Consider the following 125514-nt stretch of genomic DNA (forward strand, 5'->3'; position numbering starts at 1 on the left):
ATATCTTAACAACCTCCAATGTTGACCAATGAGTTATCTTCTTAAAGGATCGTTATAACACATGAACCTTAGTATATTTCATGTTGTCTCAGTCCTTTGTAGTTATCTTTTCGATGCTCAGGTTACACAATTTTTGGCCAGAGGGAGTCCCTTTAAGTTGGCTCCTATGTCCTTTTTCCCATTTGTCCTTCTGACAAGATCCGAATAGATTTTGATAAATAACCTGAGAGGCACCAAGCTCAAGTTGTACATTTCCTGCCCCAGACCCAGAATCAACTTTTCCTTCTCCAGGGAAGAAATGATTTTTATAATTCACAGTCTGAGTTCAAAGGATGCTCATTGTTGCAGAGCCGTTCTTTCATTTGCAATCCTTTTTATTTAGTTGAAAATCTTGGTTTCTAATAACACTAACAAAGTGACTTATCTGCTTTATCCCTCAATTTATGTATTATCAGAGGTAGTGCAAAAAATAAGACTACTGAATGTACTTTAAGATTTCTTTGTGCTTTGTTTTTATTCTTTGGATATACCTAACTAGGAATATATGATCACATATTGTATTTTAAAATATCTTGACGTGTGACTATACTACCAACTTGCTAGAGTTATTTATTTTATTTTTCCAGATTTATAACTGACAAAAATTACATATAAAAAGTGTATGTATTTAAGGTGTAAAAAATGATGTTGGATATATATACACATCATTATAAGGACATAGTGATGACTACAGTCAAGTTAATTAACATATCCATCACCTCAAAGAGAGTATTGAAGTCCCCTACAATTATTGTATTGCTGTCTGTTTCTCCCTTCAAATCTCTTAATATTTGCTTTATATCTGTATCTCTTGTCTATCTTTTAAGAGCATATATATTGCTCTTATGTTGGGTGCATATATATTTATAATCGTTATTTCCTCTTGATGAGTTGACCCCTTTATCATTATGTAATGACTCTCTTGTTACAGTTTTTGACCTAAAGTCTATTTTGTCTATTTTGTCTGATTATAAGAATAACCACTCCTGCTGTCTGTTGGTCACATTTGCACAGAGTATCTTTTTTTCCAGATCTTCACTTTAAGCCTATCTACGTCCTTAACACTAAAATGAGTCTTTTGTAGGCTGTATATAGCTGGATTTTTAAAACTTCATTAAGCTACTCTCTGTTTTTAATTGGGAAATTTAATCCATTTATATTTAAAGTAATTATTGATAAGTGAGGGCTTATTATTGCCATTTTGTCAACTATTTTCTGCTTCATGGTCCCTTTATTCCTTTTGTCCTCTCTTGATGTCTTCCTTTGTGAAGTGATGAGTTTTGGGAGTGGTATGCTTTGTGTCCTTTCTCTTTGTATTTTATGTATCTGTTTATAATATTTTTTAGGTTTTATTTAGGGTTTTTTTATGTTTTCCATGAGGCTTACATGACACACGTTATCATTACAACATTCCATTTTAAGCGGGTAAAATCTTCAATCGCACACAAAAATGACACTTACATTTCACGTCCCTCCATACTTAATGCTATTTGACATCACACTTCACGTATTTTCATCTTGTGTGTCCATTAACAAATTATTTTAGTTATAGTTACTTTAATACTTTTGTCTTTCAGCTTTAATACTAGACTTGAAAGCATTATATTATTCTGTATTTGACTATATACTTACCGTTCCCAGTGGGTTGTATACTTTCATATGTTTTCATGCTGCTAATTACACTTTTCCATTCTTGTCTTGTTCCTGACTTAGTGGAAAGCCTCTAGTGTTTTCCCATGATTAAGATGTAGGCTTTGGGGGTACCTGGGTGGCTTAGTTGGTTAAGTGTCCGACTCTTGATTTTGGCTCAGGTCATGATCTCATGGTTCATGAGTTCAAGCTCCATGTCAGGCTCTGCACTGACAGCACATAGCCTGCTTGGGATTCTCTCTCTCTCTCTCTCTCTCTCTCTATCTATCTCTATCTATCTCTATCTCTATCTCTATCTCTATCTCTATCTCTATCTCTCTCTGCCCCTCCCTCCCTTATGTGCATGCACACTCTATCTTGCTAAATAAATAAATAGATGCAGGCTTTGGGCTGAGGTGTGTGTGTGTGTGTGTGTGTGTGTGTGTGTGTGTAATTTTATCATGTCCTGTTACAAAACTGTTCTCAATTGTTACGTTTTAACATGGATTGTTGAGGAATTACGTCAAATGTGTTTTTTGACCATCATTGGAGATGATCATATGACTTATTCTTAGTTCTGTTATAATGAATTGTATTAATTCACACCAAGAAATTTGAGTCGTCTAGAGACAACCACTTCTGAATATAAATCTTGTCTTCAACTGGCACAAAGAGAAACTAAGAGAGAGGAAAAATTTTTGAGCTGTTCAGTATCAGTAATCATTTTGAATCTTTGCTAAGTTTTTGGCTTATTTCCTAGATATGTAAGCAAAAAGAGAATTGCCTGGTTAAGTGTAACTCTATTTTAATGGCTCCTTATAAAACACCATATCCCCCACTGCTGCCCCCACTCTCCCTTTGGCACAAACACAATCGCACTCAACTTTTGAAAAGCAATGGCTTAAAATCCCCGTGTCTTAGGAGACCTGTAACAAGTTAAAATGCTCCTCGGCCAGTATTGCAATGCTGAAGTTAAGCCCCATTTCTCACTGAATAGCACAGACCCAGAATACACGAGTATATACAAATTAAATGCAGACATGTTTCAGCTTGGGAATGCAATCCAATTCCAGAAGTGAGAGATCAGCTTTATGAACCAAGCCACCCACTATCCCAGGAAGATGGAGGGAATTAAAACCAGACCTTCCTGGCGTTATAAATTTGATTTCTGTCAGCAAGGGCAATTATATGTTGAAAAATCGAACTTCTTCTTATTTGCTCAGTCCCTAATGTCAGAGTCAAGGAGAACTGAGTCCAACAAGGTGTCCCAAGTTCTCTCTTAGGTGAGAAAATGAAATAAAAGTCGGAATATTCTAATGTCTGAGATTTCATTTCCTTTTATTTTTTTAAGATTTCATTTCTTCATTGTTAGAGGGCTAAGCCTCTCTGAATTCTAGAAGGAGGAAGAAGCGTTGCCATGTGGAGATTCCATTCCCAAATCACTTAGCTTCTCAGAAAACATAGATAGGACAGGTCTTACTCGAGGTAAGCCTCTGTCTTTCATCCTCATCAAGATAGGAGAGGAGATTAAATGGTCAGACGTGTGCTGGATAACTCTTATTTGTATCATTAAATTAATTAAGATGACTTCTGTGACCTGGGCAATCAGCTTTGCACATACTCTCCCCATATAAATACACACACCACACACGCACACACACACACACACACACACACTTCACTTCTGAGTCACGGATGAGAGGAAGTGATGTGAATCTGAAGCCAACCCTGAAATTCTCGTATCTTTTGTCACAACGAAGCTCCTCCTTTAACTGACTCTCTTTGTATCTGAGGTTTGCAAGGCTACCTAAATGTATGTTGGTTTTACCATTCTCGTACCCCAAATGACAGTCTTCTGAAGCGAGACTGGGGGAAAGAAGATAAGAGTGTTCAAATCTCATAAGTTCCTGTGTCTCTAACAAGCTTCACAGGGACAGAGGCCTTCCCCTTCATCAGCATCACCCGGTCAGCCCCCCACCTCCGCCATCTCCATCAGTAAGTGGCACCCTTTCCGCCTGCACCTGCCCTTGTGCCTCTTCTCGGACCTGACGCCAGAGGCAGATGTGGTGACCCGGGCTCTAGGACTGAGAGGACTAGTGACCCAGGGGTCCGAGTTCTCAGAGGTGGTCAGAGCAATCACTGCCTGATGCACCAAAATGACATGATTGCCATTTCCAGAGACACAGAGGTCTTTTCAGGAGAAGCTTTTTAAAAAATCCTAGGATCCATGCCTAGAGGGGCTGGGTGAACTATTGGATTCTTGCTCCTGTACACCAGCTTTGCTTTTTACTGCCTGCTTATGTTGTGCTCAATACATATCTTCCATATCGCCACTTGGGTCCGCTTCCTCTTCTCATGTCTTCTTTGGTAGAGATGGAGCCCAGCTGGTGACCCACATGCCCCACAGAGATCTCTGTTAAAGATGATTTGCTCGGAATGCAGACAGACTGCCTTCAAGACTTCCAGCCCACAAACACTCTCTAATGCCAGTGATGAATGTGGCTTTCTCCACATTATTTTAGGAGCGTTTTGGTTTTCTGATTTGAACGTGGGAATCTCTACCTCTCAAAACCTTCACTGGGTTGGGGACCACGGGGATTGGAGGAAAATAGCAAGTACAAAAAAAAAAAAAAAAGATGTCCTCAACCGTCCTCAGTAAGTGATCAAGATCTGGTTGATGGCAGGCCTTCTATGACACTATGGTGATTTTATAAAAAGTAGATCCAATTGAATATGTCACCAGCAGGCAGTGTAGATAGTTAAACACCACACAAGTATGGAGACACATCCTGACCTGTTGAAATGCTTTCTTACCTAACTGTTCTCTTCTTCTCACCCTGCCTCCCTACTTCCCTGCCCCCGCTCAGCCACTGCCCCTGCCCACACCCACCTTCTCCTTATTGGTTAGTCAGGGAGGCCATAGGCCCAGAGTAAGACCCAATGGGACTATACCCACTCACCAGGGAAACAGATTATGGGTTACGTACCAAAAACTTCAATACATCCTCCAAGAAATCCCCTCTGAAGAGTTTTACCTTGGGGAACGTTTCCACGTCTAGTATTAACATAATCCCTGATTCAAAACTTCTCAACAAATGAAAAGCCCATTTTAAACGCAAAACAGATGGGAATTTTCTCAAAATCTGGTCAGCCAGAACTTCAGGTTCGCTCATGGCTTATCAACTTCATCCTCCAAAGGATTATCCAACGCGCTGATGAAAATAAGGGGCCTTCTCTGCCTACGTTCCGCCCCTTTTTGGCCTTTCCACCATGTGATCACATTATCCTCATTCCCAGTGACATGCTGAGGGTCGAGCATGGAAAGCATGGCTTCTAGAACACAAAGGAAACCAGGCCTCGTGACAGGGAGATCAGCAGCTGTAGGCCCGCAGCCCAGATGGAGAGGGGTTGCAGAATCCCCTGAGGATTTTATTATAGCGGAGTGGGGCTTCTGGCTGTGCCTGTGCAGAGCTTAGATTTGAGGGCAGTGGCCTGGTAGGGACTGGAATGGAAAAAGGCATTCTACCTGCTTCTCCACGAGGAGAACCCTGGCACTCACTAGCTGTGGAGCCCAGTGCAAGTTACTTAATTGCTGCGTGCCTCAGTGTTCTCATCTACTGGGGTAATAATAGTACTTCCTAATGCTACGAAGATCAATGTGAAGAGAGGTAATACACACAAAGCGCCTAAGACAGTGCCTGGCACAGGGTGAATGCTAAAGAAATTAATACCTTGCATCTGGACTACAGAGGAAGGGATCGCTCTCCGTGCAGAAGGGAATTTTCTGGACACGTTTTCAATGGTTAGCGTATCATTCCTCAAAACTTTTTTTTGTGCCCAGAAAAATGGGATAAAATGGATACTAAGTCATAGAAGAGAAGAGGAAAAAGGAAATGCCGAATAAAAGAAACGTAGAGAGAGTTGTAAAGATTACCTTAGCGCCCCTTCTTACGGTACATAATGCGAGGCCAAGATGTGCTCCAGGTTAAGGAAATCAGGAATATGGGCTCAATTTCAGAGGCTTGCCCTTAGAGTGTGGTTTCATTTTTTGTTTTGTTCTCTTCCGTCTCCCCAAGTGCTACAAATAGGGCCTAACATGGTACACAATAAACGTCTGTTGAATGATTGGACTTTTAATGATTTTCCCTTCCTGTCCCTTGCGACTGATTTCTGTTTCAAAAATGAGCATTGAAGCTATACAGTGAACAAGGTTGGGGGCGTAGGGTAGAAGCATCACAGTTCCTTTCCTGTCCCTAATCTCCATTCCTCAGACATGACCACCAGAATCTTCCTCTTGGATTGTGCAGGAACCTTCTAACTGCTCTCTCTGTTCTCATCCTTGCTCCTTCCAGTGCATTCTCTGTAGGAAGCCAAACAATCTGTTCAAAAATCCACATCTGATCACTTTATATCGCCACTTAGAGCCCTTAGTGGTTCGTCACCGTCATTGGCATAAAATCCCAAATCTTTCAAATATTTGGTAAGGTTCTAGGTGATCCTGGTCTCCCTCTCCTGCTAACAAGCTGCCTCTCAGCTCCTGTGATATGCCAAGCTCCACCTGATTCTAGGGTTTTCCCACGGCTGTTCCTGCTGCCTAGCACACCTCTCTCTCTCTCTGCCCTAGCTAACTCCCATTGACTTCGGCACCTCTTGTGCAGGGACGTGTACTACGATTTGCCACCTTTCCAGGTTAGATCTCCTATTTTATGTTTTTATTGGACCCTCTACATTTTCATCTTCACAGCTGCCACGTGGTAATTAACAAGTTATGTAGTAACGTGCCGAACATGGCTCCCTCTCCAGGGGTAAGCTCCATGTTGGCAGGGACCACGTCTGTCTAGTTTCTTGCTTTAGCTTCAGCACTTAGCACAGAGCCAGGCATAATGCTCAACAGGTGCTCAATCGATATGTGCTCCAGGAAAAATGAATTAATGAACAAATGTCTGCATCTGGCGAGCCAAAAGCCTTTTCATGTTCAGGAAGTTCAGGCTGGGAAAATCCAATGTCACTCAATTAACTAATTAACTCGATCATATGGTAGACATAAATGATAGTACGAGGCTACCTATTCATTCACCCAGATTGACCGACTTCCTTACCGACAGCTGTTGGTGGGTTCACCCCGGATGATTCGGCACACAAAAGACCCATCCACTCATTCGCCATCCGTTCATGTAGTCCCTGAGCTTCATGTTTGCAGATGCTTGAAAGGCGCAAGGACATTTTGGCTTCATAATTTTTTTTTTCTACATAAAACATATATCCATGAAAAGGAATTGACAGCAAGATTCCATGTGCTTCAAGAGCCGGTTTGCAGGCGGAAAGTAGGCTGGTTAAAAATTGGGCGTTACTTAAGCCAACCATGAAGACTAAGTCCCCAACATTTCAGTAGAGAAGGTTAAGCTGGACGTTGACCATCCCAGCTGCCAGGCACTGACTGGGAAGTGTTTGCATGTGTGACTATGGGGACACATTTGGGCAGATGGCTTGCTCAGGGCTGGCCTCCAAAGCCTCTTAAGGTGTTGTGAGATTCATCTGATGCTGGAGCCGAGGCCATTAGGAAAAGAGCCGGGCTGCAGAGACCTGTCTGCCCGGGGCTGGAGAGAACCAGATTCATCCTGACATTGAACCCAACAATCCACCCCTACGTCATAGTGCGCTGGTTTATAATCTGGGTAATGACAACAAATACTCAAATCAGACTTGGCCTCTGTGGCTTTGCTTCCCTGGGCTCACCTGGCCTGAGAGACTGCAACCTGCAGAGGAGGGAACGCTGCCGGCCGCCTATGCCTTTGCCTCTGTTTCCATTTGTGAAAATGCAGGCTTCGCGAAAATTATGCAGTCCCCATGACAGCTCCACAATTTGGGCCAAATAGGCATGCTAAAGGTGGGGACTCTTGACAAGGGGTGCACGGAGTGGCTGAGTAAATGGCAGGAAACCAGTGAACGGGCTGCACCCCCGGGGAGGCACAGTGGCAAAGATGCAGGGGCTCACCTCTCACTCAGCCACGCAAGCTTGTTCTGTGCGCACACCAGCGCCGCCCCGAGCTCCCTTCCCCAGGAGCGGGAGCACATTTGCTCCCGCAGTGGAGTTTCTAACTTTTCACACCCGGCCCCCGCTGGAATACATCCCATTTCCAGGAACTTAGCAGAAAGCTTTATTTCCAGGGAATAGATACCTATTTATGTATAGGGAATGCTCGATTACACCAAATTAGAACACCAAAAAGTTTTGAACCAGCAGGTGAATTTTTTTTTTTTTTAGCTCTACTTTAATAAAACCACAGGAGAGATGAGAAATGAACAACTTACTGTGAAGGATGGATTCTACCCAACAGCGGATTTCCCAGTTTCTTGTGCTTTCTTTATCTACGGTGTGAGTTTCCCAAGGGCACCCTTGAGCACTGTGGGTATGCAAGAGCCTTCTGGATCATTAGGGGAGTAAAACATCATTCTCAGTGGAAGTTACAAAGTATTTCATTTACTTGAAATGTTTTGAAATTGGCCAATGCTGTAAGGTATGGATAGGAATTCTCAGTTCATAAAATATTTGAATGTTTGAATAACCAGAACGTCCTCTTACCGGTCCATTTTAGAGAAACAGGCACTCATCCATCTGCAGACAGCATGCTATCTACAAAAACTGAGTGAACAAAAAACTGAGTGAAACTATTGATTTATTTTAGACAGAAGAGTAATATCTCCAAGTATGATGTATATCAAATCAATTTGTAACTTTAGCCATCCAATACCTTTAAGTTCTTGCAGAGGTAGAAGGACTTAGTTCTTACATTTCCTCAGTAAAATTGCCCTTGATGTTCTGGAATGAGGTTTCTACAAATCTAATATATTGCTCCTGAAATAGCCTATTAAAAATGACGACTTTTTCTAATCCACTGCACTTTCTGGCAGGGAATGTGATTATAATCAGTAGAGCAAAGGTCAATAAGAATGAATGGAATCTGTTCTCAGGGCATCTATGAGAAAGTTTTCAAAACTAGATAAGAATTTAATACAGGAATTTTTTGTCTGCCTCATCAAATTTAGATGCCCCAGTGCTGCCTGGAATTTGTGCTGTAGATTGTAATCTGCAGGTGGTTATAAAGGAGTCATGTGTCTTGGAAAGAAGTTCTTGAAATAGGAAAAAAAGATTATTTTTTTGGATGATTCACAGGTTCTCGTCAGAGACCTGCTTCTTGGCAAAAATCATTGCGTTTATCCTCGTGATCAATGGGGCAAAAATTCGGCAGGGCTAAGCTAGGCATTTCTTCTGTTCTGTGTGGCACGGACAGGGAACACGAGGTGAGTTTCCATGGAGGCTGGGCTGGGCTGGAGGGTCTAAGGTGGCTTCACACATATTACATATATTCCTGGCACTTCGCCAGGAAATCCAGGAAGCCCGGGCTCCGCTGGGCCACTCTCTTGCCATATGGTGTCCAAGCTTCTCTGGATAGTCTTTCCTGCCATACTCGGACTTCTGATACAGCAGCTCAGGGCTTTTAGAAACAGAGTGGACGCACCAGTTCCTTAAGATCTTGGCCTGAAAATTGCCAGAGTGTCATCTCCACCGTGCTCTACTTGTTGATGTCGTCACAGAGCCTGCCCAGGTTCAAGGAGAGGAGACCTAGACTCCACCTCTCATTAGAAATGTCTAAGAATGTACAGCCACGTGTAACGTGCTCAGGGGGAATGGAAGGGAAAACACCCATAATTAGAGTTTGAGGATCTCTGCAGGCAACCAGTGAACAATACCCAAGGGGCCTTAGAGCAGTAAAGCCCCCACGTAAATAACGGTTTATTCTGCTTCCGCTTATAACATAATTATGTAAAACAGCTCTTCGACCTGCAGGAGATGTGCACAGAGGCTGAGCCCCAAAATGTAACCTATAACAACTCTCCTGACCACGGCAGTGAAACTTCTAGTTCACACAGCCCCCGGCTCCCTCTTCTCCCTCTATGTGGGTAAGTCCGGCTGAAGAGACCAAGGGGGAGCCCTCATATTCTTTTCCATTTGAAAAAAAAAATGAACTTCCATTGATAGGTCTCTTATCTTGGGATATCGCGTCCTTAGTTACGTTTAAAATGCTCAGAAAATTCACTGGAAAAAAAAATCAATGTCTATAGGCACCGTCCATGCTGACACTGTCTTCAGTTCCCCTACTGTGCCGTGGCCTTTCAGCTGGAGCCGGTTTTCCATTCTGGGCACGAAGGAAAAGGAACGGACCCATAATTTGTAGTTCTCCCACTCACGGTTGGAAGGCTCTCTGATATATCATTGTTGTGGTGGCCAAGGCATGGAATGGTGAACTAAGGCTCAAGTTGTAATGAAATTTTACTACCTCCTGACTCCCTGCTTCCCCTTTGACACTCTTCCAACGTTTGTGACTCTAATAATATAGGGAGGTGGGTATGCATCTTTGAGAAATTCCTGTGTAAAATTCCTCTGTAGGTCCAGGCCCAGAAAGACAATTTTCACATAAAGAAATCCAGGCAGGGGCTCAGTTGGTTGAGCATCTGACTTCGGCTCGGGTCACGATCTCCCGGTTTGTGGGTTCGAGCCCCGCATCAGGCTCTGTGCTGACAGCTCAGAGCCTGGAGCCTGTTTCGGATTCTGTGTCTCCCTCTCTCTCTGCCCCTCCCTTGCTCACACTCTGTCTCCCTCCCTTTCTCAAAAATAAATAAACATTAAAAGAAAAATTAACAAAAAAAAAGAAAGAAAGAAAGAAAGAAAGAAAGAAAGAAAGAAAGAAAGAAAGAAATCCAGGCAGATGAGAAGTCATATTCCTATTCTGCATCATAAACTTCCCTGCGCCTGAAGTCAGAGGTCTTCTGGTTCAGACGCCTGTCTCCAGAATGTTGTCCTCTAAACACGTGCTGGACCTCAGGGCCCCAGCAGAGCCATGAATTAATAATACTTTGAAAGGATTCTTCTCCTATGGTCACTTCCTAATGGCTTTAAGTGTTTTTAGATCATTAAATTCTTGACAAAAAATTGGGGTGGGGGAAGTCGAGGAGAAAGAAGGAACAAAGAAAGTAACTTGCAGCCAGAAATGTTAAGAAACACTTGTCATTTGAAAATAAATCATCTCTAAAATGAGAACGTAAAGTCAAAGAAAAATCTGTTGCTTGGCTTACGAAGATGTGATGAGCACAAAACATTTCGGGAACGCATCTATCGCAAAAGCAGGGCATCCTTTTGATGGTGAGCGCGCATGTCTGTCCGTGCTTCTTTATGCTCAGGTTTCCGCAAAGGAGCGATCAGATTTGGATGCGTTTCCTGGGTGATCAACAAACCATTATATTCTGAGCAGCTCTCCCAGAGACATGAACTCTGCAGTGACGGCCGCGATCATTGTCACGTGTCTCAGTGGCACAGAGACCGTATTTCAGTTCCGGGGGGTGTGACTGGCAGGAGATATAGTGGTGACGAGCTCGAAGGTGACACGGGCGTGGGGCTGTATCCATACCTGCCCAGCAACCAGCAGGCAAGGAACCCCAGAGACCAGTCAGGACTCACACAACTTTCCTGACCACAGCAGTGAAACTTCTAGGTCACCCAGCCCCCTACTCCCTCTTCTCCGTCCACGTGGGCGAGTCAGGCTGAAGAGACCAAGGGGGAGCCCAGGCTTGGCTTTCTTTTGGTTGTACTCAGAAAGGTTAAGAACAACCTGGATCCCGGAAAGGTTTTAATGAATGGCTTTCAGTTCCCTCTCTCCCTGTCCTATTTATCGCTTCCGTGTTTGTATGGCGCCATGGCTAACTGTGTGCACCGTGAAATCCTTCTCTAAGAGGGTTCGCAAAGGCTATTCCTCACCAGGATTTGTTCCAAGCAGGTCACACTAAAAATACCTCTGATCACTTTCAGCAGCCCCCCACCCCCTGCTGCCTCACTCTCCTGGTTGCTTCCTGCCTCTCTGCTGCTGTCCCTTTGCCGAGTTAGTTTCCTCTGACATATTTTTAGTGCTGGAATTTCCCCCAAAGCCCCAGGTTACGGCGACTTCTCCCTCCAGACAATCTCTCCCGGGCATCTCCCAAACCCAAAATACACAAATGACTCACAAACTCGTCGGGAGCCTAAGCCTCTACTCTGAACTCCAGACCCACATATCCAGCAGCCTACTTGATAAATCCACTTGAGTATCTCAAAGGTACTTTAAACTCAATATGTGTAAAATCAAACTCACATTTCTTCCTTTAACCTAATACTCTTTCAATGTTTCCTACCTCTCTAAATGAACCCAAGTATGTAAGCCAGAAACTTCGGAGGTATTTTGACACCCTTCTCCTTGTCTCTCAAATCCAAATCACCTCTCAAGAGGTCAACTTTTCCTTCCAAATACCTCCCGAATTTTGCCACTGTCTCTCTCTGCCGTAGCCCTTTCCACTCGTGCAGTTATTCTCTTGTCCATATGCAACCAGAGTGACTCTTTTGGAACCTCAGTCCGATCATTCATGTAACTGTCTTGATTTAAACACTTCTTTAGTTTCTTGTTGGTCTTAAAATAAAACCCCAGACCTTTCCCCCCGACTTTGAAGACACGATCTGGCCCGACAACTTGGACCACTGCATTTCAGGACTGTACTTCCTCACTCCTTGTGCCCCAACCTCTCTACACCTGCAGCACCTAGAATGTTCTGCGCTCAGTCTCATGATAGGGTCTTAGTCCTCTGTTTGAACTATTCTCTTTCCCCACCCGCTTTGGCTGGTTAATTCCTATTCCTGCAGATCTCAACATATTGATCACTTCCTGAAGGAAGACTTCCTTACCTCTCTGACTGGGTCAAGTTTCCTATTATTAGGTGGCCTTATAGTTTCTATTACAAACTAGGACCCTTTTAGAAGTGAAATTAGAGGGTGCCTGGATGGCTCAGTCAGTTAAGCGTCCGACGTCAGCTCAGGTCATGATCTCGCGGTTCATGAGTTCAAGCCCTGCCTCGGGCTCTGTGCTGACAGCTCAGAGCCTGGAGCCTGCTTCGGATTCTGTACCTCCCCCTCTCTCTCTTCCCCTCCCCGACGTGTGCTCTGTCTCTGTCTCCCTCAAAAACCAGCATTAAAAAAAATTAAAAGTGAAATTAGACACTGGGGTTAATTAGGCTGAAAATGGGTATAAATTGAGACGGCCGCTGGCAAACCAAATCGTATGTTAATCCACCAAAAAGGACTTCCTCTGCACTGCGCCTCTCCTTGTAGGGATCATAATTGTATATGTGTGTGTAATTCTTTGTTTGAAGCTTACCGCATCAGAATGGCTGGAAGCTCCATGAAGTCAGAAACCTTTATTGGTTTTTTCTTTGGAAATCGATTGTAATTCCACATTTGACATAGTACCTGGGATATGGCAGATGTTCCAAAACTATTTCATCAGTGAGTGAAATGTCTTTCTCACTCTCCACATAGTCATGGGACCGTCTTTCCACTTTGACCATTTCTCCCTCCCAGATACGCATCCTCAGTTAGTGGCCCCCGACAGAGCAAGTGACATTCACCCATTTTTCTGGGAAGTCATTCCTTACACTTCAGCTTGCTGAGGGGTTCAATAGGCCCAAGACGCCTTGTCTTTTTACAAAGGCCTGTTCTTACGCTGAAAGAACAGCGTAAGGTACTTCTATGCTGGAACAGCATTCACCGCCCTGCTATTTTACCCACACACACTCAGACCCGAGGGAGAGGTGAGAAAAAAAAGCCATCGGGGCTGGGGGGGGGGGTGGGGGGCCAGGCTCTCCTTGGGTCAGGCCCATCTGCTACTCTGAGATTAGTTTGCATTTTTTAATAATAATAGTTTATATTTGAATAGCGATCTAAGCACCTTGCCTGTATTAACTCATTTAATTCTTGCAGTGGGTTCACAATGTGATACAGTGCCAATAATGTCTCCATTTGACCGATGAGGGAACTGGCGTTTGGTTTTTTTTTCTTTTCAAATTCTTATTGAAATTCTAGTTAGTTCATATACAGTGCAATATTGGTTTCAGGAGAATTCAATGATTCATCCCTTACATGCAACCCAGTGCTCATCACAAGCGCCCTCATTAATACCCATTACACATCGGGTCCATCCCTCACACCCCTGTCTTCAGTAACCCTGTTTGTTCTCTATCTTTAAGAGTCTCGTATGATTTGTTTCCCTCTCTCTTTCTTCCCTCTTCCCTCTTCCCTCTTCCTCTTTCTTTCTTTCCCAGGTGAAACCATGTTCACCTGGTTTGTATTTTTTTCTTAAATTCCAAATATGAGTGAAATCATATGGTGTTTGTCTTTCTCTGACTGACTTATTTGCTTAGCATAATACACTCTAGTTCCATCAAGGTTGTTCTGTGTGGCCAACAGAGCAGAGCAGAAGTGCCGTGGAAAGGCCCATATGACAAAGGACTGAGACCTCTTAGCAACAGGCAGCCCTGGCAGGGAGTCATTTTAGAATCATGTCCTCTGGTCCCAGTCAAACCTTCGGATGACTGAAACCCTAACTGACATCTTCACCATAGCCTCTTGATAGACTGTGGAAAAGAATGATATTTATGGGACTTCATAGCACTTAGTTTGGTGGTAATTGGTTACACAGCAATAGGTAATAAAATGTCTATGAGAAGCAAAAGTGAGTCAACTGAGGACAGAGTCCGTGTTCGAAACCATTGTGCTAAATTACTCCTATGCTAAACCTTCTCTTCAGTTTTCTTTCTTCCTTCCTTCCTTCCTTTCTTTCTTTCTTTCTTTCTTTTCTTTCCTTCTTTCTTTCTTTCCTTCTTTCTTTCTTTCTTTCCATCTTTCTTTCTCTTTCTTTCTTTCCTTCTTTCTTTCTTTCCTTTTTTCTTTCTTTTTCTTTCTTTCTTTCCTTCTCTCTTTCTTTCTTTCTTTCCTTCTCTCTTTCTTTTTCTTTCTTTCTTTCTTTCTTTCCTATTTTCTTTCTTTCTTTTTCTTTCTTTCTTTCTTTCCTTCTTTCTTTCTTTCTCTTTCTTTCTTTCTTTCTTTCATTTCTTTCTTCTTTATTTCTAAGTTTTATTATTTATTTTTGAGGGAGACAGAGAGAGAGTGATGGAGGAGGGGCAAAGAGGGAGACACAGAATCTGAAGCAGGCTCCAGTCTCCATGCTGTCAAACTCGTACCCACAGACCATGAGATCATGACCTGCGCCGAAGTTGGATGCTTAAACGACTGAGCCACCCACACACCCCTCTTCAGTTTTATCTAGTTTTTAATCCCAGTCCCTTTTGATGTGATCTCTCCTTGCCACAAGGAAGAAATGGCACATAGCAGAGGTGAGAGACTAGGGGTGACAATTCCTTGATGGAGGCCCTATTCTTGGTTTTGGAGATTGTCACTGTCCCTTAGAAGCTTGTGACCTTAGAAGCTTGTGTTCTAATTGGAGGGACAAACTCTTCATTAATGTAATTAATTGAGTAGCAGAGACTCAACTCAATCAGTGCTGAAGGCGTGGGTCAGTTTCATGGCACAGGAAGCAAGGAGAGCTCCTCAAGAGCAGAGGCAGTGTGGGGTTGAGGAAGAAGAGGGCTTCAATTGGCCATTAAAAGATGAATGAGGGGCACTAGGCTGGTTCCATTGGAAGAGCGTGCAACTCTTGATCGTGGGGTCACGAGTTCAAGCCCCATATTGGGTGTAAAGATTACTTGAATAAATAAATAAATAAAGATTTTTAAAAAGATGAATGATATTTAACAGGTGCCAGCAACAGAGAGGGTAGAGAAAACAAGGGGAGAATGGCAGTAATGGATGGGGGAATAAATGGCGCTGAAAGCAACAATATGCCAGCACTGTGGTATAATTATGCAGGGACCAGCCTTTCTGGATCACTAGGTTCCTGGAGCAGGTTAAGGGGAAGTAAGACTGCACCCCACAGTGGCTGAGACTTATGGCTCTTGAGTCAACAGCCAGGTTCTGCCCTCCAACAGCTCCTCCACTTCCTAGCCACATGACCCTGGGATCGTCACTTAGCTTCTCTGGCTCCCAATTTCCTCATCCACAAACTACCTTCCTCACAGGACTGTAATGAGGGATTTCTATTCGTTAACTAATGTGTGTCAAGCACCAACTATCTGCCTGGCACTATATCCCACGAGGCTCATGGGATACATCCACAAAAAAAACCAGACCCCTGTTCTGTGGTATTCACAAGTCTTAGCATGACTTGTCCCACCAAAAGCACTTAGAGCGGTGCCTGGAGCAAAAGAAGCCCTCAAAACGGTTCATAAATCTTAGCTCTTATTAAGACTGAAAGGAGGGAGCGGGGCGCCTGGGTGGCTCAGTCGGGTAAGCGTCCAACTTCAGCTCAGGTCAAGACCTCACAGTTCGAGAGTTCAAGCCCCTTGTCGGGATCTGTGCTGACAGCTCAGAGCCTGGAGCCTGCTTTGGATTCTGTGTCTCCTTCTCTCCCTCTCTGACCCTGCCTCACTCCTTCTCTGTCTCTCACAAATAAAATAAATGTTAAAAATATTTCTTTTAAAAGAATGAAAGGAGGGGTGGCTGGGGGGCTCAGTCAGTTAAGCATCTAACTCTTGATCTCAGCTCAGGTCTTGATCTCAGGGCTGTGAGTTCAAGCCCCGCGTTGGGCTCCACACGGGGCATGAAGTCTACTTTAAAAACAACACAAAACAAAAACACAAACTAAGAGGAAATTGGGCCTGAATGATGGAGACCTTTCCTAACACATTTTTCGAAATGAGTAAAATTATCAGTTTATCATCTGAGTCACCAATGTGGGGAATCAACGAAACTCTTGCATCTTTTGCTGAGAAATTTCCTTGCTTCCTGACAAAGCAGGGCGAGTGAAACCTCACAAGTGAGCCACTCGGAGGGAGAGTGGAAACAGAAATGTCAGCACAGACCCAAGAGAGCCCTGTGGGGTGCTTCGTCATTAGGAGCACACGGGGAGAAACACCATCATTTTAGCAAATTACTGTTTTGTTCTTATTTAAAGAAAGAACCTGCGCTCTCCCTTCATTCTACAAATGCATCCCAGATATTAAACTGAACGAGATTTCCCAAGTTCCATTATCTTTTCACTCCATAGCTTTGCCCCTAATAGAGTTCTCCGCTCTCATATGAATGTCTGCCAACTTTTTAAGTTCTTCTCTCTAAGAAATCCCATTCGAGAAGATACAGCACCTCCATTCTAGTCCAGAGAGAAAAAAGCATGCCTGGGAGAAACAGAGAAAGCCTGGGGCGGGGGGGGAGGGGGGTGGTGGATAAAGACCGCTTACAAAGTGCAGCCCGTGCGTAGAGGCAAGGACGCCCCCTGCAATTACTCAGAACAGAGCTAACCCAACATGTCTTCTGAACACAAATTCTGATTTGGGAAACTTGAACCCTGGTATGTTCCATGAAATTCGTTTCTTCCTTCTTCCCTTGCTTCCTTCCTTCCATCCTTTCTTCCCTTCCTTCCTCACCCTCCCCACTTCCTTTTCTTTTTTAATGTTTATCTATTTATTTTGAGAGAGAGAGAGAGAGAGACTACATGTGAGCAAGGGTGGGGCAGCAAGAATGGGAGAGAGAGAATCCCAGGCAGGCTCCAAAGTGTCAGCACAGAGCCTGATGTGGGGCTCGATCTCACAACCCTGGAAGCATGAGCTGAGCCAAAATCAAAAGTTGGACGCTGAAATGACTGAGCCACCCAGGTGCCCCTTTTTCTTCTTTCTCAATAAAAGGACTCTCCCTGCCCACCTTCCTCCTCCCCAGAGCCCCCTCAACTGTCAGGACAGCATAAGAATATAGTCAGAAGTTGAAAGATTTGGCCAAGATCATTATTGCAAAAGTCAGAAATATTTCTAGCCTGAGTAGTTTCCCTTGTGCATGTTCCCACCTGAACGCTTTTCTGTCTTGTACTAAAGCACCTCTTGGACACAGAAATAGATCTCTGGGGCACTTGGGTGGCTCAGTCTGTTAAGTGTGGGACTCTTGAGTTCAAGTCAGGCCATGATTTCACGGTTTGTGGGACTGAGCCCCGAGTCTGGCTCTGTGCTGACAGCATGGACCCTCCTTGGGATTCCCACTCTCCCTCTGTCTCTGCCCCACCCCTGCTCATGCTGTCTCCTCTCTCTCTCTCTCTCTCTCTCTCAAAATAAATAAATAAACTTTAAAAAAAAAGAAATTTATCTCTTAAATGGAAGTGAAACTATGAAACACAGAAACGAGATTACATTTCTCCCCACGACCTTCAGTTACATCAATGGTAGTATTAGGAGGAAGCAGAGGAGGAGAAAGAGAAGGGAAGATGCCTACTGAGATGTCGTTGGGGGAACCGCTCAGCTTTCTTAGAGTTTGCTGTCCTTTACTGCTCTGAATGGACACTCACAGAGTAAGACGTGATCTTGGAGACAGGGCTCTGAGGGGGGCACATCGGCTCCTCCAACAGATGGTTCTAGACCCGTCTTGTAACCTGCTGCTGGGCCTTCCTGGAAGTGAAGATGCAGTAAAATGAACACCTTGAATTCTGTTCCCTGTTCCACTTTTCCATTAAGGGCTACACGAGGGTGGAACGAACACAGGCACCTTAAGGCGATGGAAGGAAGGGATTCTCACTCTTGGACACCCACCACGTTTCAGACATGGCTGAGCAGGCTCCAGACATTCAATCCCCCTGACAATCCTCCAAGAGCGACATTATCTCAGCTTACACGTGAGAAACCCAGGCACCGAAAGGGTAAGAACACTGCCCAGGGTCACACATTTCACTGGTGCGGAATCAAGAGTGGAGGCCAAGCTGGTCTGGCCTAAAGCCCATGGTCCTTCGATTCAGCACCCACCTCAGCCTTCATGCTTTGTGAATGTAGACAACTCATCCTCCTGCCAGGCCCCCCCTTGAGTAGAACCAAGCTAATTTTAGGTGGGTGGTTGTGTTGTGAGTTTTTCGACAACAATCTTATGTGGCAGATGCCTTTTTTAATCTTCATTTTATGGATAAGGAAACTGAGGCTCAGATTGGTGGAGAAACTCACCTGAGTCCCCGCTCCTAAGTGGTAGGTCCCTACCTGTTCATCCCGAAACCATGCCTGTCTGGCTATGCCTGTCAGGGAAAAATAGTGTGGGCTTCCTGGGCAGTGTAAGAGTTACCAATCACAGACCAGGGGATTTAGATTTGGGGCTTGGCTTCACCTCTAATAACAGGAACTATGGGGGCGGATTCACTTACTTAGTTATCTTTAGACAACTGCCCAGTCAGCTTTCTCATCATTCAACAGAACTCAAAGCAACCTTGCTTCTCCCCAGTATAAGGGAATTAGGGTAGGGATTGTGGTGGGAAAAAAAACAAAAACAAAACAAAACTAAAGCCATACCCCGCGGACTTGACCTTTTTAAAAATTGGTATACTTTTACATGCATTTCCCTGTTTGATCCTAAGAGATGCTTTCATTTCTGTCCATTTCCGTGCTGGTTCCCCAAACTCCCCTTTGATTCTGTGAGTTCCCCAATACGCTTCTAATAAATCCCTATTCTGACTAAGCAGAATCAGTGTCTGTTGGCTACAAATACAACCCTACTCTATATACTAAGTGTGTGAATGTAAGCCTTTAATTTATACTTATCTGGAATCCATTTAAGTATAAAATTAAATAATACAAACCCCCTACGTTTTATTAGAAAAAGACAAAGGACAGGAAACCAAAGAGTGCTTTTGGTTTGGCTTTTGTTGTTTCTTCATTTTGATGTAACTCGGGATGTAGAACACTTGTACATTTTTGCATCGGACAACAATTCAGATATATTTGTTATAACACCCCTTATGCTTATCATACCACATGCCCCGGTTATGAGTGTGGAAATAAATACCTGGTCATTATGTTAACAAAGTCTGTGCAGATTCACCTCAATCCCCTGTATTTTACTTATCCCCATAACTAGACACGGGTACGTAATTTTCCTAACAATTACTCTGATTAGAATTCTGAAGTGACATAGGAATCAAAGAAAGATGACATTGTATTTAGTATTTGATTTTATTTTTTATATGAAAGGAAGACAGAGAGAGAGAGAGAGCAGGGAAGAGGGGCAGAGAGAGAGAGAGAGAGAGTCTTAAACAAGCTCCACACTCAGCCTGGAGCCCAATGCAGAGCTCGCTCCCACAACACTGGGATCATGACCTGAGCGGAAATCGAGAGGTGGATGCTCACCTGACTGACCCCCCAAGGTACCCCCATTGAATATTTTATTAATCATCTGTTGCCACAATAATTCTGGGTAGCAAACACCCTGAGACTCGGTGGTGTAACCTAGTAAGAATTTATTTTGCTTACGTTTCTATAAAAAGCTGGGCTCTCTTTGCGGATCGGGCTGGGTTTGCCCTTACGCTGACAGTCGCCCGAAGTTGGCGAGGCAACTCTGCTGATCTTGGCTGGGCTGTCTCCTAGATCTGAGGGTGATCTGGTGACCAGGTGGTCTACAGTGGCCTCGGCTGGGACAACTGGGACAAGCCGAGTCATCTTCCAACACGGGCACGTTCTCATTGTGAAGGCAGAGGACCAGGGGAAGATGCAGAAATGCACGAGTGCCTCCTTACAAATCGGCTTATTTCACATCTGCTAACATCCCCTTGGCCAAAGCAAATTAGAAAGGTGTTCCACCTCTTGATGGGAAAAACTGTAAACGCATTGCAAAAGGCATGGATCCAGGATGAATTAGGGCCATTGACTCAATCCATCTAACGCAGACTATTTGGAAACGTATAACTTTAATATATTATGCGATTTTGAAAAGTGGCAGGCAGCCACACCCTCTGTAGACAGACCGTGACTGCTCTATTTTTTCAATAGTTCCGTCCCAACAACATTAAATTGAGTAGCTACTATGTGCTCAGCAGTATGAAAGGGACTGTAGGTACCCTTGAACAGGTGGGATGCAGAGAAATGGGTCACAGTCGCCACCCCTTGGTAATTACATTGCTTCCAATTTCATCATATGAACAAAAATGAAGTGTATTTGGAACCGTGTCTGTTCCTTCAGAGACAGGCTCTAAAGTCAGACACAGTTTGATATCTCACAAAGGCAGGCTTGACAGTTTGGCACTTACTCTCGCGTCAAAACAGAATGTGTCTCAAGGGCACGTTACTGAGCAAAGAATTCCGGATAGACAGGATTGCCGCTGGGCACCATTATGAGCCCAGAGCAAAGGCTTGGATAATGTCCTCCATGCTTAGATAAGCTCTCTGACTCCTCAAACAAATAGGTCACTTGTAGACAAAGCTCCTCGTAAGCAAACAGAGCCCAGACCCCTTCAGATGAGGCATGCAGATAAAGGCCCAGGCAGCTCCAGAACTTTCCTATGCAATGAGTCAGGTCCTAGAGAAAGCCAAGGCTCAGCTGTAGCATAACATGGGACTCAGGAGCACGTGTGTGTGCACGCACCCATGTGTGCCACAGGGATTAGAGGAAATATCAGATTTTTTTTTTTTTAAGAGAGAAAAATATTTCTCTCTTTTCCAAACTTTTCTAAAAAGCCAAAGGAATGGGGCCACCACCTTCACCATACTTAAGTCCCAAGAAAACTCTCCTCCTAAGCTGCTTGGTGAGTGATGGCGTTTGGGGAGGGATTTGTCTTAAATGCATGGCAGAAAAGACAATACTGGCCAAGGAAACCTTTCAAGAACATTAAGGTCTCCCAAACACATTGTTTTCTGACAAGGATTCATTTGTAGACCTTCCTAGAAGCAATCAAAAAGCTTTTTAAAGAGGAGCATAAACGTTATGGTAGTCTAGTATAACTGTTGAGTAGAATATGCATTTTTACTACTAAAAAGCCAAATTCATGATTTTAAAAAAAAGCAGTTTACAACTTAGAAATTCCCAACGAGGTATCCTCACAGAGGATACATCACCTAAACACTATGCGGGATCCTTTTGAGTATTTCCTTAATTTGTGGGTTTTACTGCATGTAGTAATAATACAAGGACAACTGGATTCACAGTCGGGCGATCAAGGCTCTCAGGTCTGCTCTGGCACAGGCCGTGTGCACACTGGGCGTATCCCACCACCTCCCTGGGCCCCAGGTTCCGAGCGTGTGAGTTTTTCTTGTTAATATCCAGAGCCCTTGCATCAGAAGGTCTTTGGAGCCAACCAAATGTAATTAAGCGTATTTTTCCAACATATAATGTTGCAACAAAAAGGCGAGTCGTCGAACCATTTTCCCCAAACCATTTAACAGCCTCCAGGGAGACAGGATTTCCTTTCAAAGTAAACTATATTTCGATTCATAGAATGTTTTTATTACCCAAATTGGACTAAGTAATTGACTGTTTTTGGAACCGAGTCCCTCATTGTCTCAGTAACAATCAGCTAATGACACATTGCATAGTAAAATGATAAACTGAAAAGATTCAGGTAAGATTTCCCGTAATCGTTTGCTATAAAACCAATTTTGCCTTCCCCAATTACTCTTTGACTCCTCAAGATACGATCACTACGTTTAAATCGATCCTATAATTTGGTACATACACCAGCTTGCAAGCACACAACGATGTGTACCCTGATGAAACAGAGCAGTGATGGTATTTTTATACTGTTTCGGGAGGGCATTCTAGAAACAGTCTGTGTGAGCAGAGTGCAAGCACCATTCGAACTCCTCTGACACTTTACGTTTCTTTAATGTTACATTTTATAAATAAGGGTCAAGGTTGAGCATTTTTCTTTTTCCTTAAATCTTTAGTTTTTTTCCATTCACCATCATCACTCAAAACATTCAGGGGCACTTAAACTGGTGCAAAGTGCCATCCTGGGAAGAACTGGGAGACACTGGCCCTGACCTTAGGAAGTACACAACCGAAGTAAAGAAATAAGGTATGAACACACAAATATAAATATCTATCATTGCATGCCAAAAGCAGTCTATTTTAATTTTTTTAGTGTTTATTTTTGAGAGAGAGTGAGAGAGAGAGATTGAGAGAGACAGAGAGTGACAGGGGGAGGGGCAGAGAGAGAGGGATACACAATGTCCAAAGCAGGCTCCGGGCTCTGAGCTGTCAGCACAGAGTCCAAAGCAGGGCTTGAACTCATGAACCTCAAGATCATGACCTAAGCTGAAGTCAGACGCTTAACTGACTGAGCCACCCAGGCACCCCATTAAAAACATTTTTTTAATGTTTATTTATTTTTGAGAGAGAGACAGAGACAGAGAGCCAGTGGGGGAGGGGCAGAGAGAGAGAGACAGACAGACAGACAGAATCTGAACAGGCTCCAGGCTCTGAGCACAAAGCCCAAAAGTAGCCTATTTTAGAGTAAGATTCATGGTCCGGACTCTGCCCCTATGGATTAGAGGGATCCGGTGCAAGTGATACAAGAGAGGCTATTGGTGTTGACAAGGGAGTAGACACTGAATGACGCCCGTATATTCCTGAAAAGGGAAGGGAACATACAGTGGGCACTTCTGATTTTCCCAGAAGGAAAGGATACATCTCTAGTTTGTGTACTGATGGTCATAGCTACCTTTTCTTTTTTTCTTGTCACACTTCCTGTCTATTCCCTACCTTTTCCAAGTGTCTCTCTAGAATCGTATCTTCACCAGTGTTTCGTTGCATCTTTGTACATGGGCATGAACTCGAGCTGTGGCGACACCACCTTGCACAGCTTTTCAATACTAGAAATATCAATTGACTGCTGTTTTTCCAGACACAGATAATTAGAGAGACATAAATGTGCCCGTAAGAATCTTGTTTGTGTGCACATCTTATAAATACATATTTTTTGCTGTTGGTAAAAAGGAACACAGATAAATGGACGGGCTTCATGGATGGCCATTGGTCTGGGGACTCACCCCTCCCCTTGTCCCAGGGGTGCAAATTCAGTCCAAAACGAACATCACTTGCTTAAATCATTAGTCGCTGACCATACAAAGATAATGCCGGCCCATCTGATAGGTGATCAATGTCACTGTCTACGGTCAGTGTGACCACAGTGACCAGGAAAGGCTGTGCTGCCATTATGTTGCCTTGAGCTATAAGAATGTCCCTTCTTTTAAAGACTATTTTTAGTCTTAATCTTGCTATAAGGCAGCAACTCATATTTCTTCCCTCTAATCATCCAAAACTCAAACTAAGTTTCCATAAGCTTCTGATAGGATACAGTCTATGCAAAATAATATCTGAAGTTACCCATCTTGATTAATACCACTTGACTGAGACAAATTTGGTAAAAGAATCAGCCTTACGGCACAGTCGTACTGAGGCTCTGTCTTAGGGACAGTACCCAGCTCTTTTCCAGCCTTGTTCATTGAGAAGGACTGGCCATCCATTCTCCTTACATTCCTACTCACTCCCAGAGATCTGGGGTCTTTGTTAATGTAGTTTAAAGACATAAGTCAGTTGGGGAAATATTAGTAATCAAAGCAACAAACGTAAGTGCTCCTCACAGAACCTGAGATGTTCAAAGGGTTCTGTGAGCCGAAGTGCATAAGATCGTTTTCATTCAAAACTATGTAAAAGCCCCTTATCAATAAAATGCAGAACTACCCACGGGAATGACTGTCAACCCAGCACATGTTGCGTCTTATGAAATCTGCCGATAAAGACTGTGAAGTCGCTTGGGCTTTTCAGGGGAGAGTCAGAGTCCAATTGGGAGTATTGGACGGTTAAAGGGGGCACAAAGGTGTTTTCCGAATACTGTGCAGCTATGAACTACTCTCCTCATATGTTGATCCTGGATGGCAATGCCACTCGTGGCTTCATCTCTCAACGAGGAAATGCAGAAATGGAGACTAAAACAAGACCCAGGGACACACAGGAAGGTACGTTAATACAAGCTAGAGCACAAGAAGGGATTGGAAGTTACCAAAGAGAGCTGATCAGAGCAGACAACCCACATGCACAATCAAAGCAAACAAAGTAAACAATCAAAAGCCCACCCCACTTGACATCTAGATATTTTGCCAGATTTTCATTCCATTCTGTGGTTTGTAGTAGGACCTGGGATTGAAGCTCTTTTTTTTTTTTTTTTTTTTAAGAGCAGATATATAACACCCAGGAGAGTTCTGTAACAGGCAAGGCTAAGTGGCTAAGCAGTAGAGGTGCACTCAGAAACCCAAGGGCCTGAAGATCTAAGAAAGAAAACAACACTGCTGGTCTCCTGGTCCTGCAGTCTCCACTGAGCAGGCTGGGTGAAAAGCTGTGACCTAGAAGCAAATAGGTTGGGCAGGATCAGGGAAGAACAGAGGCTTCGTCGGAGATCTGCGATGCCAGGTAGCCGCAGAAAAACTGGGATATAGGAATAGAAAGATCTCTGACCCTGCAGTATAGCCTGAACACCAGCTGGCTGCAGGTCTGGGAGGCAGGAGACAGGGAAGAGACAGGGCCAGCAGAGAGCAAAAGCCTGGCTGTCCAACCTGAAGTCCCATTCTCTGCTGTTTCCCAACAGCTTCCTGCGTTATACCTAACGCCATAAAGAAGTGTTTCCTGGGGCTCCTGGGTGGCTCAGTCGGTTCAGCGTCCGACTTTGGCTCAGGTCATGATCTCATGGTCCATGAGTTCGAGCCCCGGGTCGGTCTCTGTGCTGACAGCTCAGAGCCTGGAGCCTGTTTCAGATTCTGTGTCTCCCTCTCTCTCTGACCCTCCCCTGTTCATGCTCTGTCTCTCTCTGTCTCAAAAATAAATAAACATTAAAAAAAAATTTAAAAAAAAAAAAGAAGTGTTTCCTTCACTAGCCAAATTGTGACCTGTGACTTCTTTTCATTCTTAGTAAGTTAGCTTAAGACTGGAAGCAAACATTTTCGCTATGCAAGAGTGCATTCCATAACAGATCCAGGAAGGATAAAACGACAACACAACATCTTTTCCGTGGAAAAAGATAACAAAAGGCGTTTCGTAAACTTGAAAAAAAATCTTGAAAAATATGATTTTCATCCTATCAAGAAGAAAAAAAATTTTAAAGGGAAAGCAAGCTTCTGTAGTGTTCATAAAGTTTGAATTGCTAAATTCAATGATCCCATCCAAATAGCATTCTTTAAATGGTAATGATAAAATTATAGAAAAGAGGAACACAGTACCAGTTGCTAGGAATGGGGGTGGGCGGGAAGTAAGTGGGTGTGGCTAAAAAAGGAAACATTACAGATCTTTATGGTGATGGATGTGTTCTGTATCTTGACCACATCAGTGCCAATATTCTGGTTGTGAGACTGCAGTACGGTTTTATAAGATGTTACCGTTGAGGAAACCTGGGTATCAAGTGCATATGGAATCTCTCTGTATTGTTGCTTATACCTGCGTGTAAATCTATAATGATCTCAAAATAAAAAGTTTAACTAAAAAAATTATCTGTGGGGTGCCTGGGAGGCTCAGTCGGCTAAGCGCCGAACTTCGACTCAGGTCATGATCTCACCGTTCGTGGGTTTGTGCCCCGCATCGGGCTCTGTGCTGACAGCTCAGAGCCTGAAGCCTGCTTCGGATTCTGTATCTCTCTCTCTCTCTCTCTCTCTCTCTCTCTCTCTCTGCCCCTTCTCAGCTCACACTCTCTCTGTCTCAAAAATAAATAAACATAAAAAAAATTTTTTTTAATTATCTGTTATGTAACAAAAACGTCTCCTCATCATTATCAAAAGTCTTTAGTTTGGACTTCTGGGGAAGATGGCTGAGAAGAAGGATCCTAAACTCACCTCACCCCACGGATACACCTAAATAACATCCACATCAGTGTAAATAACCCAGAACATGCCCTTTAGACCTGGGGTAACACACTGTCCACTGCTTATCGTAGAGAAGAGGCCATATTGAAAATGCTTCCTAACAATACATCCCACCTTGTATTCTCCTGAAGACCCATCTCTTCCAACCTGCCCTTGGTAGGAGCCCATCCCCAGTGTCACCACAAGCCCAGCATCGTGCAAGCAGCTGTGACGGGGGCCAACACCAGTCCAAATTAACTCCTGCCCTGGGAAAGAAGAGAACCACACACACCGGCTCCTCTGTGGCCCCAGCAGAGGGAAGACATCTGGTCTGACTCCAGGCTCTGCCCACCGATGAAACCCCTCAGGGGCAACACAGGGAAAGTGCCTTGCAATTCAATGTACCTGAAGCTCTGCTAAATGCCTTGTCTGACTCAACTCAAGCCCCAGGCAGCCCCAGATTGGCTCACTAACAAGACAGGGACTAAGCCCTGCCCACGATAGTTCAAGAGAACCATTGCACGCAACTGCACAGAGGGCAAACACAGCTCAGCCACAATAGTAAGGCCCACCCGATGCCTAGAGTAGACACCTGGGAAGCACTAGGTTCTGGTGAACAGGGAACATTGCACTGGTGAACTATAGGACCTCTTCTTCATAGGGCCACTACTTTCAAAAGCAGGAGACATAGCTGACTTTCCTGACACATAGAAACAGACACAGAGAGACAAAATGGCGAGACAGAGGAATATGTTCCAAATGAAAGAACAGGACAAAATCATAGCAAGGGAGCTTAAAAAATGGAGGTAAGCAATATGCCTGATAGAGAATTTAAAGTAATGGTCATACAGATACTCAGTGGACTTGAGAAAAGAGTATAGGACCTCAGTGAGACCTTCAACAAAGAGATAAAATATATAAAAAGAGAACCAACCAAAGATGAATAACTCAATACCTCAAATTAAAAATACACTAGAAGGAATAAATAGTAGATACGGGAAGCAGAACAACCAATCAGTGACCTGGAAGACTAATGGAAAGCAGTCAAGCTGAACAGGAAAAAGAAAAAATAAAAATAAAGAATGAAAATAGATTAAAAGAACTCAGTAACACCACCAAGTGTAATAACATTTGCATTATAGATATCGCAGAGGGAGAAGAAAGAGAAAAGTGGGAAGAAAATTTATTTGAAGATTAGGAAACAACAGATGCTGATGAGGATGCAGAGAAAGGGGAACACTTTTGAACTGTTGGTGGGGATGCAAACTGGTGCGGCCACTCTGGAAAACAGTGTGGAGAGTCCTCAAAAAATTAAAAATAGAAGTATGCTATGACCCAGCAATTGCACAACTAGGTATTTATGCAAAGTATACAAAAAATGCTGATTCAAAGGGACACATGCAACCTAATGTTTATAGTACACGATCAACAATAGCCAAATTATGGAAAGAGCCCAAATGTCCATCGACTGATGAATGAATAAAGAAGATGGGGTGTATGTATATATATATATATATATATATGTATATATATATATATATATATATATATATATATAGTAGTGGAATATTACACAGCGGTCAAAAAGAATGAAATCTTGCCATTTGCAACTACATGGATGGAACTAGAGTGTATTATGCTAAGCAAAATAAGTCAGTCAGAGAAAGATAAATATCATATGATTTCATTCATATGTGGAAGTTAAGAAACAAAACAAATGAAAATAGGAAAAGGGAAGGAAAAGTAAGATAAAAACAGAGGGAGGCAAACCATAAGAGACTCTTAAACACAGAGAACAAACAGGGTTGCTGGAGGGGAGGTGAGTGAGTAAAGGACTAAATGGGTGATGGGCATTAAGGAGAGTACTTGTTGGGATGAGCACTCAGTGTTATATGTAAGTAATGAATCAAGGGGTTCTATTCCTGAAACCAATACTACATTGTATTGAATTTAAGTAAATAAATGTTTTAAAGAAAGAAAATTTATTTGAAGAAATAATAGCTGAAAACTTCCTTAATCTGGGAAAGAAAACAGAAATCCAGACTCAGGAGGCACAGAGATCCCCCCAACAAAATCAACCCAAGGAGGCCCACACCAAGATTTAACAAGTAAAATGGCAAAAATTAAGTGATAAAGAGAGAATTTTAAAACAGTAAGAGAAAAATAAAACAGTTACATACAAAGGCAATCCCATAAGGGTATCAGCTGATTTTCAGCAGAAAAAAAAATATGGAGACAAATGAACATGAAAACACAATGTTCCAGTATTTGGGATCCAGTAAAAGCTGTTCTAAGAGAGAAGTTTATAGTAATATGGGCCCGCCTCGAAAGCAAGAAAAATCTCAAACAACCTTACATTACACCTAAAGGAGCTATAAGAAAGAGAACAAACAAACCCCAAACCAGTAGTAGGAAGTAAATAATAAAAATTAGAACAGAAATGAATGATATAGAGACTAAAAACAAAATAAAACAAAACAAAACAAAACAAAAACAATATGACAGATCAATAAAACCAGGAGCTGGTTCTTTGAAAAGATCAACAAAATTGATAACCCCCTAACCAAATCATTAAAAAAAAAAAAGACTCAAATAAACAAAGTCAGAAATGAAAGAGGAGAAATAATAGCCGACATCACAGAAATACAAAAGATTATGAGAATATTACGAAAAATTATATGCCAACAAATTGTATAACTTAGAAGAAATGGCTGAATTCCTAGAAACATATAACTTCCCAAAACTGAATACAGGGAGAAACAGAAAATTTGAACAGACCAATTACCAGCAATGAAATTGAATCAGTAACAAAAAACTCCCAACAAACAAAAATCCAGAACCAGATGGCTCCACAGGTGAATTCTACCAAACGTTTAAAGAAGAATTAAAACCTATTCTTGTCAAGCTATTCCAAAAAATAGAAGAGGAAGGAAAGCTTCCAAATTAATTCTACGAGGCCAGCTGATGCCAAAACCAGATAATGACACAACTGTAGGCCATATCTCTGATAAATATAAATGCAAAAATCCTCAACAAAAATTAGCAAACTGGATGCAATAATACATGAGAAAAATATTCACCATGACCAAGTGGGATTTATTCCTGGGATGCAAGCCTGGTTCAATATTTGCAAATCAATGTGATACATCACATCAAGAGAATGGATAAAAACCACATGATCATTTCAAGAGATGTAGAAAAAGCATGTGACAAAGTACAACATCCACTCTTGATAAAAAAAAACAACCTTCAACAAAGTGAGTTTAGAGGAAACGTACCTCAACATGATAAAGCATATACATGAAAAACCCACAGCAAACATCATAGTCAATGGTGAAAAAATGAGAGTTTTTCCCCTAAGAACAGGAACAAAACAAGAATGTCCACTCTCAACATTTTTTTTCAATATAGTCCTAGAAGTCCTAGCCACAGCAGTAAGACAAGAAAAGGAAATAAAAGTCATCCAAATTGGTAAGGAAGGAGTAAAATCTTCACTCTTTGCAGATGACATGATACTGTATATAGAAAACCCTAAAATCTCCACCAAAAAACTACTAGAGGTGATAAATGATTTCAAGTAAAGTCACAAGATACAAACTCAATATATATAAATCTGTTGCATTTCTACACATTAACAATGAAGTAGCAGAAAGAGAAATTTAAAAAACACTCTCATCGGGGTGCCTGGGTGGCTCAGTCAGTTGAGTGTCTACTTCAGCTCAGGTCATAATCTCAGTTTGTGAGTTCAAGCCCCAGATCAGGCTTGCTGCTGTCAGCACAGAGACCACTTTGGGTCCTCCGTTCCCCTCGCTCTCTGTCCCTCCCCCATTCACTCTCTTTCTCTCTCTCTCTCTCTCTCTTAAAAATAAACATTAAATAAATAAATAAATAAATAAAGTACTTATACTTCTTTAGCCTTTTGAAAACAAAACAAAACAAAACAAAACAATCTCACAATTGCACCAAAAAGAATAAAATATCTAGGAATAAACTTAATCAAGAAGGTGAAAGACCTGTACTCTGAAAACTTACAAAATATTGATGAAAAAATTGAACAGGACACAAACAAATGGAAAGATATTCCATGTTCATGGGTTGGGAGAACAAATATTGTTAAAATGTCCATACTACCCAAAGCAGTCTCCGGATTTAATGCAATCCTTATCAACATACCAACAGTATTTTTCACAGAACGGGAATAAATAATCCTAAAATGAATATGGAACCACAAAAGAAGAAAGCTAGTGGTATCACAATCCCAGATTTCAAGAAATACTACAAAGCTGTGGTAATCAAAACAGTATGGTACTGGCACAAAAACAGACACATAGATCAAAAGAAAAGACTAGAGAGTCCAGAAATAAACCCATGCTTATATGATCAATTAATCTACAACAAAGGAAGCAAGAAAATGCAATGGGAAAAAGACATCTCTTTAACAAATGGTGATGGGAAAACTGGACAGCAACACGCAAAAGAATAAAACTGGACTACTTTCTTACAGCATACACAAAAATAAGCTCAGAATGGATTGAAGACCTAAATGCAAATGCAAATTCTAACTACTGTGCTAGGTACTTCAGGGTGCATAGAGAGACAGAGACAAGCAAGACTTCAACTCTGAGAAACAACAGTCTAATTTGAATGCCACCAAAAAAAAAAAAAAAAAAAGACAGTGAAAGCTAATGTTTGTTCTCATTCTCCCTAAATTTTTTTTTTCAGACACTTTTGTAAGTTTTCATAGACTGGAGATAAACACAATTCCTTCTTCCTGCCTCAGGACCTTGGTCCTTACTTTACCTTCTGTCCCAGCTCTTGGAATGACTGGTCCATTCTCATCTTTCAGGCCTCAGTTCAAACGTTGGCTTCTCAGAAGGACCACGACTACCCTATCTAAAGCAGTATGCCTGTCCCCAGTTGGAAGGAGAGTGAAAATGTCTATCATCTGTCCCCTTCACAAGAATGCAGACTCCATAACAGCAAAATCGTATCCCTCTTGTTTACCTAAAAATATTCGCTTATGGACTAAAAGATGTAATGTTAACTCCTAATTAGGTCTGAATACTGAAACAATAGGATTGTTTCCTTCCTCAGATGTGGATAAATGAAGACATCAGATTCACTCACTGGGGGTTCACTGAAGTCCTTGGCCCATCTGGCCCTGGTTTTGGAGTCCCTAGGGCTCTTCATCAGCTGGTTCCCCCAGGTCTGTGCCTGAGCCAGGTCTGACCAGGAGAGGAAGCACATCCACAGCATCAGTCACTGGGCACCAGTCCCTGGGTCACGTTGACAGTTTTGAAATTGGCCAGAGATGAGTGCTGGCGCCCCTGCAGCCTCTCTGAGTGCAGGTGTCCCCCTACCCTGGCCTGGACTTTACAGCTTAGCACCAGGTCCTGCTGCCTCTCGGCCAGGCCCATTCCAGCTTGCAGGGCTGCTTCCCGGACACGCTCCCATACCGTGCTGGACTCTGCCCCACTCATGGCTCCCACCTCACAAAGTAGTCGTGGTCCTGCCACGAATGGATGGATGGATGGATGGATTGCACAGAAACAGAACTCTGTCAGCTCACACCGACTGGCTCATGAGGACCCGCAGCGCACATCTCTTTCTAGTGACTTCATGGTGGAAGCTTGCAGTTGCCCACAGGGAAAGTATTCACCCCATTGAAATCAGCAGATGCTTCACATCAGGACTTTGTTCCCCCGCAGAGACCTGGTCGTTAAATAGTGCCAGCACCCCACTGGCTGAAGCCCACCAGAGCTGGAAAGGCTCGCGCTCTCTGGACATGTCCTGTTGCTTTGCTGTACCGTCCAGAGAGATGTTTCCCACAGTGCCCCTCAGCCAGCCCCTCACACTGGACCGGAGTCAGTTCAGGCAGCTGCCTCCCCAGGCTTTCAATCCTCATCTCCTCCCCCTGTCCGCCCCACTCCCCAGAGACACATATACAGGCACACGCACGCACACACGCGGTGAGGTCTCATCGGGTTGGACTCTTTAAGACACATTGCAAATTCTAACAAAAGTGCTGGGCACTTCAGAGTGCCCAGAGACACACGGAGACAAGCAAGACCTCACCTCTCACAGGCAACACCATCTAATTTGAACTCTACCCCAAAAATAAAAAGATAACGAAAGCTAATGTTTGTTCTCGTTCTCCCCCAATTTTTTTTTTCTAGATGCTTTTCTAAGTTTTCATAGACACGGAGATCAACACAATTAATATCACTGACATCATCAAGGGTGCTGACACAAATGTGCGATCAGTTGCCCAGAAGAGAGAAAGAAAATAACGCAGCACTGCGAGGAGGGTCAGCCCGAGTGCATTGTCACATTTGTGGGCCATTAGTCACACGCGGCCTGGAGACGCTCTTCGTTCTTGTCCAGCCTGATGATGACATCTGTGATCATCAACCAAGCGATGACAACTGATGATCAGGAGCATGTAAGGGGCTTTTTCAAACTCTGAGCAAGCAACAGCCCCATCTCCTAGAGGCTTAGCCCTTCCTTGAAAGACTGCTGCTTTAAATATCGTATTGCTTATTTTACGTATGTTTCTAGCTATTTCCACAATTGAATTATAAGCTCCTTAAAGACAAGAGACTGTGGATTGCACATTTATTGTGTCTTCGAGGATTCTCAGGCAGTTCTGATAACGTTAAAGCTAAAATTTTCTGTATGTCAAAAACAAACAACACCGTAAATACAATGTAAGGGCAAACGACAAAACGCTGAATTTATTGGCAACATATCCCATCTGTTACATAATTTTCAAACTTCTTATATTCTATTAGAAAACATTCATTCCCCTTCCTCAAATAGGCAGAGACCAAAAGGGAAAATTCATAAAAATACACAGATGGTCAATAAACACTTGAAAATGTAATTAGTCCTAAAAGTTATTTTAAAAGATGCAAATTTAAGCAACAATAGAATGCTTTCTTTGCTTATTAAATTAATTTTTAAATAGTTTAAATGATTATACTTTGTGTAAATAATTTTGGGGGGAAATGGGTGCTAACCTACATTGCTGGGAGAAGCGTACTTGTGGTATTGCTAAAAAAGGGAAATTGGAGGGGCCCCTGGGTGGCTCGGTGGGTTGAGCGTCCAACTCTTGATTTCTGCTCAGGTCATGATCTCATGGTTTGTGAGATGGAACCCCTCGTCAGACTCTGCACTGATGACATAGATCGTGCTTGGGATTCTCTCTCTCCTCTCTCTCTGCCCCTCCCTCACTCAGCTTTCTCAAATTAAATAAATAAACTTAAAGAAAGCAAAATTGGAAATAGCGGGAGTGTGCAAGAGGAAGAAATTCAGTGGATTATAGTATATACGTAGAATGGAACACAGTAAAACCATTCAAATATTGTTATAGAAAAATATTTAATGACATGGAAAATGGTCATGGAATGTTGTAAACATCGAGCCATTGTAGAAAAAATACAAAAATCTACAAAAATACCATATACTGTTTTGTGATAAAAAGGCAAATATTTACCATGAAAACAGTTCATTCCATGTGTGGATCTTTGGTAAAGTCTTTCTTTTGGAAACAGAAAATAATGAAATCCCCTCTTCCAATGTTCATATATTATTTGGGAGTGACCCTTCTTCCACGAAGCAAAGATTGCTTCAGGCCATTGTGTCAGGCAGATAAAATATGTCACCTAACAGGGGCCCCTGGGTGGCTCGGTTGAGTGTCTGACTTCAGCTCAGGTCATGATCTCACAGTTCGTGAGTTCAAGCCCCGCATTGGGCTATGCACTGTCAGTGTGGGGCTTGCTTCGGCTCCTCTGTCTCCCTCTCTCTCAGCCCCTCCCCTGCTCACGCTGTCTCTCTCAAAAACGAATAAACATTTGGGGCCCCTGGGTGGCTCAGTCAGTTAAGCGTCCAACTTCGGCTCAGGTCATGATCTTGCGGTTCCTGAGTTCGAGCCCCGCGTCGGGCTCTGTGTTGACAGCTCAGAGCCTGGAGCCTGCTTTGGATTCTGTGTCTCCCCCTCTCTCTCTGCCCCTTCCCCTGCTTGCGCTCTCTCAATCTCTCTCTCTCTCAAAAATAAACATTAAAAAAAATGAATAAACATTTAAATATATATATTAATTTAAATTAATTATATAATTTGAATTATTATATATTATATATTGTATATTATATATTATGTAATTTAAATTAAATTAAATCTATAAATTATAATTAATTTAAATTAAATATATATGCACATATATATATCTATCTCAACTAACAGAAGATCATAATATGCATTGAAGCTGGAGGTCAAGTTCTCAGTTATAGTTATGTGGCACTAATAAAAAGCAGCCATTAGAGCCTAAAGGTGCAGGCTTGGATTTAGTTAGAGGGTGTTGAGTCAGTGTCCTAGGAGGGAGATGGGACGACGTGCACAGCAGGGCTGGGAAGGGCTGGCAGCTGGGGCAGTGGTAGGGAGGGGACAGAACGGATGCTCCCCACTACTCTACTGGAGAAGGACAAGCTCTGAAGACCTCAGGAAGACCCGCCCCCTCTGGTCCCAGAGCAGCCTCCAGCGGATCCTGTCTTGTTCTACACAAGCCACGTTAGAAGGATGTGTCCTCAGGCAGCCCAGCTGTCACTCACAAGAGGTGGTTCTGTGTTTGCAAATCAGGAGTTCAGACGGCATTACTGTGTGAGCGGCAGGGTCCAGAATGTACTGAGTCCACGTGGTGGGTGCTCCCTTAGGGAAGCTGTCCCAGGATATCCGGGAGTGCAGAAAGTACCTTCCATGTCAATTTAGATTCCCACTGGTCCAGAGCCTGCGAGTGTGACCGCATTTAAATGCGTTTCTGAGGGACGTCTGGGTGGCTCAGTCGGTTAAGGTCTGACAGGATCTCAAGTTCGTGAGTTCGAGTCCCCGCATCGGGGGATCAGGAACCCTGCTTCGGGTGAGCCCCGCTTCTCTCCCTCTCTCTGCCCCTCACTGACTTGCACCCTCTGTCTCAAAAAATAAAACTAAAAAAAAAATAAAAATAATTAAATCAAATAAATGGATTTCCGAAGCGTTGGCATGCGATGTGATCTATCCCCTCCTAATAGGAAAGATCTGCTTTTCTCCCCGCCCAAAGCTCCCTTACCCCACCGTACCTTAAGTTCAACTTCGACTCTAACACTTAGGACATTTCTCCAGAGTCTGCAGAGTCAGCCGCCACAGGAGAACCTGCTCAGACATTCTGCCCGATTAACCGCCTATTTAACCTAAGTGATGGTGCAGTTCGTCCGCATGGCTAAACCGGACGGCGTGTGTGGAAACCGCACAGGCACACGTCGGTCCTCGAAGTCCAGCTAGGTGGTGTCTTAGTCCAGGCAGGCCACTCCAACAGATTATCTGAGACTAGGTGGCTTGTAAATAACAGAGTCTGATTTCTCACACATCGGGAGGCTGGAAGTCCACGCTCCGGGGGACTACAGTCAGTGCCAGCCCGCTTTCTGGTTCATAGACAGCATCTTCTATCTATAACCTCACAGAGTGGAAGGGGCAAAGGGGCTCTCTGAGGTCTCTTTCACAAGGGCACCAATTCCATTCGCGAGGGCTCCACGCTAGTGACTTAATCCGCCCCCCCCCCCCCCCCAACGGCCCCACTGCCTTTGTCGAGATTTCAATGTATTGAGGCCAAACATTCAGGCCACAGCAGGCAGTATCCACCACAGCTCAGGATCTGAAAATAAGCTGGAAAAAAATCCCTAGGAGCAAATGGCCAAACATAAAATACAGCTTCATCCTCTTATATGAGGTGTGATGCTTTCCCTGGTGATGAAAAATTTAAAGTAAAAACTGCCTTCCTTGGTACTGCTGGGCACACAGAAGTATAAAAGGCTTAGGGTCCGAAGGGACCCGAGGGATGATTTTTCACCACTCCTCTCCTAAAGTTAGCATCCTCTTTCTGATCTTCCTAGTGCCACAATGCAGCCTGTCACCATGCAGCCCCACCGGCGTCATGCTCACTCCCTTTTAAGATGGCCAATCCACGAGGCAGGCCTGATGGTTACAAAGGGCATCCTTTCACTGAATGAAAGCCTGCCTTTCCGAACTTCACCCTCTACTTCTAGGTCAGCCTTCACGGAAGACCAAAAGGTACAAAATCTATGCTACTAATTATAACGATGTGGGTTTTAAAAATTTTTTTAATGTTTATTCATTTTGAGAGAGAGAGAGAGAGAGAGAAGGAGCAGGGGGAGGGGAAGAGAGAGAGGGAGACACAATCCAAAGCAGGCTCCAGGCTCCGAGCTGTCAGCACAGAGCCCGACGTGGGGCTTGAACTCAGGAGCCATGAGATCATGACCTGAGCTGAAGTCAGAGGCTTAACCGACTGAGCCACCCACGCACCCCATAACCATGTGGTTTTAAAGATAGGAAAACACTAAGGAAACACAGTAGCGATCAAGCGATGGATGAATCCTCACCAGACTCACGCACTGTGGAGAGAAATGTGAGAAAAAATGGGAAGAAGCCATGAGAACGAGGCGGTGACTGTAGGATTTAAAACCTCAACCACGCTCTAAGCGAGTCATAGAGCTAATTCACGGCAGCCATCCCTCAAGATGTGAAGGCCCCTCAAAAACAAATTTGTAGAAATGCTGTTTTCAGATTTGGCCTCTCGAACAGTAGAAACGTTATGGCTTATGAATATTAACATGATCCATGAACTATTAAAGGGAGGTAGGTATGTGCCCGCGTCACATTACAAACCCCCCACTTCTTTCTAAAAACAAATGTGGATACACAGATTCCCTGCCAACGTGATACTTCTTATAGGCACAGAGGAAAACCCAAACCATACAGAAAGCTGCATTCCTGTCCCCCAAAAGAGCCAGCCATCGTCGTTTGGTTCTTTCTTCCTCTATGAGCTTCCGGTGGCTTTTGATCTAAAGGTCAATGAGATTGTTTCTGTATTTCTGGCTAGTCTTCAAAACAAAACTACTTAAGGGCCAAGTAACCTCTGGCAACCAACTGTATCTCTTTATTTCTAGGACTTGTGGCTCAGCATCCTGGAAGGGGTCACGACAGGGAAGGAAACAAACAAGGGTAAACCCCAGTTCCCCTTTGTCTGCGTCTTCAAGATCCTGACTTCTTTACTGAAAGGAAAAGGCTCAGAAGTTTTTCTGAGTTTCAACTAGTCAGAGCGGCGCTCACATTTTTGTTAGAACCCATGGAAACCATAAATGAATTTCTTCTAATCCAATATTTTGTGGTAAAATCATTTATCCAGCCTCAGCAGGGGCACAAAGCCTTCGGGGCTGGAAAGTTGTTTACTATTAACTTGGGGATGCCATTATTAAATTTGCCAACTTGGCAGCTTAGCGTTTGTATGTAAATAGCCCCTCGATTACATTTTTCTTTGCTTTTTCCCCTTTGGCAACTTTGTGAGCTCTTTAAGGACACAAGGCCTGGCTGTAAGACATCTGTGTGCCCAGGGCAAGCACAGGGCTTCCCGCAGAGTGGACCGTCAATAAATATTTGTCTCGGGAGCAAATTCTTGAGGAAGGGAGAATTTACACAATGCACGCTATTTGGGGGTCCAAATTGCAAATACGACGGACTCTTGAACAACATGGGATTGAACGGCCGAGGTCCACTTGTATGCAGATATTTTTCCCATAAGTACAGTACAGTACCATAAGTATATTTGCCCTTCCTTATGATTTTCCTAACAACACTTTCTTTCCTCTGGCTTGCTTTATTGTAAGAATTCAGGATGGGGGGTGGGGTGCCTGGGTGGCTCAGTTGGTTAAACATCCGACTTTGGCTCAGGTCATGATCTCACGGTTCACGTGGTTGAGCCCCGTGTCAGGCTCTGTGCTGACAGCTCGGAGCCTGGAGCCTGGCTTCAGATTCTGTGTCTCCCTCTCTCTCTGTCCCTCCTCTGCTCGCGCTCTCTCTCTCTCTCTGTCTCTCTCTCTAAAATAAATAAACATTAAAAAAAAAAGAACACAGGATATAATACATGTAACATACAAAATATGTGTTAATCGACTGTGTATGTTACATGTGGATTTTCAACCCTGCTAGAGGTTAGGACCCTAGCTCCCTGTATAACAACACAGGCTCAACTGTCCTGTTAAACGAAATGTGTACTTGCAAATTTTCCCTTGGCAAACACATACAGGGATATGGTGCAGCCAAGATGTACAACTCCTAAGGATCTCATTCTCCTAGATTATAAATTGTTTGGCCTTCATTAAAAAAGCAAACAAACAAAAACCCCAAAGATGTTACTGGGATTAAATGGGAGAAGATGCAGGGCACCTGGGTGGCTCAGTCGGTTAAACGTCCGACTTCAGCTCAGGTCATGATCTCACGGTTCGTGGGTTCGAGTCCCGCATCGGGCTCTGTGCTGACAGCTCGGAGCCTGGAGCCTGCTTCGGATTCTGTGTCTCCTTCTCTCTCTGCCCCTCCCCCACTCACACTCTGTCTCTCTCTCTCTCCTTCAAAAATAAATATTTAAAAAATAAATAAAAATAAAAATATGCAAGGATTTAAAAACAAACAAATAAATAAATAAATAAATAAATGGGAGAAGATGCAAATGTTCCTATCTTTCTGTAGAGAAGTCACTGCCACTCTAACATCCACACGCTCAAATGGCTGAATCCACGTTCTCATGTAATGAAATATCAAAGCAAATGTATGTTTGAAAAGGAAAGGCCCATGGCTTAATTGGTAGAAAAGACGAGCCCTGAAAATCCAGAAATCATTGATCTTTGAGGACAGTATCTTCACGGGGTAGCCATTGCCGATGTCTGAAAATGCACACAGGCAGGAAACGCTTAAGTGACCAAGATCTTTATGCCATTTATCCTGGAGACGTGATTTAAGCCAACCCCTTTTAATGTCAGAACATAAAGAGGTAAGGGAATGACTACCAGAAAGAATCAATGGAGGACAGTGTCTCCACGTAAGTACAAACAGGAGACACATGTTTGGGAAGAAAGAATCGCAAACTGCAGGAAGATTCGCTCAGCAGATCGCATAGACGCATTGAAACAGAACACGACAGATTCACTTCAGGGAGGATCGGCAGCATGGACAAGCTCACACGGATAAATACTCACATCTTACACAAATGAAATAAACATCCCAGGGCTTGAGCATGCTTCTTAAAAACATCATAGATACAGACACCTCATCCAAACAAAGAAAACTGGAAGAAATTATAACATGGGGCGGGGGGAAGATGAAGTCATGTTAGTTTCTTTCAACTTTCAAAACCTAAGATTCTAAGGGCGCCTGAGTGGCTCAGTTGGTTGAGCATCTGACTTTGGCTTAGGTCATGACCTCGCAGTTTGCAAGTTCGAGCCCCTGCGGCGGGCTCTGTGCTGACAGCTCTCAGAGCCTGAAGCCAGCATCGGATTCTGTGCCTCCCTCTCTCACTCTGCCCCTCCTCTGCTCGCTTTCTGTGTCTCTCTCTCTCTCTCTCAAAAATTAAATGCACATTGGAAAAAATTTTTGTAAAGCCTAAGATTCTAAATATAGTGCTGCTTTTGTCATGTGATCAGGTCCGAGTGGTCTCGTTCCTATCGACATTTCTTACTCTGAGTGTCCGCATAAGAGATTTGTGGAAATATAAATTCGCTGACAAACATATTTCCGTTTCCTAAAAGTACGTTTACTTCACCTCCCTTTGAACTTGTAAGTTGTACATATTCCGTGTGGAGTGTTTGGTAAAGGCTGGCTCACCATAGCATCCCGGCTTTAGCAACTTGAGAGAATTCTTCCCCTGCTGCTTCATAGAGTGCTTTCCAGACACTCGTTCAAGTTCCTAAAGAGAAAGAGGAAAAGGTCTGGAAGTTACTATAAAACTCTTGAAAGAGATTACTCTGTCTGGTAAAACGATGCCATTTCATTCAACTAGTATATCGTTTATGTTCTCTTCTCATTTAATGTCAAAGATACTTGCTTCTCTATGACAGGTTAATTCTTTTTTTTAAATTTTTTGTTTAATGTTTATTTGTTATTTCTGAGAGAGAGAGAGAGAGAGGGAGAGTGTGAGAGAGGGAGGGGAGGGGCAGAGAGAGGGAGAAACAGAACTTGAGGCAGGCTCCAGGCTCCGAGCTGTCAGCACAGAGCCCGACGCGGGGCTCAACCTTCCGAACCGTGAGATCATGACCTGAGCAGAAGTCAGACGCTCACCCTACTGAGCCACCCGGGCGCCCCTGGGACAAGCTAATTCTTAGAGACAGAGTCTCTGCTGTTCTCATTAGCAACTAAATCCCTCAGCACATCACACACACGGGAATATTTGTGTCCCTCCCCACCCCCCCCACCGAAATTCATATGTTGAAACCCTGACCCTCAAAGTTGATGGTACCAGGAGGTGAGGCCTTGGGGAGGTGCTTACAGCATGAGCGTAGAACCATCACGAATTGGATTAGTGCCTTATAAAAGAGGCTCCAAAGAGCTGAGAGTCCCTTCCCCTGTGTAAGGACACAGCGAGAAGGCACTGGCTAGGAACTGGGAAGAGGGCCCTCACTCTACCAGGCTGGCACCCTGATCTTGGACTTCCAGCTTCCAGAAGTGTGAGACATCGATTTCCATTGTTTATAAACTACTCAGTCTGTGGTATTTTCTTTTCATTTTTCGGGTTTTTTTTTTTTTAACATTTTATTTTATGTTTTGAGAGACGGAGAGAGACAGAGTGTGAGCAGGAAAGGGGCAGAGAGAGCGGGAGACACAGAATCCGAAGCAGGCGCCAGGCTCCCAGCTGTCGGCACAGAGCCCAACGCAGGGCTCGAACTCCAAAACTGCGAGATCATGACCTGATCCAAAGTCGGACGCGCAACTGACTGAGCCACCCAGGCGCCCCTGTGGTATTTTCTTATAGCAGCCCAAACAGACTAAGACAGTGAGCGCTCACCAATATTGTTTTATTCTATTTGATGACTGAGGTCATTCCCATTTCACAAATGAATGGGAGGGACGAGATTAAGAATTTGCATGCACAGGACAGAGAGGAGGGCAGACACGGGAAACATTTTTCTGAATTAACCCAAAGCATAAGAAATAAGGAAGGTTAAAGGAGATGTGTACACAGAGATAAGAAAGGCTGAAAAAGGCAGAATTGGCCAAAAGCTGCAAGGGACAAAGACAGGAACATTGGAGCCCTCCCAGACCCGCACCCGTCCATCCCCTGCCGAAACTCCCCAGTGCTTCTCCATTGCTTAACCTCTTAGTAGAACAGAAGCCCCTCTTCATGACCTGGCCCGGCCTCTAGGGTCTCCCGTGCCCACAATCGCAATGCCCTCCTATACTGTGTGGAAATGTTCTCATGGGCTCTCTCTTTTGTCCTTCTGCCTGGAAAGTCCCCTCACCAGGTTCCCCGCCCCCCTGCTTTGCCACTTGGCAAGCTCGTATATTTCTTCCATCTCTCCGCTCATACGTGGATGCTCCATGAACTCTCACGGATCCCCGGGGCAACCTCAGGGTCTCTTCCTGAGGTCTGATTCAAGTTTTGTAGGGTCTGGAGTTGATACAGTATGGGAGGAAAGGATACAAATTGAAAGAGAGAATTAGGTGTGTGCATAAGTTCATTTAGAATGAGAAGAACGTTCGCGGCAAAGTACAGATCTACAACACCTGACAAATAACACAAATATTACAATTCTTACAAATACTACAGAGTTTGTCGTAGTGTTCCCTACACGCCTCCGTAATAGTTTTCTTCCCTCTACTGTTTACCTGCGTACTCCTCATCACTTCTTCATGAGGCGTTTTTAGATCTTCCGTTTCTTATACAGAGAAAAGAAGAATCCATTCTCTTGCCTCTAACACAGTTGATGGGAACTTGGTGTATATTACAGGTTGTTTGAAAACATTTCTTTCAGCTTCACAGCTCAATATTAGAAACGTCGTATACAATTTTAAGATCGCTGTCAAATCTAGGGAGACCTCGGTCAAGTGTTTCCATAGCCAAACTCTCCCCTTACAACGTCCCAGATGTGTCTGATGACCCGAAAGACATCCCACAGACCAGTTGCTGGCTCCGTGCGTTTAAATCACATTTCTCCATTCCGCCCATAGCCCTGGTGCCAGGAGTGAGGAGACATGTTTAAATTGTGATATAACCCCTGATCGTGAAGCCTGACGACACAGCCTGTTGAGTCACAAAAGTGAATGACCAAAGTATTTCTGGAAGCCATTTCTGCATGAGGAGGGCTAACGGCAACTTAACTATAAGCCACCTAAAAATCCCTCACTAGACCCAAGCAAAATGCATCCCAAACCCAACCTTCCTTTTATAAAAGTTATAAAAGTTCCCTTGGCTGCTTCCATGCCACCTAATACAAAGAAGAATATGACAAGGAGAATATCAGTGTAGAAGAAATGAAGATAAGTATGCTTCTGGTCCTGTCGCTGGCATCGTATGGTGTGGTCATTTTACGATTATAATCAGCTACTTGTCCATCTGCTTTCTTACTGAGTTGTGACTCCCACGGGAATCGTATCTGTTCACATTGGTATCTCTAGTGTTTACAACACCTGGGGCATCATAATTAGTCAGTAAGTTGTTGAAGAAACGAGTGAATGCATGAACGAATGAATGAACGAACGAATGAATGAATGAACGAACAAACGAATGGGTACATTTCCTACTGAAGGATAAGGAGTTGGTAAAGGTGTGGGATCAGAGAAGCTCCCTGATGGCCACCAGGGGGTGCTGTTGGGTGCTGTTGGATGGTAAGTAGGTTGGGTGGGGTATGGAGGTGGGTAGGGAGACTATGTGATTAGCAGGGTTTTTTTTTTTTTAAAGATACCTGAAATCAGGTTTTTGTAGCTCAGAAGATACAAGAAAGGCAAGATGGGCCTTGTACAATCAAGCACAGTGAGTCAAGAAATAGCAGTTGAAAAAGAAAAGCCATCCCTGCTTTGGAGAATCACCGAATTGGCAAACCACCTCCATTTCCAACTTTTCTATGACCTGAGCCTTTGATGACAGCTAACATTGGGAGTATTCTGGAAACTCCACGCCCAGGTCTGCTCCTTATATTTATAGAGCTTTTAGCACAAAGGCATTTTCATCAAAGCACTTTAAGAGCTGGGCACACCCTGTCACACACATGAGCTCCATGAAAGGAATCGCAGCTTCACAGCAGCCCCAAGGCCTGAGCTGGCAAGCAGGAATGCTTTGGAATACACTCCCTGGCCACAGGCGAGCAGCCCAGTTTGAAACCGGTGGGGAGAACGACGTCAGGTGGGGCCAAACAAATCCCTGCTGAGGGGCCCTGACCTGCATTTCTGGAAGGAAACCCGGACCTGATGCCCACGGACCGCGTGCACCAGGCACTTCAGCAGGTTCTTCAGACACTTCGTCTCATTTCATTCCAACAGTATCCACGTGGTGCAAATGGAGAAACTGAGGTCAAGAGAAGCAAAATAACTGGCCTGCAGACGATAACCAGAAAGATCCAAAGCCCCGATTCAAACTTAAACCCATCTCTCTCAACAGCCATGTACGTTTTTTTGAGGTTGTCCTAAGACACGATCTAAATGTATGAGTAGAGAGGAAAAATTTAAGGTCAAATGGGCCCACCATGCTTCTGGGGCAACTTGGGTTTACTTGATTTTGAGAACACTATGACAGCCCCAGCCTATAATTCGAAGAGGCCCAGAAGAAGAGGACCCTTAAAACCCATGTGTTGCTTACTACTTCTGAAGCCCCCATGAGTCCTGTCATAGCACCCATGGCAAGAAGGGCTACGATTGCCTTGCTGCCATTTGCCCTGACCTGAGACCCCCACGGAGAAGCCAAGGCAAGTCACTTCCAATAGGCCAGCCCAAGAGTATAGTACTTACCCCCCTATTTACAAATGTCTGGAACACAGAAAACCTTATATGGATCTGGTGACTGAGAAAGTCATTATACCTCCTTTCATGGTCTCTTTATCCAGACAGCAAAACTTCCATCATGCCCCGATGGGCATTCTCCAATATCATTTAGAGTCCCCAAGAAACTTCAATTTTTCATGGGGACCTCAGACATTTTTCTCTAATAAAGTCTGTTGAAACCTCCTCCTCTTGGAAAGAGTACAGATTTAAGTTCCAGTTCTGCCTACTAGCTGTGTGAGCTGAGCAAGTTTCTTAAGTTCCTCATCTGTAAGGTGGAGGGAAGCATTATTACCATATTAAAGTCGGACACTTAATCGACTGAGCCCCCCAGGTGCCCCAGGGAAGTGATGACTTTGAATGTTCGTTACCTTGGTTTCTGTAATTTAATGATAAGTTTATATTATTTCATTCTTCCAGCTTTATTGACATAGAATAATGTGTAAGTTTAAGATGTGTGACATGTTGATTTGACTCACATGTATATGGCAGAATGTTTACTGCAATAAGCTTCATGAACACGTCCACCATCTCTCATGGTTACCATTTTGTTGTTGTTTGGGTGGGAATATTTAAGATTGGTTCCCTTAGCAATTCTGAGTATACAGTACAAGATCGTTTATTATATTCACCATGCTAGGTGCAACCGATTCTCAGAACCTACTCCTCTTATAACTGGAATTTTGTACACTTTGACCAACATCCTATCTTCCCCATACCCCAGCCTCTGCAACCACCATTCTACTCTGTTTCTATGAGTTCGATGTTTTTAGATTCTGCATATAAATGAGATCATGCAGTACTTGTCTTTCTGTATCTGACTTAGCATAACGCCATCAAGGTCCATCCATGCGGTCACAAAAGGCAGAATTTCCTTGTTTTTCATAGCTGAATAATATTCCATCATATATACGGACATTGTTTAATTTTTAACCACGGCTATACTTAACAACCACCTTGCAAAGTTCCTGGGACTTTAAGAATCAGCTCTCGTCATTTCAAAATGTGGCCCTGGCTTGCCACTGAGGCCACTGCAAAAACCCAGGGGAGATACTCACAGCTTTGGCCAGGATGTTGGTGGGGAGTGGGAGGGGTCCACAGGGATCGGATTTGGGAAATATTGCGAAGGTGGAGCTGAGGAGATTTGCTGAGAGACGGCATATGGGATGGGAAGGAAAGGGAGAAACCGAAGATGATTCGCGGGCTTTTACTTATCTTTCTTCCTGTCTCCCCACACAGCCGAGGGCGGTGAACCATCAGATGTCTCCAGTCTTTCATCTATGCTGTAGCCTCGTCCTTTCTAACGTCAGCTCCAGCTGTATACTCTGGGAGAATTCCTTTTGTGTGTGTGTGAGAGAGAGAGAATGAGGGAAAGGGAGAGGGAAAATGAGAATCTCAAGCAGGCCCCACACCCAGCTCAGAGTCCACCACGGGGCTCAGTCCCACGAATGTAAGATTCTGACTTGAGCCAAAATCAAGAATCAGCACTTAACCCACTGAGCCACCCAGGGGCCTCTCTGGGAGAATTCCGAGACCTAAGGTGTTCAGTCGTTTTCTTTCATATAAAGGAGAGAATTTGACAAAATTCTTGCTTTCCCCCCAGCCAGACTTCTAAAGCCATTGTTTTCTTTGTGCAAAGTAGTATCTCTGTTTTACTTACATATACAGAGAGAGGGAGAGAGAGAGGGAGAAAGAGAGAGAGAGAGGGGTAAGGGGAGAAAGAGGGAGAAAAAAGGAGCAGGGGCAGGGGAAGGGAAAGGGACGAGAAGAGGGGGAGGTGGCCTGAGAGGACAGTGGGAGTGAATGTATTCCAAGCCCTGAGTGGACCTTTCAATGTGTGCTCTATATTCTCACACATAACTTAAATCTTTTACAACAAAAATATGTAAATATTTCAATAATAAAATCTAAAAAGGGGGGGGAGGGCGGAAAGCCATCAATTAAAAATATATTGACTAAATTCAGCTCAAAAAGAGACAGAGAAAGCTGTCTGGAGAGCAGGAGACCCTGGCATGGACAAGGGTCAACAGTGGTCACTGAGAGACGTGGTCTCTCACTTCAGGACATGGAGAAGAGAGACCTCCCTTCCACTCCAGAAATGTGTCAGGCTGCATACGCCCGGAGACATCTTTAGCCCTCTGTGGCTCAGAGGAGGAACCGCTCATAGGTAAAAGGGAAATAAAAATAACACTCCATGCCTCACATCACCATATTGTGACGAGGATCAGACGAGAGGACAAAAATCGAAAATGTGGAAGTCTTTTGAGAAGGACTGTATACCTGTCACCATCACTCTTTTCTTTTCTTTTCTTTCTTTTCTTTTTTCTTTTCTTTTCTTTTCTTTTTTTTCTTTTCTTTTCTTTTCTTTTCTTTTCTTTTCTTTTCTTTTTCTTTTCTCTTTTCCTTTCCTTTCCTTTCCTTTCCTTTCCTTTCCTTTCCTTTCCTTTCCTTTCTTTTCTTTTCGTTTTAAGGACAATATCAATAATCCTCTTCCACATAAAAGGGGTAGGATGCGAGGTATCCTAGGACTGGCCTGAACGGTTAAAGGCATTCGCTGTCTTCACAGAAGTCGGTACCGATGTGATCCTTCATCTTCCTGACTCAGCTGCCCTTTTGGTACCTGACAGCCCACGCTGAAAATAACAAGGGGGCGTGTCCATGGTGGACTGGGGAAAGGGAGCTGAGCTAACAGCCTGAGTCTGTACAACACGGACCTGTGTCCTCTTTCTTTGTAAAGCCTCCTCTTTGGAACTCACTGCTCAGGGAGATGGAAGGCAGGGTGGAGGCAGGCCTGCGGACAGGGTCCTGGCCCTCCGGGAAGAGCACTTCGGTGATCAGGGGTGTGGGATGCTTCGCTGGGAGTGTCCTTCAGGCTGGGCGCTCAGACGCTGCCCAGCTGAGCAGCCACCAGCCCTCAGACGAGACATCTCGTATTGACCAACCTCGAGGGCTCCTGAGTTGATCAATAAGAGTGCTCCTTCTCTGCCTCTGGCTAAAAGCTAAAGAGACGAGCTGGTGCATATGTGATCACTAGAATTTAATTATATATCACATTGATTTTTAATTAGGACTCTGGTGAGGGCCTCCTCTATTAAAAAGATGTTCCAACTGGTAAATGGGTTTTACCTATGCCATTGGATAATTTGAAATGCAATGTTCCTTCTGACCTTTAGCCCTTTTGCCAAGGGGGAAACGTGCTAGGCAGCCCTCACCACAAGGGCGGAGACTCTGAAAGCAGCTCACATTTCTCCAAAATTTGTCTTCAAGTTCCGTAGCTCACCATGTAAGACAGGACACCGGGAGAGACAGGGGTGAGGGGCTTCTGTGTTGTTATTTATAATTAATCCCAATTAACACTGGAAAAGGTCCCACTGGCTCTGATCTCTGGTCTAATCTCTTTGAGAGGTAGGTCCAAAGACACAGTCTGGCTCTCAAATCGGATTGGCACCAAAGCTTGCCTCATCTGACCCTTTTCTTCAAGAGGAGCTAGGATGCTTTGAAGCTCCCAGCGACCCTTGGCTCAGCTTCTCAAGGCTACAAGACAAGCGCTTTGCAAGCTGGAAACAAACAATGGACTCAGGGCCAAAACTTAGTCCTTGGAAAGAGCCCAATTGCTGCTTATACTGGCATGGAGAGCCTCACCCTCCAGAACCCCTCGACTCCTCATCAAGATCCCCCTGGAGCCTGACGCAGACCCACAAGCCACCAGTCACTCATGGCAACCAGGGAGGGCCAGCACCAGGCAGAAGTGTGGACCGAGGTGCACCCAGCCACACACGGTTTGTTCTGAGCCCCACAGCCGGGCGTCTGACAGATTATTATAATCACAATAACAATAGCTCTACCTACCCCCCGGACACTGCAGCACTCTTGACGTGGCTGGTGCCATTAATCCATAGGTCAGAGCTGTTGGAGGTACCTTTATTTTGCAGCCAAGAAAACCACAGCCTGGGGGGCGTAAGTGACATACCCAAGGTCACGCAGGACTTGAGCTGCAAGGCCCACAGCTCTTATCCCCTCCGACACAGTTTGTTGCCTTGGCGGGGTGTGCCGGGCCAGGAACCGCCCGTCACCTCCCGCACATCTGCCCAGAGGAGTCACACGTGTACTGCCAGCCATGGTAAAGATAGAACGGCCATCCCACGAGCCAAACGTAGTCTCACGGTCCGCCTTTCCTCCCCGTGACTCTCTCAGCATTGACTTGCACACAATTGCCGTGCCACCAAGCATCCTCTCTTGCCAACCCTCTGCCCAGAATCTCCTCCTTTCCCTTCTCCACTCATGCATTCAATCGAACACGTGTTTACTGAGCTTCTATCATATGCCCCCGCACCATGCCACAAGCTGGGGCTCGCTGAGGGGACAAAGAAGACAGACCCTCATCCTCAGCCTGATTAGGGAGACAGCCAGGCAAACAGACTACTAGAGGCAACGTGAGAAGGGTTAAGACAGAGAAAACGAAGCCAGATCCTGAAGAATATGAGAGGGATCTTCTGAATCAGCCTTGGCACAAATGCCATCCATCCCTCACGACCATATCCCATTTGCCACTTTCTTTCCTCCCCCTCCCCTCCCAGTGTCAGGTCGGTGTCCTGCCTCATGCAAGGCTCTTAGCATCACAGGCAGGCTTAGCTGCAGACAATGGAAACACCCTATAATTCCACATCCTTCAAAGCACACAGGGTCCTGCCACATACCCAGGAGATTAAAGGGAGACTTGACTTGAGTGTAGTGAATACACCTCCTCCAGCTCAAATCCTAGCCTTAGAAATCCTACTCTGGACCATTAATCCCCCAATCTGGCCTGAGAACCACAATTTCTCTAAAAATTTTTTTTACTGTTTACTTGTTTTGTGAGAGAGAGATAGAGAGCGAGTGGGCGTGAGTGGGGGAGGGGCAGAGAGAGGGAGACACAGAATCCAAAGCAGGCTTCAGGCTCTGAGCTGTCAGCACAGGGCCGGACGCGGGGCTGGAACTCACGAACCACCCACAGTGAGATCATGACCTGAGCCGAAACCGGATGCTTAACCGACTGAGCCACCCAGGCGCCCCTTGAGAACCACAACTTCTAAAATGGGTTCCTCCGTATTTGGAACAAACTACTCTTCAGGGAGATGGCGAGCGAGTCCACTTCCCCAACATCTGAGTGCCAGACAACAGGGGGTGTTGTGGTCGGCTGGGTAACGGCCGCCCAGAAAGCCCACATCCTGATCCCTGGACCATGTGCGTGTCGGCTTATCACTCTGCCGATGTGATAAAGATACGGATCTTAAAACAGAAGCGGTCTTCTGGGATGATCTGGGGAGCCCTCACTGTGAGCACAAGTGTTAAAAAAGCAAGGCAGAGGGAGATTTCAGACAGAAGAGGAGAAGGTGATGTGACACAGAGGCAGAGATGAGAGCGATGCGACCACAAGTCAAAGAATGTGGCCAGCAGCCACAAGAAGCTGGGAGTGACAAGGTACAGATTCACCCACAGGCCTTCAGGATGGAACATGGCCCACCAACACCTTGATTCGGGCTGATCTAAGATGATTTTGGACTTGTGGTTTCTGGAACTATGAGAGAATACAGTTGTGCTGTCCTTCCTTCCTTCCTTCCTTCCTTCCTTCCTTCCTTCCTTTCTTCCTTCCTTCCTTCCACCCTTCCTCCTTTCTTTCTTTCTTTCTTTTTCTTTCTTTCTTTCTTTCTTTCTTTCTTTCTTTCTTTCTTTCTTTCCTTGTAGAAGCAGGTGAAGGGTTGGAGAGATACCACAGTCATGTATATGGGAGGTGATAGACAGGGGTGACGGTGGTGGAAGAGATGAGAATTTTTTTTTTTTTTTTGAATGCTTATTTGTGTATTTGGAGACAGAGACAGAGAGAGAGAGAGAGAGAGAGAGCAGACTAGGTAGGGGTGGAGAGAGAGGGAAAGAGAATCCGTAGCAGGCTCCACACTGTTAGCACAGAACCCAATCCGGGGCTCGAACCCACTAACCATGAGATCATGACCTGAGCTGAAACCAAGAGTCGGAGGCCTAACAGACTGAGCCACCCGGGTGTCCCTACAGTTGTTTTATGCCACCATGGGTGCTTGCGTGGTACAGCAGGCTTAGGACACGAACACAGAAGGCGCGATGGCCGTGACACGAGCTCATGCCGGAGGACTCTCCGGCGGCAGCTTCCCCTTGTACCCTCTTGGGAGAAGTGAGTTCCTTCTTACACTGGAGATCTGGCCTCCAGCCTCCGCACGGAACAGTTCACAGCCCTTCACAAGGCTGTGGGTTGTGGCTCACGCTTTGCTTCCTTCCTTTCTTCCCCATATTTCCTGAGGTCTTTGAAATAGAGTTTCTGAATTATTTCACTGTATTTAGAGATAGTTAACCTAGTCAGAAAAAAATAAGCATAAATCCCCTTCCCGGGACTAAAGGAAACCAAAGCTCACTGAAAGGGACCAGGCAACAGAATGTAGAAAAACATGACCTCCAGCTTTCAATGTCCCCTTTCAATGTCCCCTTTCTGCTTTCCATCCCTCCATTCCCCCTTCTCCTGGCTGGCATGTTGTCTGAGAAGGAGCTCTCCATTTCTGTGTTAGGCTTCTTTGTTGGTGGTTGTGTTTGTTGGCTTGTTGCTACAGGCTAATGAAGCAGAAGGAGACAGGAAAGAAGGCAATATTGATAAAAAGTTGGCAGGGCCTACACAATTGGTCGCAAAGATTAGAATAGAGTTGGAGGTAAGGATTTTTACACGCTTGAAACAAAGGTGATCTTAGCACAACTTCTCCTGAAGCCAGTTCCTTCATTCCTCGGGGGAGGTGATTTGGCGCTCAGGCCTGTGGTGCTAAAGAAACATGGAAAACAAATGAGCCACAAATTGAAACGGAGCACGTTACTCCTATCTGGAACATGGTATTGCTGAAACAGAGTGCTTGGCCAGGTTCTTAATGAGACACAAAACCCCGAAGTGTTATAAAAATAAGGAATAAGAGGGCAGTGAATTTAGTTAATCCCATTGATTCCCTAATTCTCCGCCCTTATTCCCGAAGCAGACATTTCAAAAGGAGATGTAAGACTGGGAATGTTTCTCAAAACCCTCACTCAGGTGGGGCACTGGCGTGCTCGGTCTCCATATCTACAACCCTACCGCTATAAAGTGTGGACGTAAGTGAATGCGGCTCTTGGGGAAGCTTTCCAGGCACATACTTAGTAAATGAAGGTATTATGCTGCGGGAGGTGGGGACCCAGAGGCCCTGGAGGAGGAGGGTTCTGGATACAACCCCAAGGCCACCACCATTCTTTAATGCCTGCCTCCTGTCGCGCACCCCGGGTGAGGGGTTAGGGACGGGGAAGGGGAGGGGATATCCCTGGTTATTCAACCCCACCAGGGATTGGCAGCCTAAAGCCATCAGGCTGCAACCACCCAGTGTTTTCGAGAACATTCAAAATATACATCTAGGAAGTTCAAATCTGGTGTGACGATAAGCGAGGGAGATGCCATTTAGATGAAAAAAGGCCATAAAATTCGCGTCAAGAGCTTTCGGCATGCAATTTATTGTCAAGGCCGCGTGAGGTAACTTCAATAGCCTTCGGTAAGTTTCTTCTACAGGAAACGCTCGCTTTCTGTGTCTACTTTTCACATGAAACACCTTTACGTGTAATCTGCTTTCAAACACTGCAAATCTGCTCTCAGATACTGTCCCCGTCCTGAGCGGTGCTCCCAGCTTTCCCTCTGGTTCTGGAGTGTTTGGAGCCTGATTTCCGTATCTGGCTCCTTCTCTGACTGCTGATACCCCTCTTAGAAGTTATTTCTTTTCTGAATACTTCAGCTTTCTTATGTAACTGCAAAGGAATTGAAACTTCCTGCTCCCAAGGTCAAAAAAGCTTGCAAGGATATATAAAGTCATGTACAGAAAACACTAAGTGGTCTTAAAAGATTGGTACTCCGTGTATCGGAAGGCATTTTTTCTCTCTGTCAAGGTTTACGAGTGTTTAGCTTACTTCTATTTTAACTTATATCGTCAATGAAGACGAAAAGAAGAAAATGCCGACATCCCAGAAGAAATGGTGTATTTCTGGATGTTTATCCTGAATAGTCCCAGGCAAGAATCTGGAAAGAAAACAGCAATCATGTAGACCTTCACAGATGTAGAAATTCGAGAGAACTCGTAAGACAACAGTAGCTATCGAAATCTGTTAAGTCTTGGGGCTCCTGGGTGGCTCAGTCAGTTGAGCAACTGACTCGTGATTTCAACTCAGGTCATGATCTCATGGTTCATAAGACCGAGCCCCGAGATGGGCTCTGCACTGACCGTGTGGAGCCTGCTTGGGGGACTCTCTCTCCCTCTTTCTCCCTCTCTCTCTCTCCCTGCCCTTCCATGCATCTTTCTTTCAAAATAAATAAATAAACTTTACAAAACAAAACTCTGTCAAATCTTAGTGACTAATGGGACTTAGTGTTAAATGCCAGTGACTTATGATTTAGACAAACGTCAGTGTCAGCAGAGACTCCTTTCTGGTCCAGACCCGATTTGAATTCCGGAAAAAGAACTATTCTACTGCCCTTTTATTCTCTACCCTGAAGTATAGAAAGAATAAAGATTTAGATATCACTTACGTTGATGCTACCCTTGCTTGTGGATTTTCCTCTTCTCTCAAATGTCCAATCAGATCTCTGCCCACTCGTATCTTTTGTCAAGGAGACATTTAGAGAGTTATGCCTGAAACTAGCTCATTACCTCAGGGGGTAGGGAGTGTCACGGGCCATCCCCTGACCTCTCCGAGGACCTATAAGATGAGCACGTTGCCAGTTATGAGCCCAATGCATCATTCGAAGCAGGGTTCATAGACAACACGAAACAATAAGTAACTTTAATTTTGCAAAATTTTCCAAAAATGAGGACAAATCCATCATTGTATGGTAAGTACTAAAGTCTTTGGGTCTATAAAGGGAATCTGGCCAAGTTTCTTTCTTTCTTTTTTTTTTTTTTTTTTCCAGAACAGCTACTTAAAACCGCAAGTTCCAGCTAAGCAACTTCTTGGGATCATTAGCACATTAATTAATAACCAGAAAGACATAGGAAGATGTATATATGATATTTGCTCTTAAGTGTAACACAATTCTCTGACTTCATAACCAAAACTTTTCAAACATGAGTACTGAAAGTAACAAAGAGAATCTGATCCCTTTCCCCACTTACGAAAAGAAAGAAAGAAAGAAAGAAAGAAAGAAAGAAAGAAAGAAAGAAAGAAAGACTTGCCTTTCCCTTTGTTTCACTATTGAGGCTACTGACTTCTAACCTTGGCAACAATACAAAAATGATTTTGAAGCAATGATGAAGAAATGTTCGGTAAAGTTTCTCTTTAATGAAGGGACACGAATTTCACAATGGATGCAGTCTGTATGTTTATAAATGTGACCAGTTCTCAGATACAAACAAAGTCCCCCATTATAATTGCCATCAGACTACTGAGGAATTTCAAATAACTGGAATGTTTGGCGAGGCCTTACTGTCATCAGAAAGAAGTAAATCATAAGAAAACAGTTTATTTTGAGATTTTAAAGAAAACCTATAAAATATTGTGCCTGTTCATTTCATCTCTACCTCCTACATCTAGAAACATAACAGAATGAGAAGGAATCTTCTAGGCCTTGTGGCTGCTTGAGGCATAAACACAGATTCAGGTATGTTTACTCTGCTCATACTGACTTTTCCACTCTGGATTTTGGTGGGATTATTATGGTTCATGTAATTTTATTATTTTCAACAAATTGTTAAATGTGGTCTGTTTGTATACCTCTGTAAGATTTTTCATTTAAATAAATTCACAGCTTATAAAACAATCCTTTTGCTGGACCATGAAATACTAAGGACCATGAAAAACTAAGGTTTGGAAAATATGGTCATTACAACAATACGAAGCACAATACAGGAAAGGATGAAATGTACTATAATCCAAAAAAGCTAACCAAGATTATGGATTGAGTATACACTAAATCCCCTGCCCTCTGTTCCAATATGTAGGAATGTCTCTTGTGCCAAATGCATAGACATATTAGAAAAATGTTAAATTATTCCAAAAGAAAAAAAAAAAGTTGTACTGAAAAGTAAGAAAATCAAGAAATAACCATGGATGCCTAAGAAAAATACAGGCATGTTAATTTATGAACTAAACACAGGTAAAGTAAGAATTAGTGAATTCAAATTCAATGTCCCAGAACACAGAACAGAGAGATAAAGACATGGAAGTTATAAACAAATCATTTAGAAGCACCTGGGTGGCTCAGTCAGTTAAGCATCTGACTCTTGATTTCAGCTGAAGTCACATTCTCATGGTTCGTGGGATCGAGCCCCGAGTCAGGCTCTGTGTTGACGGCTCGGAGCTTGCTTGGGATCCTCTCTCTCTCTCTCTCTCTCTCCCTTTCTCTCTGCCCCTCCCCTACTTGTGCTCTCTGTCTCTTTCAAAATAAATAAACTTAAAAAAAAAAAAAAGCAAATCATTTAAAACGCAGAGAATAGAACAAGAATTTGATTAACAGATTTCCAAAAAGAAAGGAGAACACAGAAAGAATAAAGGAGAGAAAATACACAAATTGCTAAAACTGGGGAAATCTCTGGAAAAAGAGAAAGATACAAGTCAAAATAAAAATACCCAGTAGGGATTGATAAACTTTAAATATCTCTATATCTCTATATCTTTATCTATATGTCATATTAAAACTGCAGAAATTTTGAGGGGAAAGAAAAGGCAATAGAAGCTATAAGAGAAAAAATTAGATTGCCCACAAAAGAACTACCAATAACAGAGTTCTCATGAACAATTAAGGGGGAAAAAATGCCAGAAGAAAACTGAGTAATGTCTTAAAAGGACGGAGGCAAAATTGCCATGAGCTTAGAATTCTATGCCTGTCCTAATTTTCCTTTAAGGATGAGGACAGAATAAACGCATCGTCAGAGACACTAGGACATGGACAACCTGAGTATATTTTCGGACGCTTCCTGGAAGAACCACTAAAGAGCAAAGAAGATGCCGCCACAAGAAAGAAAAGTAAACCCGTCCTGAAGGAAGACATTGTAAGGAACAGGCGTGGGAACAAAATATGAAGAACGTGGGGGAGAACCTAATGAAATATCTTTTAATAAACCAACACAGGAGAAGTGACAGAAAGAGAAAGAAAGGGAAAGGCGAAGGAAGAGAAGAAAGGAAAGAAATGTCAGTGCCATGGAAACAAGCATGAACTAAATAAAATGCGATCACATGGCATTGAGAGGAGAGTGTGTGAAAGGAGCTGGGAGAGTGTTGCCTCCACTGCCTGGTTAAGGATTAAAGAGGTGCTGGTGGATCGTAGGCTTTGAAAGAAGAATATAAACAGGAGTAGGCATATTAAAATTGTATTGCACCAGGGGCTCCTGGCTGTCTCAGTCAGTAGAGCATCTGACTCTTGAACTTGGGGTTGTGAGTTTGAGTCCCCAGTTGGGTGTGGAGCCTACTTAAAAAAATAAAATTGAATTAAGCCTTATTGCCACTGAAAGAATAAGAATGCAATAAATAGACTCCATACTGGTAGGAGAAAATAAAACAAATGAATGGGTTACATGGACACCCACCACCTCGTGGTGATGGCGGTCTCTGGGAAGGGGACCAGGAATGGGCAGGGCCTGGGGTTGTTGGCTGAAGAGGATTTCAATCTCATCTCCAATGTTCTATTTCAAAAGAAAGAAAGAAAGAAAGAGAGAGAGAAAGAAAGAAAGAAAGAAAGAAAGAAAGAAAGAAAGAAAGAAAAACATTGCAAGTAAATAAGAAAATATTTGAGAAGTTAATCTTTCTAGATGGTAGAAATGTAGGTTTTTGTTCCATTACCCTTTATATTTTCCCAGAGTTTTTTTAAATTTTTTAATGCTTTTTTATTTATTTTTGAGAGACAGAGAGACAAAGAGACAGAGCACAAGTGAGGGAGGGGCAGAGAGAGAGGGAGACACAGAATCCGAAGCAGGCTCCAGGCTCTGAGCTGTCAGCACAGAGTCCGATGTGGGGCTTGAACCCATGAACCGTGAGATCATGACCTAAGCCGAAGTTGGATGCTTAACTGACTGAGCCACCCAGGTGCCCCTATATTTTCCCCAATTTAAAATATCCGCCCCCCCCCACACACACACACAGAAAAAGAAAAGAAAAGAAAAACTTTTGGCCTTATTTTGAGTTATCATCCAAGGAGATGTAGAGTGATGCATTCCAAAGCAATTCAAGTTCGAGCCCCTGAAGTCTGACAGATCAATTCAGTCCACACCGAGAGCAGACGTGGGGCTGTAACACACACCCCGTCTCTTATATGCAGGCGAGAAAAATTCTTAATGGAAGGTAACTCCAGTGAACTTAAGGGGTCATTGCCTTTTAAATACTGGTGGGTTATAGAGCCCCATTATCTCATGCTCTGTGTTGGTTTGAGTTACTAGTCTCTGGCTTCTGTGTGCAAGGAGTGGAACAAAGATGTCAACGTAGAAACTACCATAGCCAGGGGTCAGCAGGGGGTTACCCAATTAGAGAACCCTTAAGAAACCACAGAAAAGAAAATAACTTTTCTGTCATAATAAGGACCCTTCCTACGGGAGACAGAACAATCACTTCTGTGTGTTAGTTTTCTCTTACAGCCGGTTAATCATGAAGCACAATGAGAAACACAGTAAGATTGTCTTCTGTGAATGACGGGCATTGGCGGTAGGTTGCCCATGGGATTCCTTGCTCACTAGAACAGCTGTTCGACGACACAACGCCCATGCCTGAGGCAAAAGTCACTCTAACAGGAAAAAAGACACAAAAAGCACATCAATGAATAGTCTATATTTGCATTTCCCTCGATGGACGTTTACGTGAGAAACCTCAAATGAGCTTCATACTCTTAGATATTCTCTTAGAATGTAGCGAGATCGTGATTATTGGCCAAAGGAAGACCTATAAATATCCTACCCATTCTTCAATGGGAAATCCAAGCCTCACGTCTGTGAAGGCTTCCTCTTTGTTACGGACTGAGGAATGGCTCAGGGAGGAGCACGAAGTCAGGATGTCAATGGCATAATCCCTACCCAAGATGACCAAAGCCCAACTGAGGCAGTGGCAGGGGGGATAGAGAATAGGCTTTAAATCCGAGTGAGATTTTGGAGGTAGAAAGCATAGGAGTTGGTGACTGGTTAGCTATGCAGGAGCTGAGATCACAGAAGCACTCTAGGATAATTGCAAACTTCCTTAAAATTCCATCAGTGTACATAGGAAGCAAGAAAGAAAAGAGGTAGGGGCGCCCGAGTGGCTCAGTCAGTTAAGTATCCGACTTCAGCTCGGGTCATGATCTCCCGGTTCATGGGTTCGAGCCCCGCGTCGGGCTCTGTGCTGACAGCTCAGAGTCTGGAGCCTGCTTCGGATTCTGTGTCTCCCTCTCTCTCTGCCTCTCTCTCTCTCAAAAATGAATAAATGTACAAAAAAAAAAAAAAGAGAGAGAGAGAGAGAAAGACAGAAAGAAAGAAAAGAGGTACGTGGGGCACGGGCATGGCAGGAAAGATAACTGGATGATATTCCAGACTCGTTGGGGAACCTACGGGCCTCCGTGGGGTAAAGTCTAGTGAGGAAGTGGAACCATGCCACCAGAAGTGAGGGTAAATCAGGAGACAGTGATTTAGATTCACCAGTACAAGCTGGCAGCTGATTCACGAGCGTGGGTGGGATTGGGCAAGGACAGTGTGATTGGGATAAAAGAGCTGCGAGTCCTCTGGTTCAAGGGCTTCAAAGCCATGTTTCTCATGCTATGGGGGAGGGAGGGGCAGTGAGAGGGGTAAGCAGGGGAGACTCGACTCTTCATTTTAAGTATTGTAGATCAACCCTCTCTGGTTTACAAATGAGGACTTCCACTCTAGACTTCATTTGAAGAGAGGATCCTATGGCTCAAAAAACTTTTCCAAAAACCACTGCTCCAGCCCATAAATTAACTGAGGTTTGTGAAATTGCTCTGGTGAAACAGGCTGGGGCATACCTGGCCCTCTGCAGTCTGAGCACTGCCCACAGAGTGGAGTCCAGGTGGTAGGAAACGCCTGGAGTCCAAGTAGGCAGGGAGGGGACGTGGTCACAGGCTGGCAAAGTCCCTGCTGGGATGGGAGGAAGATGAGGCTTAGAGGAAGTCAAAGTCCTGGCCAGGAAGGCTGCAAAGTGAGGTTGGACAGACAGGACAAGAACAGAGTCAAATGCAAGTAGCCAAGTCAACGCTGGGAAAGTCAGGAAGGGTGAGGACACAGCAGAGTGTGAAGCTGAGTCGGTGAGTGGTGGAACTTTGTCTTCAAATAAAGAACGTGTGACAGGGCAGCTGGAGCTGTTGGAGGAGGCAGGTACGGCACTTTTAAGCAACTGAGCTATGTAACAGTCCTTACTCCAGGTAGAACAGGTCATCAACTAGCTCGCATCATTTAAGGGACTCTGGGACAGTCCAAGAGACACAGCTTTTGCCCGCTGTCCCTAGCTGTGAAATTAAAGTGCAAATACCCGTGGGTGAGGGACTGCATTCTCTTGCATTTAAAATTAAAGAGACGCCTGGATGGCTCAGTCGGTTGAGCATCAGACTCTTGGTTTTGGCTCAGGCTATGATCTCACGGTTCATGGGATCGAGCCCCATGTTGGGCTCTATGCTGACAGCTCGGAAGCCTGCTTCAGATTCTGTGTCTCCCTCTCTCCGTCCCTCCCCCCCTCACACTCCCTCTCTCTCTGTCTCTCAAAAATGAATAAACATTTTTAAATTTTTTTTTAAAAAGTGAAATTAAATTAAAATGACTGACAATGAATCAGATGGGAAACAGATGGGAAAACGAGAGAGGGTTCAAATCAAATCTTGTAATGAAACTGTAGAACTCATGGGATCACCCTTGACCTGAGAAAGTTCATGGGCACTATAAGTTCAAAGGAGAAGGGCAAGGGTTACTGAAAGTCAGTGGAGTAGGGATGTAGTTGGAAGGACAAATGGTTTCGGCCACAGTTTTGCACTGAACCCTGCCAATACCACCGACCATTGCTGGGACAACAGATCTCTTCTAGAGTCTGGAGCGAAATCTTCTTCTACAAACTTCCCTGACTTCTTCCCTTCCTTGTTGGAAATCTCTGGGGTTAGAAAAAATGCCTTTTAGTCTGTTTGGTGTCATTACCCCCCTGCATGCCTCTATCTGCCTCCACCTCTGCACTTTGCCATCCACCCCGGCCTCTCAGTAAAGCCCTGAGCCACCACCCACACACCCCGAGGCAATAAGAACTCAGTTCTCTCTGGATTAGGCTTTGAACTCATCTTTTTAAATCCTCCTCTACTCAGGATGATTTATCATCCCTCCTCTTTGTCCTTTATGGGTCCCTTTTATTAAAATCCTTGGAAGCTAGGTCTTGTCATTTTTAAATCCTTTTTCCAGAAATATAGAAGGAGAAATAAACCTCAAATACAGTGCCTACCTCATCATAAAAACCACCAGACCATTCCACATTTCCAAGCTTCTAGAAAGAAATGCCGAGACCACCTTAGTCACAATCTCTTCCCTATGCTTATCAACGTTCATCCTACTCTGTCTTTCCCTTGTTTCTGTATTTTGATTTTCTGATATTGTCTGGACCCAATTCCTGTAGCCCCCAAACCATTACCTCTTTGTTTTGCTATTTAAAGAGTTTGTCTCAATACTTTGTATTAAAGATGCAATATAAAAAGTAATTGCCTTGTATCATGGGAAGCCAACCATTTAAAGTGTTGTCAACCAGCGTTATTAAATGAATGTGATAATAAAGTTTAAGATGAGTCATGTAAAGCGAAATTACAAATGGGCTCAGATGAAAGAGTCAGCAAGAGCTCCAACCAAGCCTTGTAATGAGGGGATAGAACAGATGACGACATCCTAAAAACCCCATTTCTGTTTGGCTGGATACAGTTTGAAATAATGATAGGTCTATCGAAATGCGCCTAGAGTTCTCCTTTTATTTCAGCTCATGAGCCAAAGACCCTAACGTGCATCGATATTTGCCTCTGTAGATATTGAAACGGTGAGAGAAAACATTCAAAAGTGGCCCTCGCACCGCCCATGACACATCTCTCTCCGACACCTGTCAACAGAAGTGATGCTTGCCAGCAACTTTCCTAGTCATCAGGAAGGAGCATTTTGCTAATGAGAACATAATGATACCTGACTCCCTGAAGGAAACACTGACTGTTGGAAGGAATTCTAGAATTGGGGTCAAGAAATCTGGGTCTTAGTCCTGGCTCTGTCATAAGGAGATCTTGGTCAGATCATAAAAACCAGCCTGTGCCTCACTTTCCCCATCTGACAAAGGTAATGAAAGAAAGAAAGAAAGAAAGAAAGAAAGAAAGAAAGAAAGAAAGAAAGAAAAGAAAGAAGAAAGAAAAAGTAACCACTGTCCATCTATCTTATGGATTTACTGTGAGCATGCCTTGAAAAAAGTAGAAGGTGTCCCAGTTGGTGCTTAGTCTCATTATTATTTATAGCTTTCTGGACTTCTTCACCTGGACAGGTTTCCTGGAGCTTCCTCACCTCCCCCCTTAAAAGCAGGCAGTGCCGTAAATTTCATTTCATGTAGATAAAAACAATCTGGCCTGACGTGACTGAACAGGAATTAGACGTTGAGCTGATTTAGGATTCGGTGTTCTCTCCTACTCTGAACCCTGTAATTATAGTGTGCTATAAACCACAGTGTAACATATTTGCTACGAGCATTCTAGCAAATAACATAGAATTATAGGGCTGAAAGGGCCCTCAGAGATCATCAAGTCCAACCCATTCATTTTACAGATGAAGAAACTGAGGCCCGGGAAGGTTAAAAAGCTTGTCTGCGGTTTGTACAAGCATCTAATGGCACTGGATTAGGATCCAGATGCCTGATTTCCTCCTCTTGTGGTCTTTCTGGTTGTAAAGCTGCCTTTGCATAATTCAGTTGAACTGATCTGTTGAGACAAACGCTCATTCAGAGATTCCTATCACAGTCGCTGCCCACTTCTGTTATCTAACACACATCTGTCACTCAAGAGTGGCAGGAATTCCTATTTTCTTACTGGCGTGCATTACAACACTGGAGAAACATTTTCCTGGAGAGGTCTCCCTGGTGGATTGAATTGCTGATGTCTACCCACTGATATCATCTATTCCTCGGAGGCAGATACAGTGGCACATTGATAAAGACCACAGGGTTGGACCCAGCAAATCCTGGATATGAGTCTTGCTTCCAATTCTCTGGAGCTGGGATCTTGGGGGAGCCTTAGTCTCTTGCTGAGCACTTGTCCTCATCTGGAAAATGGCGTAATATTTCCGAAAACACTTTGTAAATGTTCAAGTGTGGTATACATATCGGTGCTTATGGCCTTGAAAGCCCAGCCGAATCCTTGCCTGTGGCAAGGTGTACAAGGGACACTTGTTTAATAATTCTGATCTCACGTTATGGGACCTGATGGCTCTGCTAGGCATCGCAGAAAACCCACAGACTTACTTCTCCTCGTTGGTATCTGCACAAAGGTTTCTTCTCCTTCCTCAACACTTTGAGAGTCTCTCTTTTGCTTCTTGGCTTGTAAGTGACAGACACTTGGTTCAAATCCTCTTAAGCAAAAAAAAAGGCGATTTATTGAAATGGTAGCAGGACAGCTCACAGAACCGAAGATAAGACAGTATAAGCAGGTGTCTGCAGGGACCTCAGGGATGGGAACTGGGGTGTCTCCCTTCCCAGGCTCCTCTGGCTTCTGTCACTGGGTTGGTCTAATTCTTTCCCACTGCAGGCAAGTTCCCCTCCACGCCACGGGTGCCCATGGCATGTCACTTTACAACCAGAGAGAAACCAACTCTGATTTGAGAAATCCTAGAGAAGACCTCTAGGTGGCTTGGCTGAGATCTGGTGTTGAGGAACGAATGAGTTCAGGCTCTATGACACAAGGCTGGACATATAACTCAAGTGTAACATTTTAACCCCCAAGCAAAATCATTAGCTCAAAAAACGGACTGTTTTTCTAGAAGTACACAAGGTCTGCTGGGCAGTCAGAAACAATAGATGTCTACCAGCTTTTACGGGCTTGTTTTTCTCCTCTGAGCACAGAACTCTCCCCTAAAACAAATACACATAACCAGTCTGATGATCGAAAAGGTAACTCATAAAGGAATAATAGCACATATTTACAATCAGAAACTTTCTGTATTAATCTTCTGTTGTGTCCATAAGGCCTAGCAATCCAACAGCTGTGCTGTGCAAGCAGATTGGAGTAAGACCCTTTGGAAGAGTTAGAGCGTGTGTATCGTTTCTCTTTCTACCTTGTCTTTCCGTTGCTTACCCACATCCTCCTACACCCAGTGAATCAAACACATGTCTGAAGTTTTAGTCATAGCTCTAAGACGGCTCCTAGACTTATAACCAGAGTCGTTGCAGACAGTTACCCTTTATGCTAACAAAAGAGTTGTCTTTGACTTTCCTTCCAGATCAGAGGCTCTCAAGCTTTAACATGCATTAAGAACTGCCTGGATGATGTGCTCACATAGGGACACGCTAACCCAGTGGTTCCCAAGCTTGTCTGCACCTTAGGAATCACCTGGGACACTGTTCCAGTACCTAGGCCACACCCAAGGCCCGTGAAATCCCAGTCTCTGAGGGTGGCACACAGACGCTAGGAGATTTTTGAGTCTTTCTAGGGGGTTCTCATGTTCTGATTGCACACTAGGTGCCTTGAGGAGCTAAAAGTGCCTAGGCCCCACCCTAAATCAATTAAGTTACAATCTGGAAAGGGGCAAGATGAGATTATTGACATGATCCTGAGCATTCAAAGAAAAAAAAAAAAATTCCCCAGGCGGTTAGTCTTAGTTCACCCCCCAGAGAGCCTAATTAAGAAGGTTGGGGGTGGGGCACAGGTATCTGCTTTAGAGCAAGTGTCTCCACCCCAGTGACTCTGACTCGGGATCTGCACTCACTCTGAGAAACGCTTCACTTACACCGTGGCCGTTCAAAGTGTGGTCTGGGAACCAACAGCGCCAGGGCTTTGTTAGAAATCTCTTAGTGTTCTCCAAACCCATAGGGTCTGGAAGAAAGGCAGAAGCCCAGGCCTCCTCTCCACCCCCAAATGCTGAATTAGAATCTGCATTTTAGCAACATCTGGGGGATTCGCATGCAGATTAAATTTGTTTTGTTTCAGGAACTGTTCCTTTTCAGGCAAACTTATTTCCATTTTTTTTTTTTTTTTTTTTTTTTTTTTTTTTTTTGCCTTTGTGGAGGAGCAGCTCTTTAAGATCCCTCCGTGGTTGGTCGTGCCCATTCAGTGGCCCCCAGTGGTGGGAGCTGCAGACCAGTCTTCAGTGGCAGGCTGAGGGCTCCCGTCCTCAGTAGGGAACCTGCTGAATAGGCACCGAGGGCACCCACGCGCCTTCAGACCCAAGTGCGACTTCAGGCTGAGCAGCAATGAACTCAGGAGCCAGAGCAGGCCACTCACCCCGGAATTCTTCGTGGCCGCAGCCTCCCCAGCATCCACCTCATGAAGGCCACTGGGTGAGCTCCCTTCTTGGGATCTTACACAGGATTCATCAAGTTGCTCTGAAAACAGAAGGGCCCGGTGATGCCTAAGAGGCCCGAGCAGTTAGGAAAATATGCAGAAAAGCAGAGGAAAACATAGACCATTTTTCAAAACGTTTTCATTTCTCCTTAAAGCTCTGACACACTTGAATTATACTTGTGGCAAGAACTACTCTCAAACCCCACCCGTTGGGCCAGAGACCCTTGTGGTGTTAGCGAATGACTCTCCCATCACGTAGCACACGACCTATGCTTGTGAATTCATCAACCAGCAGATTAGATTTAAATATCTCTTGTGCGGAAGTATTTACTAACACCGATGGCACCTTTGAATCATCTGGAGCTTTAAAAAATACTGAAGTCTGGGGCACTTGGGTAGCTCAGTTGGTTAAGTGCCAAACTCTCGATTTCAGCTCAGGTCATGATCTCACCGTTTGCCGGATGGACCCCCGCGCTGGGCTTTGTGCTGAGTGTGGAACCTGCTTGGGATTCTCTTTCTCTCTCCCTCTGCCCCTCCCCTATCAGCATACATGTGTTTTCAATCTCTCTCTCTCTCTCTGTGTCTCTCTCTCAAAATAAATAAACTTAATAAAAAAGTAAAATAAAAATACTGAAGTCTGGATCCCACCATGACAAGGTTTAATCTAATTGGCTGGAGGTATGGCCAGGTGCACCTGCATTTTTTTTTTAATTTTTTTTAACGTTTATTTATTTTTGAGACAGAGAGAGACAGAGCATGAACGGGGGAGGGGCAGAAAGAGAGGGAGACACAGAATCCGAAACAGGCTTCAGGCTCTGAGCTGTCAGCACAGAGCCCGACACGGGGCTCGAACCCATGGACCGCGAGATCGTGACCTGAGCCGAAGTCGGCCGCTCAACCGACTGAGCCACCCAGGCGCCCCCGGCACCTGCATTTTTTAAAGCAGCCAAGGTGCAGAACCACTTTTAGGTCTCTGCTCTGATCCAACTGACGATTATTCAGTTCTCCTTTCAGTTAGGCTTAAAGATTTTGGTATCAGGGTTTACAGCATTGCCCCTTTAGATTGCACTAGAAAATTCTCTATCAGTCGCAATAAGTCTGCATCATGGTTTGGACTTCTCTAAATCTGAAGCGATAAGGCAACCAAGAGATGAAAGGGGGAAAAAAAAAGGCTCAACCAACGTTTTGTTGTTGTTGTTCGCCTATCGTTTTTCTTTCATTTCTAACATTTTTTTTTACAGATTATCTCCCCATCTCATTAGATACGTAAGTGAAAGTCATCCGCAGTAAAACATAAAAGGCCATAACTACAAAAATGTACGGGGATTTTTTTAAAGGTTTTTAAAAAATTTTTTTTTAACGTTTATTTATTTTTGAGACAGAGAGAGACAGAGCATGAATGGGGGAGGGTCCGAGAGAGAGGGAGACACAGAATCTGAAGCAGGCTCCAGGCTCCGAGCTGTCAGCACAGAGCCCGACGTGGGGCTCGAACTCACGGACCGTGAGATCATGACCTGAGCCGAAGTCGGACGCTTAACCGACTGAGCCACCCAGGTGCCCCATGGGGATTTTTAGTAATACGTTCCAAAGTTCACATTCAGTCCCCTGAAAAATAACATAAGGACCTAGTCATGGGACAGACTAATGAGAAACAAGAGTATCTTGTCCCCTCGGTTTGCTCTGTAATGGTGATAAGTTTCCTGAAGAAGCCACCAGAGCTGAGCAAGGGCTGAAGTCTGAAACTACACATCACAGCACAGTGTCCACCCCATAACAGGTGCTCAACGAATGCCCATTTCTTTTTCTTCAAAACCCTTGAAGCCTTATTTTGTGCCTCCTGAGACAGTCATCCCATTCAATCCGAATCACTCATTGGCGTGCCTTACCGTGCCCTTCTAGATTTAGATTGTATATTTCTTGTGAAGAGAGAATCTGTCTTATTTAGCAACCCCACCCCTTGTGCCCAGACAAGTGCCTAAAAATCAACCCATGAAGGGAGGGGGTGGGTCATGAGAAGTGAGCTATTCCTTTGGATAACTGTCTTCCCAGGCGAGCTGACGCTTTCCTTATGGAGGTACTCTGACGGAATTTTCTTAGTTTACCATCGGCCTCTGCTGAGTCATCCCCCTTAAGCCTCTCTCCACCACCGATTCAGATCTCAGCCAGGGGAACCAGCTGTGTGAACAGCAACGGCCAGACTCCAGACATCTGAATAGGGTTTTCACATTGCCAACGGACTCAGACTCCTGTAGACCTGAGTAAATGACACATCAACCCCCTTCACGCCAGGTACGGGAGGTCCAGGCTCCAGGACCACACACTGGACTCTGAAGAGCTGCCTTATCTTTTCTTCCATTCCAGACTGAAGGAAACACAGGCTATCTCGCAGGACACCAGGAGGAACCACGGACATCTTAACCCTGGCCTCAGGACAGCTGATAGAATGAGCAGCTGAGGGCACAGATGGTGGAGGTGAGGACAATTTCCCCTCGAAGAAAAGAAAGGACGAAGAGGGAAGTTTAGAGAGAAGTGTTGAAATAAATTTCTAGGCCCAAGATGGAGCCACTCCTGTCCAGGTTGCCATATTGACAACCCATGACTTAGATAACCTCTGTGTCCCCATAAATGCTCCCCTTGACCAGAAACCTAGTATATCCAGTCAGCCAATCCCCAAAAGGACACACCAACTCTGGGCCTTCTTGCCCAGAAGGTTGACTATATGGCTCCCACCAATCAGATATTTTCTACTTTTCTTTCTTGTTCTGTATTCTTTATCCTGTAAAAGTTTCCTGCCTTCTGCCCTATTTTGCAGTCCTCCAAATAGAAACTGTCCACTTCATGAAGTGTTACAGAAAGTTTGTATCACTTAAGTTGCTTTCTTTAATCACTTTTCTAACAGAACTAACTTCATATATTTGAGATACAGTCAAATTCACGTTGAAACCACTTTCCTGTTTGTTGAGATCTTCTAGAATATTCCACGTGTTTTGAAAGTCTCATTTTTTTTTCTAAATGTATCAAGTTTCTATTTAAATTCTTGTTAGTTAACATATAGTGTAATATTAGTTCCAGGAGTAGAATTTAGTGATTCATCACTTACATATAACACTCAGTGCTCATCAAAACAAGTGCCTTCCTTAATGCCCGTCACGTATTTAGCCCATCCCCGCCACTTGCCTCCCTCCACCAGCCCTCAGTTTGTTCTCTATACCTAAGAGTCTTTCTGATGGTTTGCATCCATCTTTTTTTTTCCCTGTGTTCATCTGTTTTGTTTCTTAAATTCCACACATCAGTGAAATCATATGGTATTTGTCTTTCTCTGACTTATTTCACTTAGCATAATACACTCTAGCTCTATCCACGTGGTTGCAAATGACAAGATCTCATTCTTTTTTATGGCTGAGGAATATGCCGTTATATATATACATATATACGTGTGTGTGTGTATGAATATATCTATGAATATATTTATGAATATAATTATATTTGTGAATATAATTATGAATATTTTTTGAATATATATGTATATGTATACATCATGTATATGTATATACATATATATATACACACACACATATATGTATATATATATAACACATCATGAGGGTGACATTCATACCATGTCCCCTAACAAGAAAATGTTACCTCTGCTCCAAAGGCTTCAGTTAAACAGATCATCCAGTTCGACCATGTCCATACTCTTGGTCCATTAGACAGTGCAGTTTATCTACCGGGTCATTCCTTGGTATGACCAAAGGAAACTAAAGAAAGGGAAAAAAGACAATCATGGATTCTTTAGATCAAAAGGAAACTAAGGTAACTATTTGCAATTTCTCTCTCTTACTCTCTTGCAGACAACTGAGCTCCCTTGGGTAATGCTGGACCTTGTATAATACCTTTTTCTTAGAGTTTCAGGGCAGGCATAAGAGGGCAAGAGGTAAGATTTTTGCTTTTCAACTTTGGTTAAGAGAAGGCAGAAGCGTATGTATATTTAAAACAAAGAAAAATTCATTAAAGGAAGGATCACCTCAAGGCCCAAAATGCTGGCTACTCTTGGCGGAAGACGCTGGCTGGGAGAGAGGAAGCACACAGAGAGACGTAAGTCACAGGTACCTCTCAGGCTTGACATACGGGCAGTGGCTTCACAGCCGTTCGCCGTGTTCCTAAAAGCAGTAACAAAAACGAGCAGTAACCAAAGCCACCTTCTCCCCTGTTCCACTTTTGCCTCGCATGCAGTCGGGGGGGGACATCTACTCTGCAAGCTATTTGGTTCCATACTTCCTCACTGGTCCTCTTCTGTGAGTCAGAGTTAACACGTGGACACAGGGCCGGTTGGAGCCCTCCTTCCCCATCCAGGCTTGAATGCGTGCTGGTCCTGAGGCGGGGCTCCTGTGCGGTGGAGGCTCGCCAGACAGTGGAGAGATCGTAAAATATGGCTTTTCCACCAACTCCTCTTTACCCGTGAGTCATGCTGCTGGTAAGAAGCAGCGTTCCTCTTTCTGATGTGTATCTCCCTCGGAAACGCTTGGACAGGTGGATCCAGGCATTCGTGGGGCTAGTTGTCATATCAGAAAACACTGCAGAAGCTTTCCCAACCAACTTGTTTGATCCACAGCATACACACACCTAGTGTCCCCATTCCCGCCGTAAAACAAACAGAACCGTGGCCTTGGCTCGCAGAGCTGGGGGTGAATCCTGGCCTCCCCTCTTCCCAACTGTTGAGTTGTTTGCTTATTCTGTTGGCTAATACCATTTATAACATTTGTATTAGTGTCATTGTGCGGTTTAATTTTGGACTCAGTAAACTAACGAAGAATAAATAGCAACAGAGGGTTTCTTTTCTAAAAGTAAGTTGAGTGTTTTGGAAAGCTACATTCAAGCGCGTTGCTACGACAAACATTGTTGTCAAAGCAGGTGAGAAATAGACAACTAAAAAAAATGGTCGGGTAGAAAGCCGCGGAAATCCACAAGAAGTCCGCACTCTGGTTGTTTGCAAGTGTCTTCAGTTTTGCTCGAGTTTAAAGAAAACAAAAGTGGAGATGAAGCATGCTGGTTTACAGAAGTCGCTTTGGCAAGAGAAAGGATAAAGAACCCAGAGGAGTGGACCCATATTGGAGCTAAGGCCTCAGTCGTGCATCGCGTCAAAAGCTTGATGAATGAGCCGATGGATTTGCAGATTTTAAGTCAAAATGGCTTTAAGGTATGTATGTAGCACTTTCAATGCTTTCCTGTCTCGTAATATTATCATTATTTTTATTAACTGACCTTCCGATTGTATTGGCAGGGAAGATTCCTTGCCGTGTCTTAATAATAACGGTGAATACCTGGGAAGGTGGAAACAACAAAATGCCACATTCCCATCACTGTCTCCTTCACCCTTTATTTATTACGGGTTTTAAACTAGAACTTAGAAAAGAGAAGATAGTACTTTGCCTCAATCAAGTCACACATGATACTCCTCAAACTTCCAATAAAGTTTTTAGAGTAACCTTTACTTAACTCTACAAACTCTAAATTCACGATGCCATGACTGTATCTCACAGACAGGCGAAGAATGCAAATCAAGTTGAGTTCCTGTGATGGGTCCAAGCCCCGCCCCAGTCTGCGTTCCAGAGGCAACTGCTATCATCCATTTGTAAGTGTCCTTTTCCATACATTTACATGTATATGTCTATAAAAACGTAGAGTCATGTCTATAGAAAATGTACAGGAAGGCTTTATGTTTTCTGCTTCATTTTACAGAAAGGATTTCCTTTTTTAACTTTTCCCCCCGGCTTTTTCAAGGAATAATTTACAAACATAATTGCATATAAAGTGTACAAACGTGATCATTTGATATACATATATATTGTGGAATGGTTACCAACAGCAAGGTAATTAACACATCCATCGTGGCACATAGTTAACTTTTTTTTTCAGCCAATTGCAAGTGTCCATACTGTATTATATAGTCACCTATATAGAGTTAGACAATAGTCAACATGCTGTATTAGATCCTCTGAACTTACGCATCTTGTAACTGAAAATGTGTGCCCTTTGACCTACCATTTTCCCCCCCTCCCCATCTTCCCTGGCAACCTCCCTTCTCTCCTTCTCTGTTTCTATGAAATCGGCTTTTTTTTTTTCTTTCTTTAATTCCATGTATTGGTGAGACAGTGCTGTATTTGTCTTTCCCGCTCAGGCTTATTTCACCTCACGTAATGCCCTCAAGTTCCATCTGTGTTGTCACAAATGACAGGATGTTCTTCCTTTTCAGTGAATAATTGTGTGTGTGTGTGTGTGTGTGTGTGTGTGTGTGTGTGTGACACATTTTCTTGATCCGTGCATCTACTGATGGACATTTAGGTTGTTTCCATGTCTTGGCTATTGGGAGTAATGCTGCCATAAACATGGGAGTGCAGGTATCTCTTTGAGATGCTGATTCTGTTTCCTTCAGATAAATACCCAGAGGTGGGATTGCTGCATCATGTGATAGTCCTATTTGTGATTTTTTGAGGAACCATCATACTGTTTTCCATAGTGGCTGCGCCAGTTAACATTCCCACCAACAGTACATAAACGTTCCCCCCTCTCCACATCCTTGCCAACATTTGTGAGCTCTTGTCTTCTTAATAGCCCTCTACCAGGTGTGAGGTGATATCTCACATGGGGTATCGATTTGCATGGCCCTGATGATTGGTGACATTAAGCACCCTTTCTTGTACCTGTTGGCCATTTGTATGTCTTCTTTGGAAAAATGTCTACTCAGGTCACAGGCCCATTTCATAACTAGATTGTCTGAGGGTTTTTTAAGGTTGAGTCATAGGAGTTCCTTATATTTTTAAAAAAATTGTTTTAAAGTTTACTTATTTATTTTAAGAAAGATACACAGTGTGAGTGAGGGAGGTGCAGAGAAAGAGGGAGACAGAGAATCCCAAGCAGGCTCCATGCTGCCAGTGCAGAGCCCGACACAAGGCTCAAACTCAAGAAACCACGAGATCACGACTTGCGCCAAAACCGAAAGTCAGATGCTTAACCGACAGAGCTACCCAGGTGCCCCTATGAGGTTCTTATATTTTTACAATGTTAAGCCCATATAAGATGCATGGTTTGCAAATATTTTCCCCCATTCTGTAGATCGTCTTTTCAATTTATTGATGACTTCCTCTGCTGTGAGGAAGTTTCTAGGTTTGATATACTCCTACCTGTTTATTATTGCTTTTATTGCCTATGCTTTGGTGTCTTATCTTAAGAAATCCCTGCTAAGACCAGTGTAGGGAGCTTGCAGCCTGTGTTTTCTTCTAGGGGTCCTATAGTTTCAGGTCTTCTATTTAAGCCTTTAATCTATTTCAAGTTAATTTTTATGAATGGTGTACGACAGGAGTTTAGTTTCATTCTTGTGCATGTGAATATCCAATTTTCCTAACATCATTTATTGAAGACATTGCCCTTTCCCCAATTTATATTCATGGCTCCTTTGTTGGGAATTAATCAGACATATATGGGTAGGTTTATTTCTTGGGCCTCTATTCTGTGCCATTGATCCATGTGCCTGTTTTTATGCCAGTACCATACTGTTTTGACTACTATAGCTTTTCAAATATAGTTTGACATCAGAAAATATGATGGCTCTGGCTTTGTTCTTTCTCAAGATGGTTTTCGCTAAAGGAGTCTTTGTGGTTCCATCCAAATTTTATGATTCTTTTTTTTAAACTTCTGTGAAAAATGCCATTGAGATTTGGGTCGAGATTGCATTGAATCTGTAAAGCACTGTGGGTAGCACGAACTTTTTAACAATATTAATTCCCCAATCCATTAACACAGGCTATCTTCCCATTTATTTGTGTCTTCTTCTATTTATCAGTCTTACAGTTTCCAGTGTATGGATCTTTCACTTCCTTGCTTAGATTTATTCCTAAGTATCTTATTTTTTTAATTTTTCATCTTATTTTAGAGAGAGTGAGCACAGGAGCAGGGGAGAGGGGCAGCGGGAGGGAGAGAGATAGAGAGAGAGAGAGAGAGAGAGAGAGAGAATCTTAAGCAGGCTTCACACTCAGTGCAGAGCCCAACGGGGGACTTGATCCCACGACCCTGGAGTCAAGTCCTGAGCGGAAATCAGAGTCAGATGCTCAACCAACTGAGCCACCCAAGCACCCCATTATCTTATTATTTTTGATGCTATTGAAAAGGAATTGCTTTCTTAATTTCTCTTTCAGATGGTTTGTTGTTCATGTATAGAAATGCAACTGATTTCTGGGTTGAGTTTGTATCCTGCAACTTTACGAAATGCACTTATTCGTTCCATCAGCTTTTGTTGGAGTCTTCGGGGTTTTCTATACATAAAATAGTGCCATCTGCAAATGGCTCTCATTTTACTTCTTTCTGATTTGGCTACTTTTTTTTTTTTTTGTAAGTAATTGTTCTGGCTAGAACTTACCGTACTATATTGAATAGTAGTGTTGAGTCTTGTCTGACTCCTGTTCTTGGAGGAAAGGCTTTTAGCTTTTCACCATTGAGTACGATGTTAGTTGCAAGCTTGTAATATATGGCCTCTATTATGTTGAGGTACATTTCTTTTATACCTAATCGGTGGCAAGTTTTTATCACGAAAGGATGTTGAATTTTGCCAAGTGCTTTTTCCGCCTCTGTTGAGACGATTATATGATTTTTCTATGTGGTGCATCGTGTTTATTAACCTGCACATGTTGAACCATCTTTGCAACTCACGGGCAAATCTCACTTGATCATGGCATCTGATCCCTTTAATGTGCTCTTGAATTCCATTTCGTTAGCATTTTGTTGAGAATTTTTTCGTGTATTTTCATGAGGGATACTGGCACGTAGTTTCGTTTCCTTATATAATGTCTTCGTCTGGTTTCAGTAGCAGGGTAAACTTGGCCTCACGAAATGAGTTTAGAAGTGTTCCTTCCTCTTCAATTTTTTGGAAGAATTTGGAAGAACTGGTACTAAATCTTTAAATGTTTGGAACAACCCACCAGTGAAGCCATCTGGGTTTGGGTTTGTTCGCTGGGAAATTTTTAATTGGTGTTCAATCTCCTTGTTTGTTATTGGTCTATTCAGATTTTCTATTGTGTCATGATTCAGTCTTGGTAAGTTGTGTGTTTCTAGGTTTGAATCTATTTATTCTAAGTTATCTGATGTTGGCTTACAATTCTCGTAGTAGTCTTGTGAGTTTTTGTATGTCTGTGAAACAAGTTGTAATGTCTCCTCTTTCGTTTATAATTTTATTTATATGAATCATCTCTCTTTTTTTTCTTAGTCTAGCTAAAGGTTTGTCAATTTGTTTACCTTTTCAAGAAACCAACTCTTAGTTTTAATGGTCTCTTCTAGTCTCTATTTCCTTCCTAGTCTCTATTTCTCTTCCTAGTCTTCCTAGTCTCTATTTCATTTATTTCTGCTTTAATCTTTATTATCCCCTTCTTTCTGCTAACTTTGGGTTTAGTGTGTTCTTTTTTTTATTCCTTGAGGTATAAGTTTAGGTTGTTTATCTGAGATCTTTCTTTTTTCTTAGTACATACATTTACCTCTATAAACTTCCTCCTTAGAATTATTTTGCGCATCCCGTAAGTTTTAGTATGTTGTATTTGCATTTCATTTTCCTCAAGATATTTTTTTTTTATTTCTCTTTTGATTTCTTCTTTGACTTAGTGTTTGTTCAGGAGTGTATGGTTTAATTTCCACATATTTTGAATTTTCCAGATTTCTTCCTGTTACTGATTTCTACTTTCATACTATTCTGGTCAGAAAATAGATTTGATACGATTTTAGTCTTCTTAAATTTCTAAAGATTTGCTTTGTGGCCAACATGGAATCTGCTCTGGAGAATGTTCTTTAAGTGCTTGAGAAGAATATGCTACTGTTGGATAAAATGCACTGTATATATGACTGTTAGGCTCATTTGGTTTCCAAGTGAAGTTCAAGTCCATTATTTCCTTATTGACTTTCTGTCTGTATGATCTATCCATTGTTGAAAGTAGGGTATTGATGTCCTGTACTATTATGACATTGTTGTCTATTTCTGTTTTCAGATATATTAATAATTGTTTAATCGACTTAGGAGCTTAAATCCTGGGTACATACATATTTACAATCGCTATATCCTCTCAATGAACTGACCCCTTTATTATTATATAATGACCTGCTTTGTCTCTTGTTACAGTTTTTGACTTAAAGGCATTTTGTCTGATCTCAGTATAGCTATCTCTGGTCTCCTTGGGTTTCTGTTTGCATGGAGTATTTTTCTCCATCTCTTCACTTTCAACCTAGGAATGGCCTTAAAGCTTAAGTGAGTGTCTTATTGGTAGCATATAGTTAGGTCTTCTTTTTCTTCTTCTTCTTCTTTTTTTTTTTTTTAATCCATTCATCCACCCTACACCTTTTAATTGGAGAACTTAAATCATTCACGTTTAGAATTATTGATAGGTAAGGGCTTACTACCACCATTTTGTTCATTGTTTTCTGATTGTTTAGTAGTTCCTTTACTACTTTCTTCCTCTCTTTCTTTGTATACTGATGATCTTTTTGTAGTGGGATTGATTTGTTTCTCTTTATTATTTGTGTATCTCTTATAGGTTTTTGCTTTGTGATTACCATGAGGCTTTCACAATACATCTTACAACTGTCTATTTTAAGCTTATCACGACTTACCTTCAATCTCATAGAAAAGTTCTACACATTTACTTGTCTATCCTGCATTTTATGTTGTCGATGCCACAATTTATATGTTTTTATATCGTGTGTCCATAAGCCAAATATTGTAACTATTGTTATTTTTAATACTGTTGTCTTTTAACATATATGCTAGAGTCCAAAGTGATTTATACACCACCATTGCATATTAGAGTACTTTGAATTTTACTATATGTTTATCATGTTTACCAGCAAGTTTTATACTTTAGTATGTTTTCATGGTACTAACCAGGGTCGTTTCACTTAAGCTTAAAGAACTCCTCTTAGCATTTCTTGTAAGGTCAGTCTATTGGTGACAAATTCTCTCAGTTTTTGTTTGTCTGGAAAAGTCTTTACCCCTCCATTTCTGAAGGACAACTTTGCCATGGAAAGTATTCTGCTTGGCATTCTTTTTTTTTCTTTTAGCATTTAGCACTCTCCTCTAGACTGCAAGATTTCTGAGGAGAAAACTGCTGATCACATTACCAAGGTTCCCATATATGTGACTAGCCTTTTTTTCTCTCATTGCTTTCAAAATGCTCTCTTCTTTGATTTTTGAGATGTTCACTATACTGTGTCTCCGTGAAGATCTTTTTGGATTGAATCTGTTCAGGGATCTTTGAGCTTCATGCGCTTAGATGGCCATATCTCTGTGAGGACAGCTCAGAGCCTGGAGCCTGCTTCGGATTCTGTGTCTCCCTCTCTCTGCCCCTCCCCCACTGGCACTCTGTCTCTTTCTCTCTGTCTCAAAAGTAAATAAACATTGAAAAAAAAAAAAAAAAAGAATGCTTTCCCTGAAACCCTCTTGCACTGTTGGTGAGAATGCAAACTGGTGCAGCCACTCTGGAAAACCATGTGGAGGTTCCTCAAAAACTTAAAAATAGATCTACCCTATGACCCAGCAATAGCACTGCTGGGAATTTACCCAAGGGACACAGGAGTGCTGATGCATAGGGGCACCTGTATCCCAATGTTTATAGCAGCACTTTCAACAATAGTCAAATTATGGAAAGAGCCTAAATGTCCATCAACTGATGAATGGATAAAGAAGATGTGGTTTATATATACAATGGAATACTACTGGGCAATGAGAAAGAATGAAATCTTGCCATTTGCAGCAATGTGGATGGAACTGGAGGCTATTATGCTAAGTGAAATAAGTCAGTCAGAGAAATACAGATATCATATATTTACACCCATATGTGGAATTTGAGAACTCAACAGAAGACCATGGGGGAATGGAAGAGGAAAAAATAGTTTCAAACAGAGAGGAGGGCAAACCATAAGAGACTCTTTTTAAATATTTTTCTTTTTTCTTTTTAATGTTTATTTATTTTTGAGAGAAATAGAGAGACAGTGAGAGCAGGGGAGGGGCAGAGAGGGAGACATAGAATCCGAAGCAGGCTCCAGGTTCTGAGCTGTCAGCACAGAGCCCAACGTGGGGCTCGAATCCACGAACTGTGAGATCATGACCTGAGCCGAAGTCAGATGCTTAACCTACTGAGCCACCCAGACGTCCCAAAAGAGACTATTAAATACAGAGAACAAACTGAGGGTTGATAGAGGTGGCAGGGGAGAGGGGAAAATGGGTGATGGGCATTGAGGAGGGCACTTGTTGTGATGAGCACTGGGTATTGTGTGTAAGCAATGAATCATGGGAATCTACTCCCAAAGCTAAGAGAACACTGTATACACTGTATGTTAGCTAACTTCACAATAAATTATATTTTAAAAAAAAAAAGAATGCTTTCCCTGTTCTAAAAATCAGACATACTTGTCAATGTTTTCTTCTAATGCATTTACATTTCTATTTTCTTAACATTTAGATGTTTAATCTATATGGAGTTTATTTTTAAAATTAGTTTAAGTACAGATTTCATTTCATTTCATTTCATTTCATTTCATTTCATTTCATTTTTGCCAAATTGTTACATAAATTTTCTAACACAAAAGCTTATTTTGGAATATTCACTGGGATTGCATTAAATATAGAGATTTACTTTATGATGAATTAAATCTTATAACAATGAATCTTATCCATAAAACTGTATCAGTTATGCAGATGTTCTTTAAGGTGATTTGGTAAAGTTTTAAATTATTTTTTTAAAGATCTAAGATTTTGAACATTTATTGTACAATTAATTCCTAAGGATTTAATGGTTTTTATCTCTTTCTGTCTCTCTCTTTCTGTCCCTATCTCTATCTCTATGTCTTTTGCACCCTCCCTCCTTCCACAAGCACACATACACACACACACACACACACACACACACACACACACACACACCATTTATAGTTTTTAAACAGTTAGTGGTGGGGTACACAATAGTAATAGGCTGTTTTAAATGATGATATCATATCCTGCCATGCTGCTAAACTCCCATATTAGTTCTAACCCCATGTACTTTGATTTTCATGGATATCTAAGTAAATAATTTTATCTTCACATAATGGCATAACATTTATTCTTCAAAGTTCTTATTCTTTCTTTGTGTGTATGTGTGTATGACTTCATTGATTAGTATTGCTTCTAAAAGGTAGAATAAAAATTATGGATGGCAAGCATTCTAGAACTTTTCTTGGTTTTGGTGAGAATGACTCTAATGTGTTATTATTCCATATAATGTTTGCTGTAAATTTCTTCTTTTTTTCCACTGTGAATTTCTAATTGATATATTTTATTGGGTCAAGGCAACATTTTTTTTTTAATTTTTATATATTTTTGAGAGACAGAGTATGAGCAGGGGAGGGGCAGAGAGAGAGAGAGAGAGAGACACAGAATCCGAAGCAGGCTCCAGGCTCTGAGCTGTCAGCACAGAGCCCGACATGGGACTCAAACTCACGGACCGCGAGATCATGACCTGAGCGGAAGTCAGACACTTAACTGACTGAGCCACCCAGGCTGTCCAAGGCAACATCTTTTGTAACTAATTTGATAAGGGTTTTTTTGAAATTTCAGAAATTCTTTACAGATCATGATTATATGTTGAATATTATAAAAATTGGGTTCAATATGTAATGACAGCATTGTATGTTTTATCTTTAATCTGTTAATGTAGAGATCATATGAGTAGATTTTCTGATGTTTACGCTACTGGTATAAATTTTATTTGATCATGATGTATTATTTTAATACACTACCAGATTTGACTTGCTAATATGTAATTTTAAAAACTGAAATCCATATTCATGAGTGATATGGTCTCATAACATGTTAGGCTACCTTTCTAATTTTTTAAAATAATTTGGAACATTTTGTAAGAGATGGCAATATGGCAATCATTTATTCTTTGAAAATTTGTAGAATTTCTCTCAAAACTAATTTGAATGTGGGGACATGCCTACTGTTTGATTTTAACCTATTTTTATTATCTCCTCTGGTTTCTACTTCTTCTTGATCCAGTTTTGGTCATCTTGATAAATTCCTTTTTTTCCCTATTTTTGTCAAGGTTGCCAAATTAATTGATACAAAACCTTCCTCTCTTGGGAGTTTTACAACTTCCTCTCTCTGTGGTCACTTGCTTACTATTTATGAGGACATGTCTAATTGTTTTATGCTGACAATTGCCATTTAAAAAATATTATTAGTATTTTCAAAGAAACATCTTTGAATGATTTTTTAATCGTTATTAATGACAGTTATTACCTAAGGTAAAATCAAAATGTAATTTTGATTTCATTTCTCTTTTTTCTATTAACCACTACCTTCTTTGGGTTTATTTTGCTTTTATTTTTTCTAACATTTTGGTTGGAGTTGTAGTTCATGTTCATCCCTCTTATTTTCAAATAAAGCACTTCAGGTAATAAATTTTCAGAACTCCTTTGATTGCATCACAGAAATCTGCTATGCAATCTCAATGTTAATATCTAAATATTTCATAATTTCTATTTACCTCCTGTTGTTTTAATTTTTTTAATGTTTATTTATTTTTGAGAGAGAGAGAGAGAGAGAAAGAGAGAGAACATGAGTGGGGGAGGGGCAGAGAGAGAGGGACACACAGAATCTGGAAGCAGGTTCCAGGCTCTGAGCTGTCAGCACGGAGCCCGATGCCCGGCTGGAACTCGTGAACCACAAGATCATGACCTGAGCTGAAGTCGGATGCTTAACCAAATGAGCCAGTCAGGTGCCCCTCATCTCCTATTTATTCCAAAATAATTACAAGTATTTTTTTTCCCATTTTTAAGTGTACAGTTTTTATGGTATCTTTCTATTATTAATTTGCAATTATGTGCACTCTGTTTATTATAAAATGACCAATATGATAACATTTTGGAACTTGATGAACATATTTGATTAACATATGGTTAACATTTATACATGCTCCATGTATATGTGTAAAGATTGTATACTTGCATTAGAAACAACACTTTTTATGTTGTTAGTCTTTCCTTTTCCTGATTAAGTTTTGTCTACTGTAACTGCTGATTTCTGAAAAAGTTAAAAATAGTCCATTGTGACTGTGGATTTCTTAAGTACTCCTGTCTTTCTATCAGTTTTTTGTCTGTGTATTTTGAATCTATGCTCAATACATAAAGATTTAAAACTGTTAAATTTCTTAGAAGCTTGTTTCTTTTATGAGTATGAAATAAGGCTACATCACTTCACATGCTTTTCCCTCAAACCCTATTTTGTCTATTATCAGTTGAAGACCAGGGCCCTTAATTTTAAGCTTCCAGTGAGGAGCATATAGAGACATGTTGAAAAGCTTACTCTGAGAATCCTTAAATTCTTGAAGGTTTAACTAACCTGTTCTTATTATTTTCAAGTTTATTTTTTAAAGTATACAGTTCAGTGGTTTGTGGTACAATTGTCTCAGCACCATTTATTGAAAACACTATTTTTCTCCATTAAATTGTTTTGCCACCCTTGTCTAAAATCAATTGACCATAAATGTAAGCGTTTACTTCTGGACTCTCAATGCTGTTACGTTAATCTTTGCCTTATGCCACTAACACACAAACACACTTTATTCCTACAGCTTTGTAGTCAGCTTTGAAATTAGGAAATATAAGTCCTCCAACTTTGTTCTTCTTTTTCAAAATAATTTTCTTATTTTGGGCCCTTTGCACTTTCATATGAATTTTAGGATCAGTTGGCCAATAGCGACCAAAATAAATGCAGCTTGGCTTTTGGGAAGGATTGTATTGAATCTGTAAGTCAATTTAGGGATTGCCATCTTATTAATATTGACTTGTCCAATCCATGAACATAGGAGGTCTCCATTTCTTTAGGTTTTCTTTAAGTTTTTCCAATGATATTTGTAGTTTTCAGTGTATAAGCCTCATACTTCTTTCACCAAATTCATGCCTACGTATTTTATTCTTTTTGACATCACTGTACATGGAATTGTTTTCTTAATTTCTTTTTTAGATTATTCATTTTCATTGTAGAGAACACAACTGATTTTTGTATAGTGATCACACACCTTGCTGACTTCATTTATTAGTGCTAATAGTTTGGGTCATTTTACTTCCTTTCTGCTCTAGATGATTTAAATTTATTTTTCTTGTCTAATTTCCCTGGCTAGCACCTCTAGTACAATGTAACTAGATGTGGTAAGAGCAGACAACTTTGTCTTGTTCCTTACCTTGTGAAAGTATTCTATCTTTCAAAATTTGTTTTGTTTTGTTTGTAGATGCCCTTACTCAAGTTGAGGAAATTCTCCCTTATTTCTAGTTGTTTTTTTTTTTTGAGTGTTTTTATCTTGAAAAGATGTTGGATATTGTCAAATGTTCTCTCTGTGTCTATTAAGATAATCATATGTTTTTTGCCCTTTATTCTATTATTAGGGTATATTATCTTGATTGATTTGTATGTTGAACCATTCCTGGGATAAACCTCACATGGCCATGGTATATAATCCTTTTGGTATGTTGCTTAATTTGGTTTGAAAGTATTTGGCGGGGGGGGGGGGGGAATTTTGCATATATTTATAGAGATATCAGTCTGTAGTGTTCTTGTGATATCTTTGATTTTGGTACCAGAGTAAGAAGTTTTAAAATATTCCCCACTCGTGTACTTTTTTGGAGAGGTCTGTAAAGGATTGGTATAACTTGTTTTTTAAACATGGCACAGATGGGGCACCTGGGTGGCTCAGTCAGTTAACATCTGACTCTTGGTTTCAGCTCAGGTCATGATCTCAGTTTGTGGGTTTGAGCCCCGCATCAGGCTCTGCACTAGCAGTGTGGAGCCTGCTTGGGATTCTCTCCCTCTCTCTCTGCCCCTCCCCTGCTCTCTCTCTCTCTTTCAAATTAAATAAATAAAAACTTAAAATGAATAAATAAATAAACATGGAGCAGAATCAATTATGAGGCCATCTAGTTCGAGGGCTCTGTGTGTGTGTGTGTGTGTGTAAGAGAATTTGAATTTTCTTTGGTCTTCTCTCTCCCACCCTCCCCCCTCCCCCTCTACCTCTCTCTCTCCTCTCTCTCCCTCCCTCTCCTCTCTCTCTTCCCCTTCCTTCTCTATTTCTCTCTCCCCATCCTCCCCTCTCTCTCCCATCTCTCTCTCTTCCTCTCTTTTTCTCCCTCTTGTCTTCCTCTTCCTCCTTCTCCTCCCTCCTCTCCTTTTCTCTCCTTCTTCTCTCCCTTTTTCTCCCTCCCCCTTCTCCTCTCCCCCCCTTTCTTTCTCTCTCCCTTTCCTCTCTCTCCCCCATCTCTACCTCTCTCCTCTCTTTCTCTCCCTCCCTTTCCTTTCCAAAGCTGTAGAATTTATATATTCTGCTTTTTTTATTCTACAAATTACCCGTAGATTTTCAAGTACATAGTTAAGTGTGTATTTCTATGAACAACTAGATTTAATCCCTACCCTCCAACAAGACAGGAATCTAAGACATTTCTCCATCTCCTTAACACCTCCCTCCATCACCTCCCTTACTGCAACCATCAGTGAAGATTTTGATATTACTATAATTTGGGCTCCACAATTCTACTGATTTTTTAAAGTAATTAACACTTTGTTATTTTTTAAGACTGAGTGTTCTGGTTTTCCTTACTCCTCTTTGCTTCTTACTCCCTCCTCCTCTCAATATACGTATCTTCCTGTTGCTGTTCATTCTCTAGCAGCACTCTCAGAGACGGTGGTGGGTTTTCTGTACCCTTTACATTGGAAAATGTCTTAATTTTTCAATTACAAGTATTTCAGATATGAAAAAGTCCTTCTACAGTCCATGCTGGATTTAATAAGGTAAATTTTTTGCCATATTTGTCTGAGATCCTTTATTTTTGTAAAGGAATGAAATCATTACAGAAACAGCTAAAGTAATCCCCATCTTCTCTTATTCTCCCTTACCAAAATAACCATTTTTCCAAGATTCACACAGATAGAAAAATAGATAGATGGATAAATGAACGGATAGACACAAAAGTAACAAATACAACAGATAAAATTGGCATGTTTTAAAATACACATAGATGGTGTCATATATTAGTATCAGTTTGAGATCACTAACAACCAGTTTTTAACTGGTTTAACTGGTTTAAAAACAACACTAGTTTTTAAGATTTATCCCTGCTATCATATGCTGGTTTGCTTCTTTTTTTTAAGTTTGATTATTTATTTTGAGAGAGAGAGAGAGAGAGCAAGCAGAGGAGGGTCAGACAGAGAGAGAGGAAATTCCGGGAAGGCTCTGTGCTGTCAGCACAGAGCCCGATGTGGGGCTCGATCTCAGGAACCGTGAGATCATGACCTGAGCTGAAATCATGAGTCAGATGCTTAGCCAACTGAGCCACCCAGGCACCCCTGCTTTGCTTCTTTCTTATTGCTATGTAACATTCCAGCGTGTGTGTGTCTGTGTGTGTGTGTGTGTACAGATCAGATAGTGGAATATATATGTATTACATTATTATATTAGAATATATATATTCCACTCTTTACTTTCTCATTTCCCTGTTTACGCATTATTTCTACTTTTGTTCATCTTTACATGGCCTCACTGAGTGATAATAAAAACGGTGATCCAAATTGATATTTACAAATTTAAAAACATTGTCCCATTGTCTTGCATGAGTGTCACCTATGTCCATGAAGATGCCAGTCTTACTCTTTCTGTTTTGTAGCTGTTTGATGTTTTTCTCTAGATACTTAGAGGATTTACCTTCCCTTGAGGATTCTGGAATTTCCTTATGATGTGTCTTTTCATTTATTGTACTTGGAACTCAGTGAGCACTTTCAATGTCAGTACCGTTGTCTTTTTTTCAGATATGGGAAATTTTCATCTGCAATTACTTTGAGAATTGCTCCCCTCTTCCACGTCATCCTTTCTCTGGTCTCTTCCTGGAACTTAAATTTGATATATTTAAAACTTCTGAAACTATCCTCCTTCTCTCTTTATTTTTCTTTCATTTTTTTCTATCTCTTGGCGATCTTTGTACTATCCTCTCAGAGAATGCCTTAGCTTAATTTTCCATATCTTTAAGTGACTCCCTTCTGCTATTTAATCAATATTCAGTAAATATTTATTGAGCACCTAGCATGCACTAGGTACTGTCCTAGGTGTGGGGCGATAGCAGTGAACAAATAGTTACTGCCTTCAAGTAGCCTACTTTCTACTGATAGGAGCTGAAAAACTAAACAAACACATATCAAAGCAGTGGAAAGTGCTATGAAGAAAAATAGTACAGGATAAGAGTAAGAGTATGATGAAGGATGGAATAGAAAAGATGGTCAAAGGGTGCCTGAGTGGCTCAGTCATTTAAGTGTCCAACTCTTGATTTCAGCTCAGGTCATGATCTCATGGTTCATGAGTTCGACCCCCACATCAGTCTCCGCACTGAGAGCACAGAGCCTGCTTGGGATTCTCTGTCTCCTCTCTCTGCCCCTCTCCCTCTCTCACTCTCAAAAATAAGTAAATAAACATTTAAAAATAAACAGAAAAAGATGGTCAGGGAAGGTCTCTCAGATGAGATGACTTCTGAGAATATATCTAAAATTTCCTAAAATTCTTCACAATTATCTTTAAAAAGGTTTCCCAGGACAGAACGGCTTCTTCTAGTCCCTAATGTTCTAGGTTGACGGATCTCTTGTTGTGTATCTTACTAGACTTGACTCTTGGCTCTTGTGTAGAATGAGTTGCCTGCTCTAATCCTAAATAGTTCCAGCTCCTGGCTGGGAAAGCTGAGAAAGGCAGACCTAGACTGATCTGACCAGGGCACTACAGAGGAGCCAGGACACGATTCTGTCAAGCTGGGAGTTAAGGTAGGATCCCCTCCTGAGACAAGAGAAGATGCTGCCATCGGAGGACACGAGGCAAACGATGCCAGACCACCAAAGTCAATGGTGAGCAGAGGAACCTGGGTGGCTCAGTCGGTTAAGTGTCTGACTTCCGCTCAGGTCATGATCTCACGGTTCATGAGTCTGAGCCCTGCATCGGGCTCTGTGCTGACAACTCGGAGCCTGGAGCCTGCTTCGGATTCTGTGTCTCCCTCTCTCTCTGCCCTTCCCCCACTCTTGCTCTGTCTCTCTCTAGAAAATAAACAAACACCATTTTTTAAATGGTGAGCAGAGAGTTAGAATGAGGTAAAGCAGAGAGCAGACGCTTTAATGTTTGCAAAGTCTGAGGGCACTGGTGAAGAAAGCAAGCCCAAACATGGTGATGTGAACTTAGGAATACTGTTCAAACACTTATAATATAAAACTGTTCAAATGCTTATAATATCTCTTAGCATTTGTGGTTTTCTTCTGTGGGCTGGTTGAGATGTGATTAGTCAGGGGTGGGGGAAATGTTGGTCGGAAGTCTGGTATAATGGTAATATAGCAGACACTATTTGATATATAGCTCAATGTAAAAAGAATATCTAAAACTCAGTGCTGTTCTAAATGGCAGTTATAGGAGAAGATAAAATCCCCTTGACTAGGATCTGGCAGAAGAGAATCCAGCATTAGATGGCTGTTTGCACTAAGAACTTTTCGGCCCGGAATAAAAAGCCAAGATTCTGTGAGACTTCCCTGGAAGCACAAAATATGGCACGTATGAAGAGGAGAATGCATTGTTTACTACAGCCTGGGCTTATCCGTGGCACCAATAAATCCATAAATCTCAGTGGTTTAACACAAGAAAAGGTTTGATTTTCATTCACATACAGTCTGCCGGGGAAGGTGACTCTACAAAGCATGTCTCTTCCATCGGGTAACTCAGGCATTTCAGGCCACCTTCATCTTTTAATGAGATAGCTTCCACATATGGCTTCTATGGTTACAGAGTCAGGGGGAGAGCAGGCTGGATGTTCAGATGTAGTATTTCTAAGATCCGATCTGGGAATGGATTACAACTCTGATGCCTACCCTCGTTGGTGAGAGACAGGCATATGGTCCACTCTAACTGGAAGGGAGGTTGAGAAGTATCGTCATCGCATCCCATATACTCAGGAAGAGAAAGATTAAATGGAATTTAGTGACCGTGCAGCATTGTCTTTACCCCAGAATTACACCTCTAATAGGAAAAGCCTCTAAGAACAGATTTTCAATTACTCCATACATTAAAAAATTCATAACGGGTTCTCTATGTCCCAAGTGAAAGTGCTGTGACACCAACTCCTCAAAAAATAAAAGCTTGACCACCTGGACAGTTACACCACATTAGCACCTGGACTACAGATACCTTGGGAGCAATTAAAGGAGAGAAGACTCTCTCTCTCAAATGGCTTTTTGTCAGTTCATTTGCAAAAACACTTTGGGTCCCTTGGGAGACAGCAAAGATAAAAATCTATTCATGACATTCCTCCTTCTAGGCACATTCTATGGCCTTTCCAGGGTCAGGAAAATGTGTGGCCTGTCTAAAGTCATCAGCCAGGTCACCGTGTCAGTATGAGGCTGCTTATGCTTTTCCTATGCACACATGAGGTCAAGAGATCTTTCCATTAGACAATGGGCCCCTTGCAGGTATGCTTTGGATTGGGGGTTGGGGGGGGGGGGGGCCAGAAGGGGCGGCTAAAGAGGGTCAAGCCATTTGACTAAATCTCCTAACCCAGAATTCTTCTCTAAGCCAAATCAACAAAACAGATGTGGTTCTCCCATTAGCCTTTATTTGTTGTAATTACCCACTAATGTGCCTTTAAGGGATTTAGAGGCACATTAGCCTTGAGCCTTGCAACAAACCCAACAAGTCCCAGGTTGTTGGGCTCTCGTGACACTAAAGACTCAAATTTCCCACCTGCATGTGTTTTAAAGGTGGACTGATTAGAATTCAACTGAGCAGAACCCTATGGTAGATTCATGCCCGATGAATTTAAAGAGATACCCTTTATTTCCAGAATCCAATATGCTTTAATCCTGAGACCTTCAGGAAGCAGTTACATTATGGAAAGAAAGATACAAGTCTCAGAAAGCCACAGACCCTAATTTTATTCCTCTCCCCATGACTTTCTAGCTCATGAACCTTTCGAGAAACACCAAACCTCTCAAAAACCTCAGTTTCCTCATCTGTACAATGGACTGGTAAGGAAACAATGGAGTCAAAGGGTTGTTTTGAGAATTGAGAGAGATAACAATTCAAAGTAACCGGCACCTACCAGCTGCTCAAAAATCTTAGTTTCTCCTCACCCACCCCTTATCCCATGCCTGACAAACTTTCTTTTAATTATTTGGTGTTCCCAACTGGATCGCTGCTTTTCCCTTTCTTCTACTACCCTGTAGATGAACTCTGTGGAATACCAAACATCCGAATGAGAAGTAAAACTTTCATCAGTAACAGCTTCCGCTCCCGGAGGGGAATTTGGGCCAAATTATTTGACTCTTAGGAATACATGCATGTGCAGAAAATTCTCATTTGTCTCTTTATTTCAGGACTTCTACCTCAAACATAAACTTAGTATGTTGAAATATTCATTTGTTAAGCTCCTACGCCTAAAGCAACGTACCAGAGATTCCCCAAAAAGTAGAAACTTTGGGATAATCATCATGAGCTCCCTCAGGACTCCTGGATATATATGACCAGAGGCGTTAATGATGCAGCAAATGGAGAATCCTACAACCTTCTAGGGATTCAAGCAGCTGTGACTAATAGACTTATACACAGGAGACATCAAATAAATATCATATCTATAGGAAATCCTCAGTTTACTAGAATACTTCGGGTGGGAATTTTCTAATTCATTTCATTCCTATTTCATTGAGAGTCAACTAGAAACACCTGATTTTTTGGTTTACCTTTGTTGTTGAAAATCTTCCTAAAATGTAAATATTCTAAAAGACTTCTAAAGAGCACGATAGACTGGCTATCCAGAGGACGCTGTTTCTTAAGAGGAGAAAGGCAGCACGGTATAGACCAGAAGCTACCAGGCCCGGAATCTACTTCTAGAATTTTCACTAGTCTAATCATGTACCTTTAGATACTTCTAGGGTCCTCAGTTTCCACTGAAATACATTCAATTATTTATAATGTGACGTTTAGGTGTAAAAATTCCGCAAAAATATAGCAAAGTGAGCGAATTTCTTTAACTGACAGCTGTTGAGGGTCTATAGGTCACATTAGCAATTATGATTTGTATTGTTATTGTCACGACCTGTGAAAGTCATTCATGTCGATGAGGATGTAAAAGACTAGTGCAAAGATTAACCACAGGGCTATTTGCTGCAGCATAATTCAAACGCATGAAAAACTGCAATCATCCCAAATGTTCCATGTATTTGGAATATATGGGCCTGGGATCTTTCCATGTGTCTCCCCTCCCACAGCTCCCTTATGGAAAAACTGACAATAGGTAGTTTCTTCTTCTTCTTGGTGTGAAGTCCTATACTGTGTTATAGGAACCCTGCTACTCTGGTCACAATAGATGAGACTTGGGGTTGAGCCATGAGGGATCAAGGTGAACTTGGGTGAGATGGTCATTTTGGAGGCCATCTTTCTATCATGTGGCTTGGCTCATAGCCCAGTATACATGCTCCACATTAAATGGTTTTAAAAATTGATCCAAACAGATTCTTTGTCTTAGGAACTGTAAGACAGAAGAAAGTCCCAGTCACTATAGGTGGAGGTCCACTGAGCTGGCCTTATATCTTAAAGATGAATCGTTGTTCCAATTTTTCTTAATGTTTCATCCCCAGAATATCTGAACGGCCACGAAGACAGCTTTCTTGATTCCTCCATATTCTAATCATAACTTTCATTTCTTAAGTAACCTAGCTGTGTGTCTTCTTTGCAAACTAAAAGTAGTTAGTATAAATAAAAGATTATATATGGACCTATAAATATATTTAACAAATATTAGTATAAAAATAAGTCTAAAATTCGATAATTCTTCAAAAATTACATACGCACAGAAGGGGATCAGGAAGGGCATGCATCAAAGTGATAATAATGTATACATTTGTGAAAACATGGGTATTTACTTTTATTTTCTACTTTTCATTCGTCTTTGTTTTTCAGTTTTTCAACAAATAAAAGAGATGATTCTTATTAGAGGGAAAAAAGGGTTTTTATTTTTCCCTCTTCATTTTAAAAATAGTAAGTTCTTTCCAGTTCAGGCACAATGTGCCATAGACTCACTTTTCCCTGCTCCTCCCTGTAAATATAACTAAACATCCTGGAGCTGATTCATCAGACAATCTAAAAAACAATTTCCAAGACTTGGAATTAGAAGATGCACTAGCTAAAGACGTCATGACTTTTTTTTTTAAATTTTTTTTTAACATTTATTTATTTTTGAGACAGAGAGAGAGAGAGAGAGAGCATGAACAGGGGACGCTCAGAGAAAGAGGGAGACACAGAATCTGAAACAGGCTCCAGGCTCTGAGCTATCAGCACAGAGCCCGACGCGGGACTCGAAGCCACGGACCTCGAGATGGTGACCTGAGCCGAAGTCGGCCGCTTAACCAACTGAGCCACCCAGGCGCCCAAAGCCTTCACGACTTTTGAGATCATCATCACAGTGAGTCTCGTGTAGGTTCTTTCTAGGGTCCATATATCACAGACCCGGCACCAGAGATCTACAACCTGGAATCAACCTCAGGCATAGACAAATAGAACAGGTTGCCCTCTCTAGATAAATAACCAGGAGCAGGACACCCCAGCAAGACCTAGTGGAGAGATCTACCCTAATCCATACCTGAGGCAATGGCAGGCTCAATCAGGAGCAGCAGCAGCAACCAAAACCCAATGTTTCCAGAACCACCCATCCATTTACACTGGGCAGCCCTACAGGAATTAAGTAAGAGCTGAACAGAGCCAGAAGAATGAAGTAAACCAAAATAACATTGCAGGGACTCTGAAAACTAAATTCTCATTGAAATGATAGTTCACGAAAACAATTCAGAACCTAACTCTAACTAGAGTGGCTGCTTATTAGAAGCCGAAATAAGATCAAAAGTCTCCAAACATCACATTCAAGATGTCCAGGATATCTTATATACTGTCACCAGTTTTACCTCCAATACATACATACATACATAAAATGATGGATGTTAACTAGACTTACAATGGCAACCATTTTGTAGTGGATACAAATATCAAATAATTTTGCTATAAGCTTGAAACTTATATAGTGTTATAAACCAATCTTACCCCAATTAAAAAAAAAATGTCCAGATACAATCAAAACCACTCATCAAATGAGAAACCATGAAAAGTACAACTGAACTGAGAAAAGGCAGTCAACTGATACCAACACTGAGATGAATCAGATAACGGGATTATCTGATGAGGATTTAAAAGTAGCCATTGTAAAAATGATTTCTCAGAGAAAGACAAATATCATATGACTTTCCTCATATGAGGACTTTAAGATACAAAACAGATGAACTTAAGGAAGGGAAGCAAAAGTAATATAAAAACAGGGATGGGGACAAAACATAAGAGACTCTTAAATACGGAGAACAAACAGAGGGTTACTGGAGGGGTTGTGGGAGGGGGAGATGGGCTAAATGGGGAAGGGGCACTAAGGAATCTACTCCTGAAATCATTGTTGCACTATACGCTAACTAATTTGGATGTAAATTTTAAAAAATAAAAAATAAAATTAAAAAAATGATTTCACAATCCGATTTTTGTGAAATTTTTTAAAAAATAGAAAAGCTTAACAAGGAAATAGAAGTGTTTTTAAAAGAACCAAGTGGAAATTACAGAACTGCAAAAAAAAAAAAAAAAAAAAAAACTGAAATACAAAAAAAATTCACTGGATAAGCTCAGTGGTAAAGTGAAGATAATAGAATTAGCGAAGCTGAAGACAGATCAACAGACTTTATTAAAAAAAAAAAAAAAACTAAAAAAAAAGACTTTTAATGAATAGATACATAGAACTTACAGGGTAAAAATAAAAGCTAAAATATTTGTATCACTGAAGTTCCCGAACAAAAGGAAATAGTGTAGGACTAAGAAGGCATTCAGAGAAATAATGGCTGAAAACTTCCCCAATCTGGTGAAAGATTCAAACCACGGGATCCAAGAAACTGAACAAACCCACGTAGCGTAACTTCAAAGAGACTGCCACAAAAGACACTACAAGTAAACTTCTGAAAACAAAAGATAAAGAAAAAGTCTTAGTAACACTCAGAGACAAATGTTATATTACCTGCAGAGGGACACCGATTTGAATGAAAGCAGATTTCTCATTTGAAACCATGGAGGCCAGAAGGAAGTGACACAAATAAATATTGTGCTAAAAGGTAAATACTGTCAACTTTGGTTTCTTTAACTGACAACACCATTTTTTTAGGAATAAAGGGGAAATAAAAATGTTCTCAAGTGAAAGGAAACTAATACGACTTGTCACTAGCAGACTTACCCTTAAAAAATGAGCACTCAAAATAGAAACAAATAATAACAGAAGAAGGCTGGTATTCTGGGGCCTTCATAAGGGAAAAAAGAACATCCAAATAGGTGAAATTTAGGAGTAATTATAATAGACTATTCTTCACCTTGTGATATTCTGAAATTACATTTTACGGTTGAAGCAAAAAGTGTAACACATCACCATCTTATGTGGTATTTAATTTAGGTAGAACAAATGCTGAAGATAATTATATTTTTAAAAAATATTTTTAAAAGTGGGGAGAGTAAAGGGACCTAAATGGTTTCACTACTTCACTCTAAGCAGTAAATCATAAATACCCATAGGCTATGATTATATATGATTATATATATGCATATATATATATGCATATATATATGCATATATATGAAAACTCTACAAACAAGATATTTAAAACATTGTAAGTAAATCAAAATAGAATTCTAAGAAATGTTCAAGTAGTCCACAATAAGACACACACACACACAAAAAGGAAATAGAGGAATGAGAAACAGAGAACAAACAGAAAATTAAAAAATAAAAAGGCAGACTTAAGTCCTAATATCAAGAATTACCTTAAATGTAAATCACCAAAATACACCAATTAAAAACAGTCATTGACAGAGATTATTTTTATTTTTTTTAATTTTTTTTAATGTTTATTTATTTTTGAGAGAGAGAGAGACAGAGCATGAGTGGGGGAGGGGCAGAGAGAGAGGGAGACACAGAATCCAAAGCAGCCTCCAGGCTCTGAGCTGTCAGCAGAGAGCCCGACGTGGGGCTCGAACTCATGGACCGTGAGATCACGACCTGAGCCGAAGTTGGACACTTAAACGACTGAGCCACCCAGGTGCCCCCACAGAGATTATTTTTTAAAAAAACATGAACAGCTAAATGTTTTCTAGAAGTATTATCTATTAAAAATAAGTCTCTGCAGCAAACAACAGAGCTTCAAATACATAAAACAAAACCAACAGATATGAAAGGAGAAACAGACAAATATAGTTAGAGACTTCATCATCCGACTCTCACCAATTGATAGAATTAATAGACAGAACACCAATAAGGACATAGAACTCAATACTACCATCAGCCAACAGGGTCTAATTGACATTTATAGAACATTCCACCTAAAAGCAGCAGAATAGAGATTATTTTCTAGAGTCCATCACACATTCACCAAGATAGACCATATTGCGATTTGTAAAAGAAATTTTAAAATGTAAAAGAATTGAAATCATACAGAGTATACCTCTGACTATAATGGAAGTTAAACTAGAAATCAGTAACAGAAGGACAATGGAAAAATCTTCAAGCACATCTAAATTAAACAACACACTTCTAAATAATCCATGGCTTAAAGAAAAAAATCACAAAGGAAATTCTTAAAAGTACAGAGAACTGGTGTGCCTGGGGGGCTCAGTCAGTGAAGCATCCAACTCTTGATTTGGGCTCAGGTCATGATCTCACAATTTGTGGGATCAAGCCCTGTGTGGGGCTCCGTGCTGACAGCACGCATCCTGTTGGGGATTCTCTCTCTCTCTCAATGCCCCTCCCCTGCTCACATACACACCTTCTCTCTCTCAAAATAAATAACTGAAGTTTAAATAAAGTGCATAGAACTGAAAATGAAAATACAACGTATCAAAATCTTGGAGGCACATCTAAAACAATGCTGAGAGGGAAATTTATAATCCTAAATGTTTATATTAGAAAAGAGGAAAGTTCTTAGGTCAAGAATCTAGTTCCTATCTCAAGAAACTAGAAAAAGAAGAGCAAAATAAACCTAAAGCAAGCATAAAGAAGGAAATAGCAAAAACAGAGCAGAAATAAATGAAATTTTAGAAAGGAAACTAATAGAGAAAATTAATGGAACAAAAAGTTGGTCCTTTGGGGAAAACCCAATTTCTAGCAAGACAAAGACAAAAAGGGAGAAGACACAAATCACCAATATCAATAACGAAACAGGGGAAACCACAACAGACCTTTCAACCATTAAAAGGATAACAAAGGAATATCACGAACAACTTTAGATCATAAATTCAACAATTTAGAAGAAATAAACCAATTCCTCAAAACCACAATCATAACTCAGCCCAGATTAAGCAGATAATTTGAATAGTCCTATAACACTAAAAAGAATTGCACTTGTAATTTCAAAGCTCCTAAAAATTAGTTTTACTGAAGATTTTTACCAAACATTAAAAGAATTCACACCAATTTTATAGAAAATTGAAGAGGAAGGAACACTTCCCAACTCATTTTATGAGGTCAGTATTAGCTTAATACTGAAACCAGACAAATTCAGGGACAACAAAACAAAAACCTACAGATCAATATATCTCATAAGTTTAAACAAAATCCTCCACAAAATATTAGCAAATCAAATCTAGAAATACATAAAAGGAATAGTATACTACAACCAGGTGGGATTACATATTAACAAGTTAAAGAAGAAAAATAACAAGACCAAATCAGTTAATACAAAAAAGCGTTTGACCCAATTCAACACCCAGTTATGATAAATACTGTCAACAAACTAGGAATAAAGGGGAATGTTGTCAACCTCATAAAGAACATCTCCAAAAATTCTGCAGCTAACATCATGCTTAATGGTTAAAGACTGAATGCTTTCCTCTTCAAGATCAGGAACAAGGCAAGGATATCTGTTCTCACCACTGTTATTCAGCATAGTAACAGAAGATCTAGCCAGTGCAATAAGGCAAGAAAAATTAAAAAACAGGCAGATTAGAATGAAAAGAATAAAACTCATTATTGGCAGATGAGATGATTTTGTACATGGAAACCTCCAAGAAATCCACAACAAACTTCTAAAACAAATAAGTGAGTCCATCACATTGACAGGATACAAGATTAACACACAAAAGTCAATTATATTTCTGTGCACCAATAATGAACACATTCAAACAAAATTAAAAGTGTAATACCATATTCAATTACTCTAAGAAGATTACATGCATAGGTATAAACCTAACAAAACTGTAAGAGTCTATATGCTGAAAAATCACAAAATGGTCATTTTTAAAAAAGTCAAAAGGCCTAAATCATTAGAGAGAGAGGCCATGTTGATGGATTGGAAGATTCAGTGTAAAAAAGTTTCCAATTCTTCCCAAGTTGATCTATAGGTATAAAGCGATTCTCATCAAAACTGTAGCAAAATGTTTTAGATAAATAGACAAGCTTATTCTTAAACTTGTATGGAAAGGAAGAGGCGCTAAAGGAGCCCAAACAATTTTGAAAACAAAGAATAAAGGAGAAAGAATCATTCTTCATGATATTAGCATCCACTATATGCCATAATGATCCAGACACTATGATACTGGTGGACTGCTACCTAGATCAGAATAGAGAAGAGGACCTGTAAATAGACTCACACAAATATGCCCATTTAATTTTTGACAAAGAAACAAAAATGATTGAATAAAAAAAAGCAGACTTTCTTTAAAAAAAAGAAAGATACTGGAATATTAGAAATCCATATAGGAAAAAAATAAACCCTAAACTAAATCTCATTCCTTATGCAAAAATGAATTCAAAATGCATCATGCACTTAAATACAAATTATAAAAATAAACTTTTGGGGGTACAAATAGGAGAAAATCTTTAGCTCCTAGGTCTAAGCAAAGATTTCTTAGATTTGATACCAAAATCACAACCTGGAGAAAGAAAAATTTATAAATTAGACCACATCAAAATTTTAAAGATTTTTTTTAAAGTTTATTTATTTTGAGAGAAAGTATGAGGGGGGGGAAGGACAGAGAGAGAGGGAGAGAGAGAATCCCAAGCAGGCTCCATGCTGTCAGCATGGAAACCAATGCGAGGCTCAATCTCACAAACTGTGAGATCATGACCTGAGCTGAGACCAAGAGTCAGATGCTTAACCGACTGAGCAACGCAGGTGCCCCAGACCACATCAAAATTTTAAAACCTTGCTCTGTGAGTGACCTTGTTAAGATGAAAAGACAAATTACAGAACTGGAGAAAATATTTGGAAATCACATATCCAACAGAGGACTCATATCTAAAATATATACAAGGAACGCTCAAAGTTGAACATTTAAAAAAATCCAATCAGAAAATAGGCAAAAGACTTCCATAGATTTTTCACTGAAGAAGATATATAGACTGCAAATAGGCTTATAAAAAGATATTCAACATCATTAGCCATTAGGGAAACTCAAATGAAAATCACAATGATTTATCACTATGTACCTATTAAAATGGGTAAAATTAAAAAGGAGTTATAACACCAAATGCTGACAAGGATGTGGAAAAAGTGAATTACTCATACATCACTGGTGGGAATATAAATAGAACAGCCACTCTAGAAAATATTTTGCAGTTTCTTTTAAAACTAAAAATGGACTTACCATATAACCTGGCAATAGTACTTGTGGGCATTTATCCCAGATTGGGGGAAAATTATTTTTATGTTGAAATGTGTACAAATTTTAAAGCAACTTTATTCATAAGAGCCAAAAAGTGAAAATACGCTAAATGCCCTTCAGTGGGTAAGTAGTTGACCAAACCGTGGTACCTCAAGGTCAGGGAACACCATTCAGCAAGAAAAAGGAACAGACTGTTGCTACACGCAATAAGCTGGGTGAATTTCAAGGAAATGCTGGTGAGTGAGTGAAGAAGCCAGTCTCTAAAGGATATAAACTGCATGATTCCACACATATGTTAATGAAATAACATAATTACAGAGATGGAAAACATATCAGAGTTTGCCTAGATGAGGCGGGGAAGTAGATGTGACTATTGAAAGAGCAGCATGATTGGAGCCTTGTGGTGATGTTTCAGTTGTGGGTCCTGTTCACGGTGGTAGCTACACAAAGCTACGTGTGACGAAACTGCATTCAGCCACACACACACACACACACACACACACGCACACACACACACAAGTGCCTGTATAACTGATGACACTTTAATAAGCTCTGTGGAGTACCAATGTCGATTTCCTGGTTTTGATACTATACTATAGTTATGCAAGATGTTCACTTAGAAGGAGATGGGGTGGAACGGGTGACGAACCTCCCTGTACATTTCTCTGGAACGTCTTGTGAATCTATAGTTACTGCAAAGTGAAAAGTTAAAGATAATAGTAAGTGCTATTTAAAATATTTGCTTCAGAAAAAAAAATTTTAATAAAATAAAATATTTGCCTCAGGGGTGCCTGGGTGGCTCAGTCAGTTAAGCCTCCAACCTCAGCCCAGGTCATGATCTCGCAACTCATGGGTTCGAGCCCCGCATCGGGCTCTATAATGACAGCTCAGAGCCTGGAGCCTGCTTCAAATTCTGCCTTCTCTCTCTACCCTTCCCCTGCTCATGTTCTGTCTCTCTCTGTCTCTCAAAAACATAAAATAAAATAATTAAATAAAATATTTGCTTCAGGAAAAAGCACATATGTGTCTGCACTTCCGTTTATTATTTTTCTCCAGAATTTCCCAGAAAGAACAGGCTGTATCCAGATAAAAAATGGGAAATGTAGCACAATAAAAAGAGAGACATCTTAGAATTACGTGGTTATTAAATACTTTGCTAAACCTAACAATCACCCGATCTAAAGTAATTTAACTAGGTCGCAAGCAATAAAAAAGTGTGTATAACAGCGATCTTCCAGCTATTTTCATTGCCCACCCCCCACCCCCTTAGGTGGCCGTGAAAGCAGAACAAAGTGGTATCGACTGAGGATGGTAACCGTGAGTTTAAAGAAAGGTGGGCAGTCTCACTGGAGATGACGTCTGGGCCTTGAGGAGCAAACCGGAGAAAAGGAAGAGAAACCCTCGATGCAGGCCATCTCGAATGAGCTGTGGAAGGCAACGACCAGCTCTCAGTGCCCACTTTGTATAAAACACCAGGCGAGCTTCACCCGGTGTGTGCGGGTTTAGGGGGAGAGAAAGAAAAAGTGAAAAGAGGAAGAAATCGAGAAGAGAACGCGCTCGGGAGTCAGAGCTCAAGAGTATGAGAAAGTCACCGATGGGGAAAACACAGAAGGAAAACTGTCCAGCAGCCAGGTACTAGTCATAACAACTGTTACTATCTTACCCTGTGAGATACTTTCCTTCCAGTCCGCGACAGAAATAAACACAAACTACACCGGACACCTGGATTATGTTACCATTTAATTGTTTGCCTAGAATTAAAAGGTTTGAGGAACTAGGAGATCCCAGAACCTTGCTCCTTTGTTCTCACTGACTGAAATAAATTGTCCTGTTTGCCAATTTGCTTTTCCACAAAGAGAGGCTCCATCCTGTCTCTGAGTTGGTTTTTTTTTTTTCCAAAAGCTTATTTCTGCATTTTAAAATTCATTTTCAAGACTCTATTTAGCTGAGATGAGAATAAAACCGTTTAATGACCGAAGTTTGGAATCTAAGTAGCTGAAATTATTTATGTAGATCATTAGAAATACATGAGTGGCCTCCCTGGTTTCCTGTCTAGGGAAAGCTTATCATTAAACACGCTTTCTAGCCGTTACCAAAACTGATGCAACACCCAGTTCAAATCTTCTACAGACCTTCATTTATATTTCCAAAAGCAACAGCTCTTTTCTGCAAACAATGAACATGCTTGTTACGGGTTTAAATTAGAATTCTTCATTTGGAATTTGTGAATATGGGGATATTCTGGGAAATGTCCAGAAAAAAAAAAAATCCTGCCAAGGGTTCAGCAAACAGTTGCATAACCCTCTTTTTATCTGGGGTGTTGACCCAGCCATTCATTCCATGTTTGCTGTGGTGAGTTCAGCTAAGCTGGTTCCCAAGGCAACCGTAATCCCTGAACAGAGCCAGCTCCATTGGTGGTCAGTTACTACACGCTTTGTCCTGTCAGTGTCCTGTAACCGATTGAATGGAGAGACAGAAAACAAGCACCTTCAGTAAACATGACCTAATGAGGGTGGCGGCCTCCGACTAACTGCAGTGAGCTGCCTGGAAGGCTCCGGAAGAAGCCAGGACTCTCACGTGGACAGAGGCGCCACCCCCCAAAGGGCCTCCTCTCATAAAGACTCTTAGTTTGGGGTTTCATGGCATCAAACTATCCGACTCATCTCCAGGGCCAAGGAATGATCTTTTGATTGACTGACCTTTTCTAATAACTCCGTCCATCGATGAAGTCGGGACTCCCAAAGAGAAACAGTTCGCAGTTAGTTTCCTTGCAAAGTCTTTGAGCCGGAGGGTGGGGAGGAGGGGAGTGAGAGCCAGTGAGCGGCTCTACTGGACTCCAGCTGGGCGAGGGCAGGCGGTGGCTGAGCAGGGACCGTGAGCACGTGACCCCTTCCTGCGGGGCCAGGGAGCCCCCTTCATCAGGGGCAGTTCTCACTCTACAGCACGCAACCAGGCCGCTGGAGCGGTGCAGTGTGGAAGGCCTTGGTACCCCACGGGAAAGCGTCTCTGGAAGTTCAGAGCTCAGTGGCCATTGCAGACTTACCTGCGTTGTTTCCTGGGCTCCTTTTCAATGAATATGGATTGAGTGAGTTGCACTGTGCTAGGATACTTTTGACTGCCAAGGTCATTAACGGACGCACCCCGATTGATAACGAGAGTCACGAATGTAACGCCTAGCCGAGACTTCGATTTCGATAACCACTTAGCGCCTGGTTTCTTTCCAGTTCCTTTTGCCAACTCTTCCTCCAGAGAGAGAGGAAAATCGGTAATCTTACAATGAGATGTATTACAGGAAGAATGCCTTTCCATGGGAAAGCCGTCCCATCAGTGGTACTCGCTTCAAGTCTGCTTAACTACACCAGTGGGGACTGTGTACTTACCTAAATTTGTCACATTTAGGGTTGTTCATAGCAGTGGTTCTCACCTGGTTGTGCCTCAGAATCATCTGGAGAACTTATATGTGCAAGTGCCAGGCCACATCGCGGACACATGCTGGTGTTCTATGAAGTTTTTCTGCTGTGGGGGGCCTGGGTGGCTCAGTCAGTTAAGTGTCTGACTTTGGCTCAGGTCATGATCTCACAGTTCACGGGTTGGAGCCCCGCATTGGGCTCTGAGCTATATTATAGTCATGTTATATGTTATAGTTGACTTCAGCCAACAGAGGAGGGAGGGAAGAAAGGAAGCATACATACCTATCTGAGTTCTGGATTAAGGAGGAACACTAGTAGCATTTATCAAGTATTTACACATGCCAGGTACTGTGCAAGTGTTTTTGCATATTATACTCATTTAATCCTTATAATAACTTGGCCCTCACTTACCTGCGGTAAGTGTAATACTGTGTCCATTTTACAGATGCCAAAGTGGAGGCAGGAAGAAGTGCAGCGCTTTGTTTAAGGCCACACACCTAGTAAATGGCAGACCTAGGATTAGAACCCAGATGAAGAGTTCTGGAGTCCTCTCTCAGCTGCTAACACTCTACCAGACCCTCTCTCCGCTGCTAACACTCTACCAGACCCTCTCTCAGCTGCTAACACTCTACCTAAACTCTTTCAGGTTTGCCATGAAACCTCAGCCTTTTATGACTCTACTAATAACTTTCTCATTTAACAATCATGTCCTTCCATTTATCACAGGTGCGTGTCATTCTAGAAGACTCCACGAAAATCAGAATTAATTCATCCTCAGAAAAGGAAAGGGGAAAACCCATTCTTCTCCAATTACTCCAATTCCAATGTAATTGGAGTCTTAGAGGACAAATCTCAGAGTGTATTCTGAGGCATAAAAATGGGTGAGTGGATGGCAATTGGAAAATGGAGGAAGGTTGCATTGCTCTGACCCTAATTCTTTATTCTACGTTGAATATTGTGGGTGGCTCAGCCCAAGAAAGCATGAGTCTTTAGGTTGCGTGCACAGCCTTCAGGCTGACTCTGTAAAGCTATTTCAGGAGCTCATTGGCCACTCTGGCTCCATTCCTAACATGCACTGGCCACACCTTCTCTCATACTCATAAGTCACGACTCATTTCCACCATCAACAAGAGGCCATGCCCGTTATTGTGCAATCACTCTGTGATCGTTTTATATCATGACTTATAATAAGCGTATCACCGGCCCAAGCTTAGAGTATCTTTTTGTCGTGGTGGGATTCTCTTCAAAGATCAACAGGATATAGCAGTTTATAGCATGAATGTCAACAGCCACAGGAATGGCCACTCTCAACCATGTGGGTGAGTTACCACCCCAGCGTGCCCATCACCATCCCTTCTGAGAAGTATTTGCATGTTGGTTGCGGCCAGCCTTCCCTGCTGTTAAAAGTCACACTCCCTGTTCTCAAAGGAACCCTAAACAGTCATGTCTGGTTACACTTTTCTCTCCAAGCCTGACACGTCAAAGGAAAGAAGAGTAAAAACAGTGGCTTGCCCCATTTGTGATGTTGCCAACCTCTGATCCTACAGAAATTGCCTTTGCCACGGGCTTCAGGACGAGCTATGTGGGTCCCTGTGGCCTCATACAGAGCGACACCACTCGCATAGACGAATGACTACCAGCCTCTTCAGCCACAGCCTGGTGTCCTGCCACGGTCTCCCTCGGGGGCTCTCCCCTCTTCGGCATGCTCCTCCTAGAACATTGCTGTTGTCGTTAATTACAACACAGGAGAAGCCAGAAGACTGTCAAGCTCCTCACTTCTCAGCGCAGGTGCCCAGGCTCAGCCCCACTCGGGCTTGCAGAGCACCTTCACTGGAGCCCAAGACCTCCCCTAATTGGCTGTACAAATTTACATGTGATCTGGATCAAAAATAGATGCGTGCAGGGGCGCCTGGGTGGCGCAGTCGGTTGAGTGTCCGACTTCAGCCAGGTCACGATCTCGCGGTCCGTGAGTTCGAGCCCCGCGTCAGGCTCTGGGCTGATGGCTCGGAGCCTGGAGCCTGTTTCCGATTCTGTGTCTCCCTCTCTCTCTGCCCCTCCCCCGTTCATGCTCTGTCTCTCTCTGTCCCAAAAAGAAAAATAAAAAACGTTGAAAAAATAGATGCATGCAATGCAAGTCCTTGCCTGGGCTCGCTCTGTATAGCACCCAGAACGGTGTCTTACTCATAGGGGTGCTTAATAAGCACCATTTCAGAAGAACCTTCCTTGTCGGTTGTCATCTTTGACAACGAAAGCCCTTCGTTGTTCAGCTTCCTTCCTACCCAAAAATACAGAGCCGGCTAAGGTGACATTCCAGAACTTTGTGTGCTCACTGCCCACCTCGGACCTCCCTTTAAGAGTCCTAGTGTAATTACAAGCTCACGTTTGCCTCCTTTAGAAAAATTTAGGAAGAGAAATTTAGGCAGAGTCCAGAATCATTCTGGAAATTGTCTCCCTCCTCCATCCCCAGCCCTTTTTCATCCTGTGCAGTGATGGTGGTGGTGGTGGTGGGGGGGGGGGACCCAGGGCGCGTGTAGGGCCACCAAGCACTTCACTGTATTCATTGCAAAGGGCTTGATCCAATCACAGGCTGAGGAAGAACTCCTGGGGAGATGAATGCCATTACAAATCTTGCCCTCGACATGAAACGCCAGTGATTGTTTATTAAATTGCTCTTCAAAGAGAAAACACTGGCAGGCAACTATCCTTAAAACGGAAGCAAAGCAAAATGCAGTAACCTTCAATATGGCGCTTTTCTCCATTACCCTCAGACCAATACGACTGGAATGGCCAGTAGGAACTTCTGGCCCTGAGCCCCATCAGTTACCTTCATCTCAGCCCAGGGAGGGGTAACACAAACCACCCAGTTTTAGTCCTTCCAAATACCGCCATGAGAAAAAAACGACCCCCAAAACCCTTAACCTAAGTCCACTGTCTCAACCGCAGTGGAAGACAAATTGTATCATACATGAGTAACGTTAAAACATAAAAGACATACCCTCCAGTGAAAACCTTGCACAACTTTACCGAGTAAGCAGAATTAATCATAGGGAACAATTACCATTCCTGGTCTGAATATTTATGACATAACAGAAAGCCCATTTAAAATACTTAGTAGCTCGTAATTTTAAAAAGAGCCACAGGGAGAGGGGGAGCCATGCTAAGTTTATGATGAAAAGGGGCAGGGGAGGACAGCTTCTTTCTTAATCCTCCTCTCCTGTTGGTGCTCCCCACACATCCTTCTCCCTCCTCCCCTCCTGTATCCTCATACCTTTTGTCCTCACCTTTGATAATGGCCTGCTGGACAGCAATGGGAGGATGGGACACATGCTAACAGCCTCTGTCCCCACCAGTTCCTTATCCGTTCCAGGTGCCTCCACCATCCTCCCACCTACCCACTCTCCAGTGGCTGTGTAGTAGGTATTTGCATGTTGAAATGGAAATGACACTGGACGAGGAGTCATTGCTTTGGCTCTATCACAAACCTCTGTGATCCTAGACATGACCCACAGCTGCGGATCTATAAGGCTTTGGACTGGAAAACTCTAGGTTTCCTTTTGCTTCTATGGATATATGAGTTCTTTGATTCAAGTAATTTCTAAATAAATGGATTCATTCACTCATTCATGTGTTCATTCCTTGAACAAGCATGTATTGAGTGATGAATGTGTGCCAGGCACTGTCCTAGGTGCCAGAGTGAAAGCCAGAAATGACCCTCCTCCTGCCCTCAAGCAGCTTACACTCTAGAGGGGACCAGTAGACAATAGCCAAGTAAACAAGTATAATCAATAACGTTTGGGTCATAAATTCTGTAAGAAGAATAAAAGGGGTATGTCCCAGAGGTGAGGTTAGGGCTATGTTAGGTAGCATAGCCAGGGGCTTGAATGAAGTGAGAGAGACAGCCACAGCAATTTCTAGGCTGTTATTCAAAGGGAGTAGTGGAGATCTTTCCAGTTATTGTCAATATTTCAGAAAGCTTAATAGTAACTGCATTCTGCCTGTATAAGTTAATTAAAATGACTCTTAGCTTTGGACTAGAAATAGAACCCTTTGATGTGGTTCTACTTATTTTCTCACTCTCCAGTCAACCAGACTAGGGATCCCAATGCACTCAACTGATTGAAATTTGGAAAAAAGAATTAGAACTTACGAAGTTATTGGGTGCCTGTGAGTGATAAATATTTGAGATGAACTATTTGAGGCCCCTAAGACTGGTCACTTCTGTCTCCAGAATGGATCTTGAAACTGTTCCTATTGTCCAAAACAGAAAGAGTGCCTTTGTTCTAAACGTAGCTAATTCTCAACCGTGCAGCAACTAGCTCCTCTCAACTTCTCTCCCTCTTTCCTCTCCTCCCCTTCCTCCTCTTTCTTGTTCTTGTTCTTTTTGTTCTCCTCCTTCTTCTCCTCCTCCTCCTCCTCACCCTCCTCCTCCCTCTCACCCTCCTCCTTCTCCTCTTTGCCCTCCTCCTCCTCCTTCTTCTCTTTGTCCTCCTCGCCCTCCTCCTCCTCCTTCGTCTCCTTGTCCTCCTCCCCCCCGCCAAAGATGATTTTACTGTGACTTACTATGATTCCACTAGAGACTGCAGAGATTGTGAAGAGACAGAGGAAATACCCTCGGTGAAATTTGAGTCTCAAAAGCTATTCTCTTGAAGGGTGGTGAGGAAGCCGACGCTGTTGGCGCAAATACAATGTAGGAAAAACAGTGGATTTCAGCTACTCGTGCTCTTAACGTTTCCCATCTTTTTGGGTATCCAAACACTCATACAATAACTTTCATCAAGGAATATTGTGTGCCTCTGCTAGATGACAGACACAAAACGGATACCAAGCCGTGTCTGCTCTCAAGGTGTTTATAGCCTAGTGGACCTAAGAGTATATTAAATGAAACAGATGTCATATATACTTGAAATATAGGTCAGGTCTTACATTGTACTCATCAGGATTCCTGCCGCAGTGGAAAACAATTCCAAGCTAGGGGTGGCTTGAAAGTACCAAAGTTTATTTGTGATTAATGCCACGTGTCCACTGAGAGTTAGCAGGCGACTTGGGCTGGGGAGCTTAATCTCCATAAATATTCAGCTATCCAAGTGGATAAAATAGCCACCATCTTGAATATTACTGGTTGCCATGCCAGTGAGAAAACAACGCTCTGGAGACGCTCAAACAGGAGACCAAATCATTTTCTATATTTTTTCATTTTATTCTTAAGGTATAACTGACACGTAACGTTATATTCATTTCGGATGTACAACATAGTGATTCAAGATTTGTCTATCCTGTGAAGTCATAGGAGGCTAAATCTCCCTAAATGACAGGAGACAAAATGATCGGAGACTAAAATCCGAGGCCTTTTGTTTTCTATCATATCTCCTTGGCCTGACTAGTCTCAGGGCCCCACCCACCCGCAAGGGAGCAGGAAGTGGAATCCCACAGTGCCCGGAAGGGAAGAGACCTGGAAATAGTTCATGAACAGCAGTAATGATTATTAGAGCTATAAAAGAGCCAAAAGACCTGGTCTCTGGCCTCAAGAAGCTTGCCTGCTAACACAAAATTTGTTTCATCAGCAAAGAAACTAAAAGTTCTGCCTTCTTCTTAAAGGACAAGTTTAACAATGCCTTGGGGAAGTATAATTATTTAGTTATTTACATCATCATGTTGAAACCTCCTGTTTAATTGGAAAGTATGCCCTCAACTTGCCCTCCGCTTCTTCATGGAGTGTTTCCAGATAATGGAGAAGGAGGGGTTACAGAAGTAGAAAGGTTCCTCTCCCCTAGAAACACGCAATCCAAGGAAACAAGAAAGCCAGATCTTCAGATTCGTTTAACCCTTGGCAAACAAGCGGTTGTAATAATTCAGTGTCTAATCTCTCTCCTAATTTCAGGCTAAGGAAGTGAGACCCCCTTCCCCGTTACCAAGTAGACAGCCTCCCAAGGGACAAGAGCAGAGTTGGGAACACCATAAGGATTCTGATTCTTCAGAAGCCCCAGAAGAGAATCGGAATTTACACCAAAGCAATTCAATGGCAACCTTGGCATTTGTAACTGGCTTATGGAGCCAGCAACCCAGCCAGAATGCTTGTTTAGTACACTGAGTTGGGTTTCACTAGAAGGTGTTGCCAAAAGGAGTCCGCCCCACAAGAGAAATCTCATACATGTAAATCATCACTGGGCTAGCGATTGAGGGGCTCTCAGTTTTGACTAGATATTATCAATTGGATTAGATAATTGTTTGGTTAACCAGAGGATGGTCATTCAACATCCATGGTGAGACAGAGGCTATATTTCCAAGCACTACTGACCAACAGCTCTCTTGACTTCCCAGTCTAACCAGACTCAGAATTGCTGAATTTCCTACTTACAATTCAATAAGAAATGAAAGAACAATTGGCTTTAGGGATTAAAAAAAAAAAACACTTTGATTTCTAAGTGACATTGGGGTGAACTCTTTCTGCATGTAATTCCCAAACCACGAAAATCATGACTAATAAATACAGTAGCAATTCTCATGACACCCGGTGGAAAAATCTTTTTATGCCCTCATCTGTCCTCTAGGCAAGAACACCCTATCTCCGTGCATAGGATTCTTCAAAGACCCACTGCCTTCTCTCCCTTGCCTTTCACACTTCCGAACCTGAAGCTTCTCTCACCAGTGACTTCCTAATTGCCAAGTCCGACAGCTTTCCCTTCTGCTTGACATTCTGCATCACTGTATATCAGGGGATTATCCCCTGGCTAACCCAAGAGGCTTCAGGAGCAGTTAGCCTGAAATGTGGGATTTGACCTCTCCAACATCTAGTGTCCTAATCAGAAAATGGGAACAATCTGGAGGCCCTGATTGGAGGGCCTGGAGCCCAATGACTGGAGGGTCTGGAGACCCTATGTCATGGGTCTCTTGTGAGGTGAAATGGAATAATACATGTAAAGTGTCCAACTGTGTCTGTCATGTGGCAAGCCCTCACTATTTGGTCACTCTGTGCCCAGTAATGGTGGTGATCACTGTTTCATTCATGACAGTCTCTTCTCTCCTCCTTTGGTTTCTGGGATACGTTATTTCCTGGTATTTATGTTAAATGAATCTTTGATTACATTCCTGCTCAGTGAACCAAACCTTCAAATCTCCTCCTGTGTTCCCACAGGCACAAAACAGTTCAAACCCACATTGTTGCTCCCTAGACTATCACAACAGTCTCTTGGGAAACATCCCTGCCAGGAATCTTCACTCACTCCAGTCCATTGTCCCCACTCGTACAACTCAGGAGCATACCACCCTGAAAACTTTTAAACATAGCACTCTACTGATCCAGACCTTTTAAAGACCTCCTGAAACAAAAGCAAAGAGACCTACCTTTGTGATCCCTCTCCTTGGAAGGGTATCTTTTGAGATTCTCTTCAATTGTTATCACCTTAACGTTATCTAGGATGTACCTAGGCATCCTGCCTGGATTTGGTCCAAATTTTACTATATTAAGCCAAATTTCATTTAAGAGGAAGTGATTCCATTTTGGGTTGTATTAGTCAGGAAGCTTTCAGCTGTAAGTAACATCAGTTCAACTGGCTGAAACTAGTAAGGAATCATACCAAGCCCTATGCCAAGAAGTCTGAAAGTTGAGTGGCTTCAAGGTTGATGAATTCAGTGGCTCAACAATGTCATCAGGGACCTGAATCCTTTGCATGTTTCAATTCCACCATCTTCGGGAGGCCAGCTTGACCCCCACGGTTGCAACCAGCCACAACCAGACATGACGTTATCCAGTGGACACATCTGGTCACAACCACCCATGAGCTAAACATTATTATCTCTATTCTATAGATAAGGAAAGTTATAGACAGGGAAGTTTGTAGGTATGTTCAGATAAGTCCAGTGACTTGCCCCAGATCACCCAGCTATTAGCAGTAGACACATAACTTGAACTCTGGTTTATCTACCTCCACAGTCCATGTTCACAGACACCCGGTTCTACTCCTCCCAAGCACAGGAACAAATGACTTCTTCCTCAAGCGTCAACAGTAGAATTTACAAGGCTGATATTTTACTCACACTCCCTAAGTTTACTGGCCACTGGCTCATTTTCTAAAAGGAAAGAAAATTTGGAAATGCTGATCATTAGAAACTTGGACTTTTATTATTAACCACGACCAGCCATAGTCTCAATTCCTAACAAACACTGGTAACGTACATATAAATATCTTAATCTTTAACTTCTAATTGGAACGCAAATGCAGTCAATGATTTCACATCACAATGTTTGCAGTTTTTAGGAATGTGCGATATGAATATGGGTATATACATACATACACATGTGTGTATATGTATGTATCTGTGTGTGTGTGTGTGTGTGTGTGTGTGTGTGTGTGTATTGATAAGGCCCAGAAAAGTTAAGAATCTTGTTAAAGCTTACACAGCTCGGAAGACAATGAGGGAAATTAGGAGAGATCAGGACAGCTTTCTGATAGGGTGTTCTTACGGTGTTCTTTCCTTAAGGACCTAAAACTAACAAATTACTTCCACTCACCACAAAGGGAATCCTAAAAGATCGTCATCAAGGTTACTCTAAATAACACAATGGCGTTGTTGCATCCGGACAGAGGAACTCACTGCAGGAAACACATTTCACACCAGCCTCCACGTGGTGTGGAGGGAGGACTTGAACATCAGTTCCCCCCCCCCCCCTTTCCCAGGTTTCTATGGACCACGCCCACCCACCGTATTTCTATCTAAGTGGGCACCGAAAACCTGGGATAGATAAGCAAGCAAATCCCTCCCCGAGTCCTGGGAAACCCAGGGAATTTCAGGTATATTTATTTATAATATCAAGCTTCCCAGAGAATCCCAAAATGAGTGAAATTATTGACGGATGCTCCCACCACAGACACACACTCTTGCATCCTGCCAGCTGATCCCTTGACCAAACGCTGGTAAAGCAAACAGAGGACGATGAGTAACCCAGATCTAATCCCACGGGCAGGTGACAGAGGCCATCAGACGCCCTCAAATGTGCATCCCGAGGCCCTGACTCCTCCCGAACGCTGCAACAACCCGCGTTCTCCCACCTACCGAATCCCTCGGTTCTGTCTCTGCAGCCAAGTGGGCTTTGAGAAACCACACAGCCCCCATTTCCCGCACCTCGAAACCCAAAGCAGCCTGTCCGGGCCCCGTTACCCAATCACAGCCTGAGCCCTGGCCGGGCGCCTGGCTCGCGTTCAGCCCAGTTGGCCCGGATTGACGCGTCTCAGGTATCCGGACGGCCTTGCTGTGCTAACTCGGGAGTTGAGTGGCACTTCCCAAAATGAGATGGTGGTGGGGCAAAGGTCTTCCAGTGACCGCTCTGTGGCACGAGCTTATGAATACGGAGGTCTGTTGCTACTTCTGCCCTGGATGCTCCCTGCGGAAAGCTGGGTCCCCACTCCGGTCCCCGCTCTCGTGCGCAGCCCAGCCCCGCCGCCTTATTTCCCTCGGCTGAGCCCCAACACGCTGCAGTGCCGTGTTCGCCTTGCTCTACAGTTGCTGTCACAGACACCGCGGGCATCGCCCCGGGACTGCACTGGCACGTCGCTCAGACACCCAGCCCTGCAGAGCGGGAGAGGGACAGGAAGCAGCTGGGCCCCCCCAACAACCCCACCTCCGCAGACTAGTGCCCTGGACGATGCAAACCCTGGGGAGCCTTAGAGGGCCCCCCCAGGATGTCAACGATACCTTGCTCGGAATCCGCCATGGGCAGGCCCGTTCTAGCATCAGGGGCCAGTCGGCTGCCTTCGCCAAGATCTGATTTACCTCTTTCCTGTCCAGCTTGAGGTGGCCCGGGGAGCCGGCCTGACCGGCATCGGGTTTCACCGAAGGCAACCGCGGCTGTCCAGAGCCCGGGCGCTGAAGACGGTGCAGCTTTCCTTTGGGAGCCCTCAGGGGGCTCCTGCCACCGCAGGGACCCAGGGGATATTCTCCTGCGTGGTCACCCTGCCACCTTTCCCACCTCCCTTCACCACAAGTTCCTGTGCTTTGAGCTGGAGCACGCTGACAAGCCTCAAATCCTACCCAAAAGGATTCCTGCCTTAAGAGACAGGAGAAAAGAAGCTTCTCCGCTGATTAACACCATGGAGTCACTCCTTTACGTCGAAAACAGGCTGGCTCACGGCAACAATGGTCAGTAAGTTTCATCTCCTCTGCCAACTGCACTTCATTGCCAGTGGCTTCCGGGAGCACTGTGTCAAGAGGGCTTCTGAGGCTGAATTCAATCAGCAGAAAGGAGTGCATCTTTTACCGATTTCATTCATGGGTGAGATATGGGGGTAAGGCGAAGTCGTAACAAAGGTTCGTGTAATTGCCATCTTCCGCGTAGGAGACCAAACACTTATTTGGGGGTCAAACTGTCAAGCGTTGCAAGCCTAGTGTTACCACTTCCCGGCGGTGTGATCTTGGGCAAGCTGCTTGACTTCTCTGAGCCTCAGAAAGCCCTATGATTCGACAGGAAACATATCTGAAATGATTGTGAAGGAGATAAATCTCACATCCATAGAGCGCCAAGACCCCAACTCTGAGAGGCAGAGGCTAATTGACAGGCCTGAAACCAGACGGACAGGAGACCGTGACTCTGTCATGACTGTGATGGGGGGGCGGGGGGGGCGGCAGGGCCACCAGCAGAGACAGGGCCTTACAGGGGATGGTTTGCGGTGCGGTGGGCTAGGTGCAGAGAGCGGGCGGTAGAACGGGGGCCAGAGGCAACCATCAGAGTTCCATGTGTCTGGGGAGGGGAATGCTTCCCAGCTAGAGCGGACGGCTGTGCAGGGGTTTGCGTGAGGTTCCATTGGAATCCTAGGAGCGCTTAGAAGGCTCGATCGCGCACGCTTAAGGATCTGGCAGAAGCGAGCGGAGGCAGCGTACTTTAAATATTTCCTCTCTCCCCCCTTTCCCTGCCCCTCGCCCCACCAGTTCCTCCACAGTGGGATGCTAGCTAGGTTTCTGTGACAGGGAAAGACCACTGGCACCAAGGGAAGGAAATCCTGGAAGCAACACCTTCACTGTGTTGCTGCCTTTGAATGACACCGATGGCTGGGACAGTCTGGTCCCCTCCCGCCAATTCTTCCAGGCCATCTCTGCCTGCCAAGGGACTCTAGTCAGAGGTGCCGTCTTCCCAGCCACAGGGTGGAGGCAAGCCTGACCCAGAAGGTTCCAGATACCGCTGGGTAGCCGAGAGGCCGCAGAGGCAGCTGGAAGCCGAGCAGTGCGGGGGAGATCGGGGCAGATCCCAGGGCAAGGTTCCGGGAGAGAGAGCCCACCCCTGCCTTTGCCTCAGGAAACGCCCAGAGCAAATGCGGGAGCAGAACCAAGCGCTGCAAGGACCTACTGCCCCTCTCGGACGCCAGTCTCTTGACTCAGAAACAAGCTTCTCATTTATCATCTGAGGACTGAGAAAAAGACACGTAACGCACGATGACCAAAATCACCACTCAGCGCTTTTGTGAAATACTGTAAACAAGGAGAGGTGCCTGTGTGATTAGCAAAAAGGAGGAATTGCGGAATATTCTTTTAAGCGTCGCTGTATCACTTGCAAGAAGGTACTGAGACTTGTGTCATGTCCATAAATATGTATTATTTATTGGTACTTCTTGTGAAAGCAAATGCTGTGTGATGCAAAGAGAGGAAAGGAGGGAGGAAGGGGGCCTGGAGGGAGGGCAGGAAGGACACAAAGGGTTTGCGTTAGCTGACGAGTTAGAACGTCAGTACATAAAACTATTAGTCGGTAAAATCCGCCGAGTATATTCTAATATAGCAAAGGGGCAAACTGTGTTATACAAAGCGCGAAGAAGATGTGAGTAGAGAAGGAGGCAAACCATAAGAGGCTTACTGATGGATGATGAATCTAATCCTAGCGAGCAAGAGGGATGGGCGGGAGAGAAGGAGGTAAATAAATGCAGCCAAAAGGAGCATCTAAACTGTAAACGTTTGCCTGTCTAAAATGATGGTGACAGGGCATCGTGTTGCTGCTGGTACTGATCACCACAGTTGTGCACCAGGAAAGGTGACCTGTGCCGGGTGGGAGCCCTGGGACTTTCTCGAGCGCCCTAACAGCTTTGGGTACGCGTGCGTCGTTAAGCTGACATCTCTCACTGCCAAATCCCCCTGTCCCCTGCTCTGTGGCACCTGGGCCACCTGCTCCGTGTTAGGCTCCACCAAGAGGGGATTCAAGCAGGAGCCTGCGGGGCTGGGGAGGGGGGCAGGAGGGGGCTCATTGCTTCCTGTCTATTTCCCGTTCTTGGGAGCCTCACCCCAGCACTTCACCCCAGCAGAGGCAGCCCCTTCCCGCAGCCGAAGCCAGGTGACAGTTTTTTTCCACACCTGCAGAACCAGCTCCATCAAGCGGCAGCCTCGGTGACCCCCAGGATCCGCTGGATGAGGCCCCCTCCCCGGGGAGTCTGGGTCGCAGCCCTGCAGAGCCCTGCCCCACGCTCAGAGACGCCAGCTCCCCAAGGCCCACCTTTAAGCTTCTGTGTTTTCATAATTTTAAACCTTCTAATCCTAGACGTGGTAGCTGTTCCCTGCAATTACTGCCTCTGGGCCCTGGACTCCCAGACACTGAGAGTCCTGGCAGGAACGCACCCAAGTGTTCTGCATGGTAGAGGGAGAAGGGGGCGCTTCCAGAGCAATCCAGGAGAAGCAGACGCAGCAGACAGGCAGCTGAGAGAACGTCTAGGGGCGAGAGCACAGGAAAGGGTCGTAAGAACTGTTCTGCTGCTCTTCCCTCCCCTTCCTTTCCTTCCAAACCTCCCACAAATTCTCCTGCCTCCATTCAGGTGTGAGGAGAGCAGGGAGAAGGGTGAGTCTTTTTTTTTTTTTTTTTTAAGTTTATTTATTTTGGGAGCAGAGGAGGGGCGTGGGGGGGTAGAGAATTCCAAGCAGGCTCCACACTGTCAGCGCAGAGCCCAACGCGGGGCTCGAACTCACAAACGGTGAGATCACCACCTGAGCCAGGGTTGGACGCTCAACCAAGGCTGGAGCCACCTGGGTGCCCCGCGGATGGCTAGTCTTAAAGATCTTTCGAGAAGCTTGAAGTCCGACAGGATGGCACGTATTGTTAATTTTTACCCTTCTGGGAGCTGCCCTATCATCGTCCTGAGAGCTGTGGAGAAAAAGCCCAGTGAGTCTTTGATGAGAAAAGCGAGCTCCCAGTCTGCCAAGCCTGCAAGACGACAACTACCGCGGATTCCTAGAAGTCGTATCATTTTTCCACTAATGAAAAATAAATTGTTTTCTTATCTCTGCGCTCACTCCGAGGCAGGGAAGAAGATAGCCTTGCTAATGAGGGGCTCATCCGTCTTGGGTCCCATTGAAAGAGAATTTTTATTTCTTTTGGTCAGAGATGAAAGATTGGTTTTTTAATTAAAAAAAAAAAAAGACACCCTTAAAAAAAAAAAAAAAAGTCCTCCTAAGGATATTACAGCTCACAAAACCTCTTCCGACTTCTTACAGCATCTATTTGGCTCTGCAAGGACACCGTTTCTTAGCTTGATTTCTTATGTTCCACTTCGGCTTTAATGAGCAGTGTCTTTGAGTTCCTTTCTACCCTCCCTACCTTATTATCATCTAGCTGTGTGTCAGGAAGTCCGGGATAGTGGCTTTTGATGACCTGTGCTTTAAGGCAAAACCACAGAGGAGGGGGGAGATGGACCGCGGATGATTTGGAGCTTTGAAGGGGCACAGCCCCGCGGGGAGCAGGGGTGGGGGGGGGCGGGGGCGGGGGGGGGGGAAGCCTATTAGTGACTTAGCTCCTGCCCCCCATCCTAACACTTGTCTTTATGAAGTCATTACTGGCCCCCCCGGTACACTTCTCCTGGGCAAGGCAGGAGACATTTATAGGGATCAAAGCCCTCGGTAACAGCAACAACAACTTTAAGAGGCAGTTTGTTCAACCAAATTAAAAATGAAGCTTTTTTTTTTTTTTTTTTTTTTTTTTTTGGTCCTTCGACACCCCTGGCAATGCGTTTCCATTTCCACTGAGCTAGTGAAGAAGTTTGAGGCCAGCAGGCCCTCCCCGCTCTCCGAGGCTGACGTTCCTATGAGGCTCCTAACTGTTGTGTGCAGCAGGCTGGGGACGTTAGTGTTCCGTGCCAGGCATTATTATCCACGTTACACAAATGAGGAAATTGTGGTTGAGGGTGGAAGAGATTAAAGTTCCCAAGGTTTCTCAGCTACCACCTAGGGGGGCCCAGCATGTAACCCACATCTGTTAGATTCCGTGGCTGGTGGCCTCGCCCACAACGGTGTAAAGAAGATCCCGTGCTGGTTGTATGGTCACGTCACCAGTTACCTGCTGGGCACACGTTGGTCTTGCATTTCACTCGGGAAGCAGACGACCTGGGAAGATGACTTCTGATTTGAGGTGATGGAAATCACTGCAGAAAACGGCGTTCTCGGAGCAGCGTGCTGGGCCCTGGGGAGGTCAAGATGGCGCCATATCGTTTATTTATTTTTGAGAGACAGAGAGACAGACAGAGCATGAGCGGGGGAGGGGCAGAGCGAGAGGGAGACACTGAATCCGAAGCAGGTTCCAGGCCCGGAGCTGTCAGCACAGAGCCCGACGCGGGGCTTGCACCTGAGAACTGAGAGACGGCGACCGGAGCCGAAGTCGGCCGCTCAACCGACGGACCCACTCAGGTGCTCCAGGATGGCGCCATCTTGACACCACATGGACGAAGTGGATTTCTTTTTTTTTTAATGAAAGAATCCAGCTGGTGAAAATCAGAAATACAGTCATTCATTTGACAAGTCTGTATCGGGCATCAGCTCTGTGACAGGGACTGTGTAAAGGATCCAGCAGTGCACAAGACCAGCCCTTGTCTTCCTGGAGCCTCCCCTAAGTCACCTGCACCCCCCCATACATGGGGGGTGGAACTGGGAATTGGTAGAGCCTCTGTGAGAGTGGTTTCTCAATTTATCACTAAAAACCCTCTAAAATACATCCAAGCCCTTCCGGTTGTCTTCCTTTCTCTTCCCTTTCCTTCCTGAACAGTTTTATCCGAAAGCCACAGATGATGCAGAACAAGGCAAGTAAGGTGGGAGAGGGGCCCTTGGGGACGACAGTGGCCCTGGGAATATGCAGTGCGAGCCGTTCAGAGGTGAGGACGGTGTCCACACGGGGGGCGCTGGCCTTGTGCAGGGAGTCAGAGCCTGAGTGAGGTGAGAACACCCACGTGGGGGGCAGCAGGGTGAGGAAGGTGTCCAGCCATGGGGAAAAAGTAAGAAAACCAAAATGTGCTTACTCTTTGGTACAGCAAAATCACATCTAGATAGTCATCTTAAGGAAATAAATGGCAGAGGTGGACCAAATACATACGTGCAAAACTGTTAGTCATGCACAATCATTATAATAGCAAAAATCTGAAGACAATTCAAATGACCAACCAGAAGACAAGTGGTTAGAGAGCCCAAACAGACTTACATGTGTTAAGTACCGTGACTGGGGTGACACAGGAGATCACAGGGAATCACAGTGATGTAAAGTGGGGCACGCGGATGGCTCAGTCTGTTAAGCGTCTGTCTTCAGCTCAAGTCATGATCTCACGGTTTGTGACTTCGAGCCCCTCATTAGGCTCTGTGCTGACAGCTCAGAGCCTGGAGCCTGCTTCGGATTCTGTGCCTCCTTCTGTCTCTGCTCCTCCCCTGTTCACGCTCTGTCTCTCTCTCTTTCTCTCAAAAATAAATAAACGTTAAAAAAAATTACAGAAAAGTGATGTAAGGATAATTGGTAATCCATATATGGAAAAAAATGAAATTGAATCCTGATTTCACGCTGTCCACCCAAGTCACTTCCTGGTGGCCTACAGATTTAAATGGGATAGATAGACTTTAAATTTCAGGAGAAAATAGAGGGAAAGATCTTTATGGCTTCAAAGTGGAGGGTGGGGGCTCTTAAGACCCAAAATCCCCAACCTTAGAGAAAAAGAACTACGTTAATATTCACAACTTTTTTTTTTTTTTTATCAAAAGACTCCATCGAGTAAAAAAGCAAGCCACAAACCGGGAGAAAATGTTCACAACTTACGTAACTGGGAAAGAATTTCTCCAAAAAGTTAAGGATAAAACAAACAAACCAACAACCACATTGGCAAAAGATACGAATAGGTATTTCACAAAGGAGAAAACTAATGAGGACATTAATCAGGGAAATGCAAATTAAGCCATACCTACGTACCACTTTACAAACACTAGTTTAGCGACATTTCTTTTAGCTCTGACAGCAACAGGAGCTCTTACATACTGCATGTGGAAGAGTGATTTGGCAAAACTAACTGGAAAAGCAATTTGGCTTAATCTTATAAAGGTGAAGATACACGGACTTTAGGACCCAGTGATCTCAGTGGAAGAACATCTACATGGAGGGGTGGCTCAAAGCCCCTGGTTCAGGTCCACCGGGAGGCAGGTGCAAGAATGTTCATAGCTGTATGGATTTGTGTCCTCCCCAGAGCTTCAGAATATGACCTTATTTGGAAATAGGGTAGTTGCAAATATCATTATTTAAGTTAAGATGAAGCCATACTGGAATAGGGTGGGCCCTGAATCCAGTATCATGATCCTTATAAAAAGAGTAGAAAAGCTACAGATACACACAAGAAGAATCCTATATGGCAGTAGAGGCAGAGACAAACGAAGATGAGTCTGCAAATTTAAGGAACACTGGGGACTGCTGATAACACCAGAAGCTACCAGAAAGGCATGGAATAGTTTCTTTCATAGAGCCTTCAGAGACAGCGTGGCCCTGCCAACACTTGATTTTGGACTTCTAGCTTCCAGAAGTGTGAAAGAAAAATTTCCATTGTCCATAGCTCTCCCATTTGCACAGTTCACTATGGCTGCCCTAGAAAACGAATACATCATATTGTTCATAGAGGCCAGAAAATGGGAATAACTTAAATAAGATTGAATAGACTGTGGAATATTCATGTAATGAAAAACTACATGACTGTGACGATAAATGAATGAGAACTCCACACATCAGCATGGAAGACGCCTTTACCCTTTCTCACCACTTACTGACGTTCTGATCAGTCTCTGAGACCCATTTCAAGTCCTACCTCCTCCACAATGGTTATAACAGCTATAACAGCTACCATGTGTTGACTCCTGCTTCAGCCAGACATTGCACACGGCCTTGCTCACGTTTTTGCAAATCTCTACAACAATCCTTGAAAGTAGATACTGTTAGCCTTACTGTGGAGAGGAGAAAAGCAATATTCTGAGCTGTCCAATGACTAAGTGTAGTTGACCCAGACTCCACTGTCCACGCCCTTTCTGCCTTGGAGCTCAGATCCATGAAACCTGTGTCCCCCACCCCACCCCACACACACACAAAATGCAACCAACTGGACAAATATTACCATTTTGGGGTCTGTAGTAACTAACTTGGCTGCTGATTATCTTCAATTCACTTTATTTTAACCTTTCTAGTTTTGTTCTGTAAATAAATGCCTCATGTCTAACTACTTCATTTATGCCCATCATCTCCAGAAAAACACCATAAGTACTTATACTTCTTCTGGACAATATAAGGATAGGAACTCAGCAAATGTTTACCATTGATATGTTTTTTGAACTCCTACTATGCCAGACCTTGTATTCAGTGGCTGAATTAAATCTGCTGGAACTTGTCACAGCTAGTCATTTAAGGAGCAAATGGCCAAAAATATGCAGTGAATGCTACATAACATACGTTTGTTTTCCCTTTCTGAGGAAATTCTGTGCACACAGCCGACCCAAGCTCAAACAGAATAAAGAGACAAGCCATTGTGAGTAACAATGCATCCACTTAACCCTCCACGGACAAGCTAAGTTTCCACGCTTTCTCTTTGGCATTTCTATATTTTGTGTGTCTGGCAACTGAGTAGAATTAGCAACTTCTAGGTTGCTGGGGTTTATAGGCTGTGACAGATGCAGAATAAGTAAGCAAACAGATTAATATGTATTAAATTACCGCATTAGTCTTCATTAGTTCCAAGTTTTGTACTTGCATGCACATGTGAAAATGGGATTTACCCATGATCCTTACCATGGGCACTGATTAAAACAGAATCACTCTGAGAAGCAGCACAACCATAAAGCCAGCATCAAAACTATTTATTCCCTCTCTCCCGTCCTCCTTCTCAAGTGCCTGGCATAGCTGACTTGCTTCCGCGGCTCATCAACTCATAGCAATCACATGACCCACAAACAATTTGGTGGTTTAGGGTTCCAACACCGTTCCATTTTGTCTTGTACCAAAGTGATTTAGAAATCTTTTTTATCCTGGATTTCTGACGAGAAAATACAGCTAACACAGCCATCAGAGACACTGCTAAAAGAATATGCTTCTTTGACTATGAGTTCCAAGCTCCCCTGGGAGCAGCAGCCCCTAAAGTTAAGATCCCTGGAGAGGAATGCCGGGAGGCAAAATGTTGATACAACCCCAAAACACAGTGTTTTGTCCTGGAAGAGGCCTCCTTAAATATGTGTTGAGGGGACCAGTGAGTTAGGGGAGTACTAGCAGTAAGCAGAGTCCCAAACTGCACTCCTGAGTATGCTTGAACCAAAGGCATCAACCCAGACCATCCCAGGAACTGGGTCATCCAGTCATTCCAGGTGTAAGGACATGGTGAGGTTTTGAATAGGACCGATCCGATCCGGGTGTGTAAACTCTGGCTCTGCCAACGTCTAGGGATATGGACCTTGGCACTGTTTTTAACCCTGCTTGGAGCTTCGGTTGCTTCGGGTGATAACAATGTCTGTCCCACTGGATTTTTATGAGGATGGAAAGATAAAATCCACAGAAAGATGAGCCACAGGGTAGGAAAGCAACACAAGTTCTTCTTCCTTTCTTGTTTCCCTTATCCATCACTAAAGAGCAGGACAAGTTGTGCCTTCTGCCATCTCGAAGTACACCTGCTACTAATTCAAACAAGTCTTCCTGAGCGTAGGCCTTCATGATTTGCAGTGTGGCACATGACCGCTAAGACTGCAACCATTTCTTTTGTAAATACAACCTTCTTATCCCTCATAACTTAATGCAAATGCTTTGGAAACTATTTTTAGGCTTTATCATGACATGAAACTTTATGAACTCATCGCCTTAAATGTCTCAACCCAAGAAGAAGAAACAGTTCAAAAGCCACAGGCGTATAACATGGGCACAGAAGTGTGCAAAAACCATACAGTTTTCTCCAGGGCAATTTAGAATTTGAGATGGGCTATCCCTAACTCGGAGGTTTCTCTCACTTGGGTTTGAGTCTCCTCACTTGCTACCTTTGACCTGTGACCTATGGTCAAGAACCATCGAGGACAAAACATATTGGGTTGAACCTATGAAATTTCTCCTATTTGGCCATTTTTGACCTATGAAAATGGTAATATCGTAAAAGTTTAACCTGATAGAACGAGGCCAAGGATAAAGGAAATCAGAGTAGACTCAGAAACTAAAGACTGTGGTTCCCAAACACAAGGTTGCCACGTCATTTGTGATGTCCACATCACGCAGGTCTGATAAACTTGACATCGTTATTTGGGTTCTCTCTCCCTCTAGTAGGGCAGGTGCTGACAGAACAGATGCATAATTATGACTGCAATAAACGGCACTGATGGAAGGGTAAAGCCATTATCTCCACACCCAGACAGACTGAGGACAGCAGGCTAGAGTTCTTACAGCCACCCCCTTGTGGGTGCCATAACCTCTTGGGAGTTGTCAATCCCATCCCGAAGCTAATGACATTAATCATTAGCCAGCTTAGAAAGGTTAATGGGTAGTTTAAGTGAGAGGAACATTTTTATGAAGTTGCTGTTCCTGGGAATCAGGACATAAGAACATAAGAAGGTCATTGAGTGTGACATCACCATTAACAAGGCCCTCCACCCACCTCATCATATACACAGGACACTTGAGCACCATAAAGCGATTCTTTCCGCAGTTCAGGGGCAGGCTCACCGACAGGAACCAGGCATAATTCCAGACCCGTTCCTAAGACAGTTTACTCAAAGAGTGTCTTGCAAAACAAAAACGTCTTTGAATTGTCTCTTATTTTTAAAGAATCCGCGTAAGTAGACCAGACAATCTTCTGATGTGGTAACGCAACAGAATAAGCTGATACACAAACTGCTCCCTGTTTGGGAATCCATCTGCTGCAAAATTGCTGACAGCACTTCCCACTCAGTTCTACCAAGAAGGTAACCTAACTGTGGCAAGTTGGTTTTCCTGGGCCTGGGAAAAGAGGAAAGCTGACTTGCAGAGCTTCCTCAGCTCTGCCGGGTGCCCTGGAGATCCAGAGATGTTGAATGTGTCAGATGATACTTAGGAAGCACCTCATGAGCTTTCAATGTTTGTGTAGATCTATTTTTTTCAAGTTTATTTATTTTGAAAGAGAAAGAGGGAGAGAGTACAGGAGGAGCAGAGAGAGGGAGAGAGAGAATGAGAGAGAGAGAGAGAGAGAGAGAGAGAATCCTAAGCAGACTCCACACTGTCAGCACAGATCCCAACTTGGGGCTCTAACTCATGAACCGTGAGATCATGACCTGAGCTGAAATCAAGAGTCGGACGCTTAACCAACTGTGCCACCCACACATCCCAAATGTTTGTGTAGGTTAAAAAAAAAAAATCAAGAAGCAATTAGCATCTTTGAGACACTTCTCTGTTTGTATCAGTGTAGTGTGATGCATTTTTCCCTCTTGATGTCACACTAGGGGGTCTTTTGCAAAACAACTTAAAGTAGACAAAAAGAGACTCTGAGTGTAAGCATACCCAAGAGTTTCTCTAGGGAAGCAGTTGGAAAAGTCTGAAGACCATCTACGTGGAGCCTGAGCCCAGACTGGAGAGTTGCTGTCCCTCACCCTCCTTCTCCCAACAAGTGGAGCTGAACCTTCGGCTCCATCCAGGGCAGCGGGTAGAGGAAAAGATGAAATGGAATGGCTGAGACTTCAACAAGAAGGCCAAAGACAGGAAGAGCTAGAACAATGAGTGGCGGTGGGCAGGGCACCACGGATGGACCAGAAGGGTTGAAGACACCGAGGGACACTGGAAGGCCCATGGGAGAGGCTCCCAAATAGATCCAGAGAAGCAGAGCTCAGAATTGAGGAATGGAGAATAAAGTTCCACGTTGCCCATGGAGGAGCAGGTTGGGTGTGTTGACTGACGTAAACAAATGCCAGCCAAAGTGGACTCTGAATGGAAGGCAGGGACTCCTTGAACCTGAAGTGAAGAGCTGTGCATGTGTGTGTGTGTATGTGTGTATCCTCCTAGAGTCCACCCTTCTAGGATATATGTATAGCCCACACTTCTTGACCCCGTGTATACACTTGTTCAGCTAGAAATAAAGCTTTTTACTTAGTAATGGTCTCCACTGTTGCGCCTTTCCAATGTCCCCAATGTACATTCATTATTTAATCTATTTAGCACTCATTTTACGAAGCCAACCATGCGCTAGGTGTTAGGGACAGACACCACAGTGAACAGGACAGACAAGCTCTGGAACACATGGAGCTTATAAACTGGAAGCAGGCAAACAAACAAAAGGTAATCGATTCATTGAAGTCACGCTAACTTCTCAGAATAAGCACAGTGATGTGATAGAAGGAACTGGGGTAGAAGGAGGATGTTGCATGGGGTGGTCAAGGAGTACCTCTTTGAGGAGGTGACATTAAGGTGACATGTGATTGAAGAGAAAGAGCTGTCATGTCAAAAGCCCAAGAAAGAACCATTCCAGAAAGTGGAAAGAGCTGGTCCCAGGGAAACCCAATAGCAGCAAAAGGCCTGTGTGGCTGTAAGGCACGAACAAAGGGGAGACGGGGAGATTCCCTTAGAGGAGGGAATCAGAAGAACAAGGCCTTTTGGGGTTCTTTCTCCTAAGCTCACGGAGCGTTCTCAACAGGAAATGGCGGGTTCTAGCTCACATTTTTTTAAAGCTTTCTCTGCTGCCCTCCAAGGACTATGTTGTTAGGAGCCATTTACCAGAAGCCAAGGAGGGAGGATGGTGGCTGGGACTAGTGTGACAGCAACAGAGATGGAGAGAAGGGACAAATGTGAGGCGTCTTTGACACATAGAAGACTAGATGTGGGGAGTGGGAAATTATAAGGGCAGAGGAAGAAGGATTACAGTCGAGAGTATCCAACAACTCACTGAGAACTAATATTTCAGTTAAATTGTGAGGATTTCACCCGCATAATGAGAAGCTCTAAATACAGGTGAAATGGGGGATTTAATTCTTTTCCATTCTTTTTTTAAATTTTTTTTAACGTTTATTTATTTTTGAGACAGAGAGAGACAGAGCATGAACGGGGGAGGGGCAGAGAGAGAGGGAGACACAGAATCGGAAGCAGGCTCCAGGCTCTGAGCCATCAGCCCAGAGCCCGACACGGGGCTCGAACTCACGGACCGTGAGATCGTGACCTGAGCCGAAGTCGGACGCTTAACCGACTGAGCCACCCAGGCGCCCCTATTTTCTTCTCCACTCTTAAGTTTTCTTTTTCATTAGCTCTCAGGTATCAAAGACAAAACCTTCATGGCAGTTACCTTATATGTCGGTCCACTTATTTCAGTTAGAATCAGTATGTCCCCGACCTCACCCGCCTGGAATTACCAAAAAGGCCACCACTTTGAGGCCCAACCGCATGACTCAAGAGTTACCTTCTCCCTGGTTTTCCTCCGTGAACATTCTGGAGAATTTCTGAGATGCTGGGTGTGCCGCCCACCTGTCCCAGGGGCCATCTGTCATCCATCCAGCTGTCCCGACACCCAGCTCTATACGTCGCTGGGAGCGGGTTGGAAACTGACTTCCTCCAGGCCACTCCGCCTTCCCTTCCTGCACAGCAAGTCAAGTGCAGACACCGACCCTGCCTTTAATTCCCCAAAGTACAACTCAGGGTTGACACAATTGCTCAGAGAAACATTTACATGCTTATTAAAAGTGGCTCCTCCAGGGGTTCACAGCTCCAAAAGCCAACCTCAGACCTTCCCTGTACCTCTTGGCTAACTTTCACATGAGTGAGCTGGCTCAGCCTCTTCTCGACAAATCCCCAGGTCTCCTTCCCACCCCTGGATCCGGTGCTGGCTTCACAGCCCCAGGCCTCGATGCCAAGCCTGCTTATTTCACCCCAAGATGACTGGCAAGGGGAGCTTCCCCTTCCTACAGGGGGAACCTTTAAACCCGCACCAGCTGCGACGCAGCTTCCGTGGCTCCAAACACCAGCCACGATAATCAATGGCTTCTTTCCATCCACTGGCCTTAATAGCACCACGCCTGGGGCTCTGACCCCAAGAGCACTGGGCCACCCTGTTTCAATTGCTCTTCCCAGGCTTTTCCCCAATGCGAAGCGAGGAGAGGGTCACGCTACCTTCTGGGTTCTGCAAGGTCCTTCAACAAATAACTTGCCAAAATGTACATGTGTTCCAACACGCACATACTCACACACACGCACACCTTTTCCCGGAACAACGTTAGAGACGATCACTGAAATCTAAATCCATAGTCAGAGAAGCTGCGCGGACAGTGTCCTACGAAAACTAGACTTGATTGATACTAAAGAGAACACATCACATCTCATCTTACAATACCCAGAGTCAAACTGACAATGATTCTCATTGCACAAAGGATTGTTTGTGGACAAATAGAAATTCTGCTGACTTTTCCCCCAAACAAAGGAGGTCCGCCGCAACGGCGAGTTGATTTCCCAGCCTCTAGTAACTCTTAGTAACTTTTACAGAATGGTTCTATTGCTTTAAAAAATATTTTTCCACTGGGCATCACTACACAATGATGCAGTCATGGCTCAAAATATTTTGGAAATTCCTCCTTTGGGAATGCCTCCAGAGCCAAGAGCACATTCTTTTAAAATAGTCTCAGTGGTTATAAATCTTTATACCAAGAAGGTGCGTTTGATTCTTAAAGTCACCCAAAACTCATTCGAAAACCGAGCTGGTGAATATAGGTGGTCAAATCAGGTGATACTGCTTCGGGATAAAACACACAGAAGTCTACAACATTAGGCAAATTTTCTTACGCGGGTCACAAACTGCCTCTGAAGGTCATTCACGCAACACGCTTTTTTGTACACTTTTACTCTGTGCCAGTATACATTCCTGTATGGGGCATAAACCCAGAAAATAACTAACTATACAGTGAAATAGGCATATTTCCAATAGTAATGGATACAAAACCTCAAGAGTCTCCGAGGCGTGGTATGTATCACAATCTAAGGGGCATTTTTTTTTTAATCTAGGGAATGAGTGGGGTTGAGCAAAGAGTTTCAAAAATGGTTTAAGCAACAACAAAAAGGAGTGTAGGCGAATGTATATGTCATGGTGATGAGAGTCTCCACCATGGCTAATTTGAAGGCCACACTTATTCAGAGGCTTTCATTCAGATATATTTGTTGAGGTTCCTACCCCATTTACTTTATAAGCATAGTTTTGCATAAAAGGACATGAACTTAATTTCACCCCAAAAGTTATGGTAGCAGGACCAAACAAGACATTACTTTTGCCCATGGTTCTCGACCTTTTCTTTGCCTCATAATGCACTTTCAGTTATGATCTGGGGCTTTCTTTGAGCAAAAACCTCTTGGCTGCCATGCACCATAGTTATTTAGGAAATCCCTTATGACTTCCAAAACATTCATATGTTTTTCCTGGAATAATATTGCACACATTTATATGCGATAGCATTTTCCTGCCCCGTGCATGTTTATGAACCCCGTACTACTTTGCTTAAAATCAATCCCCACTGTTTCGTGGCATTACAGTGGTTGTTGAATAGCACCCTATTATTAGAGGCCCTGAACCCTGGCCAGGAAGGGAAGGACCCTAAACATTCATTGGCCAGTCAAGGGAAGGCACAAAGACATAATGTGACTGCTCCAGATGGAGGTCCACCAGGGTCCTATGACTGCTTGAGTAAAGACTATCTTGGGGCTTTGGGGTGGCAGAATTCACCACTCAGGCCTCCGTTTTATATCTGCCCCAGAAACCTGAAACAGCAATTGCTACTCTAGGGTCTCTCATGCCCGGTGGAAAAGTAGCTCCAACGCCCCTTCCCTGGAAATGCAGAAGGGGTAATGACCTGAGAGATTTCAGCAGTGGCACCGTGAATTTGGACTGTCATTTCTCATCAAAATCATCTCTTGGATTTCTAAAGTAAACGCTAGAAAGGAAAAAAAAAAAAAAAAAAAGTGAAATAATATAGCAGCTGTGGAAATCACACAGCTCCGAGTCTATGGGGTGAAATGAGTTGAAATTTCACCAGGCCAGGTACCTACACCCCTCACGAATCAAAAAGTAAGAGAGGTAGAAAGGAATTTTAGTCATGTCAAAATGTCACCTAGACTACTGTTTTATACTTTTCTTTGACTTGCTCTATAAATATTTTACTACAACTTTCAAAGTTTATAGGATCCTTAAGACTTGTAAAAATGTTGAGTAACTGGAAACCAATGACCGATACCTACCACAGGGATCTTGATTTTTCTTTTCTCTCTTTTTTTTTTTTTAAGATGTCATTGAACAGAACGCACTCTACCCAGGATTCCTTGAAAAGACAAACTCATCTCTTGGTTGCAGTTGTGAGTCCTCCGTCAGGAAAAATGGCTTCCACGTAGCAACTCTCGTTGCTTTGGAGCTTCTCTCCACAGTGTCAGAACTCTCTGGTCTGGGCCCCGGACCTGGAGCTTCCTGGCTCACACGCTTCAGAGGCTTAGTGCGTGGTGACTTCCTGCTTCATCCCAAAGAGACCATGGTCGCCTGATGTCAGCCTCACACTCAGGTTCCTGCAAACAGGGAAGGCCCTGCTTCCTGTCCTCCCCAATGTCATCCTACTGCATTCTGGGAATGATAGGCCACTGATTTTGGAAGGACATGTTTCCAAAGGATCCTTCACCAAGCCGGATGTTTTAGTTGCACGCTTCAGAAATATACACAAGTGTCTTCTGATCTGAGTCAGTGATCTGACTTTTACTGACTTCTGAACTAATTGTCCTGATTTCTAGCTTCTGTAAAAGTACATAGCACAGTGGTCAGCAGTCTAGACAAGATTAATTCATCTGTGGGTGAGGCTACTTTTATTCTCCTGATTGAATCCTGCGTCTGTCTCTTTTTTTTCAATAGCTAATAGATTAAAATTTGGTCTCTAAAGGTGTACGAACCTATCACAGACAGACGTGGAAACCCATACATGAAGCAAACACAGAAGCGGATGTTATGGTTCCTTGGGTTTGTAAGCAACTTCAAGGCATAGCCTCCACTGTCTCCCATCTCCCTGGGTGTAGACGTGCCTTAAACACGATCAAAAGTGAAACCAGCAGTAAACTGAATTAAATGTAAGGAGTTAATAGAAAAATACATATCAGACAAAGAGTTACTCACTTGGTAAAGCTTTCGTACAGAGAAGACTCCTTTTAACATAAAAAATTCCAACACTCGCATGTTTTAGAGGGAGTTTTGCATATTACAAAATAATCCTGCTCTGTAGGAAGGATTTGTCATAGACTTCCCTTAAAAAAGTAAAGTATTTCAAACATGATTGCAGTTACAAACGCTTGATTTACACACAACTCTCTGTGAATCTGTTTCATTAGGAAAAGTATTTCTGTACAAAGGGAAAAAAAAAGCCTAAGCCTTGTTTTGATAGGGAAATTTGATCCATTTGCATATATTGGGTCTGATAGTTATCTGACTTTTGCAAATGCTTCAGTTCTCCTCCCTCTCTGCTATTTTGGGATCTGAGCTTCCTGAAGCTTTGAAATCAAGGCCTGTGTAATATGTTTTCTTTGGCTTTGCTGTAACATTCAGCATTAAATAGAAGACATACAATGATGGGGGGAAAAATCCAATGCTATTCTTGCCAAATCCTGGATGACTTCTTGGTGGAAATGGTCTTTCCATTTTCAATTCCTCATTCTTATTATAACATGCCTTCCTTTGTATATTTTAATCAAAGGACCCTTTCTGTATTTAAAAGCTCTGTGCTTATGTTTGAGTTCCTTGTTTTACGTAGGTGTGTGGGTGGGGGTTGGAGAGGGAACACATTTGTTGAAGTAATGAGCCACGTCTGATCACAGAGGTTCTACGTGCTCAGTGAGACATGATATTCATGTCTTCTCGAGATGATTTTTCTTTCTTTTTAGTGTAGGCAATTATTTTTGGCTCAACAGGCATGTTGACTTGGTTAGTGGGACGTGAATTTTTTCGCTTGTTTTTCTGTCTCAGGAACGAAATTCTGATGACAGGCACAGCGTGGCCCCAAACGGGATTGTGAGGAGGAAGATCTGGGGAATGTCAAGAGAGCATCACCAGACCAGAGCCTGCTGTTCTTCTGGAAAATAAGCAGTTTCATCTGCGGTCACCTGCCTTCACCTGTACTCCTTTGGATAACTTCCTCCTTTTCAGGACTGAGTGTGTAAGAGCTGTGGATTTAGTGCCTCAAGATCTCCCAAGATTCAGTCTTGAATATGAGATCTGGCCTGGGGTAAAAAAAAAAAAAAAAAAAAAAAATGCTTCCTGCCCAGAGCAGAGCCCAAGCAGTGCTCAGCACTGGTTAACAAGGTAACTTTGCCATTTATGAAAGGGCAGGACCACTCTGGTGAGCCAAAACCAAAGCAGAAAAAATACATCTTTCTTGTGAAGTTCAGATGTAAAATATTTTCCATGTTCCCAAGCATTTTTTTTAAAAGCCTCAACTTTTCTCCATACCATAACT

The 125514-nt window shown here is 43.0% G+C and overlaps 1 long non-coding RNA gene and 1 other non-coding gene across 3 annotated transcripts; both read right to left on the reverse strand.

The window, feature by feature from the left end:
- Positions 1–39639: 39639 nt before the first annotated feature.
- LOC128775018 (uncharacterized) lies at positions 39640–97311 on the reverse strand. Of its 2 annotated transcripts, none has more exons than XR_008419585.1 (3): positions 97114–97311; positions 67260–67375; positions 39640–40040 (listed from the first exon to the last, which is right to left on the reverse strand). It is a non-coding gene; the product is annotated as an uncharacterized LOC128775018 (long non-coding RNA). The 2 variants fall into 2 exon arrangements; XR_008419586.1 differs by lacking the exon at positions 39640–40040 and adding an exon at positions 63372–63655.
- LOC128775184 (small nucleolar RNA SNORA62/SNORA6 family) lies at positions 63790–63936 on the reverse strand. Its single transcript, XR_008419827.1, has one exon. It is a non-coding gene; the product is annotated as a small nucleolar RNA SNORA62/SNORA6 family (small nucleolar RNA).
- Positions 97312–125514: the final 28203 nt, after the last annotated feature.

The sequence above is a fragment of the Panthera pardus genome, unplaced genomic scaffold (genome assembly GCF_024362965.1).
Source record: "Panthera pardus isolate Hobbes unplaced genomic scaffold, ASM2436296v1 HiC_scaffold_6, whole genome shotgun sequence".
NCBI lineage: Eukaryota > Metazoa > Chordata > Mammalia > Carnivora > Felidae > Panthera > Panthera pardus.